Source organism: Oncorhynchus masou, chromosome 18 (assembly GCF_036934945.1).
Source record: "Oncorhynchus masou masou isolate Uvic2021 chromosome 18, UVic_Omas_1.1, whole genome shotgun sequence".
In the NCBI taxonomy this organism is placed as follows: Eukaryota; Metazoa; Chordata; class Actinopteri; order Salmoniformes; family Salmonidae; genus Oncorhynchus; species Oncorhynchus masou.
This window is the reverse complement of record NC_088229.1, coordinates 66,311,986-66,456,164: the sequence shown is the minus strand read 5'-3', so window position 1 is coordinate 66,456,164 and position 144,179 is coordinate 66,311,986. Positions and strand designations below refer to the sequence as shown.

General features: G+C 45.0%; 6 protein-coding genes across 8 annotated transcripts in view; 2 read left to right on the top strand and 4 right to left on the bottom strand.

Annotated features, from left to right (window-relative positions):
• Positions 1 to 9,777, top strand: part of LOC135505153 (protein transport protein Sec24C-like) — a 29,935-nt gene extending 20,158 nt beyond the window's left edge. The window contains 5 exon segments of the mRNA XM_064924284.1: positions 1,680 to 1,798; positions 7,367 to 7,546; positions 7,670 to 7,855; positions 7,954 to 8,043; positions 8,155 to 9,777. Coding sequence (XP_064780356.1) covers positions 1,680 to 1,798; positions 7,367 to 7,546; positions 7,670 to 7,855; positions 7,954 to 8,043; positions 8,155 to 8,295 — 716 coding nt within the window. The 3' untranslated portion in view covers positions 8,296 to 9,777.
• A 3,681-nt stretch (positions 9,778 to 13,458) lies between these two features.
• Positions 13,459 to 20,289, bottom strand: LOC135505154 (NACHT, LRR and PYD domains-containing protein 12-like). Its single transcript, XM_064924285.1, has 9 exons — positions 19,736 to 20,289; positions 19,412 to 19,576; positions 19,226 to 19,303; positions 17,138 to 18,920; positions 16,868 to 17,041; positions 16,553 to 16,726; positions 16,218 to 16,391; positions 16,089 to 16,135; positions 13,459 to 15,904 (listed from the first exon to the last, which is right to left on the bottom strand). The coding sequence occupies exons 1-9, from the start codon at positions 20,004 to 20,006 to the stop codon at positions 15,378 to 15,380; spliced, it is 3,393 nt and encodes a 1,130-aa protein (XP_064780357.1). The 5' UTR covers positions 20,007 to 20,289; the 3' UTR covers positions 13,459 to 15,377.
• A 17,647-nt stretch (positions 20,290 to 37,936) lies between these two features.
• On the bottom strand, positions 37,937 to 39,667 carry LOC135505157 (homeobox protein SIX3-like). The gene is made up of 4 exons (XM_064924289.1): positions 39,490 to 39,667; positions 39,034 to 39,405; positions 38,688 to 38,851; positions 37,937 to 38,400 (listed from the first exon to the last, which is right to left on the bottom strand). The coding sequence occupies exons 1-4, from the start codon at positions 39,616 to 39,618 to the stop codon at positions 38,268 to 38,270; spliced, it is 798 nt and encodes a 265-aa protein (XP_064780361.1). The 5' UTR covers positions 39,619 to 39,667; the 3' UTR covers positions 37,937 to 38,267.
• A 13,398-nt stretch (positions 39,668 to 53,065) lies between these two features.
• Positions 53,066 to 82,202, bottom strand: LOC135505155 (protein phosphatase 1B-like). 3 transcript variants are annotated; one of them, XM_064924288.1, is made up of 8 exons: positions 81,838 to 82,202; positions 66,550 to 67,041; positions 64,088 to 64,261; positions 63,798 to 63,971; positions 58,015 to 58,132; positions 57,060 to 57,171; positions 56,887 to 56,944; positions 53,066 to 55,014 (listed from the first exon to the last, which is right to left on the bottom strand). In XM_064924288.1, the coding sequence occupies exons 2-8, from the start codon at positions 67,030 to 67,032 to the stop codon at positions 54,991 to 54,993; spliced, it is 1,143 nt and encodes a 380-aa protein (XP_064780360.1). In that variant the 5' UTR covers positions 67,033 to 67,041; positions 81,838 to 82,202; the 3' UTR covers positions 53,066 to 54,990. The 3 variants fall into 3 exon arrangements, with proteins under 3 accessions (XP_064780360.1, XP_064780359.1, XP_064780358.1); XM_064924287.1 differs by lacking the exon at positions 53,066 to 55,014 and having other exon boundaries at positions 56,212 to 56,944; positions 66,550 to 67,044; XM_064924286.1 differs by lacking the exon at positions 53,066 to 55,014 and having other exon boundaries at positions 56,212 to 56,944.
• A 10,094-nt stretch (positions 82,203 to 92,296) lies between these two features.
• LOC135505158 (metastasis-associated protein MTA3-like) lies at positions 92,297 to 137,818 on the bottom strand. The gene is made up of 19 exons (XM_064924290.1): positions 137,543 to 137,818; positions 131,875 to 131,942; positions 130,877 to 130,970; positions 130,515 to 130,641; positions 124,512 to 124,575; positions 124,268 to 124,385; positions 124,085 to 124,187; positions 123,888 to 123,987; positions 123,594 to 123,782; positions 102,284 to 102,358; positions 102,080 to 102,138; positions 101,758 to 101,876; positions 101,447 to 101,604; positions 101,077 to 101,299; positions 96,259 to 96,351; positions 95,950 to 96,111; positions 95,833 to 95,861; positions 95,402 to 95,532; positions 92,297 to 93,299 (listed from the first exon to the last, which is right to left on the bottom strand). The coding sequence occupies exons 1-19, from the start codon at positions 137,568 to 137,570 to the stop codon at positions 93,128 to 93,130; spliced, it is 2,112 nt and encodes a 703-aa protein (XP_064780362.1). The 5' UTR covers positions 137,571 to 137,818; the 3' UTR covers positions 92,297 to 93,127.
• Positions 137,819 to 140,900: 3,082 nt separating this feature from the next.
• The window catches only part of LOC135503766 (potassium voltage-gated channel subfamily G member 3-like), a 5,485-nt gene continuing 2,206 nt past the window's right edge, over positions 140,901 to 144,179 (top strand). The window contains exons 1-2 of the mRNA XM_064921908.1: positions 140,901 to 141,692; positions 143,963 to 144,137. Coding sequence (XP_064777980.1) covers positions 141,272 to 141,692; positions 143,963 to 144,137 — 596 coding nt within the window. The 5' untranslated portion in view covers positions 140,901 to 141,271. The remainder of the gene's footprint in view (positions 141,693 to 143,962; positions 144,138 to 144,179) is intronic.

Genomic DNA, 144,179 nt, shown 5'->3' with positions numbered 1-144,179 from the left:
TCCAACTATCTCCCTGTTCCCCTCTCTATACAGTGCCTTGCAAAAGTATTCATCCCCTTTGTGTTTTTCCTATTTTGTTGCATTACAACCTGTAATTTAAATGGATTTTTACACAAAATAGTACAAATTGGTGAAGTGAAATGAAAAAAAATATAACTTGTTTAAAAAAAAAAATCACATTAAAAACCTCAAGTGCTGCCTGCAAATGTTTTCACCTCCTTTGCTCTGAAGCCCCTAAATAAGATCTGGTGAAACCAATTGCCTTCAGAAGTCATAAAATGAGTTAGATTGCATACAGGTGGACTTTAAGTGTCACATGATATATACACCTGTTCTAAAAGGCCCAGAGTCTGCAATAATAACACTAAGCAAGGGGAACCACCAAGCAAGTGGTACCATGAAGACCAAGGAGCTCTCCAGACAGGTCAGGGACAAAGTTGTGGAGAAGTACAGATCAGAGTTGGGTTATTAAAAAAAAAAATCCAACTTTGAACATCCCACGGAGTGCCCTTAAATCCATTATTAAAAAATTGAAAGAATGTGGCACCACAACAAACCTGCCAAGAGAGGGCCACCCACCAAAACTCACAGGTCAGGCAAGAAGGGCATTAATCAGAGAGGCAACAAAGAGACCAAAGATAACCCTGAAGGGGCTGCAAAGCTCCACAGTGGAGATTGGAGTATCAGTCCATAGGACCACTTGAAGCCGTACACTCCACAGGGCTGGGCTTTACGTAAGAGTGGCCAGAAAAAAGCCATTGCTTAAAGAAAAAAATAAGCCAACCTGTTTGGTGTTGGCCAAAAGGAATGTGGGAGACTCCCCAAACATATGGGAGAAGGTACTCTGGTCAGATTTTTGGCCGTCAAGGAAAACGCTATGTCTGGCGCAAACCCAACACCTCTCATCCCCACAGTGAAACGTGGTGGCAGCAGCATCATGCTTTGGGAATGTTTTTCATTGGCAGGGACTGAGAAACTGGTCACAATTGAAGTAATGATGGATGGCGCTAAATACAGTGAAATTCTTAAGGGAAGCCTGTTTCAGTCTTCCAGAGTTGTGAGACTGGGACAGAGGTTCACCTTCCAGCAGGACAATGACCCTAAGCATACTGCTAAAGCAACACTCGAGTGGTTTAAGGGGAAACATTTTAAATGTCTTGGACTGGCCTAGTCAAAGCCCAGACCTCAATCCAATTGAAAATCTGTGGTATGACTTAAAGATTGCTGTACATCAGCAGAACCCATCCAACTTGAAGGAGCTGGAGCAGTTTTGCCTTGAAAAATGGGCAAAAATCCCAGTGGCTTGATGTGCCAAACTTCTAGAGACATACCCCGAGATACTTGCAGTTGTAATTGCTGCAAAAGGTGGTTCTACAAAGTATTGACTTTGGGGGGTGATAAATAGTTATGCACGCTCAAGTTTTCTGTCTTATTTCTTGTTTGTTTCACAAAAAATATATTTTTCATCTTCAAAGTGGTAGGCATGTTGTGTAAATCAAAAAAAAAAAAAAAAACATTTTAATTCCAGGTTGTAAGACAACAAAATACTTTTGCAAGGCCCTGTATGTTAGTGAAATAGTTAACTATGTTTCTGGGTTACGTTACTACGAGAGCATGTATAAAGAACAGCAAGGCTTCACTCAACAAACAAACAACTTTTTCTCGCTCTGTGTGTGTAGCGTACCGCAGCCTATTGAACACCCCGACCAAGACGGTGAGAGACACCTTGGTGAACCAGTGTGCCCAGATTCTGGCCTGCTACCGCAAGAACTGTGCCAGCCCCTCGTCTGCCGGACAGGTCAGTCACTCACACAGCCCCCCTCTTGGACAGGTCAGTGACACCCGCATGATACAGACACTCACCCGCACACTAAATTCTCACCACACACACACAGTCAGTCTCAAACACACACAAATCCCCCACACACACAACAACGTCTACACACTCACTCAGGGGCGTCGTACACCCATTATTTTAGAGGGGGCACAATGTACGTGAGAAAGGCGTTGCCATCTGTCGTGGAGTTGGAGACATTTGCATTTTTCCATCACCTGAAACAGCTTTTTCCTGCAATTTACAGCCATAATCGTTGTGCCTAGTTCTGTCAAAATGTCTATTTTCCTGCGTATGTGTCTAAACATACCTCTTGTTCAATTGTCATTTTAATGAGGGTGTCATTCTGTTGTCAATCACACACCTCAGTGTGCTGCACTAACATGCCTAGGATAATACATCCACATTACAACACAGTACATGGGATCATAACGCACGTTATAAAACGGGTTATTTGGATCCTGGATGTTGATTGGGCGAGGAGCATTCCAAGCCGTTCTGTATTGGCCGTCACAAACACACCTATGCCTGCTAACCGTTCCATCTGAACGACCACTGCGCCTTCATCAGAATATCAGGTTGCTGTTGCTGTCAGTCAACTCTTGTATTGTTCTCAACTCACCATTATTTCCCCTTGCTTCCAGCCTAGCATTTAGTTTGGTACAGCAGGGGTTAATATAAACCTCACTGTCTGCCTGTCTGAAGACAGTGTTTCACTTTCGATTGTTGATCTGTGTCCTACCATACGTAGAGTGAACGGTCACCAGACAACTTTTACTGAGCCAGTCGAAATCATGCATCAATGTCATTGTCATGGACATATCCACGTTAAATGTCAATAGGAAAATGCAGCCGGTGTACTGTCATTCTCGGTCCAATGTTTGACGTGGCCGAAGTTGGCTAGCTAGCTAGCAAGCGACAAGAACGTTATACCGCCTTCATAGCAACCATTTTGTTTAGAATGGACGACCAGTCCTTTTACATAGCAACTAAGCAAAAATAATGAACGACTGGGTTGTGTCTGTAGCAACATGACCAAAAGACTGTTAGCAGTTGATGTTGTTCTTTAATAACACAGACCCCGAAGCAAATCAGGAGGAGGAAAATAGGTTATTCAAATAGGACAAATCATGCTTGGAAGTAGATGGTCATTCTCCCCTGTCCTCAGTGATTCTCTCCTCAGAACAAAGGGACAGGATATACTTTATAACCCAGCCCATCATAAAACTGGGCCAATGGCCAAAGAACAAGTATCCTATTTCAGATTCAATGTATTAACAATTTGGACCAATAAGAACGTGCCACAAGTAGCTGTAAGTTCAAGACTGACATTATGTTGAACTGAAAACCAACTATTTCCATTGATTCCCTATTACAGGAAAAACACTATTTCCATTGATTCCCTATTACAGAAAAACCACTTGATAATCAGTACTCTATTGACCTCTTGACCTCTGCGTTTGTCTTCATCTTCAGAACATTCTTACAGGGCTATCTTCTGATGGAAGAATGAAGTTCTATCAATATAACTTCTTAATGAAAACATGTAATTCATTGTTACTTGAATAGGTTGGTAACAGTTTTCTAAAAGCTATAAGGCACGCGAGGCAGTGCCTCTGCTATCGCGTCGGGCCGAACAACTCTATTTACAGTGGGGAGAACAAGTATTTGATACACTGCAGGTTTTCCTACTTACAATGCATGTAGAGGTCTTAATTTTTTATCATAGGTACACTTCAACTGTGAGAGACGGAATCTAAAACAAAAATCCAGAAAATCACATTGTATGATTTTTAAGTAATTAATTTGCATTTTATTGCATGACATAAGTATTTGATACATCAGAAAAGCAGAACTTAATATTTGGTACAGAAACCTTTGTTTGCAATTACAGAGATCATACGTTTCCTGTAGTTCTTGACCAGGTTTGCACACACTGCAGCAGGGATTTTGGCCCACTCCTCCATACAGACCTTCTCCAGATCCTTCAGGTTTCGGGGCTGTCGCTGGGCAATACAGACTTTCAGCTCCCTCCAAAGATGTTCTATTGGCTTCAGGTCTGGAGACTGGCTAGGCCACTCCAGGACCTTGAGATGCTTCTTACGGAGCCACTCCTTAGTTGCCCTGGCTGTGTGTTTCGGGTCGTTGTCATGCTGGAAGACCCAGCCATGACCCATCTTCAATGCTCTTACTGAGGGAAGGAGGTTGTTGGCCAAGATCTCGCAATACATGGGCCCATCCATCCTCCCCTCAATATGGTGCAGTCGTCCTGTCCCCTTTGCAGAAAAGCATCCCCAAAGAATGTTTCCACCTCCATGCTTCACAGTTGGGATGGTGTTCTTGGGATTGTACTCATCTTTCTTCTTCCTCCAAACACGGCGAGTGGAGTTTAGACCAAAAAGCTCTATTTTTGTCTAATCAGACCACATGACCTTCTCCCATTCCTCCTCTGGATCATCCAGATGGTCATTGGCAAACTTCAGACGAGCCTGGACATGCGCTGGCTTGAGCAGAGGGACCTTGCGTGCGCTGCAGGATTTTAATCCATGACGGCGTAGTGTGTTACTAATGGTTTTCTTTGAGACTGTGGTCCCAGCTCTCTTCGGGTCATTGACCAGGTCCTGCCGTGTAGTTCTGGGCTGATCCCTCACCTTCCTCATGATCATTGATGCCCCACGAGGTGAGATCTTGCATGGAGCCCCAGACCGAGGGTGATTGACCGTCATCTTGAACTTCTTCCATTTTCTAATAATTGCGCCAACAGTTGTTGCCTTCTCACCAAGCTGCTTGCCTATTGTCCTGTAGCCCATCCCAGCCTTGTGCAGGTCTACAATTTTATCCCTGATGTCCTTAAACAGCTCTATGTTCTTGGCCATTGTGGAGAGGTTGGAGTCTGTTAGATTGAGGTTGTGGACAGGTGTCTTTTTTACAGGTAACTAGTTCAAACAGGTGAAGTTAATACAGGTAATGAGTGGAGAACAGGATGGCTTCTTAAAGAAAAACTAACAGGTCTGTGAGAGACGGAATTCTTACTGGTTGGTAGGTGATCAAATACTTATGTCATGCAATAAAATGCAAATTAATTACTTAAAAATCATACAATGTGATTTTCTGGATTTTGTTTTAAATTCCGTCTCTCACAGTTGAAGTGTAACTATGATAAAACATTAGAGACCTCTACATGCTTTGTAAGTAGGAAACACTGCCGATTTTGCAGGTTATCAAATACTTGTTCTCCCCACTGTACCTCTGACTACTCATGATACAGCACTACCTTGTGTGCCTTAGAGCTTAATCATCAACACAGGCACATATCGTACGGTGCCAGATTACAGATAAACTATGTCTTTTTCTGCATATGTAAGAATACAGTACCTTCAGAAAGTATTCACACCCCTTGACTTATTCCACATTGTGTTACAGCCTGAATTCAAAATGTATTAAATCATTTTTCTCACCCATCTACATACAATACCCCATAATGACAGTGAAAAAAACGTTTTTAGGCATTTGAGAAAATATATTGATAATGAAAGACAGAAGTCTAATTTAAATAAGTTCACCCCCACTGAGTCAATACTTTGTAGAAGCGCCTTTGGCGGAGTTTACAGCTGTGAGTCTTTCTGGGTAAGTCTGAGCTTTTCACACCTAGATTGTATAATATCTGCCTATTTATTATTTTCTAAATTCTTCAAGCTCTGTAAAATTTGTTGTTGTTCACTGCTAGACAACTGTTTTCAGGTCTTGCCAAAGATTTAAGTCAACTGTAACTCAGCCACTCAGGAACATTTTAATGTCATCTTGGTAAGCAACACCAGTGTATATTTGGCCTTGTGTTTTAGGTTATTGTCCTGCTGAAAAGTGAATTCATCTCCCAGTGTCTGGTGGAAAGCAGACTGAACCAGGTTTTCCTCTAGGATTTGTTCCTGTGTTTAGTTTTTCAGGATGAAAAGAAACAGGGCTAACTCCTCGTTCCTTAACGATTACAAACATTCCCATAGCATGATGCAGCCACGACTATGCTTGAACATGTGGAGAGTGGTGCTCAGTAATATATTGGATTTGCCCCAAACACAACTTTTTCCTCTTGAGTAGAAAGTGTTAACAGGATGTTTTTGAATATTTTTATTCTGTACAGGCTTCATTCTTTTCACTCTTGTCAATTAGGTTAAAATTGTGGCAGTAACTAGAATGTTCTTGATCCGTCCTCAGTTTTCTCCTATCACAGCCATTGAACTCTGAAACTGTTTTAAAGTCACCATTGAGCGGTTTCCTTCATCTCCAGCAACTGAGTTTTTTACATTTCTACTTTACCAACATAATCCATGGGGTGACACGGTACAAATCTGTCGTTCTGCCCCTGAACAGGCAGTTAACCCACTGTTCCTAGGCCATTCCTAGGCAGTCATTGAAAATAAGAATTTGTTCTTAACTGACTTGCCTAGTTAAATAAAGGTAAATACTAAATCCACCTAACAGGTGTGCCATATCAAGAAGCTGATTAAACAGCATGATCATTATGTAAGTGCACCTTGTGCTGGGGACAATAAAAGGCCACTCTAAAATGTGCAGTTCTGTCACACAACACTGTGCCACAGATGTCTCAAGTTTTGAGGGAGTGCGCATTTGACATACTGCTGCAGGAATGTCCACCAGAACGGTTGCCAGAGAAATTCACGGTAATTTCTCTATTGTACTCCGCCTCCAACGTTGTTTGAAAGAATTTGGCAGTACGACCAACCAACCTCAATCGCAGACCATGTGTAACCACGCCAGCCCAGGACCTCCACATCCGGCTTCTTCACCTGCGGGATCGTCTGAGTCCAGCCACCCGGACAGCTGATGAGACAGGAGTATTTCTGTCTGTAATAAAGCCCCTTAGTTTCTCCTCTCATTCTGATTGGCTGGCCCTGGCTCCCCTGTGGGTGGGCCTATGCCCACCACAGGCTGTGCCCCTGCACATGTGAAATTCATAGATTAAGGCCTAATTCATTTATTTAAATTGACTGATTTCCTTATTTGAACTGTAACTCAGTAAAATCTTTGAAATTGTTGCGTCTTGTGTTATATTTTTGTTCAGTATAGATAATTCTGTGTGGGGTACAGAGAAAATCAAAAATCATGTGGAACACTATTGAATACTTTCTGAAGGGTACTGTATATCAAATGAATTTACAAACATACCCCCTGACTTCCGGCAGCTAAAATCAAATAAAATGCTTTGTGCCACTCTACACTTTCTTTTTCTTTTTTTTTTTTTTTTCTCCCACCACTGACAATACGGTCTGCACAGTGTCTGGTGCACTCACTTGAGGGCTGGGGTGCTTTTTGTCTGGTCCAGTCAGTGTGCCCCCTGTGCAAAACACCACTGACAGAACTTTTTATAAGTAATTCTGATAAAACATGCGCTTAAAACCAAAGTTTAGTAATTAATTTACCATCTGAAAATGTTAACAGGACACATCTGAGTGGGGCATGGCGCTGCTACACACACTCATACCCTTCCCCCTCCTCTGTCCTCTCCTCCTGTAGCTGATCCTACCAGAGTGTATGAAGCTGCTGCCGGTCTATTTGAACTGTGTGTTGAAGAGCGACGTGCTGCAACCGGGAGCTGACGTCTCAGTAGACGACAGAGCCTACCTGAGACAGCTACTCAGCTGTATGGACGTATCAGAGAGCCACGTCTTCTTCTATCCCCGCCTACTTCCCCTGGTGAGACGCGCTTCTCGCTCTTCACTTCAATCAGCCTCATTTTGCATGACAAAGCATGAGCAAACATGTAAGACCATATTACATCAATGTTAAATCGTATTTTCCAATATCTTTCCCACCCAGGTGAAGTTGGATGGAGGGTCGTTGCCAATGGCAGTGCGTAACTCGGAGGAGCGCCTGTCAAAGGGTGGAGTCTACCTCCTGGAGACGGGGCTCTACCTCTTCCTGTGGGTGGGAGCCAATGCCCAGCAGGAGCTGCTCAGCAACATCTTCGGCACGCCCACCTTCAGCCAGATAGACCCCAACATGGTGAGACACACACACCTCTCAACTTCATACAAAATCATCTTCCTGCCTCTAAGAATGTGCGTGTTAACAATCTCCTAAATGCGTGCGTTGCGTTCCAGACGAGTCTGCCTGAGCTGGACAACCCGTTCTCCCAGAGACTCAGAGAGATCATCGACTCCTTCAGATCACAACGATCACGATACATGAAGGTCACTTCACTACCTCTCTCTCTCGTTCTTTGTATCTTTCCATCTCTATATTTCTCTGTGTTGTAGTTAAGAGTATAATGTGTGTTAACATCTCTCTCTGCTTGTCTCTAGTTGATGGTGGTGAAGCAGGAGGACAAGGCGGAGCTCATCTTTAAACACTTCCTGTGCGAGGACAAAAGCGCCAGCGGAGGAGCTTCCTACGTCGACTTCCTGTGTCACATGCACAAGGAAATCCGCCAGCTGCTCAGCTAGGACCCTTGACCTCTGATTTTTCAACCCTGACCCTGTCGCCCCTCCGAAGCGCTTTCTTTTATTTACCTAATAAACTGAACCCCTCTCCCTCTGTCAGCGAGAGGCCAGAGACATATACACAGCCTCGTGGCAGATTCCATGTGTCATCATATGACTCTAAACTATTCCAAACGTCAAGCTCTAAATCAACTGAAGCTAATCCACTGGCCAACGGAGGAAGTAGTGTGTGTGTGTGTGTGTGTGTGTGTGTGTGTGTGTGTGTGTGTGTGAGGGAGAGCACTGCTGTGGATTTGTACTGGGTGTTCTATCGAGCACTGAAGCCCGTTGTAGCTGTACCCCCCCCCCCCCCGGCCTGTGGTAGAAACACCCCGTAGAACTAAGGAAGATGGCACAAACTAGACAGAAGTAAATGCTGTTTTCCATCTCTAGAATTATTTTTCTATTTGTCTTTATTCTCACTTCCTCCTGTATGTTGTGTGTGTGTGTGTGCTCCTCTGTGACTTTTAGAAACACTACTAAGGCAATAGGAGAGAGGGGGCAGGAGTATATAGAGAATCTGTGGTGATAGAGGTTCATCTCCCAATTTAAATGTATATGCATTGAATCAACCAGACTGGTGAGGGGTTTGAACTTTCACCTCTGACATTCTCACAGGGTCAACCAGCGTTGGGGCCCACTATAACTCACACAGGCACACAGTACAGACGATTTGGTGGAGGTGTGTGTGTGTGTGTCATGTTTTTACTAATGTGTGCATCTGATAAAAGACCATTCTGACAATGATTCCTGCCTGTATTTGTCCTGTTTGTGGGGGAGGGAGTTACTGGCAGTGCTTCTCAATATTGAGGTCAGTCAGAGAATAACGGAGTCATGTTCAGGAGGTACGAAGCTGGAGAGACTATTTGAAACAAGGAAGTACTTTTTTTTCTCTCTCTTTTTCGTAGCAGAACGTTTTGCTATGTTGTCCCTTGCTGAACACGACCCTATGCTCCAAGTACAGCTGTCTCTGAGTTGTCACCCAAAGGACTGTCTGCTGTAGCACATCAGTTCAGAGTTAGATATATAACCTGTACAGAATTAAAGCCTCCGTTTTAAAAACCTGTCTCAAATGCTGTGGTTTGTTGGTCCAAATCAGTCGATGCCACTCTCTCACACACGCTTGGTTCAAAAGCACTCCTGCTTTTTTTTTTGTCTATTGCGGGGGGTGGGAGTGAGAGGTGGATGTGTGTTTCTGAAGGCAGATCATGGTGAATTTCTCTACAGAGGAAAAGGGGGTCCGCTGATCGGTGCACACAGAATAATTTTCATTTCTGATTGTGTTTATTTTCTTGTCTTTTCCACTGATTTTGTGTTTGTTGCCCTCTACCCTCAACCCGTCTCTATTGAATGGCCCTTCTTTCTGACTGGGAATTGAAGTTTTCTTTGGTTTTGTATTTGTCATTGCCTCCTGGACTCCTTAATAAAGTTATTGTTGAATCACAATGCCATGCTCCTCCCATCCCTGTACTTATTGGCTTGTTGGTACTACGATTACAGTAAATCAAAAATCAAATCAAATGTATTTATATAGCCCTTCGTACATCAGCTGTTATCTCAAATTGCTGTACAGAAACCCAGCCTAAAACCCCAAACAGCAAGCAATGGTGGCTAGGAAAAACTCCCTAGAAAGGCAAAAACCTAGGAAGAAACCTAGAGAGGAACCAGGCTATGTGGGGTGGCCAGTCCTCTTCTGGCTGTGCCGGGTGGAGATTATAACAGAAGATGTTCAAATGTTCATAAATGACCCGCATGGTCAAATAATAAGGCAGAACAGTTGAAACTGGAGCAGCAGCACGGCCAGGTGGACTGGGGACAGCAAGGAGTCATGTCAGGTAGTCCTGGGGCATGGTCCTAGGGCTCAGGTCCTCCGAGAGAAAGAAAGAGCGAGAGAAGGAGAGAATTAGAGAACGCACACTTAGATTCACACAGGACACCGAATTGGACAGGAGAAGTACTCCAGATATAACAAACTGACCCCAGCCCCCCGACACAAACTACTGCAGCATAAATACTGGAGGCTGAGACGAGGGGTCAGGAGACACTGTGGCCCCATCCGAGGACACCCCCGGACAGGGCCAAACAGGAAGGATATAACCCCACCCACTTTGCCAAAGCACAGCCCCCACACCACTATTAGACTCTAGATGCGTCAGCATGCTTCCCAGCTTAAACATTTTGTTTTTATTGAGGCGGCAGTGTAGCCAAGTGGTTAGAGCATTGGACTAGTAACCGAAAGGTTGCAAGTTCAAATCCCCGAGCTGACAAGGTACAAAATCTGTCGTTCTGCCCCTGAACAGGCAGTTAACCCACTGTTCCTAGGCCATCATTGAAAATAAGAATTTGTTCTTAACTGACTTGCCTAGTAAAATAAAGGTGAAAAAAAAGTTGAAGTCGGTAGCCAAAAACACCCCTTCATCGGTGATTGAGACAACTTGTTTTCATGCACATCTTTTCATTGATTAAAAACTGCACCAAACATCTTTGATTCAAAAACGCCAAAGTGAATGACCGATTTCATGTCTTACACTGAACAAGAATATAAACCCAACATATGAAGTGTTAGTCCCATGTCCCATGAACTCATATTCACGTTATACACCCATCCATCCTGACCAACCACCCTATGTTCTTTTTAGCCGTTAAATAAAAAAGGTTGATGTCCGCACCCCTGGGGAAATCTAATTAGTATAATACAGAAATCTCTATACAAAATCTGTCAATCTGCCTGTCGCACTTTCACATCTTCTGTGAAAGATGACAGAGCTATAGTCTTTGTCAGACCATGAGACATCCCGACAACCGGTCTTCTCCTACAATCGTCTGTAGCGTCCGAACGGTTTGGCCTACAAACTATTATGACCCCTCTATGGAAAGATGAGACTCTCACAAACAGGATGGTGTTACCTGCCTATTTCTGTCATTAGGTTCCCAACTGTTTGGGCTATGACCCCTCTTTTCAAAGGTGAGACGCTCACGAACATGTACAGGTCGGTTGTTTTGCCCACAGGCCTCAAGACTCATCTGAACTGGTACCAGCCAGCCCCTTCACCCAGCTGTCATTGCCCAGGTGACTCATCTTTAACTGATGAAGGGGCTGGTACCAGCCAGCCCCTTCACCCAGCTGTCATTGCCCAGGTGCCTTCAGAATTTATTCACGCTCCTTGACTTTTTCCACATTTTGTTGTGTTAAAGCCTCAATTTAAAATGGATGAAATTGAGATGTTGTGTCACTGATCTACCTACACACGACACCCCATAATGTCAACGTCGAATTATGTTTTATTAAATGTTTACAAATTATGAAAAAATTAAAAGCTGAAATGTCTTGAGTCAATAAGTATTCAACCCTTTTGTTATGGCAAGCCTAAATAAGTTCAGGAGTAAACATTTGCTAAACAAGCAACATAAAAAATTGAATGGACACTGTGTGTTGAACGTGATTTTTGAATGACTACCTCATCTCTGTACCCCACACATACAATTATCTGTAAGGTCTCTCAGTCGGGCAGTGAATTTCAAACACAGATACAACCACAAAGGCCAGGGAGGTTTTCCAATGCTTCACAAAGGTCACCTATTGGAAGATGAGTAACAAAACAAGTGAAGTATGGTGCAGTTATTAGTTAGACTTTGGATGGTGTATCAATACACCCAGTCACTACAAAGACCCAGGCGCCCTTCCTAACTCAGGGATGTTATCATGAGGCCAATGGGGATTTTAAAACAGTGGCTGTGATAGAAGAAAACTGAGGATGGATCAACAAGGTAGTTACTCCACAATACTAACCTAAATGACAGAGTGAAAAGAAGGAAGTCTGAACAGAATAAAAACATACTAAAACATGAATCCTGTAATAAGGAACTAAAGTAATACTGCAAAAAAAAAGGGAAATAAAATATGTTTTTGTCCTGATAACAAAGAGTTATGTTTTGGGCAAATCCAACACGACACATCACTGAGTACCACTCTTCATACTTTCAAGCATGGTGGTGGCTGCATCATGTTATGGGTCTGCTTGTAAACGTCAATGACTAGGGAGTTTTTTAAATGAAAAGAAACAGAATAGAGCAAAGCACAGGCAAAATCCTAGAGGAAAACATGGTTCAGTCTGCTTTCCACCAGACACTTGGGAGACAAATTCACATTTCAGCACATTTCAATAACCTAAAACACAAGGCCAAATAAATGTTCCTGAGTGGCCTAATTACAGTTTTGTCTAAAATCGACATGAGCATCTACGGTAAGACTTGAAAATGGCTGTCTAGCACTGATCAACAACTAACTTGACAGAGATTAAAGAATTTTTTTAAAGAATAATGTGCAAATATGGTACCATCCAGGTGTGCAAAGCTCTTAAAGACATGAGAAACATGAGCAATGGGCCAAGAAACACGAGCAATGGACTTTCGACCAGTGGAAATCTAAACCATTTAACAATCAATGTTATGGTTGGAGTAGCTGTTATAAGTACTGTATCTAAGAAAGTGAATTTAAGTAGGACCCTCCGGTTAGTCTCTTCATATCATCGTCTACCACACTGCTCTCATCACAACTCTGGGATCATCGACACGGCAGACAAGCTGTCCTCAGAAGTCCACTCTTCCAGAACGAGTCAAAGAAAAACAGACGGACATTGTGACCTTTTGTGGACTATCGGAGACTTACACCTGAGAACGAAGGAGAAGGCCATCCGAAATAAGGCCCAATTGAACCCTCCTCACCAAGCGGAACCCACGAAGGCCTGGGTCCAACAGAGATCTCCGATGATCCCTGAACGTAAATACATGTATTACTTCTTACCCGTAAGAGCGCCAGTTTGGGGCAAGGTATTAGGGTTACTGTGAGTGTAGTTCCCAAATGTATCCAAGTGTTGCTTCTCTCTCTCTTTAACTCTTCATCTGGTGTAACAAGTATCATAGTGTTAGTCTGCTTGGGACTTGTCGTTGTATTAAGTTTCTAATCAATAACCTATACCGTGTGTGTGTATCCTATGTTATAATTGAGTTTGTTAGTAAATAAATAATCAAATCAATTTGTGTGGTACGGAATGATTAGTAAGGCCCCGGTTTTTGCTGATTCACGAAGTCTGCGACGTTCAGAATGAGACTGATATGAGGAAATGATTAATTAGTGACTGTTATATCTTTATTTCATTGAGTTAATTCGGGATACAGTAACTCGTTAAACAAATTTTCCCGTGGTGCCCCAAATTCCTAATGAGTTATTTGTTACAGGATTTATTTACTCTAATAACAGTTAAACATAGTAGGTAATTATTTGATGAATAACATGATAGTCACAAAATATCAAAAGGATGTTTGTTCTGAAGTGTATCTCCTAGATCTGATAGATATAAGAACGATCAGGAAACATTTTCTGTTTTTACATGTATTTAACCCTATATTTTTGGCATTAAACAGTCTCCATTATATACTTCCATTCACTTATTCAACTGGTACCAGGGGACCTTCACCCAGCTGTCATTGCCCAGGTGCCTTCAGAATTTATTCACGCTCCTTGACTTTTTCCACATTTTGTTGTGTTAAAGCCTCAATTTAAAATGGATGAAATTGAGATGTTGTGTCACTGATCTACCTACACACGACACCCCATAATGTCAACGTCGAATTATGTTTTATTAAATGTTTACAAATTATGAAAAAAATAAAAGCTGAAATGTCTTGAGTCAATAAGTATTCAACCCTTTTGTTATGGCAAGCCTAAATAAGTTCAGGAGTAAACATTTGCTAAACAAGCAACATAAAAAATTGAATGGACACTCTGTGTACCAGTTAAAGGGGCAATCTGCAGTTTGAAAGACAGAGTGGCTATCCCACCACTAATTTGGTAAACAGCTGAGGGGTGGGGCTAGAGAAATATGACCAACCGAACTCATGGATGGAGCTATGGATACAGGGACTGAACATCCATGATATCAAGATGATATACTGAACAAAAATATGAGATTGTACTGAGTTACAGTTCAAATAAGGAAATCAGTAAGGTTGATGTGGAGGTCCTGGGCTGGCGTGGTTACACGTGGTCTGCGGTTGTGAAGCTGATTACTGCCAAATTCTCTAAAATTATGTTGGAGGAAGCTTATGGTAGAGAAATGAACATTCAATTCTCTGGCAACAGCTCTGGTGGACATTCCTGCAGTCAGCATGTCAATTGCACGCTCCCTCAAAACATCTGTGGCATTGTGTTGTGTGACAAAACGGCACATTTTAAAGTGGCCTTTTATTGTCCCCAGTACAAGGTGCACCTGTGTAATGATCATGCTGTTTATTCAGCTTCTTGATATGCCACACCTATCAGGTGGATGGATTATCTTGGCAAATGAGAAAAGCTCACTAACAGGGATGTAAACAAATTTGTGCGAAACAAATGAGAGAAATAAGCTTTTTGTGCGCATAGAACATTTCTGGGATTTGTTATTTCAGTTTATGAAACATGGGACCAACACGTTAATGTTGTGTTTATATTTTTGTTCAGTGTAGTTTTAACCACGTTTTGAGGATATACAGTGTTTGTTTACATTTGCATTGTTCACAAACAAAGGAGTAAAACAAGCTCATATTCTTGGTTTCCGTCAGTTGAAGAAAGCTCATGAGGCATCTATCTATAAGTTATATTTAAGCAATACGGCCTGAGGAGGTGTGGTACATGGCCAATATTACATGGCTATGGACTGTTCTAAAGCACGACGCAACGAGGAGTTGCGTCATATACCACAGACCCGAGGGTGCCTTATTGGTATTATAAACTTGTTACCAATGTAATTAGAACAGTAAACAAGTCTATTTCTGTCTTACCTGTGGTTTACGATAAACAATGGCTTTCTGCCAATCAGCATTCAGTGCTCGAACCACCCGGCTTATAATCTTCAATAATCATTGGGTATATATAACTCATTTAAAAGTCTAAAAATAGATGTAGCAACTGTAAAAGATCCCTTTAATATAATCCCTTTCTAAACTATGTTACACACAAATACATGAGTGTAAATCTCCCTGAAAACTCAGGTGTTTCTCCAGGGAGCCTATTCTACCTGACACAAGGACACGGACGAGTCCACCCAGCCTAGCCTAAACCCTGGATAGAGGGGCTCAGTGAACGTGGAGTGGAACGTGTGCAGGTGGGTCAGTGTGTTAGAGGAGACACTGTAGAAGGACAGAGTGCCGGCCGGCCAGTCCAGATACACTCCTACTCTGTTAGAGTAGGGGGTGGTTATGCCAGTGCTCTTATCATTGTGCCAGGCTGTGTAACTGTCATTGGAGCAGTTCAGACTCCAGGACACAGCGTTTCGTCCCAACCAGCAGTCATGTCCCTCTCCTCTCCTGCTGATCCCTCTGTAAGATACTCCCATCAGGGCCCTTCCACTACACTCTGCCTCCCAATAGCAGCGCCCATCCAGACCTTCCCGACACAGCACCTGCCTCCAGTAGTCAAATCTCTCTGGGTGATCAGGAAACGGCTGCTCTTTCCCTCGCGTCACCTTCCTGTTCTCCTCAGACAGCGAGAGCTCTTTGTGTGCTGTGTTTGGGTCCAGTGTGAGTTCACAGGCATCTGAAAAAATTATGAAACTCATAGTAAAGTAACGCACGCACGCACGCGCGCACGCACACACACACACACACACACACGCACACACACACACACACACACACACACACACACACACACACACACACACACACACACACACACACACACACACACACACACACACACACCAAATGTACATACTCACATCTCTGTGGTCCTGGTCTGATCCTGAACTCAGCACAGCACTCCACACTGTCAGAGAGGCAGTAAAACAGGGCTGTGATTCACTCAATCCCAAACGGTTAATTGCCTTGTTTTCCAAATTCATTGTTACCTCAGTTTCTCAAGTTTACAGTGTGGATCTTCCAGTACAGCAGAGAGAAGCTTCACTCCCGAGTCTCCTGGGTAATTATAGCTCAAGTCCAGCTCTCTCAGGTGTGAGGGGTTGGAGTTGAGAGAGGAGGCTAGCAAAGCACAGCCTTCCTCTGTGACACTACAAAGTGACAACCTTTAAACAAAAAGAGAAAATCATTTTACATTTAGCTGCCTCTAAAAGTGGTGAATATATATTATCAATATTAAAATTAATATTATTATTATATTATACATATATTACATGTATATACTTGTTTTTTACCCCTATAACCAGATTGTTTAGAAATCCCTCACCTTACAACCTCCAGTTTACAGTGCGGACTGCCCAGTCCTGCCGAGAGCAGCATGACTCCAGAATCCTGCAGGTTGTTGTCACTCAGGTCCAGCTCTCTCATGTGTGAAGAGTTTGAGCTGAGAGCTGAGGCCAATGCTTCACAGCATCTTTCTGTGAGTTTGCATCGCCTCAGTCTAGAATGAAAATATATAACATTAATAGGGGACATACCTAACAAACAAACATCAATGCTTTCCTAAAATATACTAGACAACAAGGATTTTACATTAATTGTGAAAATAATGATCATGTTGTAAAACCACAGAAATGCTGACCTTAACGTTTCCAGTTTACACTGTGGACTTGCCAGTCCAGCAGAGAGAAGCTTCACTCCTGAATCCTGTAGGTCATTGTGACTCAGGTCCAGCTCTCTCTGGTGTGAGGAGTGTGAGCTGAGTGCTGAGGCCAACGCTTCACAGCATCTCTCTGTGAGTTTGCATCGATTCAGTCTAGGAAATAGAATACATAAACACAAGTCTTGACCTGACTAAACAGACATAGCGAGAAGAGTGTGTATGCCTGATGATTTCCGATGTTGTACTCACAGGGCTGTTCTGGAGGCTTTGACCACTGGCAGCAGTCTCAGAAGACCCTCCTCTGATCTGGAGTATTTCTTCAGGTCAAACACATCCAGCTCCTCTTCTGAAGTCAGCAACACAAAGACCAGAGCTGACCACTGTGCAGGTGAGAGTTTGGCCCTAGAGAGAGTTCCTGAGCCCAGGTAGCTTTGGATCTCCTCCACTAGAGAATGGTCATGCAGTTCATTCAGACAGTGGAACAGATTGATGCATCTCTCTGGAGAGGGATTCTCCTTGATCTTCTCCTTCACGTACTTGACTGATTCCTTGTTGGTCTGTGATCTACTTGTTTTCTGAGTTAGCAAGCCTCGTAGGAGAATCTGATTGGACTCCAGTGAGAGGCCCAGAAGGAAGCGGAGGAACAGGTCCAGGTGTCCATTCTCACTCTGTAAGGCCTTGTCAACTGCTGCTTTGTAGAAGCTGGTAGAGGATGAATTTCCGAATGGAAAACGTCTCAGAAATGATTGCTGTTTGGCTAATAGATTCACGTTGTCGTTGATGAATGTGAGAAACACATACAGGGCAGCCAGAAACTCCTGAATACTGAGATGAACAAAGCAGAACACCTTTCCCTGGCATAAGGTCAGTTCCTCACTGAAGATCTCAGTACACACTCCTGAGTACACCGATGCCTGGCCGATGTGTATGCCACACTCTCTCAGGTCTTCCTCATAGAAGATCAGGTTGCCTTTCTCCAGTTGTTGGAAAGCCAGTTTTCCCAGGGACATGATGCTCTTTCTCATCCAGTCAGGGTCAGGTGTTCCTCTTCCCTGAAGCCTGAGATCCATGTCTTTCTCCTGAAAAGCCAGGAAGTGTGAGTACATCTGAGTCAGGGTCTTTGGCATCTCTCCACTCCCTGCTTTCTCCAGCTTTCTCTCCAGAACAATGGCCGAGATCCAACAGAAGACGGGAATGTGGCACATGATGTAGAGGCTTCTTGATGTCTTTATGTGTGTGATGATTCTGCTGGCCAGGTTCTCGTCGCTGATTCTATTTCTGAAGTACTCTTCCTTCTGTGGGTCATTGAACCCTCTTACCTCTGTCACCTTGTCAACACACTCAGGAGGGATTTGATTGGCTGCTGCAGGTCGGGTGGTTACCCAAAGTTGAGCGGAGGGAAGCAGATTCCCCTTGATGAGGTTCGTTAGCAGCACATCCACTGAGGTTGACTCAGTTATTTTAAACAGAATGTCATTGTTCTGGAAGTCTAGAGGAAGTCGACACTCATCCAGACCATCAAAGACAAACAGCACCTGATAATTGTCGTAATTTGATATCTCGGTTTCTTTTGTTTCCGTAAAAAAGCCATTGAGAAGTTCGATCAAACTGCATCTTTTCTTTCTGACCAAATTCAGCTCTCGAAATGAAAGAGGGAATATCAACTGGATATTTTGATTGGCTATTCCATCTGCCCAGTCCAGAATGAACTTCTGCACTGAGACGGTTTTCCCGATGCCAGCGACTCCCTTCGTCAGCACAGTTCTGATGGATTGATCAAGGAAGGGCTGAAAGATGTCATTGCATTGGATTGGTGTTTCTTGTATGGCTGTTCTTCTGGATGCCGTCTCAATCTGTCTCACCTCATGTTCACTATTGACCTCTGTACTTCCAGCCTCTGTGATGTAAAGCTCTGTGTAGATCTGGTTGAGAAGCTTTCTGTTCCCGTGGCTGGCCAGTCCCTCAAACACACTGAAGAACCTACTGTGCAGATTGCGTTTGAGTTTATTTTGACAACTCTCGATTCGTTCATCTGGTAAAATAAACAAGGGACAAACACGGTATACAAAAGTTCATGTGAATGTTAAATAGACAGTTTTGTGGATTATCCTAAAAACTGAAACTGTTTAGAGACTGCAGTATAATAATGAAGACTAAGGGTTGTTTAATTTTAATCTCTGTAAAACTACAGGATACTGGACAACGCTGCCATGTTGTGGTTCTTCTTACCAAAACAACTTTGGTTCCAAAGCGTTTCCTTGTTCTTACCACTGCCGAACAACCATCTCTATACAGATCTACAGTAACACAGCCATACACCCCTTCTATCAGTATTACCATTGTCTTCTGTATTCACAGGTTCAGGTGGAAACATGGTAAAATGGGCAGGTGAAGCTTGAGATGGAACTATGGGCTCTGGGAGTAAGGGGAGAGGGACAGAGAGTAGTTTTACACATTTACACAAGGTGATTTATTTTGAGAACTACAACATTCCATCCAGTGTTTAGTATGTAGGTGACTTACCTTCGTCTAATGAGTTGACTCTGATGTTGAAGTGAACTGGACCACCGATATGGCAGCCGGAGAGCGAAGGGGCCACAACATGGCCGCCAGTCTGAGCTGTACAAGTGATGTAGACAGGAGAGTCTGGAACCCGAATTGAGGCAGCTGCTACCTCAACCTCAGCCTCTACAAATGGAGAGAGAGAACATTTTAGAGAATTTAAAAAATATATTTCATACATAATATTTTATATAGTTTTCTGTCAACTCCAAGTGATTTTCTTTTCTCTGTATTTGTTTTCTCAAGTAATACTAAACAGTGTAGGTGTGAGTATGATATATCCACCTTGCTGATCCACTGTTAATGTCTTGCTGAGGTCTTTCTGGTTCATCTTCCTCAGGATCTCCAGTGAGATCTTCATAGCTGCATCGTGGCCGTAGGTGTTCACCATCGTATCCACGGTGTCCTGCCTGTCAGCGTTCTCCAGATGGCCCTTGGGGATGAGCGGAAAGCCATCTGGTACACTCTGAGCCAGATACCAGTGAAATGTCTTAAGATCGTTTCCTACCAGCTCCTCCAGAATAGCCAGTAGCAGGTCAGGAACAGATGTCGCCATCTCAGGTCACCGAAAGTTACAGAAAGACTCAAATCAAACCAAAATCCTCCCTCAGACACTGACATGTTACAAATGTGAGCTTTGTGTATGTATAGACATGTCATCTGCCAAACTATTTCTCGACCTAGCTTCCAAAATGTCTATCACTGCATTTTCCTCACTCTCTCTCTCTCTCTCTCTCTCTCTCTCTCTCTCTCTCTCTCTCTCTCTCTCTCTCTCTCTCTCTGTCTCTCTCTCTCTCTCTCTCTCTCTCTCTCTCTCTCTCTCTGTCTCTGTCTCTCTGTCGCTCTCTCTCATTTCTTTTATAAGTCTGTCATATAGTGCCAGCTAGTGAAGCAGCAGTTTCCTGTGTGATCTGCTTTGCGGCATGCTGCACATAAAAACGGGAAGCTGTCTTTTCTGTGGTTTGATGTTTGGTTGGTGTCTGCGCGCTGACACACAGGGATTTCATCACACTGGACCATGTCTTGTTAAAACGTGAGTCTTCATGTCCTCACATGCACTCAGAGCCCCCTCTGACTTCTGGCTGCTCTGGCAGAATGGAGCACATCATGTGGTACTCTTACTCTGAGTGTACCTGAGGTTAGTACAACTGTTGTAACCCCAAAAATGTCATTATTTGTGCACAATTCATTTTTATACAATTAAAGTGCTATTTGCGAGAGAAAATGACAAAGGATGCATTTGCTCCATATTGTGGTTTGCACAAACACTGGTTGATTAGTGATGCTATTGTTACAAAAAGGATTTCTATATGGAATTCAAGACCACTGCACAAGCACCTTTAAACGCACACACAAACGCACGCACACATGCACGCACACACACACACACGCACGCATGCACGCACGCACACACACACACACACACACACACGCACGCGCACGCACGCACACACATACACACACACGCACGCACGCACACACACACACGCATGTGCACGAGCACACTCAGTTAGAGAAAATGGGAGAGGTCATTTTGTGTTGACAGTTGAGTGTTTATTGTAAACAGACAGAGACAGACAGACAGACAGACAGACAGACAGACAGACAGACAGACAGACAGACAGACAGACAGACAGACAGGCAGGCAGGCAGGCAGGCAGGCAGACAGACAGACAGACAGACAGACAGACAGACAGACAGACAGACAGACAGACAGACAGACAGACAGACAGACAGACAGACAGACAGACAGACAGACAGACAGACAGACAGACAGACAAACAGACACTCGTTATCTCTATCATCCGAGGATCTGAAAACACTGCAATGCTGTTGTAGGAATTAAATTCCTCTATGTTTTAACAACCAATTAAAATTAAACACTGTCAATTCATAAGGATTTGTATGACCCTTATTTTATAGAAATGGACAGAGCCCGGTCTAAAAGTCAAACAGCAGCTTTTATTCACGAGAGTACTACTCCTTACACATTTTACCACAGGTTATAAACTGAAAATGACATCATTAGTTTCAGTACCAACCCATGTCATCTCTGCTCCAATACAAAGGCTGCATGGTTCTCACATCGTCTCTCCCTATTAAGATGATATATGACTTGAGCTTAGGACAGCTGGTGTAGATAAGCATTCTAGCCAGCCTGGCTATGAGTTCATTCATTTCTACCATGGTACAGACAGTCATTGTTCTAATTCTTGATTATATTTACACACATTATATTCAGTACTAGGATTAAAAAGAAAATTCATACATATACAGTAACATAATAGTATTCTGATTAGTACATATACAGTAACATAATAGTATTCTGATTAGTCAGTCCTGATTGAAATGTATACATAATTAGTCATTATTGATAAAAATTCCCTTAACAAATGCCATCACACGTCAGACACGAGGGGCAGTTCAGATACATCTTAGGGGACAGAAAGTAGAGTACCACCAGCTCAGCTATGGAATCAGGCGTGCCATAGAATGTGGTTGTGGTGACTCCATTGATGATGCCCTCCTTACACATGCCAAAGTCTGCTAGCTTACAGTGGCCCTCTGCATGCAATAATATGTTATCTAACTTCAGATCCCTGAGAAAAAGGGAGAGAGAGAGAGAGAGAGAGAGAGAGAGAGAGAGGTGGTTAGAGGGCAGAGGTTACCAGTATATGACCCTAACCGCAGAAACATGTGGACTGTGGTTAGAGGGCAGAGGTTACCTGTATAAGACCCCATCGTTCTCGGTGCAGGAACATGTGGACTGTGGTTAGAGGGCAGAGGTTACCTGTATATGACCCCGTTAAGGAACATGTGGACTGTGGTTAGAGGGCAGAGGTTACCTGTATAAGACCCCGTTGCGGTGCAGGAACATGTGGACTGTGGTTAGAGGGCAGAGGTTACCTGTATATGACCCCGTTGCGGTGCAGGAACATGTGGACTGTGGTTAGAGGGCAGAGGTTACCTGTATATGACCCCGTTGTGGTGCAGGAACATGTGGACTGTGGTTAGAGGGCAGAGGTTACCTGTATAAGACCCCGTTGCGGTGCAGGAACATGTGGACTGTGGTTAGAGGGCAGAGGTTACCTGTACATGACCCCGTTGTGGTGCAGGAACATGTGGACTGTGGTTAGAGGGCAGAGGTTACCTGTATAAGACCCCGTTGTGGTGCAGGAACATGTGGACTGTGGTTAGAGGGCAGAGGTTACCTGTACATGACCCCGTTGTGGTGCAGGAACATGTGGACTGTGTTTCGAGGGCAGAGGTTACCTGTACATGACCCCGTTGTGGTGCAGGAACATGTGGACTGTGGTTAGAGGGCAGAGGTTACCTGTACATGACCCCGTTAGGTGCAGGAACATGACTGTGGTTAGAGGGCAGAGGTTACCTGTACATGACCCCGTTAGTGCAGGAACATGTGGACTGTGGTTAGAGGGCAGAGGTTACCTGTAATGACCCCGCTGCGGTGCAGGAACATGTGGACTGTGGTTAGAGGGCAGAGGTTACCTGTATATGACCCCGTCAGGAACATGTGGACTGTGGTTAGAGGGCAGAGGTTACCTGTATATGACCCCGTTGTGGTGCAGGAACATGTGGACTGTGGTTAGAGGGCAGAGGTTACCTGTATATGACCCCGCTGCAGGAACATGTGGACTGTGGTTAGAGGGCAGAGGTTACCTGTACATGACCCCGTTATGGTGCAGGAACATGTGGACTGTGGTTAGAGGGCAGAGGTTACCTGTATATGACCCCGTTGTGGTGCAGGAACATGTGGACTGTGGTTAGAGGGCAGAGGTTACCTGTACATGACCCCGTTGTGGTGCAGGAACATGTGGACTGTGGTTAGAGGGCAGAGGTTACCTGTATATGACCCCGTTGTGGTGCAGGAACATGTGGACTGTGGTTAGAGGGCAGAGGTTACCTGATCCCTAACCACAGGAACATGTGGACTGTGGTTAGAGGGCAGAGGTTACCTGTACATGACCCCGTTGTGGTGCAGGAACATGTGGACTGTGGTTAGAGGGCAGAGGTTACCTGTATATGACCCTAACCACAGAAACATGTGGACTGTGGTTAGAGGGCAGAGGTTACCTGTACATGACCCCGTTGTGGTGCAGGAACATGTGGACTGTGGTTAGAGGGCAGAGGTTACCTGTATATGACCCCGTTGTGGTGCAGGAACATGTGGACTGTGGTTAGAGGGCAGAGGTTACCTGTATATGACCCTAACCACAGAAACATGTGGACTGTGGTTAGAGGGCAGAGGTTACCTGTATATGACCCCGTTGTGGTGCAGGAACATGTGGACTGTGGTTAGAGGGCAGAGGTTACCTGTATATGACCCCGTTGTGGTGCAGGAACATGTGGACTGTGGTTAGAGGGCAGAGGTTACCTGTATATGACCCTAACCGCAGAAACATGTGGACTGTGGTTAGAGGGCAGAGGTTACCTGTATATGACCCCGTTGCGGTGCAGAAACATGTGGACTGTGGTTAGAGGGCAGAGGTTACCTGTATATGACCCCGTTGTGGTGCAGGAACATGTGGACTGTGGTTAGAGGGCAGAGGTTACCTGTATATGACCCTAACCACAGGAACATGTGGACTGTGGTTAGAGGGCAGAGGTTACCTGTATATGACCCCGTTGCGGTGCAGGAACATGTGGACTGTGGTTAGAGGGCAGAGGTTACCTGTATATGACCCCGTTGTGGTGCAGGAACATGTGGACTGTGGTTAGAGGGCAGAGGTTACCTGTATATGACCCTAACTGCGGTGCAGGAACATGTGGACTGTGGTTAGAGGGCAGAGGTTACCTGTACATGACCCCGTTGTGGTGCAGGAACATGTGGACTGTGTTTAGAGGGCAGAGGTTACCTGTACATGACCCCGTTGCGGTGCAGGAACATGAGTGCGGAGGTAACTTCAGTGTTGTAGAAGCGAGCCTCGGCAAACTTCCTGGAGTGTTGGATCTGAAACATCAGGTCTCCTCCTGATGTTAGAGTGCTGTGTGTGTGTGTGTGTGTGTGTGTGTGTGTGTGTGTGTGTGTGTGTGTGTGTGTGTGTGTGTGTGTGTGTGTGTGTGTGTGTGTGTGTGTGTGTGTGTGTGTGTGTGTGTACTTGTTCTTCTATTCTTGTGGGGACCTGAAATCCCCAAATATCCCCACAAGGGGAGTAAAACAGGGAAAGTTCACCCTCATGGGGACAAAGGCTTTTTTAAGCATAGGGTTAGGTGTAGGGTAAGGGTTAGAATTGGGGTTAGGATTTGGCATTAAGGTTAGGTTTTTAGGGAAAATAGGATATTGTATGGTTGTAAATGTTAGATCCCCATGAGGACAGAAAAGCGTGCTTGTGTGTGGGTGAACCTCCTTCCTGTGCTGTGCACTAGTGGAAATCTGTTCAGGAGTGACTCCCATTTCAGCCAGGACTTTGGCGATGCCTTTGGCGTCCACCCCGCAGTTGGGAGCTACGTTGGCCTCACACCTTTTGTGTACATTCATCTTACACACTAAACACACACACACACACACACACACACACACACACACACACACACACACACACACACACACACACACACACACACACACACCCTTGCATTGCAGGCCCTGCTTCATCAGTCCCCATATTAGAGATCCACAGTGGTCACAGAAGGTATGGGCCTTGCAGTTGTGGTTTCTGAACTTATGAGGCATGTTGACACTAAACCTCTGGGCACCAACCTGGAGGGAGGGAGGGAGGGAGGGAGGAGGGAGGGAGGGAGGGAGGGAGGGGAGGGAGGGAGGGAGGGAGGGAGGGAGGGAGGGAGGGAGGGAGGGAGGGAGGGAGGGAGGGAGGGAGGGAGGGAGAATTGGTGACTGTTTGGAGGTGTGAATCTCCATCTAAATTGGATCATCTCTCTTATAACAGCTAACAGAGCACAGAGAAATATAATAATATAACCCTATAGTTTATAATTGAGAGAGTTTGGCAGCTGCTCGCAGCCCCATTCTGTAAGCTCGCAATGAGTTACTCAGCCAAGGAGCAGGATGGTGATAGGATAGGGGAGGAGAGGCAGCATTAGGAGTCAGGAGGGAGAAGGGTGATAGGATAGGGGAGGAGAGGCAGCATTAGGAGTCAGGAGGGAGAAGGGTGATAGGATAGGGGAGGAGAGGCAGCATTAGGAGTCAGGAGGGAGAAGGGTGATAGGATAGGGGAGGAGAGGCAGCATTAGGAGTCAGGAGAGAGAAGGGTGATAGGATAGGGGAGGAGAGGCAGCATTAGGAGTCAGGAGGGAGAAGGGTGATAGGATAGGGGAGGAGAGGCAGCATTAGGAGTCAGGAGGGAGAAGGGTGATAGGATAGGGGAGGAGAGGCAGCATTAGGAGTCAGGAGGGAGAAGGGTGATAGGATAGGGGAGGAGAGGTAGAATCAGGAGTCAGGAGGGAGAAGGGTGATAGGATAGGGGAGGAGAGGCAGCATTAGGAGTCAGGAGGGAGAAGGGTGATAGGATAGGGGAGGAGAGGTAGAATCAGGAGTCTGGAGGGAGAAGGGTGATAGGATAGGGGAGGAGAGAGTAGTGGTGGCGAGAGAGTGAAGATTACGACGACTCATGACCATCTGGATTCCAAACCAAAACACATTGAGGTAACTCTTTGGTCAACATGGCCACCATAAACAGTCCGCAATACCTCCTCTGGCGTATCCTCCTGCTTCTTCATCCCGGCACACTTGGTGATGATGTGCTCATGGCAACGATTGTGGACCACGCACGTGCACACTGCAATAAACACACACACAATTACACACTTTCACACTGAACAACACATGATAATAATACAACAGACAGACAATGTGCATCTCAATAATGTCTCAATTCATTCCAGAATGTTCCGGTATCACTCTAGAACTCTCATAATCATTTGAGAACCCAGACAGAAAGAGAGACAACTTGTTCTCACTCTGGTATTGATAACCCTGCTTTCCCAGCACTCCCCTATAAAATCAAAAGAGAGAGAAAGAGATAGAGAGGAAAAGTGGAAGAGAGAAAGTCATTATTTTGTATAGAAAACAGGGATATGCTATGATAATTATTGGAGCGTATTTCTGAGCCACTTTATCTGGGTCTCGCCAGCAGAGGGAGCCCTATGATGAGACAGCAGATAGACAGCTGAGACTGATGTGTGTGTGTGTTTCTCACCAGACGAAGTCTCGGCAGTGTGAGCAGTAGGTAGGTTGCCGTAGATACGTGGCCATGAACTTTTGTCCGTTAACCCGGTGGACACGCCTCCAGACGGCCCCCTGCCGCCGCCGAGGACCAATCCGCTCTCATGAACACACGTTCCTCATTCTCATTGGCAGCTGAGGCTAACAGAGAGACAAAGAGCATTAAAGAGGGGTCGGTGGTAGGGTGTTTGGGGTACAGGCTAGAGTCTGACAGGATTGGGCACGAGAGATCATGAGACCATTCCTAAAAGTACAGTATCTTCTCATTCCTCATCTTTCTCCCTCCTCCTCTACCTCACGTTATGTCTTTCTGTATGGGCACTAAACCAAAGAACAAAATTTGAAGATATAAAAATATATTTATATATCCTCCAACCCATCGTTTTACTTCTCTCTCTCCCTCCATCTCTAACCATCTCTAACCTTATGAGACAAGAGAACCACCTCCAATCCCCTCCCACTCTCTCACTTTCTCTGTCTGTCTAGGTTGTGATGCAGAGGTTGTGATGCAGAGGTGGTGACAGTGTGTGTGTGTGTGTGTGTGTGTGTGTGTGTGTGTGTGTGTGTGTGTGTGTGTGTGTGTGTGTGTGTGTGTGTGTGTGTGTGTGTGTGTGTGTGTGTGTGTGTGTGTGTTTGAGAGATAAAGCGAGAAAGTGCGGCATATAAATAGGCCATTACTGAGATCAGTGTGTTTTACATAACACATAACACATCATCCATCTGTCACACACACATTGGGCTGTCAGGAACGAAAAGAGCTTTGACTGGGCTGAGCAGGAGCGGGGGTGGGAGGGCCACGATACCAGAGTTGGCAGAACGGAGTACTTGGGTAAAGGTGTAGGGTTTAAGCATAGCTTGAAGGTAGGGAGGGGAAGTTCCTCTTGCTGCTCTGTAGGCAAGTACCATGGTCTTATAGTGGATGCAAACTTTGACTGGAAGCCAGTGGAGTGTGCTGAGGAGCGGGGTGATATGGGAGAACTTGGGAAGGTTGAACACCAGGCAGGCTGCAGTATTCTGGATAAGTTGCAGGAGTTTGATGGCACAAGTAGAGAGCCCAGCCAACAGCAGGGTGGCAGTACCTCTAATGAGCACATGTAGGACAGTATGCAAGTGTGTGTGCATGGACTTTGCAGATGTATTTCTCACATGTGCCGCACATAGTATTTGTTTCACAGTCCTTCTTTTGGGGGGCAGAATTGGCATCCCCTCCTCTTGCCTGCCCCAGCTGCAGCTTCAGGTGGATCAGGACAAGATTTGGCCCTCTGAACAGCTTTCACAAGCGCTGCAGAGGCTGCTCTGTAGTGGAGGCGCTCCCTTCTTTGAATATGTGGGTTTAAAAGTGCCTTTCCCAGCTGCTCCCGGAACACCTTCCTCTTGTTCCGCTTACCAGGCATCCAGGTAGGGTTGATCCTGTTCCATATCACGAAGGCATTGTATGAGGACACTGATATCAGACATTTTGTGCAGTGTGCTCGGGAAGACCACATTTTGTTCCTCTTTGGGAGCTACGAAACTAGAGTGGTGGTGGGGGTGAAGGCAAACTTTGATGAGAAGGCCTCTCTCCCCCTTGTTGAGAGGAGTGCAGGGGGAGCTCAGGCTTGTAGAAGGCCTCTCTCCCCCTTGTTGATAGGAGTGCAGAGGGGAGCTCAGGCTTGTAGAAGGCCTCTCTCCCCCTTGTTGAGAGGAGTGCAGGGGGGAGCTCAGGCTTGTAGAAGGCCTCTCTCCCCCTTGTTGATAGGAGTGCAGAGGGGAGCTCAGGCTTGTAGAAGGCCTCTCTCCCCTTGTTGAGAGGAGTGCAGGGGGAGCTCAGGCTTGTAGAAGGCCTCTCTACCCCTTGTTGAGAGGAGTGCAGGGGGAGCTCAGGCTTGTAGAAGGCCTCTCTACCCCTTGTTGAGAGGAGTGCAGGGGGAGCTCAGGCTTGTAGAAGGCCTCTCTCCCCCTTGTTGAGAGGAGTGCAGGGGGGAGCTCAGGCTTGTAGAAGGCCTCTCTACCCCTTGTTGAGAGGAGTGCAGGGGAGCTCAGGCTTGTAGAAGGCCTCTCTCCCCTTGTTGAGAGGAGTGCAGGGGGAGCTCAGGCTTGTAGAAGGCCTCTCTACCCCTTGTTGAGAGGAGTGCAGGGGGAGCTCAGGCTTGTAGAAGGCCTCTCTACCCCTTGTTGAGAGGAGTGCAGAGGGGAGCTCAGGCTTGTAGAAGGCCTCTCTACCCCTTGTTGAGAGGAGTGCAGGGGAGCTCAGGCTTGTAGAAGGCCTCTCTCCCCTTGTTGAGAGGAGTGCAGGGGGAGCTCAGGCTTGTAGAAGGCCTCTCTCCCCCTTGTTGAGAGGAGTGCAGGGGGGAGCTCAGGCTTGTAGAAGGCCTCTCTCCCCCTTGTTGAGAGGAGTGCAGGGGGAGCTCAGGCTTGTAGAAGGCCTCTCTACCCCTTGTTGAGAGGAGTGCAGGGGGGAGCTCAGGCTTGTAGAAGGCCTCTCTCCCCCTTGTTGAGAGGAGTGCAGGGGGGAGCTCAGGCTTGTAGAAGGCCTCTCTCCCCCTTGTTGAGAGGAGTGCAGAGGGGAGCTCAGGCTTGTAGAAGGCCTCTCTACCCCTTGTTGAGAGGAGTGCAGGGGGAGCTCAGGCTTGTAGAAGGCCTCTCTACCCCTTGTTGAGAGGAGTGCAGGGGGAGCTCAGGCTTGTAGAAGGCCTCTCTCCCCCTTGTTGAGAGGAGTGCAGGGGGAGCTCAGGCTTGTGAAGGCCTCTCTCCCCCTTGTTGAGAGGAGTGCAGGGGGGAGCTCAGGCTTGTAGAAGGCCTCTCTCCCCCTTGTTGAGAGGAGTGCAGGGGGGAGCTCAGGCTTGTTCATTCTAACTGTGCCAACCATGGTGATCTTCCTCTTCAGGAGCTGCTGGCTGAGTTCAATCAGGAACACACATAATCTACATTTCTCATTGTGTGTGTGTGTGTGTGTGTGTGTGTGTGTGTGTGTGTGTGTGTGTGTGTGTGTGTGTGTGTGTGTGTGTGTGTGTGTGTGTGTGTGTGTGTGTGTGTGTGTGTGTGTGTGTGTGTGTGTGTGTGTGTCTTTGTGGTTTTTGTGGTATGTAAATTTATAATTGTAATTTTATAACTGCCGGGTCAAAAATGACCCTAAGACAGTCTTTCTACCTTGGTGGTGTACAGCTTTCTACCCTGGTGGTGTGCAGCTTTGTACCCTGGTGGTGTACAGCTTTCTACCCTGGTGGTGTACAGCCTTGTACCCTGGTGGTGTACAGCTTTCTACCCTGGTGGTGTACAGCTTTGTACCCTGGTGGTGTCCAGCTTTCTACCCTGGTGGTGTACAGCTTCTACCCTGGTGGTGTACAGCTTTCTACCCTGGTGGTGTACAGCTTTCTACCCTGGTGGTGTACAGCTTTCTACCCTGGTGGTGTACAGCTTTCTACTCTGGTGGTGTGCAGCTTTCTACCCTGGTGGTGTACAGCTTTCTACCCTGGTGGTGTACAGCTTTCTACCCTGGTGGTGTACAGCTTTCATGGAAATATGAACAAAGGCGATGTTTCACTTTTTCTAATGTTGGGGTGACTCTAGGAAAAGTAATCAAATTTCAAGTTGAAAAAAATACAATTTTGGGTGTTTTCTCTGCTGTTAAACATAGTGGCAGGTCATTTTTGACCCTTAAGACAACACAAGGGTTAAGGTTTTGACTCCTTCGTGTTTGGTGGCAACTCAGTTGTCGCTAGTTTTGGTGTTAGAATGCCATAGCCGCAGAAAGTAGTTTGAGGGTGGGTGTGCTGCAATTTTTAAAATGATTATTATTTTATTCTTATTTCGCAGGGAGGGCTGCAGCACCCTCAGCATGCCTACGTCCCATGGCTATGTACAAAGCACTTCATTTTAGCAACGTCAAATCAAAGCAAATGTCACATGTGCCGAATACAACAGGTGTACCGTGCCATGCTTCCTTACAAGCCCTTAACCAACAATGCAGTTTTCAGAAAATAGAGTTAAGAAAATATTTGCTAAATAAATTAAAGTAAACACAATAAAACAACAATAACAAAGGGTATGGGTACCGAGTTCATTTGCAGGGGTACAGGTTAGTTGGGGTAATTTGTACAAAGATAATAAACAGTGAGTAGCAGCAGATTAAAAACAAAGGGGATGTCAATGTAAATAGTTCGGGTGGCGATTTGATTAATTGTTCAGCAGTCTTATGGCTTGGGGGTAGAAGCTGACTTTGCACTCTGGTACCGCTTGCCGTGTGGTAGCAGAGACAACAGTCTATGACTTGGGTGATTGGAGTCTTTGACAATGTTTTGGGACTTCTTCTGACACAGCCTAGTATTTAGGTCCTGGATGGCAGGAAGCTTGGCCTCAGTGATGTACTACGTTGTACATACTACCCTCTGTAGCGCCTTATGGTCAAATGCCAAGCAGTTGCCATGATGCAACTGGTCAGGATGCTTTCGATGGTGCAGCTGTTGAACTTTTTGGGGATCTGGGGACCCATGCCAAATCTTTCCAGTCACCCGAGTGGGAAAAGGCGTTGATGTGCCTTTTTCACAACTTTCTTGGTGTGTTTGAACCATGATAGTTTGTTGGTTATGTGGACACCGAGGAACTTGAAACTCCCGATGCTAATGGGGGCGTGTTTGGCCCTCTCTAGTCTTGATCACATTGAGGGAGAGGTTGTTATCCTGGCACCACACTGCCAGGTCTCTGACATCCTCCCTATAGGCTGTCTCATTGTTGTCGGTGATCAGGCCTACCATTTGTCAGCAAATGTAATAATGGTGTTGGAGTCATGCTTAGCCAGTCATGGGTGAACAGGGAGTATAGGAGGGCACTAAGCGCACACCCCTAAGGGGCCTCAGTGTTGAGGATCAGCTTGGCAGATGTGGGGCGGCAGGGTAGCCTAGTGGTTAGAGCATTGGACTAGTAACCGGAAGGTTGCAAGTTCAAACCCCCGAGCTGACAAGGTACAAATCTGTTGCTCTGCCTCTGAACAGGCAGTTAACCCACTGTTCCCAGGCCGTCATTGAAAATAAGAATTTGTTTTTAACTGACTTGCCTGGTTAAATAAAGGTAAAAAAAATAAATAAATGTGTTGTTGTCTACCACTAGGAGGTGGCCTGTCAGGAAGTCCAGGATCCAGTTGCAGAGGGAGGTGTTTTAGTCCCAGGGTCCTTAGCTTAGTGATGAGCTTTGTGGGCACTGTGGTGTTAAACGCTGAGCTGTAGTCAATGAACAACATTCTCACATAGGTGTTCCTTTTGTCTAGCTGGGAAAGGGCAGTGTGGAGTGCGATTGAAATTGAGTCATCTGTGGATCTGTTGGGGCGGTATGCGAATTGGAGTGGGTCTAGGGTTTCCGGGATGATAGTGTTGATGTGAGCCATGACCAGGCTTTCAAAGCACTTCATGGCTACCAATGTGAGTGCTACTGGGCGGTAGTCATTTAGGCAGGTTACCTTTGCTTTCTTGGGCACCGGGACTATGATGGTCAACTTTTATTTAGCCTCCACGGCTGGTTGGCACTTTCTTCTAATTACCTCCACTTAGCTGTCCGTGTCGAGGTGCCCAGCTCCCGTATTCCCAGCAGAGGGAGCCAACGTCGCCTCACGTACCACCCCTCTATTACCCTCCCCCGGGGTAGACCTCCTGGGATACCACAATGCGCTGATGGCTTAATATTTTTTATTTAAATCCTGTACTTTTATTTTAAATTACCGGCTACTGAGTTATGGTGGAATAGTGTTAACAACTTTAATGTATTTCTACAGCTGAACTGTATTTTGTATTTTGAATATAATGTACAACAACTAACTGTATTCAGGAAGTTAAATGAAGTTAAATGAAATTCTAATTCCACTTATTTTCAATTACCAGTTGTGAAGTCGTAAATACCAGTTGGATTGATGTGCTTTGAACTCGTCGTGAAACACCAATTGACTTGTAGCCAACAAGCTGCATCAACCATAAACTAGAAGTACAGCTATCATGTTTGTAAACACATGATGAGTTCAAAAACTATATTACTAATGTCTTTTTGTTACATTTAACTGCCGAAAATACTGTTATCGAGGTCATTTCCTTAGTAGGTGATGTCAGAGGTCAGCATGTGGGAGAAGTAGGAGGTCAGGGATGATATACGCATTTCATTGCAGGACAGTTGAGGTGGATTTTTCCCAGTTGTGTGTTGTAAATTCCCATTTCCCACCTGGTTATGAATCAGTACTGCGAAATCAGAATAAAATAATTTTGAAATATATGTATGTGCGGGCAATGTGCTTATTAGCATATTTGGGGGCATGGTAAAAAAACAAACATCCATGGAAATGTTTTTAAGCGTTTTTATCATTATGTTGATAAAGGTTGAGCACCTCTTTTGACACTGTCAGTTCTGCAATCTGTGTACAAATTTGTGGCAATCAAGAGTTGCAATGTTAAGAGATTATTGTGCTTCTTCCAAAAGCTTAATGCCAGTTGGTTCACAGGATGGTACCGTTTAATTCTCAGTAATTTAATAACAACTAGTTGCAAGTGGGTTATTGTAAAATTCACAGTAATTTACTGTAGGTAACCTGTCACAGTCACTGACCTGATGGTCTGGTAGGTAAGAAGTGTTACAATAACATGGTGGCTTCTATGAATGAAATATCATATGGCTCTTTAGTATAACATACACTTTACAAGGCTGCAGACCTGATAGTATGCAAGCTCAGTAGTTTCTAACAGCATACAACAGACCAGATTAGCTGGGGTGACATTCCCTCTCACGGGAGACCAAAAATACCTAGCTGAAAAGCCACTCCTTGAATAAGCCACTCTTGCAATCTTCTAATAGGCTGCCGCTGATAAAGTATGCTGCCAATCAGCAAGGGATGTGCATGTTGTCAACAGAAATATCAGCGAAGGCCCAGTAGGCTGGCAAGGATTGCTAGCGGCAGCAAGTGTCCTGTAAATTACATTTTGCCAATAAGTTATTGTTTCCAGTAAAACAAAATACAAATACAGCCTCCCGGGTGGCGCAGTGGTTAAGGGCGCTGTACTGCAGCGCTGGCTGTGCCTTCAGAGACCCTGGGTTCGTGACCGGGAGGTCCGTGGGGCGACGCACAATTGGCCTAGCGTCATCTGGGTTAGGGAGGGCCTGGCCGGAAGGGATATCCTTGTCTCATTGTGCACCAGAGACTCCTGTGGCGGGCCGGGCGCAACCAAGGTTGGGTTGGATGCGCACTGTGTTAAGCAGTGTGGCTTGGTTGGGTTGTGTATCAGTTGTGACTTTCAACCTTTGTCTCTCCTGAGCCCATACGGTTGTAGCGATGAGACAAGATAGTAGCTACTAAAACAATTGGATACCATGAAATTGGGGAGAAAAAGGGGTCAAAACAAAAAATAATACAAATTCTCAGCAACAGGTTACCATTAAGTTAACAGAAAAACCACTTGTAAGGATAGCTATTAAAGTTTCATAATTGTATGTTTCTGTTCTGGAGATAAGAGGTTTTTGCGATCTACAAAATGGCGCTGACAGATATTTTATCCCTAGGTCATAGCTAACTTGGCAGAATTTTTTGTTGTTGTGATATTTCTTACATTATTTGTTCAGAAGGTTTCTTGCATTATTATCTACAGCCGAAAATAACTTTGGGATATTAGCTCAGCAGTAACTCGCCAGCATTTCGACCAGAAATGTGACTTTCTTGATTTGAATCCTTTGTTCGTAGCCCCTGAGGCATTTCCACTCATTCAAGGCACCGCAAATGGAGAAGAGGAATACGGAGTGGGATTTTAGTAAGACTCTGGAGGCATGCACACCATCTACTGCTTCCTAGTATATTACTCACTAATGTTCAGTCCCTGGACTTTAAAATAGACGAGCTCAGGGCGAGGATCTCCTTCCAGAGAGACAGTCTGGCTCACAATCATGGCTCTCTCCACATATACTGTCCCCATCCATACAGCTTCTCCGTACATTCTGTGGACAGGAAGAAAGAACTCTACGGGAAAAGGAAAGGCGAGGTGTATGTTTCATCATTAACTACTCATGGTGTGAATGTGGTAATGTACAGGAACTCAAGTCCTTTTGTTCTCCCGATCTGGAATACCTCACTATCAAATGCTGACAGCGTTACCTCTCAAGAGAATTCTCTTCTGTCATCGACACTTGTGTATATTCCCCTTCAAACCGAATATTCCGCTTAAAGTGAAATTGATGAAATCACTACTGAAGTTTTATCAACAACGCCTGAGCTACTTGCTCATCAAAAATTTGGGACCATTTCCCCCTTCCGGGATGGCTATAAGCCCCTCCCCCGCCCTGCCTTCGGCAAATCAGATCGCGCCTCCATTCTGCTCTTCCCTTCCTATAGACAGAAACTTAAACAGAAAGTACCTGTGGTCAGGACTATTCAACAACGTTGGTCTGACCAATCAGAATCTATCACACGGACTGGGATATGTTCAGGGTTGTCTCTGAGAAAAACATTGACGTACATATACACTGACTCGTGACTGAGTTCATAGAGGATGTTGATCCCATTGTGACAATTAGAACTTAACCAAACCAAAAGGCGTTGATAGATGGAATACTGTAAGAATGCTGTTCACCGGACTACAGCTCAGCCTTTAACCCCATAGTGCCCTCCAAGCTCATCACTAAGCTTGAGGTTCTGGGTATGAACCCCGCTCTGTGCAACTGGTTCCTGGACTTCCTGATGGGCCGACCCCAGGTGGTGATGGTAGGCAACAACACCTCTGCTTTGCTGACCCCACAAGGGAGCATGCTCAGCCCCCCCCTGTACGCCCAGTTCACCCATGACTCTATGGCCACGCACGTTTCCAACTAAATCATCAAGTTTGCAGACGACACAACAGTGGTAGGCCTGATTACCAACAACAACAAGACAGCCTACAGGGAGGAGTGGTCCATCCACATGGACAGTGGAAGGCACAACAGCGCTTCTTTAACCACAGGAGGCTGAAGGAATTTGACTTGGCCCCTCAGACCCTCACAAGCTTTTATAGATGCACCATTGAGAGAGATGTAACAGGCAGTGACACAGCCCATCCTGTGGGCTGTGTCACTGCCTGGTACAGCAACTGCACTGTCCGCAACCGCGGGGCTCTCCAGAGGCTGGTGCGATCAGCCCAACGCATCACTAGGGGAACACTGTCATCTCTCCAGGACATCTATAGCACCCGGTGTCACAGGAAGGCCAAGAAGATCATTTGACCTCAGCCACTTGAGCCACGGCCTGTTCACCCCGCTACCATCTAGAAGGCGCAGACAGTACAGGTGATTCAAAGCTGGGACCGAGAGACTGAAAAACAGCTTCTTTCTCCAGGCCATCAGACTGTTAAATAGTCACTATTAGCTGGCCTCCGCCCAGTACCCTGCCCTGAACTTCAGTCACTGATACTAGCCAAATACGACCCGGTACTCAACCCTGCACCTTAGTACTGCCCTATGTACATAGTCATGGAACCCTGGTCACTTTAATAATGTTTACATAGTGTTTTACCCACTTCATATGTATATACTGTATTCTAGTCAAGGCTCATCCTATATAACTACCACTGTGCACATCTTTTTTATTCATATGCTGTCCATCATTTCTAAACAACCACAGGAGGTTGGTGGCACCTTAATGGGGGAGGACGGGCTCTTGGTAATGGCTGGAGCGGAATCAGTGGAATGGTATCAAATACATTAAACATGTGGTTTCCGTGTGTTCAAGCCATTATTACAAGACATCCTCCCCTCAACAGCCTCTACTGATACACACCATCATATACATATAAACTCAGCAACAACAACAATAAAGACCCTTTTTCAGGACCCTGTCTTTCAAAGATAATTCGTAAAATTCTAAATAACTTCACAGCTCTTCATTGTAAAGGAATTAAACACTGTTTCCCATGCTTGTTCAATGAAGACAGGGACGGACAGCAGATCGTCCTCGCAGTTGCAGACCAGGTGTAACAACACCTGCACAGGATCAGTACATCCCAACATCATACCTGCGGGACAAGTACAGGATGGCAACAACAACTGCCTGAGTTACACCAGGAATGGAGTGCTCAGCCTGTCCACAATAGGCTGAGAGAGGCTGGACCGAGGGCGTGTAGGCCTGTTGTAAGGCAGGTCCTCACCAGACATCACCGGCAACAACGTTGCCTATGGGCACAAACCCACTGTCGTCGGACCAGACAGGACTGGCAAAAAGTGCTCTTCGACAAGTTGCGGTTTTGTCTCACAAGGGGTGATGGTCGGATTTGCGTTTATTGTCGAAGGAATGAGCGTTACACCGAGGCCTGTACTCTGGAGCAGGATCGATTTGGAGATGGAGGGTTCGTCATGGTCTGGGGCGGTGTGTCACAGCATCATCTGACTGGGCTTGTCATTACAGGCAATCTCAACGCTGTGCGTTACAGGGAAGACATCCTCCTCCCTCATGTGGTACTTTTCCTGCAGGCTCATCCTGACATGACCCTCCAGCATGATAATGCCACCAGCCGTACTGCTCGTTCTATGCGTGATTTCCTGCAAGACAGGCATGTCAGTGTTCTGCCATGGCCAGCAAAGAACCCAGATCTCAATCCCATTGAGCACGTCTGGGACCTGTTGGATCAGAGGGTGAGGGCCATTTCCCCCAGAAATATCCGGGAACTTGCAGGTGCCATGGTAGAAGAGTGGGGTAACATCTCACAGCAAGAACTGGCAAATCTGGTGCAGTCCATGAGGAGGAGACGCACTGCAGTACTTAATGCAGCTGGTGGCCACAGACTGTTACTTTTGATTTTTCTTAATTGCTTTATTTTTGGGGAGACGATGTATGTATTGAAAGGGCACACCTGGTCAGTTGCACAACTGAATGCAATTCTGCCAAAATGTGTCTTCCGCATTTAAACCAACCTCTCTGTTTTGTATTGTTAGGCGTTACTGCACTGTTGGTGGTAGGAATATAAGCATTTTGCTATACCCGCGATAACATTTGCAAAACGTGTACACAACCAATAAAATTGTATTTGTAAAAGACCAAGGACATGCCGTTGGCGCCATACAAATAGGTAAATGGCTCTGCATTCTAGTCTGTTGTCCCCATCCAGTGGTCCCAAGGAGGACGTGCGTCTGCCAGCATAATGACATCTCATTGTGGGCACCAGACTGCGCTGTTTCACATGAATTGATGCCAGTTTATGTTCGCGCAGTGATGAAATAACACGTTGCAAAAAGCAGTCAGACTCCGTGTATGAAAACGCTTTATAGAATAACCACCAACTCTCGTCCAATAATAAATTAACTCATAACAATGATCAACTTCACATTTATTTTCATAAAGTACATATTTGTCAATTATAAACCAACAAACAGGCCTTTACAGTGCTTCAAAGGACCATCTGTACAATTTTCCTGACATCAGGTGAATAATTTATTTACAGATAGACAGACTAGGAAGGTGCACTAAACACCATGATTGTCAGAAAAGCATCAGAAGAGAGAGAGAACAAGAGATGGATGTTCTGCACATTGTAAATATCATGTAGGTCTATTTCAGACAGAAAACTCTTATAACATAAAAATAAATATGTCCATATGAATTCTCTGTGAAATCCAAGCCCCTTAGTAGCATGTTATCAATGGGCAGTTTCAGATGTCAAAGTCAGAGTCGCTGTCCATTACCGAGAGGATCATCTCCGGGCTGCATGCACTTCCGGTGGGGCTGCATTCTGTCCTGGCCAGAGCGAGCATGGCTCCCGGTCGCATCCCGTGGTGCGCGAGCCTGGGAAATAACACACAAATAGTTGTATTACCCATATCACAGCTCACCACCCAAATGTTTATAGACAGACACAAATATTTGCAGATGTTGCAAAATAGGTAAAAGTCCTATACACATCAGTGCGTCCCATACAAGATGTTTATCCAGAATTCATGTAAAGTCTAAGGCTTTCCATTTGGGTTCACTTTGCAGAATCAGATTTCCCGTCTATTTTTAAACAATAGCGTACATTCTCCCTGAACGGAAGTTGTGGATGATAATCACTTTTATTTATGTATTGTATTAACCTGTTCTTGTTGGCGGCTGCGCGGTCTCTCTGTCTCCGGTTCTTGAACCAGTTCCCGACCTGTGTTGGAGTGAGCCCGGTGGCGCGCGCCAGCTCCCTTTTCCTCGCGGGGTCTGGGTAGGGGTCCTGGAGGTACCGTTCCCTCAGCAGGCCCCGCGTCCGCTCCTGGAAATTATCATCAACATCATATTACGGGAAACAAATAATAATGTAATCCAAACCATACGGAAATAAATCTAAATTAAATGTAGGCTATCCATAACAATTAAAGTGTAGAATTGGGCTACAACTCCATAAAAGCCATAGCCTGGAAACATATTAAAACACCAATAAAACAAAGAAAAAACCTTGAAGCAGTGTGTGTTCGTCTCGCCGTCCCAGATGGTTCTTGGTAAAGGGAACTTCTTCCTGATACGGTACTTGTCCACCGGGCCCAACGACCGCCCGCGCAGCCTCTCAGCCTCCCGGTAGTGCGCCTCGAGCCACATGGCCTGTAGTTTACCGTGCGAGGCGCGGCGCATAAAGCTGTGGTTCTCCAGGATGCAGTAGAGTTCGCGGTAGTTCCCGGTGTGAAAGGCGACCACGGCACGCGCCCTCCGGACGGACTCATGCTCTGTAATGAAGCACGCGCCACCTGGGGCCACCGGCAGGGACCACAGAAACCGCGCGAGCCGCTCGACGTCCCCGGTCTCCTCCAGAGTCTCACACACACCGGCCACCTAACAAAAAACAACAACTGTAATCTCCAAAAGTAAGACACACATCACAAACAAATAAACACACACACACACACACACACACACCTGCGCCGCGGAGAAACGGAGCCCAGGTAGAGCAGAGGCAGGTGCGCAAGCAGGGGGTTCCTCCGGTAAGAGCATGCCGGGCAGGAGGAAATGGGCGGGAAAGAGCTCTAGCGGGGATCTGAACACCATCGGGTCAGCGTAGAGGAGAGAAGAAAAATAAGAGAAGAAAAGGCCAGTTGTCCGCTATGAGCTCCGTTATGAGCTCGACAGTCTGGTGGAGTCTTTCTATAGCTCACCTGATGGGCGGGGTGGGACGCTAGGTCTGCATCTCCATTGGGTGCCCTGCTGGAAGGGGCGGGGCTGTGAAAGCAGCAATGCCCATCCCAGCCGAGCAAGTGACAGACCCTTTCCCCTCCGAAGGGGGACAAACACACATGAGGAGGATGAAGAGAGGAGAGAGTGTTAGAAAAAGCGTTACAGTTTATCCAGAAAAAAGTGTTCTGAATTCTACATCAATGGAAAATCTCATTTGGATTTCCTTTATTCTTCTCATGCCTCCTCACCTTCATTTTAAAAAGTTCAAAGGTAATTGAGGAGAAGCACCGAGGAGAGGGAACTCGGAGAGAATGTGGAAACAAATGTGCTTGTAAGAAATTAGACTCTCCTCCACTAGCATGTCATCAGGAAAATCATGTTTACAGAGGTGGAATCCCAAAATACATGTGTAAAGTGGTAAAAATATATGTAGCTAGTTGGTGAAATTAGGTGAAATAGCCACTGGGGATGGGGGGAGGTGTAGAATTTCAGGAAATTCACTTTAAAAGCAAAAACATTTACACCCCTACTAATCTCACCCTTGGTGGTCTCCCCTTCTCATTGGGTCAAAGCACTATCAATATGGCTCAGATTGAAGAGGAGAAAGTGCATTCGTTCTGGTTTTCCTGTTGGCTGGGGAATAAATGTGGGCAGCACCCCTGGTAGGCTAAACCAATCACACCCGACACGCCTGCGGGCTAAACCAATCACACCCGAGACTCCTGCGGGCTAAACCGAAGACACCCGGCACCCCTGGTAGGCTAAACCAATCACACCCGACACTCCTGCGGGCTAAACCGAAGACACCCGGCACCCCTGGTAACCGAAGACCGACCCGGATCACCCCTGGTAGGCTAAACCAATCCCTGCACCCGACACTCCAATCACACCCGGGCTAAACCGAGGCTAAACCGACACCCGACACAATCACACCCGACACTTTTGGCAGGCTAAACCGAAGACACCCGGCACGCCTGGCAGGCTAAACCTAAAGCACCAAAATAGTACCCCGTCGTAATTGGAGTTTGTCATTTGAAGAAAAATGTTCAGAATGACCGAGATGCTGACAGGATCTTGTCCTGGAGGTAGAACTGAGTGATTTCCACTAGATGGGCCAGCTGCAAAGTCAAATTTGTCTGTATTGTCAATCACTTTTTGGTCTTCAGTTAAGGTTTGGCATTAGGGTTAGCAGTGTGGTATACAAGAGCTTTTTAATTTTCCCCCCTTTATTTAACTAGGCAAGTCAGTTTAGAACAAATTCTTATTTTCAATGATGGCCTGGGAACAGTGGGTTAACTGCCTTGTTCATGGGCAGAACGATAGTCCAACGCTCTAACCACTAGGCTACCTGCCGCCCCGGTCTACCTACTGAGGCAGAGGTCCTGAGTTCCAGCCTCGGTATGAGCCAAATCAGGAGGAAGTGGTACTCGCTAAGCAAGCAGCGTGGCCTCCTTTAAACAAGGAACATCAACCCAAGTCCCTTTCATATTCTACACAGGATTACTTTTGAATGGAGTGCCATCACTCCAATGACATGGCTAAATGGGTCATCCATTCAAGCAGTCCCTGGGTACTGTCCAGCTGCCACCTGTGTGTGCTTTATGTTGAATGCACTGTAGCTGATCATACAAAGTGAACATACAGACAAGGGTCGACACACCAGGGAATGGGTGGACATGAAAGTGGACTTGATCCACTTTATTGTAAACAGATAACCTGCAGAGGTGGTTTCATATTGAAAGTGGATCTCATCTCCCTCTGACACACTGGTTGAATCAATGTTGTTTCCACGTCATTTCAAATGAAATTACGATGAACCAACGTGGAATAGAACGTCGAACTGCACTGCCCAGTGGGTCGAACTGCACTGCCCAGTGGGTCAAACTGCACTGCCCAGTGGGTCGAACTGAACTGCCCAGTGGGTCGAACTGAACTGCCCAGTGGGTCAAACTGAACTGCCCAGTGGGTCAAACTGAACTGCCCAGTGGGTCGAACTGCACTGCCCAGTGGGTCGAACTGCACTGCCCAGTGGGTCGAACTGCCCTGCCCAGTGGGTCAAACTGAACTGCCCAACTGCCCAGTGGGTCGAACTGAACTGCCCAGTGGGTCGAACTGCACTGCCCAGTGGGTCGAACTGAACTGCCCAGTGGGTCGAACTGAACTGCCCAGTGGGTCGAACTGAACTGCCCAGTGGGTCGAACTGAACTGCCCAGTGGGTCAAACTGAACTGCCCAGTGGGTCAAACTGAACTGCCCAGTGGGTCAAACTGAACTGCCCAGTGGGTCGAACTGAACTGCCCAGTGGGTCGAACTGAACTGCCCAGTGGGTCAAACTGAACTGCCCAGTGGGTCAAACTGCCCTGCCCAGTGGGTCAAACTGCCCTGCCCAGTGGGTCAAACTGCCCTGCCCAGTGGGTCAAACTGTCCTGCCCAGTGGGTCGAACTGCCCTGCCCAGTGGGTCAAACTGAACTGCCCAGTGGGTCGAACTGAACTGCCCAGTGGGTCGATACTTATACCTCATTTGAGTGTCACTACAGTACCAGGCATTTTATTCATGTGAATGAGAGAAAAAAAAGTTACCTCTAACCAAGGCTGGAATTAATTGTTACATTCTTAGATGTGTTTAGTGGACAAAGTTAGGTTAAATAAATAAATACCCTGGAATCTGGAATGTATTAATGATCAATTATAATCTCATAGACGCACACAAACAAAGTTGGGCTCCCGAGTGCTGCAAGGCTCTAAGGAACTGCATCTCAGTGCTTGAGACGTCATTACAGACACCCTGGTTTGAATCCAGGATATATCACAACCGGCCGTGATTGAGAGTCCCATTGGGCGACGCACAATTGGCCCAGCGACATCCAGGTTTGGCCGGTGTTGGCCGTCATTGTAAATAAGAATTTGTTCTTAACTGACTTGCCAAGTTAATAAAGGGTCAATTGAATAAAAGTTGCTCTGGATAAGAGTGTCAAGCCAAATTGAATAAAAGTAGCTCTGGATAAGAGAGTGTCAAGCCAAATTGAATAAAAGTAGCTCTGGATAAGAGAGTGTCAAGCCAAAATGAATAAAAGTAGCTCTGAATAAGAGTGTCAAGCCAAATTGAATAAAAGTAGCTCTGGATAAGAGTGTCAAGCCAAATTGAATAAAAGTAGCTCTGGATAAGAGAGTGTCAAGCCAAAATGAATAAAAGTAGCTCTGGATAAGAGAGTGTCAAGCCAAAATGAATAAAAGTAGCTCTGAATAAGAGTGTCAAGCCAAATTGAATAAAAGTAGCTCTGGATAAGAGTGTCAAGCCAAATTGAATAAAAGTAGCTCTGGATAAGAGAGTGTCAAGCCAAAATGAATAAAAGTAGCTCTGGATAAGAGAGTGTCAAGCCAAAATGAATAAAAGTAGCTCTGGATAAGAGTGTCTCAAGCCAAAATGAATACAAGTAGCTCTGGATAAGAGTGTCTGCCAAAATGAATACAAGTTGCTCTGGATAAGAGAGTGTCTGCCAAATGAATAAACTGTCAATGTAAGATGACGTTTAGCCTTGACTAGAACTGTGTTTTGTGCATCTCTTAGAAACGGGGTACTCTTAAACAAAATATGATTTCATCATATTCTTGATGAGAATGAATACCCATCTGTTCACTATTTGATGATGTACTGGCATTTCAATAGCAAAACAATTCAACCGTCCATGTCCTTGTTCGTAAAAGCTTGTCCTGTTATCAGACCGGAGGACATTGCTCCAAAGGGTACGATCTTTGTCCTCATGTGCAGTTGCAAACTGAAAGTCTGGCTTTTTTATGTCAGTTTTGGAGTAGTGGCTTCTTCCTTGCTGAGCGGCCTTTCAGGTTGTCGATATAGGACTCGTTTTTACTGTGGATATAGATACTTTTGTACCGGTTTCCTCCAGCATCTTCACAAGATCCTTTGCTGTTGTTCTGGGAATGATTTGCACTTTTCACACCAAAGTACGTCCATCTCTAGGAGAGAGAACTCATCTCCTTCCTGAGTGGGAGGATGGCTGCGTGGTCCCATGGTGTTTATACTTGCGTACTATTGTTTGTACAGATGAACATGGTACCTTCAGGCATTTGGAAATTGCTCACAAGGATGAACCAGACTTGGAGGTCTACAATTTATTTTGATTTCCCCATGATGTCAAGCAAGGAGGAACCAAGTTTGAAGGTAGGCCATGAAGTACATCCACAGGTACACCTCAAATTGACTCAAATTATGTCAATTAGCCTATCAGAATCTTCTAAAGACATGACATCTTTTTCTGGAATTTTCCGAGCTGTTTAAAAGGCACAGTCAACTTTGTGTATGTAAACTTCTGACCCACTGGAATTGTGATGCATTGAATGATAAGTGAAATAATCTGTCTGTAAACAATTGTTGGAAAAATTACTTGTGTCTTGCACAAAGTAGATGTCCTAACTGACTTTCCAAAACTATAGTTTAACAAGAAATGTGTGGAGTGGTTGAAAAACAAGTTTTAATGACTCCAACCTAAGTGTATGTAAACTTCTGACTTCAACTGTATATATACACACAATTTTATTTATAATGGATTTATGTGTGTGTGTCTTTTTTTAAAGCGTATGTTCCATGGTTCAGGAAGCCTGACCTAGAGCATACTGCTGAGCCAAACTGGATCTGTGTTAATGCAGATTGAATGTGTTTATCAGACTAATGTTAGATATGATAATCTGACTATAATAGAATGGGCTCAACACTCAAATTATGAATATGATAAAGCAGAACAGTGGTTAGAATAATGGCTTATATTAAAGGGCAGAACACAGAGTAACACATGCTCCGTCTGTGGTCTAGGTGAGATTCTCCACCACAATGCCCCCGTACCGGATGTTTGCCATTACCAGTATTAATGGGGCAAGCTGCTTAACGGTGATATAGTGGACAGAGGTCACACACTGGACCTGCGGTTTATTTCATCATCGTGTGCATGTATGCGCATATGTCCAGTGTGTGTGTCCACTACCTTTGGATGCAGACATCATACAGTGAGATTTGATTTCAGAATGATAGATGAAGATCTATATATCTGCAGGAGTGCCCATGAGGTCTGGGGAGTTGATTTGGGATGGGGCAAGATTGTTGTGCCCTGTCCAAAAACAACCGTACACCAGATTGGTGATTGACACATCTAATCACTTATGACACATTGTTGTTCTTCATGCTTCCAGATGAATCAAAAACAACGAGAAAAAACACACACACAGGCCCATGCAGATGTGTCAGTGTGGACTATGTGTGTGTGTGTGTGTGTGTGGGGGGGGGGGGGGGGGTCACTGCACAGCTCAAAGGGTTAATGCCTATTACCCCCACATGCAGATGGACCTGTCTGAGCCCTGTCAGTGTGTGTGTGTGTGTGTGTGTATAGTGTTCTACATTGTCTAGGAATGTGTTGATGGTTTATTCACTCAGGGTGACGCATCTGAACCAGGATATGTCAAGGCTGTATCCATTCCATCCATTCTCTAACTCTCTCCTTCTCTTAAACACACACGTGCTACTAGAAATGTCTTAGCTATTGGTCACAGTCTGTCAGATCCACTGTGGAGTCTAAAGCAGACTGCTGGATCTATAATAGAACTATGACACCAGGTAGGTGTGGTTCTACTTGACCCACACAAGGAGACACACAAAGGTACGCTGGTATCAATGTTCTGTCCTTATAAGCTGTATAGCAGGCTGGTTCTATACTCAATACACATCTATTGTCCCCAATCTCCCCATGGAGAAATATTAACAATACAGAAACATTTAACCAGGAGGCCAAATATGAGGAGGAGAAGAGAGGGGGAGGAGAGGAGTAGAGAAGGGGAGGAGGAGAAAAGGGAAGGAGAGGAGTTGCCTGATGATTCTCACTGAATTTAATAAAAAAAAAAAAAAGTGAGAAGTAGGCATTGTGGTCTGAAGCCAAAAAAAGAAAGGAAATTCACGAGCACAATGCGCTACTTTACCCATGCTCAACCAAGGTTTTCCAGCACACAGCTTTGACCCACTACAGTAGCTTTGTTGGTCTATTGTACTTCCAACAATGTGTAGGCAGGATGCTTATGATTCAAACCTTCTCAAAACAGCCTAATTCATAGTCTTTGAGGAGGCTCTCCCACAATGTCATTTGTACCGCATACAAGGTAATGTGTTGCATTTCAGTATTGACCTCGCTTTGTGCACGGGGGCACTGTCATGCTGAAAACGGGAAAGAGCCTTGCCCAAACTGTTGCCACAAAGTTGGAAGCACAGAATCATCTAGAATATCATTGTATGTTGTGGCGTTAACATTTCCCTTCACTGGAACGAAGGGGCCTAGCCCGAACCATGAAAAACAGTTCCAGACCATGATTCCTCCTCCACCAAGCTTAACAGTTGGCACTATGCATTCGGTTAGGTAGCGTTCTCCTGGCATCCGCCAAACCCAGATTAGTCCGTCACACTGCCAGATGGTGAAGTATGATTCACCATTCCAGAGAACGCGGCGAGATTCACAACACTTCAGCCGTTGGTTGACATTGCGCATTGTGATCTTAGGCTTGTGTTTGGCTGCTCAGCCAATTTTGAAACCCATTTCATGAAACTCCCGATGAACAGTAATTATGCCGACTTTGCTTCCAGAGGCAGTTTGGAACTCAGTAGTGAGTGGTGCAACTGAGGACAGACGATTTTTACGCACTACGCACTTCAGCGGTCCCGTTCTGTGAGCTTGTGTTGCCTACCACTTCGCGGCTGAGCCGTTGTTGCTCCTAGATGTTATTCACTTCAAAATAACAGTACTTACAGTTAATCGGGGCAGCACTCGCAGGGCAGAAATTTGACGAACTGACTTGTTGGAAAGGTGTCATCCTTTGAAGGTGCCATGTTGAAAGTCACTGAGCTCTTCAGTAAGACCATTGTACTAACAATATTTGTCTATGGAGATTGCATGGCTGTGTGCTCGATTTTCTACGCCTGTCAGCAACGGATGTGGCTGAAATAGCCAAATCCACTAACTTGAAGGGGTGTCCACATACTTTTGTATATAAAGTGTACGTCAATTTGACACTATTGAAATGGACAGTCTGGTGACGACAGTTACGAAATGTGTTAGTTCATTTACTCTGTTTATTTCGCTTGCTTGTCTGTCTAAAACAGTCGTGTTGGAAACAAGTTACAAGTTAGCAAGCATGGATGGCATTGTCTTTTGACTGCACGCAGGTCGCGCAAGCAATTAACATAGTGATGTTTTATCTGGTGATGTTTTATCTCTAACTTCCGCGACGCATATAAGACCCTGCCCCGCCCCCCTTTCGGAAAAGCTGACCACGACTCCATTTTGCTGATACCTGCCTACAGACAAAAACTAAAACAAGAAGCTCCCACGCTGAGGTCTGTCCAACAATGGACCGACCAAGCTGACTCCACACTCCAAGACTGATTTCATCACGTGGACTGGGACATGTTTCGTATTGCGTCAAATAACATTGACGAATACGCTGATTCGGTGTGCGAGTTCATTAGAACGTGCGTTGAAGATGTCGTTCCCATAGCAACGATTAAAACATTCCCTAACCAGAAACCGTGGATTGATGGCAGCATTCGCGTGAAACTGAAAGCGCGAACCACTGCTTTTAAATCAGGGCAAGGTGTCTGGTAACATGACCGAGTACAAACAGTGCAGCTATTCCCTCCGCAAGGCTATCAAACAAGCTAAGCGTCAGTACAGAGACAAAGTAGAATCTCAATTCAACGGCTCAGACACAAGAGGCATGTGGCAGGGTCTACAGTCAATCACGGACTACAGGAAGAAATCCAGCCCAGTCACGGACCAGGATGTCTTGCTCCCAGGCAGACTAAATAACTTTTTTGCCCGCTTTGAGGACAATACAGTGCCACTGACACGGCCTGCAACGGAAACATGCGGTCTCTCCTTCACTGCAGCCGAGGTGAGTAAAACATTTAAACGTGTTAACCCTCGCAAGGCTGCAGGCCCAGACGGCATCCCCAGCCGCGCCCTCAGAGCATGCGCAGACCAGCTGGCTGGTGTGTTTATGGAAATATTCAATCAATCCCTATACCAGTCTGCTGTTCCCACATGCTTCAAGAGGGCCACTATTGTTCCTGTTCCCAAGAAAGCTAAGGTAACGGAGCTAAACGACTACCGCCCCGTAGCACTCACTTCCGTCATCATGAAGTGCTTTGAGAGACTAGTCAAGGACCATATCACCTCCACCCTACCTGACACCCTAGACCCACTCCAATTTGCTTACCGCCCAAATAGGTCCACAGACGATGCAATCTCAACCACACTGCAACACTGCCCTAACCCATCTGGACAAGAGGAATACCTATGTGAGAATGCTGTTCATCAACTACAGCTCGGCATTCAACACCATAGTACCCTCCAAGCTCGTCATCAAGCTCGAGACCCTGGGTCTCGACCCCGCCCTGTGCAACTGGGTACTGGACTTTCTGACGGGCCGCCCCCAGGTGGTGAGGGTAGGTAACAACATCTCCTCCCCGCTGATCCTCAACACTGGGGCCCCACAAGGGTGCGTTCTGAGCCCTCTCCTGTACTCCCTGTTCACCCACGACTGCGTGGCCACGCACGCCTCCAACTCAATCATCAAGTTTGCGGACGACACAACAGTGGTAGGCTTGATTACCAACAACGACGAGACGGCCTACAGGGAGGAGGTGAGGGCCCTCGGAGTGTGGTGTCAGGAAAATAACCTCACACTCAACGTCAACAAAACTAAGGAGATGATTGTGGACTTCAGGAAACAGCAGAGGGAACACCCTCCTATTCACATCGATGGAACAGTAGTGGAGAGAGTAGCAAGTTTTAAGTTCCTCGGCATACACATCACAGACAAACTGAATTGGTCCACTCACACAGACAGCATCGTGAAGAAGGCGCAGCAGCGCCTCTTCAACCTCAGGAGGCTGAAGAAATTCGGCTTGTCACCAAAAGCACTCACAAACTTCTACAGATGCACAATCGAGAGCATCCTGGCGGGCTGTATCACCGCCTGGTACGGCAACTGCTCCGCCCTCAACCGTAAGGCTCTCCAGAGGGTAGTGAGGTCTGCACAACGCATCACCGGGGCAAACTACCTGCCCTCCAGGACACCTACACCACCCGATGTTACAGGAAGGCCATAAAGATCATCAAGGACATCAACCACCCGAGCCACTGCCTGTTCACCCCGCTATCATCCAGAAGGCGAGGTCAGTACAGGTGCATCAAAGCTGGGACCGAGAGACTGAAAAACAGCTTCTCTCTCAAGGCCATCAGACTGTTAAACAGCCACCACTAACATTGAGTGGCTGCTGCCAACACACTGACACTGACTCAACTCCAGCCACTTTAATAATGGGAATTGATGGGAAATGATGTAAATATATCACTAGCCACTTTAAAACAATGCTACCTTATATAATGTTACTTACCCTACATTATTCATCTCATATGCATACGTATATACTGTACTCTATATCATCGACTGCATCCTTCGGTAATACATGTATCACTAGCCACTTTAACTATGCCACTTTGTTTACATACTCATCTCATATGTATATACTGTACTCGATACCATCTACTGTATCTTGCCTATGCTGCTCTGTACCATCACTCATTCATATATCCTTATGTACATATTCTTTATCCCCTTACACTGTGTATAAGACAGTTGTTTAGGAATTGTTAGTTAGATTACTTGTTGGTTATTACTGCATTGTCGGAACTAGAAGCACAAGCATTTCGCTACACTCGCATTAACATCTGTTAACCATGTGTATGTGACAAATTAAATTTGATTTGAGTGCTTCGTTTTTAACCCACAGCCCTGCTACTTTTTACTGGGTGGATGGCGACTTCAGGAACACATTGAAAAGTAACTCGACACTGTACTGATCAGTCAGTGAAAAGTTGGATTATAATGACAAGAAAATGTCATTGACAGAGTAAGGAGTGTACTGAAGTCTCACATAAGGGATATAATTTGCTCTGGGTTTTCCAACAGCGACACGTCTGTTCTGGTGTGTGCGTGTATTATAAATTAGCAGCGTTGCAGTTTTCTGAAGTTCCCAAAGTTTGGTGTTTCTAACTGGCTCTGATAGCTGTCAAGGACGTTCGCTAGTTTATTTGTTTGTGCCCGGAATACGCAGAAGTGTCCAGGTCAGCAGTTATCACATTACTTCAGCCATATGAAAAACCTTCCATAGTAAAATCCAGCTACCTTTTGCTTCTCACCCTACTGGTGCTACTATTGAGTAGCAACCGAGTTGCACCCGGTTTTAGAACTTGGCTGAAAAGATTTTAGCATTGTCAGAAATGCTACATAAAAAGGTAGCACATCATTGGTTTGTATTGGGCAGAAATGTGCATGTGAGAGCCGTACATCGTGATTTTTTAAACATGATTAAAAAAAAAAAAATTTTAAACTGTTGCACCTACAAACTTAAGACCAAATCTAAATGGTCACTTTATGGATGCTGTAGCCTTGTTTAAATCCGACGTTTAGAATTTGAGCAAAACTCTGACGACACTAATGCTAGCGAACCTGTAAAAAAAAGTTATCGGTAACGGTGGGACAGATCATTACGAGAGGCGGGGAGTGTGTTGCATTCCTCCAATTAAGTTCATTTGTGAATTTTCAGGGACATGTGTCATTGGCTTAGATAAGACGGTAGGAAAAATTGAATTCAACACGGAGCTTCAACCGGGATGACTATAACAAATCTCTCTCTCTACATACATTCAGTCAGACTGCCCTCCTAGAAGTCCTTTGTACTTAATAAATCTTCAGTAATTGGACCAATCAGAGTATCAAAGCCAATAACTATTTCCTAAACGCTGCTTTACTCACCTGTTCAGGCTCTGGCCCAACCCATCGGTTTCTGGGACCAATCAGAACGGTTTGAATGTGTTCACATTCGAGAAGTCTTCAGAGAGGAGATCAAATCCAGCCTCACAGTGGAAAAGAAACATTAGTGGGCCTGGTGTTTGGCCGGAGCAATGTGGATGAGTACCCACTCAATTAAAAACACAAACACCCATCACACACCCAAAAGCATAAACACTCACCTATTAACACAAAACTGTAAGATTATAAATATATCATAAGTCCTCTTCTGTGTGTGTGTGTGTGTGTGTGGGTGTGTGTGTGTGTGTGGGGGGGGGGGGGTAATTGAACTGGGCAGATATTTACTCTAATTAAATAATTATCCAGTAATATGGTGACATCACATTAACAAGGTTGTTTTTAATGACTGTGTGGACAAAAACACAAACAGCTGGAGGAACACATTCAAATAGGCAAGAGAACCTGAGGAAAGAGAGAGGACAGAAGAACCTGAGGAAAGAGAGAGAACAGGAGAACCTGAGGGAAGAGAGAGGACAGGAGAACCTGAGGATAGAGAGAGGACAGGAGAACCTGAGGATAGAGAGAGGACAGGAGAACCTGAGGAAAGAGAGAGGACAGGAGAACCTGAGGATAGAGAGAGGACAGGAGAACCTGAGGATAGAGAGAGGACAGGAGAACCTGAGGGAAGAGAGGACAGGAGAACCTGAGGATAGAGAGAGGACAGGAGAACCTGAGGGAAGAGAGAGGACAGGAGAACCTGAGGAAAGAGAGAGGACAGGAGAACCTGAGGATAGAGAGGACAGGAGAACCTGAGGATAGAGAGAGGACAGGAGAACCTGAGGATAGAGAGAGGACAGGAGAACCTGAGGATAGAGAGAGGACAGGAGAACCTGAGGATAGAGAGAGGACAGGAGAACCTGAGGATAGAGAGAGGACAGGAGAACCTGAGGATAGAGAGAGGACAGGAGAACCTGAGGGAAGAGAGAGGACAGGAGAACCTGAGGATAGAGAGAGGACAGGAGAACCTGAGGATAGAGAGAGGACAGGAGAACCTGAGGAAAGAACCAGAGGAACCTGAGAAAGAGAGACAGGAGAACCTGAGGATAGAGAGAGGACAGGAGAACCTGAGGATAGAGAGAGGACAGGAGAACCTGAGGAAAGAGAGAGGACAGGAGAACCTGAGGAAAGAGAGAGGACAGGAGAACCTGCGGATAGAGAGAGGACAGGAGAACCTGCGGATAGAGAGAGGACAGGAGAACCTGAGGATAGAGAGAGGACAGGAGAACCTGAGGAAAGAGAGAGGACAGGAGAACCTGAGGGAAGAGAGAGGACAGGAGAACCTGAGGAAAGAGAGAGGACAGGAGAACCTGCGGATAGAGAGAGGACAGGAGAACCTGAGGATAGAGAGAGGACAGGAGAACCTGAGGGAAGAGAGAGGACAGGAGAACCTGAGGGAAGAGAGAGGACAGGAGAACCTGAGGGAAGAGAGAGGACAGGAGAACCTGAGGGAGGACAGGAGAACCTGAGGGAAGAGAGAGGACAGGAGAACCTGGGGATAGAGAGAGGACAGGAGAACCTGAGGAAAGAGAGAGGACAGGAGAACCTGAGGAAAGGGGCAAGAGAAGGAGGGAGTTGCGAGTCATGTTTACTGTTATTTTTTAAAATATCTACTTCACTTGCTTTGGCAATGTAAACATGCTTTTCCCATGCCAATAAAGCCCTTGAATAGAATTTAGTTGAAAACAAGGAGGGTCGGAAGAAAAATGGACAGAGATAGAAAGAGGAGGAAGGGACAGAGGGCACAGGAGGAAGGTAGGAGGGAGGCAGCAGTAGGGGAGGGGCATGGCGTGTCTTTGTGCGGATAATAATCTGCTCTAATCCAGAGCGTGTTAACCCATCTGAGCAGTCAAAGCAGATTATCCCTCTAACAATGGCCTGACCTCATCTGCTAAATGACTCCACTAGAAATCATATGCTGTCACACACACACTTTTACTATCTATAAGCAGAACCACACACAAAACAAAAGAATCGCAGGACAATGTCCAGTCATACCTCTGCCCTAGGAGAGGAGCTGGTGTGTTACCATGAGTAACAGATGAATAAAAAAACAAAATATGAATAACTGAAGATCCTGACCCCGGGAGATAGAGTAACCCATCACAAAATTAAACAACTCCCCCACAAAAACACACAAAACGGCCCATAATCCCCTAATCCAGATCAGATTAAGAACACCTTAAAGATGTGATTTCAATTGGAGATTATGGTGAAATGATGATTGAGAAACAGAGGGTATTGGGGGGGGGTCCTGCAGTTTGATTCTCCCTGAAGTGTACACTCCATTCATTGTCCAACCATGAGGAGGCGCGAGTGTCCACTTCCAGAAAAATAAGTGAACATTGGAAAGCACATAAATAGGGTAAGGCATACACACTACCCAGAGACTGTGGCCACTGGTCCTTGGCAGGTATTTTATTTCATATAGACGCTTTCTGTAATCAAATGTGAGTGCAACCAAACAGCAAAAACAAAACATTACCGATGTAGTCCGAACCAGGAACACAGGGTTAACACTGGGGACTCTACCTGGGTTAAAAGGTACATGCCACAGTCTGACTTTGTCATACAGTGAGGGCAGCACTCTGCTTTAAAGAAAACAGCAACAGATTATTAAGTGTCAGTTTTGGCAGATTTTAATTGTGTAACCAGGAAGTTGCCCTGCAGTGTATGGTTATGTCACATTGCGGGGTGCACCTTTAAAACTAGAAGCCTGGGGGCCAACTGAGTCTACCAGAGGGTATGTCGTCACAAAGCAGGATCAAATGTTTAGGTAAAGTTCCTAAATATTCTCAAAATCCATATTTCCTAGTTTTAGAAATGCGACATTTGAATTCAACTTCTGTAATAATTTGTCAAATAAAATGGCTACGTGTGACTGTTGATCAAAGTGACTAGGTTAACCATTGATCCTGCTTCGATCAGGGGGCAGGGAAGAGCAGGGCTGGGAGGTGGTGAGAGACCGGGATCTAGGAGAGGTCTGTTTTAGACACAGTAGGTCCAACAGTGACACCCTAAGCCCTACTCCCTCCCTCAGTCCTGCCAGTGACATCACACAGGATGAGATCTTCACACAAAACCCCCCCCCTCAGAATCCACCATTGTGAGCCCATTCCCACCCGAGAGAAGAGAGACAGTTCTCTGCTGAATCCCAAACCAGTCCCTTGCATCTACCAACTCACTGAGGTCCCTCCATTGTCACACTTGCTGACAAAACAGAGGCTGATTTTCAGCACAACGAAGTGATCAATGAACCCCAACTTTGGGACACCAATGACTTGCATGATGCAATTCACGTTCATAAATTAAATGTGCACGAAATCCTAATTGAGAAATGTCCCATTGTTTCAATATATAGTGTAAATTGAACATTTCATTTGTAAGGAATTATAATTCATTATGTCAGAATAAATGTGTGACAAATTGTGAAAATGCGTGCCTAATTATGAAATGACACAAACTCCAAAACATGTTGTGTTGGGTGTCAGTATACTAGTTTTCTGTGAAGTATCAAGGTGTAACAGAGGGTCGAATTAGCCCCTAATCCCACAATATTTTCACTCCCTCAGCTTTGGGAAACTTGTGCACATGGCTGCCACGAACACGCAAATCTCAGGCCGAGGGGGAAGGAACTGGTTTGGGATTCAGCACTCCACTTTCTCCTCCTTCCTTTATCTGACAGCAAACAAGAGGAAAAAAAAAACATCTCCATCCATCAGCAGGAGCCAATCAGAGGCAGTCAGGTGGGATCAGTTTTAACCAATAACTGTCCAGTAGCGGTGGAGTTTTGCAGAGGGGGTCGTGAGGGGTTGGATAACCATCAACATGTAGCACGTGGACCTTCCTCTGAGTGTGTGTGTGTGTGTGTGTGTGTGTAGGTGGTACATGCATGTGCAGGGTGTGGTGTGTAAGGTTGAAGGATGTGTGTGTTTGGGTCCAAGACAAGAGCCAGATTGAACCAGTCTGGTTCCTGGTCCCCACCTCAAAGCTTTCTTTCACACACACACAAACAAATACACCTCAGGTCCTCATGTCCGTGTGTAGTCGGGTGATCAATGTCAACAACATCAAAAAAATACAATAAAACACCAGAAAACCTGGAAGGTAAAAATCATCTTCTACCATCCTGACGTTTCATCAGTCCTTAAAACCGCAACACCTCCAAAAACACACTCCTCCCAGGTAACAGCAGAGCGTGTGTGTGTGGGTTCGTCCTCACACACATGCACGTCGTCCACTGGGCGTGTGGAGGAGGCAACTCCCCCTCTGGGTGGCTAGACCAATCACAGGAGGAGACCGGGGTCGCCGTTACCACGACTACCAGTGGTCCTCCAGATCACACTGAGAGAAAGAGAGAGGACAGAGAGAAGGTGTTTATGAGGTGGCATAGGAAATACAATATAAATCTGATGTTTACGTACTGATGTTGAGAAGTGTGTGTGGATCCCAAGCTAAGAATGTGAGGGGTCGATATGTGGGATGAGTCCATCTTGGACTCACCTGACGGTGACCTACTGAAAGGCCGGCTGTGTCTCAATTCTTATACTAGGCTACATCCCATTTAATAGGATTTTTGTCAGGAATATAACATTTGTACTGAGTATGCTAGAAATGCCAGGATGCCTATGTAATAGGAATTCACTGTACACTATTCAGCACGTGAAGAGCCATTTCAGACCCACAATGGAATGTTTACAGGAAAAAGTGTTTCTATACCAGAACAGAAAGACTGTCAGACACCGACCAAATCTGACAGACAAGAGACAAACCAAATCAGATACAGATCTTAGTATGATTATTAAATCAAATCACTTTTATTATTTTATTTGTTCACAAATCGCTGTATGGAACAGATTCAGCACACCCCCATAGTCTTTTTACAAGTGAGAACCGGCAAAATGTCCTCAGTTCTCTCGATTTTAGTTGGTTTACTATTGTTTTGAGGACTTCTGGTACTCGGACGTATAGTAAAAAACGTGCATACACACAAACCATCATTTTGTGCCTTGTATTTATCTCAGAATATGGCACTTAGTATATGAGGGCAACAACTCAGTATTTAGAAATACAACAATGATAGGGGACAAAGCTTTTGAAAAGCAAGTATTTAAAAAAAACTTCTGTATTTTAAACTTTGCATTCTTTTAGAACATTGTATTTTTTCTGAATTTTGAAGTAGAACAGGATCTTAAAGTACTTCAGTGGACACACACACACATTCTAGCAAACACACACACTGGCACGCACAAAGTCTCTCTCACGCATGGCCGACCAGACAGGCAGGCAAGACAGACACAGACAGGTGGTTTATGGGAACTTGTGCTTTTATAACGCCAGTCCAGTAGAGAGAGAACTCCTCTCACTCAGTCGGGTAGAGGTCCATACATGATCGGCCCCTAGACTTAGACCACTCATCTTTCCATCTGTCCCCTTATGGTGTCTGAGAGTGTGGACAGGGGGAGGGGGCCTGGTTGGACAAACTCTTTCAGAGCCGCCGGAGGATCTGGTTGGTTGATGGCCCCTCCAGCAGCTCTGGCAGACATGTCTTTGGTCCTCTCTGCGTCGGGGTGGGGGGGTTCTGGCGTCTCGACGACGGCGGTGAAGGTGGGGGAGAGAGAGGGGGAGTCAGGGAGGTCATCTGCAGTAAAGGAGGAGGATTCCTCACATGTGGGCTGTATTTTCCCCAGGCAGACGGTAGACAGCAAGCGCTTTACTCCAGCACTGAGCGATACTGCTCCCGGTGGTGCAGGCGGAAATGACGCACACTTACGCACGCACACAAACACTTCTCACACCATACTAGCCCTACCCCTGTGGCCAGCTACCCGTAGTGACATAGTCTTTGTCCAGTGAGGAGAGGAGAAGCCACCAGTGCCTTCCAATCCCCCACTACGAGTCCCAATTTCCAAAACACAGACACAGTAAAGACAGTCTAGACTACGCCATATAGCTAGTTCCTGTTCTTAAGATGTCCTGGACTTTAGTGGGATTTTCTAAAAGGGTGGGACATGGCAGGAACATCAGGGAGCAGTTTTCATGTCATGTGAAACAAAGTCTCGACTCTGGATCAAATACTCCATTTTGATCACACTTGGTAATCGAAGGTCCTCGAAGCCCATTCACACCCCGGCCCAGAGGGTGGTGCTGTTGTGACTGGGCTGGAGTGGATCATTGTGGAAGTGGGAGGTCAGCGGTCAAAGGAGAGTTACTCACCCCTTCCTCTTCTCTGTGTGGGTTCAGCCTGCTGTACACCGCCTCGATCACACTGCGCCTGAATACACACACAGATTATACATTATAGTTTGTGTGCATTAGTGAAGATTGATCTGAAAAGAAAATGGACAATGAAGTACATTTCTTCAGTGTGTGTGTGTCATAGTATTTACTTGCTGGCCAGGCCTCCTCCAGGAGGTAGGTTGGGGATGTTCTCAGAGGCGATGTACCTCAGAACAGACACAAGGTCAGGAACCCCCTCTTCTCCACAGCCACCCAGCAAGTCTATGGACAGACACAGGGTTAAAGTGGAAACAGAAAGATGGACGGCTGGGTGCCTTTGAACAGATTCTACTGAATCTGCGCAAACAGCCATTGCTCGTGGCTCGCTAAAACACACTGCAGAGACAGCTAGCGATAGGGCGGCTGGCTAAAACACACTGCAGAGACAGCTAGCGATAGGGCGGCTGGCTAAAACACACTGCAGCGACAGCTAGCGATAGGGCGGCTGGCTAAAACACACTGCAGCGACCGGGCGGCTGGCTAAAACACACTGCAGAGACAGCTAGCAATAGGGCGGCTGGCTAAAACACAGAGACCGCTGCGGCTGACAGCTGCAGAGACCGCTGGCGATAGGGCGGCTGGCTAAAACACACTGCAGAGACAGCTGCAATAGGGTGGCTGGCTAAAACACACTGCAGAGACAGCTAGCCGTAGGGCGGCTGGCTAAAACACACTGCAGCGGGCGGCTGGCTAAAACAGCAGAGACAGCAATAGGGCGGCTGGCTAAAACACACTGCAGCGACAGCTAGCGATAGGGCGGCTGGCTAAAACACACTGCAGCGACCGCTAGCGATAGGGCGGCTGGCTAAAACACACTGCAGAGACAGCTAGCAATAGGGCGGCTGGCTAAAACACACTGCAGCGACAGCTAGCAATAGGGCGGCTGGCTAAAACACACTGCAGAGACAGCTAGCAATAGGGCGGCTGGCTAAAACACACTGCAGAGACAGCTAGCGATAGGGCGGCTGGCTAAAACACACTGCAGCGACAGGGCGGCCACTCTGCTTTTAGCTGTTCTTCGGTGCAGTGTGTCCAAGCTCTCAGAGAGGATGTGCATGTTCTCACCCTCTACACGAGTCTCCAGGTATTTGTCCAGTTCCTCCTCTTTCTTCAGCGCTTGTTCAGACACCTTGGGAGCTCCCGGTAAAGTCACCAACACCACACTCATGTTATCCCTACTGCCCTGGACACACACACAGAGGGTTGGAACGTCAAATAAAATCTTATAGGTCACGTGCTGATCGTAGTGTGAAACGCTTACTTACAAGCCCTTAACCAACAATGCAGAAAAGAAAAATAAGAATTTAGAAAATATTTACTAAGTAAAAAAGTAAGAATAAAATAACGAGGCTATATACAGGGGGTACGGAGTCAACGTGCGGGGGTACGTACTGGTTAGTCTAGCTAATTGAGGTAATATGTACAATCGAAGTCGGAAGTTTACATACACTTAGGTTAGAGTCATTACACCTTGTTTTTCAACCACTCCACAAATTTCTTATTAACAAACTATAGTTTTGGAAAGTCTGTTAGGACATCTACACGTTTGAGATTTATTTGACACAAATAATTATTCCAACAATTGTTTACAGACAGATTATTTCACTCATAATTCACTGCATCACAATTCCAGTGGGTCAGAAGATTACATACACTATGTAGACTGTGCCTTTACACAGCTTGGAAAATTACAGAAAATGTCATGGCTTTAGAAGCTTCTGAGTGGCTAAAATGATGTCAATTAGCCTATTGGAGGTGTACCTGTGGATGCATTTCAAGACCTACTTTCAAACTCAGTGGTTATTTGCTTGACATCATTGGGAAAATCAAAAGATATCAGCCAAGACCTCAGAAAAAAAACATTGTAGACCTCCACAAGTCTGGCTCATCCTTTGGAGCAATTTCCAAACGCCTGAAGGTGCCACGTTCATCTGTACAAACTACAGTAAGCAAGTATAAACACCAAGGGACCACGCAGCCATCATAGCGCTCAGGGAGGAGACGCTTTCTGTCTCCTACAGATGAACGTACTTGTGTGAAAAGTGCAAATCAATTCCTGAACAACAGCAAAGGACCTTGTGAAGATGCTGGAGGAAAAGGTACAAAAGTATCTTTATCTACAGTAAAACAAGTACTATATCGACATAACCTGGAAGGCCGCTCAACAAGGAAGAAGCCACTGCTCCAAAACCGCCATGAAAAAGCCAACTACGGTTTGCAACTGCATATGGGAACAAAGATCGTAGTTCTTGGAGAAATGTCCTCTGGTCTGATGAAACAAAAATAGAACTGTTTGGCCATAATGACCATCGTTATGTTTGGAGAAAGGGGAGGCTTGCAAGCCGAAGAACACCATCCCAAATGTGAAGCACAGGGGTGGCAGCATCATGTTGTGGGGGTGCTTTGCTGCAGAAGGGACTGGTGCACTTCACAAAATAGATGGCATCATGAGGGAGGAAACTTTTGTGGATATATTGAAGCAACATCTCAAGACATCAGTCAGCAAGTTGAAGCTTGGTCGCAAATGGGTCTTCCAAATGGACAATGACCCCAAGCATACTTCCAAAGTTGTGGCAAAATGGCTTACAGACAACAAAGTCAAGGTATTGGAGTGGCCATCACAAAGCCCTGACCTCAACCCTATAGAGCATTTGTGGGCAGGACTGAAAAAGTGTGTGCGAGCAAGGAGGCATACAAACCTGACTCCGTTACACCAGCTCTGTCACGAGGAATGGGCCAAAATTCACCCAACCTATTGTGGGAAGCTTGTGGAAGGCTACCCAAAACAATTGACCCAAGTGAAGACAAAATAAATACAGCACTGCTACCAAATGTATGTAAACTTCTGACCCACTGGGAATATTATGAAAGAAATAAAAGCTGAAATAAATCTACTGTTATTCTATAATTATTTCACATTTTAAAAATAAAGTTGTGATCCTAACTGACCTAAGATAGTAATAATGTACTAGGATTAAATGTATTTGGCTAAGGTGTATGTAAACTTCCGACTTCAACTGTACATGTAGGTAGAAGTGAATACGCATTGATAATAAACAGTAGCAGTAGCGTAAAAGAAACGAAGGGGGGATATTTGATTAACTGTTAAGAAGTCTTATGGCTTGGGGTAGAAGCTGTCAACTTCTTGGTGACTGGGGGGCAGTATTGAGTAGCTTGGATGAATAAGGTGCCCAGAGTAAACCTCCTGTGACTCAGCCATAAAAGCTAGAATATACATATAATTAGTATATTTCGATAGAAAACACTGAAGTTTCTAAATCTGTTTGAATGATGTCTGTGAGTATAACAGAAGTCATATGGCAAGCAAAAACCTGAAAAGAATCCAACCAGGAAGTGGGAAATCTGAGGTTTGTAGTTTTTCAATTCAGCCCCTATTGGAGATAGGAAGTGCAACATGACCAATATCCCACTAAGGCTTCCACTAGATGTCAACAGTCTTTAGAAACTTGTTTGAGGCTTCTACTGTAAAGGAGGGGCTCATAAGGGCTGTTTGAGTTAGTGGTCTGGCAGAGTGCCACGGGCTCGTGACGCGAGGTTGTGACGCTCGCGGTCCATTGCTTTTCTACAGACAAAAGAATTCTCCGGTTGGAACATTATTGAAGATTTATGTTAAAAACATCCTAAAGATTGATTCTATACATCGTTTAACATGTTTCTACGAACTGTAATGGAACTTTTTGACATTGTCTGCTCCTAGTGAATGCGCTTCGTGATTTTGGATTTGTTTACAAAAGTAGCTATTTGGACATTATCGAACAAATCAAACATTTATTATGGAACTGGGATTCCTGTGAGTGCATTCTGATGAAGATCAAAGGTAAGTGAATATTTATAATGTTATTTCTGACTAATGTTGACTACACAACATGGCAGATATTTTTTGGGCTGGGTTGGACTGAGCGCCGTACTCAGAATATTGCATGGTTTGCTTTTTCCGTAAAGTTTTTATTTTATTTGTTTTAAATCTGACACAGCGGTTGCATTAATGTCTTATGGCTGCAGGGGCACTATTGAGTAGCTTGGATGAAAGGTGCCCAGAGTAAACGGCCTGCTCCTCAGTCTCAGTTGCTAATACATGCATATTATAATTAGTAATGGATAGAAAATACTCAGAAGTTTCTAAAACTGTGTGAATGATGTCTGTGAGTACACCATAACTCATATGGCAGGCAAAAACCTTAGAAGAAATCCAAACAGGAAGTGCGAAATCTGAGGTTGGTATATTTTCAACCCATTCCCTATTGAAATCACATTGGGATATGAATGAAGATTCACTTCCTATGGCTTCCACTAGATGTCAGCTGTCTATAGAAACTTGAATGAGGCATTTACTGTGTTGTGGGACTGAATAAGAGGGGAATGAGTCAGCTTACTGGCAGAGAGCCAGGTCCTGGTCATGCGCATACCACATGATATCTTCCTGCGTTCTGTTCCTCCTCAAGACACAAAGGAATTCTCCGGTTGGAACTTTGTTGAAGATTTATGATAAAAACATCCGAATGATTGATTCTGTACTTCGTTTGAAATGTTTCGACCTGTAATATATCTTTTTGAAGATTTTGTCCGAAGAAATGGTCGACCAGCACCAGCGTTTGGATAGGTGTACCAAACGCGCTAACAAAGGTAGCTAATTGGACATAAATAACGGACATTATCGAACAAATCAAGCATTTATTGTGGACCTGGGATTCCTGGGAGTCCATTCTGACAAAGATCATCAAAGGGAATATTTATCATGTAATTTCTGATTTATGTTGACTCCAATGGCGGTTAATTTTATTATATTTCTGAGCACCGTCTCAGATTGCATGGTTTGCTTTTTCCGTAACAAATTGAAATCTGACACAGCGGTTGCATTAACCTCTTGAAACTAGGGGGCACTATTTTTATTTTTGGAAAAATAACGTTCCCAAAGTAAACCGCCTATTTCTCAGGACCAGATGCTAGAATATGCATATCATTGACAGCTTAGGATAGAAAAAACTCTAAAGTTTCCAAACTGTAAAAATATTGTCTGTGAGTATAACTGATATTGCAGGCGAAATCCTGAGAAAAATCCAATCAGGAAGTGACTCTTATTTTGAAACCCCTGCCATTCTATGCATCCCTATTGCCCATTGAAAGGGATATCAACCAGATTCCTTTTTCTGTGGCTTCCCTAAGATGTCTACAGCCTTTAGACGTAGTTTCAGGCCTTTATTTTGAAGAATGAGCGTAAATGACTGCATTGCGTCAGTGGCCAGCTGAGGGCTCTGAGTGATTCTTGCATAAAAGACAGGTAGTCATTTTTCCTCTCACTCCTACTGAAAAGCCAATCGTCCCGGTTGATATATTATCGAAAAGATATTTGAAAAACACCTTGAGGATTGATTATAAAAAAACGTTTGCCATGTTTGTCGATATTATGGACATAATTTTGATTTTGGATTTCTCAACATAACGTGACCAAAAAAATGAGGTATTTGGGGTATAAAAATAATCTTTATGGAACAAAAGGAACATTTGCTGTCTAGCTGGGAGTCTCGTCAGTGAAAACATCCAAAGATCAAAGGTAAAAGGGTTCATTTGATTTGCTTTTCTGATTTTCGTGACCAAGCTTCCTGCTGCTAGCTGGACATAATGCTATCGATAAACTTACACAAACGCGTGTCTTGCTTTGGCTGTAAAGCATCATTTCAAAATCTGAGATGACAGGGTGATTAACAAAAGGCTAAGCTGTGTTTCACTATATTTCACTTGTGATTTCATGAATATGAATATTTTCAAATATTTTTTGACCGTTGCGCTATGCTAATTAGTGTAGTTGATGACAATTCTCCTGGATCCAGGATGGGTAGTTCCAAGAGGTTAACGGACTTGCCTAGTTAAATAAAGGTAAATATTCCAGTCTATGCTAGCAAGACAGTCCTGTAGCTTAGCATCTGCGCCATCTGACCACTTTCGTATTGAGCGAGTCACTAGTATTTCCTGATTCAGTGTTTTGTTTGTAAGCAGGAGGATAGACTTATGGTCATTTGCCAAATGGAGGGCGAGGGAGAGCTTTGTATGCATCTCTGTGTGTGGAGTAAAGGTGGTCTACAGATTTTTAATCCTGTAGTTGCACATGTTACATGCTGGCAGAAATGAGGTAAAACAGATTGAAGTTTTCCTGTATTAAAGTCCCCGGCCAAAAGGAGCACCGCTGGATGAGCATTTTCTTGTTTGCTTATGGCCTAACACAGCTCGTTGAGTGCGGTCTTAGTGCCAGCATCACTTTGTGGTGGTAAATAGACAGCCACGAAAAATATAGATAAACAGTGTAGTCTACAGCTTATCATGAGGTACTCTACCTCAGACAAGCAAAACCTCAAATATGAGATTTCACGCACCAGCTGTTATTGACAAATGGACACAAACTACCACCTCTCATTTTACCAGAGGTAGCTAGCCTGTCTTGCCAATGCACGGAAAACTCAGCCAACTGTATATTATCCATGTTGTCGTTCAGCCACGACTCGGTGAAATTTAAGAGATTACAATTTTGGTTGGATAATCTCGAACAGAGCTCATCCAGTTTATTCTCCAATGATTGCATGTTGGCCTATATGATGGAAGAGGCGGGTTACCCACTCGCCAACAAATTCTCACAAGGTACCCGGATCTGTATCGGTGCTCTCTTCATGCAAATGACGGGGATTTGGGCCTGGTCCAGCTGCAGTAGTAAATCCTTTGCGTCTGACTCACTAAAAAACTCTTTGTCCAGTTCGAGGTGAGTAATCGCTGTTCTGATATCCAGATGCTCTTTTCGGTATTAAGAAACAGTGGCAGAAACATTGTGTGAAGTTTACCTTGTGCAGGCAGGTGTCCACCACAGCATTGCAGACTCTCTCCAGGTCGTCAAACACCTGTAGCCGGGACCTGACGAACTCGCACAGCTCCTCGTTAGACATCACATCCCAGATCCCGTCGCACGCCAGCACCACAAACTCATCCCCCTCGGCAGCACGCTCCAACACACACACCTGGGGGAGGAACACACACCTCAGCCTGAGATCATACACACACCTCAACAAGGACAAAGAACTATAAGCTGTTCCAATCAACATGCTACAGTAATAAAGGCTTTTTAAAAACACACCTCTGGCTCTGGGCTGACCAGCTGTTCTGTGGGACCCTTCCCATCCACACACTTGTAGTCATAATCCCCCAGGGCTCTGGACACGGCTAGGGAACCATTCACCCTCTGGATCATCACTGACCCCCCTGCATTCTGGATACGCTCCTTCTCTCTGGGGTTACACGGCTTGTGGTCCTAAAGGTGGGGGGGGGGGGTCATATGTGCATCCCAAATAACTACTCATTACATGATCAAGATGAGAGATTCTGCACCTCACCTAGCTCAAACAGATCCCCTAAAAATACATGATTAATGTCACTATCGTTCAGTCTCTTCATCAATCCCACCCTCTCCCCTTACTCACCCTCAGTATTATACCGGTGTAGAAAATCCCTCCTTCCACTCACTCTCCCTTTGAGTGGGAGTATCCCAGTATGCATGTATCCCAGTATGCATGTATCCCTGTATGTATGTATGTATGCATGCATGTATCCCAGTATGTATGTATGTATGTATGTATGTATGTATGTATGTATCCCAGTATGTATGTATGTATGTCAGTATGTATGTATGTATGTATGCATGTCAGTATGTATGTCAGTATGTATGCATGTATGCATGTATGTATGTATGTATGTATGTGCATGTATGCATGCATGTATGCATGCATGTATGCATGCATGTATGTATGCATGTATGCATGTATGTATGCATGCATGCATGTATGTATGCATGCATGTATGCATAGATATATTGTATAGTATTGGACCATTATACACTGCTCAAAAAAATAAAGGGAACACTAAAATAACATCCTAGATCTGAATGAATGAAATATTCTTATTAAATACTTTTTTTATTTACATAGTTTAATGTGCTGACAAAATCACACAAAAATTATCAATGGAATTTATCAACCCATGGAGGTCTGGATTTGGAGTCACACTCAAAATAAAAGTGGAAAACCACACTACAGGCTGATCCAACTTTGATGTAATGTCCTTAAAACAAGTAAAAATGAGGCTCAGTGCCTGTATGACCTCCCTACAACTCCTGGGCATGCTCCTGATGAGGTGGCGGATGGTCTCCTGAGGCGTCTCCTCCCAAACCTGGACCAAAGCATCCGCCAAGTCCTGGACAGTCTGTGGTGCAACGTGGCGTTGGTGGATGGAGCGAGACATGATGTCCCAGATGTGCTCAATTGGATTCAGGTCTGGGTAGCGGGCAGGCCAGTCCATGCCTTCCACTTGCAGGATCTGCTGACAATCCAGCCACATGAGTTCTAGCATTATCTTGCATTAGGAGGAACCCAGGGCCAACCGCACCAGCATATGGTCTCATAAGGAGTCAGAGAATCTCATCTCGGTACCTAATTGCAGTCAGGCTACCTCTGGCGAGCACATGGAGGGCTGTGCGCCCCCCAAAGAATTGCCACCCCACACCATGACTGACCCACCGCCAAACCGGTCATGCTGGAGGATGTTGCAGGCAGCAGAACTTTCTCCAAGGTGTCTCCAGACTGTCATGTCTGTCACATGTGCTGTGTGAACCTGCTTTCATCTGTGAAGAGCACGGGCCACCATTGGCGAATTTGCCAATCTTGGTGTTCTCTGGCAAATGAAAAAAGTCCTGCACGGTGTTGGGCTGTAAGCACAACCTCCACCTGTGGACGTCGGGCCCTCATACCACCCTCATGGAGTCTGTTTCTGACCGTTTGAGCAGACACATGCACATTTGTGGCCTGCTGGAGGTCATTTTGCAGGGCTCTGGCAGTGCTCCTCCTGCTCCTCCTTGCACAAAGACGGGGGTAGCGGTCCTGCTGCTGGGTTGTTGCCCTCCTACGGCCTCCTCCACGTCTCCTGATGTACTGGCCTGTCTCCTGGTAGCGCCTCCATGCTCTGGACACTACGCTGACAGACTAGGCAAACCTTCTTGCCACAGCTCGAATTGATGTGCCATCCTGGATGAGCTGCACTACCTGAGCCACTTGTGTGGGTTGTAGACTCCGTCTCATGCTACCACGAGAGTGAAAGCACAGCCAGCATTCAAAAGTGACCAAAACATCAGCCAGGAAGCATAGGAACTGAGAAGTGGTCTGTGGTCACCACCTGCAGAACCACTCCTTTATTGGGGGTGTCTTGCTAATTGCCTATAATTTCCACCTGTTGTCTATTCCATTTGCACAACAGCATGTGAAATGTATTATCAATCAGTGTTGCTTCCTAAGTGGACAGTTTGATTTCACAGAAGTGTGATTTTGAGCAGTGTATATCTAGCGCAGGGTTCCCCAACCCTGTTTCTGTAGAGCTACTCTCCTGTAGGTTAACTCCAACCCCAGTTGTAACTAACCTGGTTACGCACATCAATCAGCTAACTATTAAAAGAGTCAGGTGCTCTAGATTAGAGTTTGAGTGATAACCTATAGGACGGTTGCTATCCAGGAATAGGGTTGGAGAGTCCTGGTCTAGTGCGTAGTATTGTACCTGTGTGGAGAATCCAACTCGCCCTTCTCTGCTCAGCACAGCCCGGGAGTCGCCACAGTTTATGAAGTAGAGGTGGGAGGGGCTTAGCAACACACCCACTGCCGTGGAGCCGCTGCGATCCAACCCATTCCGCAGGTCCGTGAAGTTGCGCATGTACTCGTCGATCCTCAGGAAGCCGGCGCGGATCCCATCCTTCACGCCCTCCACTGAGCCCATACCCGGGGTGAACTCTGCCCCCCCTAACAGGATGTGCTCCAGCAGGTGGGCAGAGCAGTAGTTGGCGACGCGGGAGCCGGCGTGCCCGTCGTAGACGGCGAAGAAGGACCAGTCGATGAGGCCTTGGGGAAGGCCCACAATGGCAGTGTGGGCATCCTCCATCTCCACCCGCCAGCCCTGCATGCTACTCAGGCCATAGTGCAGCCCGTTGCCCTGGCCATGGGCCGTGTGCTTCTCGGTCTTAGGCTTGTCCAGGAACGCCCCCATACCTACACACTGCTGACAGACAGGGTACATAGTCATACGTTAATATGTCAATGTTGATTATGTTACCTTTAGGAAGTCTAGACACTTCTTTTATGTCCATGAGGGACAGGTTTTAGACTAACTTTTCCCACCGGCGCCACCATTTCCACTGGCGCCACCATTTCCACTGGCGCAACAGCAACTTTTTCAGGTTGCCTGCCCCAGCACAAGGTTTGGACACACCAATTTATAATTAAGGTCCTATCAAATCTATTTTATTCTCTTCCCGAGTCCATTCTTCCCACCAAGAATGATGTTTCCCCATTATGTTATTTTTTTGATTGTTCGGACCAAAAATATTTTATTATGTATTTCACATTCAGTTCAAGTCAGAAGTTTACATAGGCACAATCAACTTAGTGTATGTAAACTGTCTCTGACATCCAGAGTGAACCTCTTTGCTTCATCTCTGATCAGTCTTCTTTTGCAAGGAGGAATGGGAAAAAATTTCAGTCTCTCCTTGATGTTTAAAGCAAAACTGATAGAGACATACCTCTGCGCTTTTAATGGACCTCTGACTTACAGCTGTAATCGCAGCAAAACAGGTGGATTGCATATTAGTCATTTAGGTCAACATTGTATTAACTTCTGGAGTTTGCTGCAGGGGGGCTGAATAATTTTGCACGCCCAATTTTTCAGTTTTTGATTTGTTAAAAAAGTTTGAAATATCACAAAAAATGTCGTTCCACTTCGTGATTGTGTCCCACTTGTTGTCGATTCTTCACAAAAAAAATACAGTTTTATATCTTTATGTTTGAAGCCTGAAATGTGGCAAAAGGTCGCAAAGTTCAAGGGGGCCGAATACTTTCGCAAGGCACTGTATTTCTCAGAAGAATGTATTTTCTTCAGGATTGCTCTGTTTTTGGGCAGCTTCTCCATGAACTCCTGGCAGGGGAGGTAGAAGTTTGTCTTCACAATAAGCATGGTGTTGATGGTAGGAACAGTCAACCTATTTCTTGCTGCTGTCCATAGATCATTCATTTGGGAGAACAATCTCCCGACTGGTGCATTACTTCCAGGTAAGCACATGACAACTGAAGCTAATCTAGCCAAGTTAGGGTGTGGGATGTCGTTCCCTTTGAAGTGGGTCACCACCGTGCTCCATCTCTGACTACGCGGTGTCTCAGATGTTTTCCATTCTTCAATCGAACTCCCCTTCAGGAACTCTTGCAGGCTAGTAACATTGTCAAACAATGCATCCACATTGATGGTTAGATCTCTTCACATTGAAGTTGCCTTTTTAAAAAGGAGACAATGTAAATCTTATAGATTATCTGTGTGCTTTTCCCATGCTTGCAAGTAATTCACAGCCGTAGTGAAGAATGATTGGGATGTTTTGAGAAAGCTCTCTTTAGACATGGTTCCATTGTCCTCTAGCTCTCTCAGAAGTCCTCATCACGTCTTGTAGTCGATTTTGCCTCAACGTTTCTCACAATTGCAGGGGACTCCACAGCACAGCGATCCTGGCCTTCAAGCATCTTGATCGTGTCACTGAATACAGTCAAGTTTCCATGGACAAAGGCCAGCCAAAGTTCAGTCAGTGGCTTTTCGAACATTGCCCTGTTGTCCTGCAAACATTTGTCTTAAGAAAGAAAAAAGGATTTTAACGGCACATACATTTTCAGCACTCTTTCTAGAGCAGGGAGCATGGACAGCCAGCGAACATTGCTGTGTCCTAAAATATTATGGTACTCCTGGCCAACAAACTCACCAAAGCTCTTCAGTCTTTCTACTCTGACATAAAAATATCTTTGTGAGCAGGTACTCAACATCATATCCAAAGCTGTTCTGGCCGTGTTGTGAATGATGTGTGCAGGACAACCTAAGCCAATCACCTCCCGCTGCAGCACATTTTTGGTATTTGTGTTGTCAGCAGAGAATGTTTTCCAGGTTATATTTTTGGATGACCACCAGGACCTCAGCTGCAATTTCCTCTGCTGTTTCTCCTTTCAATTCAACAAAATCAAGCAGTTTTGTTTCCACAGATGTGCTGCCATCATATATCGTACAATATCTGACTACTATTGGCAGCAGCTTTACATGTCCATGACTGGACAGGGACACAAATTTAACTTGGTCTAGGTCCTGTGTTTGCCAAAGAAGCTGCCCATGTTGCTAACACGTTACTCACTATGGCGTCACATTTTGTCCAAACACATGTAAACGTTGACTCATAAAGCTTCCGTGTCAGTTGTGCTGTGCAGTCCATAGATCATTAACTATGATTGTGTAGCATCGTGGGGTATACAAAGACACCCTCCTGCACAGCTAAATCATATTCTTCTTGGGAAGGCTCTACCTTCTTGAAGAATGTGGTAACAGAGGGCATACCAACACGGCCAATCAGAGGGCTTTATGCTTTTTCATCTGTTGATGTCCTACCACCGCCGTTCTTCCCCAGGTGTCAAATGAAAGAGGAATCACAAAGGGTGCAGTGAACAACCATCATCTTGACCTGAGAGTATAAATGGAAATTCTCTCATGTCATAAAAAGTGCATTTCTGTTTCTTGGAAAGAGCCATTGTACCTCTGTCTGCTCTTCTTCACTCTCCTTGTCGCTCTTCATACTCTTAACTTTTTATTCTCCTCTTTTCTTCACTTGTCTTCCTTCCTTTCCTTCTCTTTACCTTTCCACACTCACTTCACTCTTTACTCCCTTAATTTTTCCTTCTCCTTCCTTTCCAATCTTGAATAAAAAATTAGTACACTGTTAGATAAAACAGATTCCCATTGCTTGCCTAATTTTTTGTATTTTATCTCAAAAAACTTGTTTGGAAAAATAAATTGGCAGGCTCTGTAATCATATCTTTCCTCCTCCTCCATCTTCCTATCCAGTCTTCCTCCTTTCCACTGCTAATGTTATCCATGAACACATTCCTCTACTACCCCCTCCATCATCCCTCTCCACCCACTGGCCCCTCCATACATCCACCCACCCACTAGCCCTTCCCTAAGCCCTTGTATCCATCCCTTCCCTCCACTAGCCCCTGCACCCATCCCTTCCCTCCACAAGCCCTGCATCCATCCCTTCCCTCCACAAGCCCCTGCATCCATCCCTTCCCTCCACAAGCCCCTGCATCCATCCCTTCCCTCCACAAGCCCCTGCATCCATCCCTTCCCTCCACAAGCCCCTGCATCCATCCCTTCCCTCCACAAGCCCCTGCATCCATCCCTTCCCTCCACAGGCCCCTGCATCCATCCCTTCCTTCCACAAGCCCCTGCATCCATCCCTTCCCACAAGCCCCTGCATCCATCCCTTCCCACAAGCCCCTGCATCCATCCCTTCCTTCCACAAGCCCCTCCATTCTTTTTAGCCTAAATAATCAATATTTCAACCGGACAAAAGCGGTGTAAATATAAAAGAAAAACGAGAAAGGCGCGCTCTCGGTCGAGGCAGCGAAGAGCTCTGGGGACATCACAGGGTCCACTCCCTCAATGTGGTCATTCTCCCTCATTTTTCAGAATAACAGCCTGAAACAATGTCTAAAGACTGTTCACAGCTTGTGGAAGCCATAGGGAATGAAATCTGGGTCCTATCCCTTTAAATGGTGGATAGGCTTTCATTGGAAAAACAGCCATTTCAAAATAATGGCACTTCCTGGATGGATTTCTCAGGTTTTCACCTGCCATTTCAGTTCTGTTATACTCACAGACATTATTTTAACAGTTTTGGAAACAGTGTTTTCTATCCAAATCTACCAAATATATGCATATCCTAGCTTCTGGGCAGTAGCAGGCAGTTTACTTAGGCCACGCTTTTCATCCAAAATTCCAAATGCTGCCCCCTATCCTAAAAAAGTTGAGCCATTTTGCCACAACTTTGGAAGTATGCTTGGGGCCATTGTCCATTTGGAAGACCCATTTGCGACCAAGCTTCAACTTGCTGACTGATGTCTTGAGATGTTGCTTCAATATATCCACAATTTTCTTGCCTCATGATGCCATCTATTTTGTGAAGTGCACCAGTCCCTACTTCACCAAAGCACCCCGACAACATCATGCTGCCACCCTCGTGCTTCACGGTTGGGATGGTGTTCTTCGGTTTGCAAGCCTCCCCTTTCTCCTCCAAACATAACGATGGTCATTATGGCCATAAGGTTCTATTTTTCTTCATCGGACCAGAGGGCATTTCTCCAAAATGTACAATCTTTGTCCGCATGTGCAGTTGCAAACCGTAGTCTGGCTTTTTTATGGCGGTTTTGGAGCAGTGGCTTCTTCCTTGCTGAGCGGCCTTCCAGGTTATGTCAATATAGGACTCATTTTAATGTGGATATAGATACTTGTGTACCTGTTTCCTCCAGCATCCTCACAAGGTCTTTTGCTGTTGTTCTGGGATTCATTTGCACTACTTGCACCAAAGTAAGTTCATCTCTTGGAGATCTCCTTCCTGAGCGGTATGACTGTCTGCGTGGTCCCTTGGTGTTTATACTTGCATACTATTGTTTGTACAGATGAACGTGGTACCTTCAGGCATTTGGAAATTGCTCCCAAGAATGAACCAGACTTGTGGAGGTCTACAATTTTTTTTCTGAGGTCTTGGCTGATTTCTTTTGATTTTCCCATGATGTCAAGAAAGGAGGCACTGAGTTTGAAGGTAGGCCTTGAAATACATCCACAGGTACACCTCCAATTGACTCAAATGATGTCAAATAGCCTATCAGAAGCTTCTAAAGCCATGACATAATTTTCTGGAATTTTCGAGCTGTTTAAAGGCACAGTCAACTTTGTATGTAAACTTCTGACCGACTGGAATTGCGATACAGTGAATTATAAGTGAAATAATCTGCCTGTAAACAATTGTTGGAAAAATTACTTGTCATGCACAAAGTAGATGTCCTAACAGACTTTCCAAAACCATAGTTTGTTAACAAGAAATTTGTGGAGTGGTTGAAAAACAAGTTAATGACTCCAACCTAAGTGTACGTAAACTTCCGACATCAACTGTACATTGCTCCCTCCACTAGTCACTCCATCCCTCTCTCCACCCACTAGCCCCTCCCTCCCAAAAACTAGCTACTCCATCCATCTCCCCCTCCACTAGCCCACCCATCCCTCCCTCTACTAGCCCCTCCTCCATCCATCCACCCATCCACATCCAACCACCCACTCCCTTGCATACATCCACCCACCCACCCACCCACGAGCCCCCCATCCATCCATCCATCCATCCCTCCACTAGCCCCTCCATCCATCCCTCCCTCCACTAGCCCCTCCATCCATCCCTCCCTCCACTAGACCATCCATCCATCCACTAGCTCCTCCCACTACCCCCATCCATCCCCTAAGCATCCATCCACTAGCCCCTCCCTCCATCCACTAGCCCCCCCATCCATCCAATAGCCCCCCCATCCATCCAATAGCCCCCCATCCATCCCCTATGCATCCATCCCTCCATCCACTAGCCCCATAACTCAATCACCTTTACCTCCTCATTTTTTGTGTGCTTTGTAGTCCACCAGCCACAGCCCACATTTCACCAGCCACTCACATTTTGCCCAAGCCAAGAAATCACATGCACATGGTTTTGTAATGCAAAAACAATTTCACAGTGTACTCTATCCCTTTTCCAGCAAGCAAGGTCCCCATCTTTCTGTCTATTGTATGAACCCACGCAGTACCCCACCCTGCTTTCACCACTGTAGCGTTGAGACTCTCTTCCAGCACTGACATACGCACAGAACTATGGAAAAAAAATCCAATACAACCGCTCCCAAATGCTGTGTGACCACCCACCAATGTGGCCAGTAAGAATAGACATTCTTAACATACATTCTAGCATTTTGCTGGTGTTGATTTCCCACTCCGTCAGTGTCTGTCTGTCATGTAAGGCAGCAATACTACTCTAAAAATAAAACAAACTCACTGTGCAGTTTAGGCTTCATTCAGCTACCTCAGTCCACACAATCTCGCAAAATGGGAGCAGTGTGTGTACTGTGTTACAGGTAGTTGCATAGCCCAGCCTGAAACGACAGGGAAACACCTTTCTTCGCACCCCCTTTATTATCCTGTGTCATTTAAGATGGACTGCCCCACACACACACACACACACACACACACACACACACACGTAACATAGGCATAGCTGTTATTGAGAGACATACACCCCACCCCCTCACTTGGACGAAAGCACACACACTCGACCATTCAACCCTCAGACCGAAACCAGATTTCCCACAGAGGCTTTTTTCTGCATTAGAAAAGTGATCAAAAGGGGTGGCAAAACATTTTCTGTGGAAATGTGAAGTTAAATCAGCGGACGTTACACAAGCTGCACGGCGATGAGCAAGATACAAGACTTCACTCTCACAGTCAAACACAGCCATGCACATGCGCCGATACTTCGCTTCACACACACTTACAATGTAGGGATCCAGGGGACCAAGACAGCGGAGAAGATTAGCCTCGCACTCCAACGCTCTTAGTTGTTGCTGAAATGTACCCACTATGCGGTTTACTTTGCGCCTCTACGTCATATCGCCGAGTCCACCTTTAATACGACTAAAACCAGATATAAACCATGGAGGAAAGATAATGAACCTATAACTTGTTGTTGATTAAAGCGCCAAGATAAAAACAAAACGAGGGGGGGGGGACATTTCTGTTTAGGCCCCATTGATTTTTGTTATGTTTGAGTCACTCAGAATAAGAAAATGGCATGAACCATGACAAAATGTGTAGAATTGTAGGACATTTGCTTTAAAAACGGCAACATTTGGTCTCTGCGGCCAAGAGGGGCTCAAAAATGTACCGACGGTGACCACGCCATTGGCCAAGCCCACTGGCCCCGTCACGCCCACCACCTAAGCCCCATTTTGATCCTGAAAAATCCCTGACATGGCTGCCAAGAGGCACTGACTCTGCAGAGGGAATGAACTCTGAGTTCAGCTATGTGGTCACACACACAAATATACTTTAAACTGTTCACAGATCCATTTAGAATCTTCCAATACACTGCTTCTTGTCTATAGGCTCCACTCACGTATTCACCCAGTCAACACACCCACCAAACCACATTCTGGGTTTGAGTCATTCTGGCCAACACCCAGACACACCCATCTCATGGCATATAATGTACACACACAACCTTCTGCAGACAGTGCTCATCTTTCCCTGATCAGACCCCTCTGGCCTCAAGCCCAGCCATGGTGTGAGAGTTAGCATCTCAACTTTAGGACCTCATCTGCTGTTCACCCAGTCCATACTAACTGGACCCATCTCGTATCAACTCTGCCTCACCTGGTTCTAGACCCTACACACTAGGGAAGGTTAATCGAATATCAACTCTGCCTCACCTGGTTCTAGACCCTACACACTAGGGAAGGTTAATGAGATATCAACTCTGCCTCACCTGGTTCTAGACCCTACACACTAGGGAAGGTTAATGAGATATCAACTCTGCCTAACCTGGTTCTAGACCCTACACACTAGGGAAGGTTAATGAGATATCAACTCTGCCTAACCTGGTTCTAGACCCTACACACTAGGGAAGGTTAATCAAATATCAACTCTGCCTAACCTGGTTCTAGACCCTACACACTAGGGAAGGTTAATCGAATATCAACTCTGCCTAACCTGGTTCTAGACCCTACACACTAGGGAAGGTTAATCGGCCTCACCTGGTTCTAGACCCTACACACTAGGGAAGGTTAATCAGATATCAACTCTGCCTAACCTGGTTCTAGACCCTACACACTAGGGAAGGTTAATCGAATATCAACTCTGCCTAACCTGGTTCTAGACCCTACACACTAGGGAAGGTTAATCAGATATCAACTCTGCCTAACCTGGTTCTAGACCCTACACACTAGGGAAGGTTAATCAGATATCAACTCTGCCTACCTGGTTCTAGACCCTACACACTAGGGAAGGTTAATCAGATATCAACTCTGCCTAACCTGGTTCTAGACCCTACACACTAGGGAAGGTTAATCAGATATCAACTCTGCCTAACCTGGTTCTAGACCCTACACACTAGGGAAGGTTAATCAGATATCAACTCTGCCTAACCTGGTTCTAGACCCTACACACTAGGGAAGGTTAATCAGATATCAACTCTGCCTAACCTGGTTCTAGACCCTACACACAAGGGAAGGTTAATCGAATATCAACTCTGCCTCACCTGGTTCTAGACCCTACACACTAGGGAAGGTTAATCAGATATCAACTCTGCCTAACCTGGTTCTAGACCCTACACACTAGGGAAGGTTAATCAGATATCAACTCTGCCTAACCTGGTTCTAGACCCTACACACTAGGGAAGGTTAATCAGATATCAGGATATACGAAAGGACGTTAGTGTTCGATGACTTGATGTGTTCAGTTTGAGAAAAAAATGGTATGCCTATTTTAACAATGAAAAAGCCTTGTCTAAATGTAATTATACTTGACATTGGCATGACATTTGAGATTCTTAATTTTACTTATAAAACAAACTTTTGAATATAGTGTTTCCAGAGGTGCGCTATGCATACAGCCCTCCAGGCTACCCTGACAGTATGCCATTTTTCCCATTCCAAATAGCAATTACATGTCTTTTGGAAACTCACCTGTAACAGAGCAATGTAGAACAGCCACCATAAAACCACTTTGTAACAGAATCAGGTCTATCAGGGCGAAAATCAGACTTCTCTTTCGCTGATGACAACTTGACGAAGGAAAGCACACTGTCCGCCACGTGTGTCATTCTGACTGTTTTTTTTTTTTTTAGAATGACAATTCCCATCTTAGTATATAATTTTTTTGCATAGAAAGTCTTGGGTGGACCACCTAAGTGTTTATTCGGGCTGCCTATGTCCAAACAGTAAAAAAAAAATAATCCATTATTCGGGGTGAAAAAAAAAAGATTGTGAAAACTTAGACTTAAAACAAGGGAGAATCTAAAACTCTAAAATGTATGCATTTGAGTATTTTTGTCATTGATTTTGTTATAATTTAACCTTTAACTACGCAACTCAGTTAAGAACAAATCCTTATTTATAATGACGGCCTCGCCCGGGCAAACCTTAACGATGGTGGGCCAATTGTGTGCCGCCGCCCTATGAGACTCCCAATCACCGAATTGCACGAAATGTGCTTTAAAACAGCAAAATGTCACTGTGGACAACAGGAGAGCCTGTACATTTTTGGGTCGACAGCCTCAACATTGGCCACGACCCTTGACACACCCTGCTGACAGCAGGAATGTCCACGAGAGTTGTTGCCAGAGATTGTAATGTTAATTTCTCTACCATAAGCCACCTCTAATGTCGTTTTAGAGAATTTGGAAGTACATCCAACCGGCCTCACAACCGCAGACCACGTGTAATCACGCCAGCCTGGGACCTCCACATCCGGATTCTTCACCTGCGAGATGGTCTGAGACGAGCCACCCAGACAGCTGATGAAACTGGGTTTGCAAAACTGAAGAATCTTTGCACAAACTCCCAGAAACAGTCTCACCGGGGTCTTCACCAGACTGTAGTACTGCATCGTAACAGAGTTCGGCATCGTAACAGAGTTCAGTGGGAAAATGCTCACTGGCACGCTGGAGAAGTGACAGACGTGTGGGTGAGCGGTTTGCTGATGTCAACGGTGTGAGCAGAGTGGTGGCGGCCGGGGTGGGCAGGCAAAAGCTACAGACAACCAACACATTTGATCTATGGCATCTTGAATGCAGAGATACCGTGACAAGATCCCGAGGCCCATTATCGTGCCAGTCATCTGCCACTGTCACCTCATGTTTCAGCATGATAACGCACAGCCCCATGTCACAAGGATTTGTACACAATTCCTGGAAGGTGAAAATGGCCTGCTTACTCAGATATACCACCCATTGAGCATGTTTGGGATGCTCTGGATGGACTTGTATGACAGCGTGTCGCAGTTCCCGCCAATATCATGCAACTTCCCACAGCCATTGAAGAGTGGGACAACATTCCACAGGCCAAAATCTAGTCTGATCAACTCGATGCGAAGGAGATGTGTCGCGCTGCATGAGGTAAATTTTATTTTACCTTTATTTAATTAGGCAAGTCAGTTAAGAACAAATTCTTATTGTCAATTACGGCCTAGGAACAGTGGGTTAACTGCCTGTTCTGGGGCAGAATGACAGATTTGTACCTTGTCAGCTCGGGGATATGAACTTGCAACCTTTCGGTTACTAGTCCAACGCTCTAACTACTAGGCTACCCTGCCGCCCCAGAGATACCATAAATGGTCACACCAGATACTGACTGGTTTTCTGATCCATGGCCCCACCTTTTTTAAGGTGTCCGTGACCAAATGTATTCCCAGTCATGTGGAATCCATAGATTTGGGCCTAATGATTGATTTCCCCATATGAACTGTAACTCTGTAAAATCCATGTAATTGTTGCATGTTGCATTTATATTTTTATTCAGTATACATTGAACCGTCGTGCTTATCGGTTTAATTGCATAATAAGTGGAATTAAATTGCTGTGTGTGTATTCATTAGTCATCATGTAGCCTGGTGGTTAGAGCATTGGACCAGTAACCGAAAGGTTGCTAGAACAAATCACTAAGCTGACAAGGTAAAAATCTGTTGTTCTGCCCCTGAACAAGGAAGTTAACCCACTGTTCCTCGGTCATCATTGTAAATAAGAATGTTCTTAACTGACTTGCATAGTTAAAAAGGTAAAAATAAAAATGACTTATACAACTATAACACACGCACATCATACACAGCCCCCTTTTGTGCAGGATTTCTCCTGCAGCTGATTGGCTGCTGGACTAAAACCTGCTTTTACAAGCCCATTTATTGAGCAACAATTGTAAAATGCAAACATGTTTAAAAACAGTTGTGTTGCATGATTCAAAATAACTACTATTTTCATTTCTCAACTGGAAGGCTAATTGAAGCGCACCTCCCATTCACCATTCAAGTGCTGTCAACAGGCTCTCGGCGCCTCACATCACTTTGCAAAAGCCTACTTAATGATCTGAAACCTGAATGTTTTAATACATATTACGAGGCATGTCTTACCTTGCTTCAAATTAGGCAAATACGACCATGGAAACACGGAGGCAATTATTTTATAAGGACTTCATAGTCGGCGTGTGAGTTTCAAGTTCGGGGAAGCTTACAATTTATCCTACCATGTGTACTGATCTGAATGCCAGTTATCATATTCTATATGTACATTTTCATGGAACAGTTATTTCATTAATAACTTATTTCAAGATAATTGTCATGTGGTTAATACACCGTGATCACCAGCCTCTGCCATATGGACACATTGATACACCGTGATCACCAGCCTCTGCCATATGGACACATTGATACACCGTGATCACCAGCCTCTGCCATATGGACACATTGATACACCGTGATCTATTGGCGTCGAAAACGAGCGCATGAAACTCAGCCTATAGGCCAAAAACTTCCATTGTCAACTAGGTCAATACACAACGCCGACAAAAAGTAGAAAAAATCAATTCAAGTTCTTCCAAATGTAATTAATCTCAACTCCGCCTGTCTGCCTCACTTTCTATGTCTTGAGCTGCTCTTTTTTTTTTTATCAATTCCCAATTACATACGTTTACTACCAGTGACAAATGTAATGTGGAATTGATCAAAATAATAAACAAAAGGGCAAAGAATTCACATAACAAAACGATGAATGTGCAAGATTTGACAGGAGACAGCTGAGCCATTCTGGTGAGAAACGTGCCTATATCTTCGCCACACCCCTCTCCTCATCTCAATTTTTAATTATACTCAAGACACATCTTCACACATATTTCAGATGTTTTCCACTTATGGCTGCAACTCAATAATCAGCAAGGCCTATTGCCACGTGCTCTGGCCAAATTACACAATTCCCAAATAGGCATAGTTTTACAAGCTTGTGATTTTAAACAATCCACAGCTACAGTGGGGCAAAAAAGTATTTGGTCAGCCACCAATTGTGCAAGTTCTCCCACTTAAAAAGATGAGAGGCCTGTAATCTTCATCATAGGTACACTTCAACTATGACAGACGAAATGAGAAGAAAAGAAATCCTGAAAATCACATCGTAGGATTTTTTATGAATTTATTTGCAAATTATGGTGGAAAATAATGATTACACATTTTTTTTAAACACAATATGTCCGCCTTTGTACGTATACGCAGTATGGGCACACCTACTCATTCAAGGGATTTTCTTTTTTACACTTGGTAGAAAAATAGAGAAGAAATAAAAACTATGAAATAACATATGGAATAATGTAGTAGCCAAAAAGTAATATACAAATATATTTTATATTTCAGATTCTTCAAATAGCCACCCTTTGCCTTGATGACAACGTTGCACACTCTTGGCATTCTCTCAACCAGCTTCATGAGATAGTCACCTGGAATGCATTTCAATAAACAGGTGTGCCTTGTTAAAAGTAAATGTGTTAAATGTCTTTCCTCAATGTGTTTGAGTCAATCAGTTCTGTTGTGACATGGTCGGTGTGGTATACAGAAGATAGCCCTATTTGGTAAAAGACCAAGTCCATATTATGGCAAGGACAGCTTAAATAAGCAAACAGATATGAAGGTCAGTCAATCTGAAAAATACCTAGAATTTCAAAAGTTTCTCCAACTGCTATAATGAAACTGGCTCTCATGAGGACCACGACGGGAAAGGAAGACCCAGAGGTACCTCTGCTACAGAGCATAAGTTCATTAGAGTTATTTGCACCTCAGATTGCAGCCCAAATAAATGCTTCAAAGTTCAAGTAACAGACACATCAAGATCAACAGTTCAGAATAGACTGCTTGAAATCAGGCCTTCATGGTCAAAATGCTGCAAAGAAACCACTACTAAAGGACACCAGTAAAAAGAAGGGACTTGCCAAGAAACACAAGCAATGGACATTAGACTGGTGGAAATCTGTCCTTTGGTCTGATGAGTCCAACCGCGGTGTCTTTGTGAGACAGAGTAGGTGAACGAATGATCTCCACATGTGGTTCCCACCGTGAAGCATGGAGAAGGTGTGATGGTGCTTTGCTGGTAACACTGTCAGTGATTTATAGGACAATGACCCAACAAACCTCCAGGCTGTGTAAGGTATATTTGACCAAGAAGGAGAGGGATGGAGTGCTGCATCAGATGACCTGGCCTCCACAATCACTCGGCTTCAACCCAATTGAGATGGTTTGGGATGATTTGGACCTCAGAGTGAAGGGAAAGCAGGAAACAAGTGCTCAGCATATGTGGGAACTCCTTCAAGACTGGTTGAGAGATTTCCAAGACTGTGCAAAGCTGTCATCAAGGCAAAGGCTACTTTGAAGAATCTCCCTGGAATTAATAGGTGTATCCAAACTGTTGACTGGTTCATCTTACTCAGAATGGGTGGAAACCTATCCAGTCCAATTAGATCTACAGCCCAGCACCAACACACCTGATACAGCTAACCGAGATCTTGATGGGAGTTGATTAGTGGAACCAATCATGTCTGTTAGTGCTGGTCTGGAACTAATACCTGCACCTCTCCAGGACCAGGTGAGAAGATAAGTGTCTGTTCAGAGTCTAACATTTTGGTTTCAGAACATTTAGAGTTACATTCGGCCTGAACATGACCCTGTACTGAACCTTTCATCCTCTCACTCCATTTCCCTGCCTTGTCTCTTCTCGCTATATTCTACATCTTAGTTTCAGTAGTGATAAAGATAGGGCTGTGTCAATGCTAAACGTCTGTCCAAGTTAACATAACACTCATCCATCCTAGAGTCACTGCATATTTCTTGTGTTTTTATCTTATTTAACTCTGCATCATTAGGAAAGAGCTTGTAAGTAAGCATTTCACTGTAAGGTCTACACCTATTGTATTCAGTGCATGTGACAAATACATTTTTATTTGAATCACTACTCTGTATATCTTTATACCTGAAGAATAGATAGGGGGTCAGAGTCTAGGTGACCTTACACAATCTGGGTCAGCAGGTGACAGACCTCGCCCACTGCCCCTGTCAAGGGTCACCCCAGAATGCCACACACACCCCACCTGGCCCACTGCTACACCGACGCCAAACCACAGAGGCCCTGCTCTAACTGTGCAGTAGCAGGGGTTTGTAGCATGGTGAATGGACCAGTCCTGGGTTAAGATTCTACCATGGATGGGTGAAACTATAAAGCTACATTTATGGTAGTATTCTAAATCACCCAGACTGGCCATCACAGACCACTAGCATTGGTTTAGTTAACTAGTTGGATAGTTATCTAAATGTAGTCAATGGTTAACGTCAGTTAGCCAAATGCCAGTCTGTGTCTTGAGTTTAAAAAAATATGCGATGCTAATTTAACGCAGTTGAGGAGAAAGCGCAGCAAAATGTGAAGTGGGGGAGGCGATTATATAATTAACTGTGCTAATAATATTACATTTGATCCGATTAGGTTAAACGCGTTAAACACAACTGCCAACAAACCAAACGATACAGTTAACTGGCAAGGTGTCACCTTAAAAATAGGTGGCTAACGTTAGTTAGCTAACTAGCTAGCTAAATTGTTGGCAAAACAATGACATTTCCCAGCCCACGCACAGAATTGGAATACAATTGATGCACCTTTTAGACGACGTTGACAGTCAACCGCGCGTAGCCAAAAGCAGCTAACTTGCTAGCTAATGTTAGCTGCTACCCAAACTAACGTTACACAACAGCATGCGAGAATCAATAGAGTAGCTATCTATGCGATAACGTCAGATAGCATAATGCTAATAGGCCATGCTAGGCTAACGTTAGCAAGCTAACCAACAACGATTGCTCCACCAGCTAAACCTCTTCACTTATACTTACGTTTCCAACTGTAAAACGAATGTAGATGTTTTTGAGGTCCCTGTGTAGTGGGTATTTTCGTGGTGATGTGTCGAGCTAGCTGACGTTCTTGTTTTGTTTCCTTATTTGACAAAACAAAATCGGCGAGTTTGGCCTCAGATGAGTGGCGATAATTCCTTTCTCGGCGGTTCCCTGTTCGGATGGCGTAGGTTTTTACGCATGTTTGACACTAACTAAGTTTGTCACATCAAGCGAAAAAATAAAAATATTCTGTACGTTTCTACACAAATATGGGCAGTCAGTAATAGTTAGCTAGCTATAATAGACAACACAGACGAATCTCGCACTTTCGTCCTTTGGGTGCTGAACAAGAGGAGGTGCTATTTTCGTTATTCGTTCGCTGATTGGTCAAAAATTCTCGAGGACGCTAACATTGATTTGTTGAAATCACTCTCAATCAGTTCTGCCCCCCCGTTCAAATCTGCCGTTTCATTGGTTGTTGTGTGTTCCTCAAACATTCTGACGTTTCGCAAAGTTGCGCTCGTTTTCCCCGATGGCGTGTCCTGAGATCCGCAGATGAGTTGAGGGGTCAGTTACAACAAAACATGAGTTTTTAGTTTGACGAGAATAACAAATGTATAATAAAAAAAAACACACAACTCCACACTACAAATTTTCCAGTGTTAAAAAAACAACTAAATTAAAACTGAGAGTGTTAAATCAACACAGAAAGTGTGGAGTCTGTGGACCCATAGATACCGGGACAGTGTTAAATGAACAAACTGCTTAGTGTAAAGCCTTATTCAAATACTTCCCAGAATGCCTTGCCTTTGTGGACCCAAGAAGAGTAGCTGTTGCATGTGCAGCAGCTAATGGGATCCTAGTAAACTAAATTTCCCGGCATTTGGAGTAAATTGTAGTTACCATGGGTTCCACTAGACAGCACAGCCACAAAGTCAAACTTGCATATGTCATAAAAAAAAATGAAAACAAAAACGAGGTTAGTGTTAAGCATAAGGTTAGAAGCGTGGTTAAGGTTAGGGTTAACACTAGGGTTAGGTTTAAAATCACATTTTAAGAAGATTCAAGAATATTGTAGAATATTTTAAGAAGAACTGTAGAAATAGGTGGGGGGTGTTTATGGCTTTGTGTCTGTGGTAGTTAGTGACGACCACTTACTCTATTTGTTAGTGACCGAGCCATGGTTATTACATTAATTCATTTTCAGTTCTATGAACTTAACCAAGTGATATCCCAAGCGAAAATGTCATCATATGTTTAAGACAATAACATCTGTATTTCATGAGGCCTTATTTTGAGGGCCTAGTTTTTATTTGTGTATTTAACTCATCAAGTCTGTTATGAACTAATTATTATTTACAATGACAGCCTACCCCAGCAATTGTGCACCATCCTATGGGACTCCCAAACACAGCCAGTTGAGATACAGCCTGGAATTGAACCAGGGAATCAAACTAGGGATTTTAGTGAGTACTGAGATGCAGTGCCTTAGACCACTGCGCCATTCTAATCCAGAGGCCTGAAACGCATAAATATCACCTTGAACCAAAACCACACCCATCATTATTATATTTCCCAGCATGCTCTATTGCAGGTAGATTTTTTTGAATTGTTTGTTTCAATATCTATCTAATATCTAATTAATCTTACGCTACTCAAATATAAATTACAACAATTTTCTAAACTAATTCAATATGTTACTTGGGATTTATTTTACTGAAATGTTTGTTCCTGTTCAGATGGTTTAGGTCTCATCACGGAATCTTGAGCCCGGAGAGGGTTTGAATATGGAGGATGAGGCAGGAGGTTGATACGCGTCAAATACAAAAGTGGAAATTCGTAGCTTGTAAGAAAGCAGAAAAGTTGAAGAAACAAGAAAAACCTGTCATAAGAGAAGTTATTGAGAAAGAGAAGCAAAAAAAAACGAAATTGCGCTACAGCAGTTCGGATGTTGAAACTGACAAGAGGAAGGTGGTGGCAGGGTGGAGGGAACAAGGAAAAAACCTGGGCAAATCAAATGTATTTATAAAGCCCTTTTTACATCAGTAGATGTCTCAAAGTGCTTATTCAGAAAGAGATGTTGGGTGTCAAGTACAACAATAGAAATCCGTACTTGAGTAGCTCAGAGAATTAATCTGATGATAGTGACATAAAGTTTGAAGGAGTTGAAGAGAGAGAGGTTGACATTTTTTTATGGAGGAACAAATTCGGATTCGGAGCAGCAAGGTGTGGAGGTTGATATGTCTGTCAAGAGTGGGAAGAAACAAAAGGATGGCAAAGATGATTTTGGCCCAGTGGGAGTGAGATTCTGGGGAGAAAATGTATCCTTGCCTTCTGACTGGTCCATATCTGGTGTCCTGTTGGGTGGAGAAGAGGTTTGGGGACTGTTGAGTCGGTGAAAGTACCTCGAAGTGGACTCAGTATTATACACTGCTCAAAAAAATAAAGGGAACACTAAAATAACACATCCTAGATCTGAATGAATGAAATATTCTTATTAAATACTTTTTTTTATTTACATAGTTGAATGTGATGACAACAAAATCACACAAAAATGATCAATGGAAATCAAATTTATCAACCCATGGAGGTCTGGATTTGGAGTCACACTCAAAATTAAAGTGGAAAACCACATTACAGGCTGATCCAACTTTGATGTAATGTCCTTAAAACAAGTTAAATGAGGCTCAGTAGTGTGTGTGGCCTCGACGTGCCTGTATGACCTCCCTACAACGCCTGGGCATGCTCCTGATGAGGTGGCGGATGGTCTCCTGAGGGATTTCCTCCCAGGCCTGGACTAAAGCATCCGCCAACTCCTGGACAGTCTGTAGTGCAATGTGGCATTGGTGGATGGTGCGAGACAAGATGTACCAGATGTGCTCAATTGGATTCAGGTCTGGGGAACGGGCGGGCCAGTCCCTAGCATCAATGCCTTCCACTTGCAGGAACTGCTGACTCACTCCAGCCACATGAGGTCTAGCATTGTCTTGCATTGGGAGGAACCCAGGGCCAACCGTACCAGCATATGGTCTCACAAGGGGTTTGAGGATCTCATCTCGGTACCTAATGGCAGTCAAGCTACCTCTGGCGAGCACATGGAGGGCTGTGCGGCCCCCCAAATAAATGCCACACCACACCATGGCTGATCCACCAACAAACCGGTCATGCTGGAGGATGTTGCAGGCAGCAGAATGTTCTCCACGGCGTCTCCAGACTCTGCCACGTCTGTCACAAGTGCTCAGTGTGAACCAGCTTTCATCTGTGAAGAGCACAGGGCGCCAGTGGCGAATTTGCCAATCTTGTTATTCTCTGGCAAATGCCAAACGTCCTGCACGGTGTTGGGCTGTAAGCAAGACCACCACCTGTGGACGTCGGGCCCTCATACCACCCTCATGGAGTCTGTTTCTGACCGTTTGAGCAGACACATGCACATTTGTGGCCTGCTGGAAGTCATTTTGCAGGGCTCTGGCAGTGCTCCTCCTTGCACAAAGACGGAGGTAGCGGTCCTGCTGCTGGGTTGTTGCCCTCCTACGGCCTCCTCCACGTCTCCTGATGTACTGGCCTGTCTCCTGGTAGTGCCTCCATGCTCTGGAAACTACGCTGACAGACACAGCAAACCTTCTTGCCACAGCTCGCATTGATGTGCCATCCTGGATGAGCTGCACTACCTGAGCCACTTGTGTGGGTTGTAGACTCCGTCTCATGCTACCACTAGAGTGAAAGCACCGCCAGCATTCAAAAGTGACCAAAACATCAGCCAGGAAGCATAGGAACTGAGAAGTGGTCTGTGGTCACCACCTGCAGAACCACTCCTTTATTGGGGGTGTCTTGCTAATTGCCTATAATTGTCAATCCATGTTGCTTCCTTAGTGGACAGTTTGATTTCACAGAAGTGTGATTGACTTGGAGTTACATTGTGTTGTTTAAGTGTTCCCTTTATTTTTTTTTGAGCAGTGGATTTTGCATTCCTTCCATCCAGAGAGAGCGGGCGCTCCTTAACTGTGACTTGCTTTGCTCTCCGGAGCAGGGCACCTTTGAAGGGAATGATAACTGGGGTGATGTTAAGTGCTGGAGAGGATCAACCGAAATTGATGATTTTGTTACGTTACAGCCTAATTTAAAACTTTTTTCTTTTACATTTATTTAACTTGGCAAGTCAGTTCACTGACTTATGGTACTTATGGTATTTGGCACATGTGACAAATAACATTTGATTTGAAGGACTTATTTACAATTACCCTAATTTCAGGAAAGTTATCATAATTTTGCAGCCCTACCTGTAAATCACATTATGCTGAGGAGACTACCGAATGCGTTTAAACTGGAACCTTTATTCAGTAACTGGTGCAAAAATTCAAACTAACTGATTGAATTAGTTTATACAACTGTATGTTATTTATATTTGTGTAGCATAAGATTAATCTATCAATCAATGCACAAACATAGATATTAAAACAAACATTTCAAAAAATCAACCTTCAGTATAGCATGCTGGGAAATATGACAATGATGGCCGTGATTTTGGTTCAGCGTGATGTGTCTGAGTTTTAGTCCCCTGTATTAAGGTAAAACGAGGCCTTATGAAATACTTATGGTACTGTGTTAAATATACATGTTTTATGATAAGATGTTTTCTTAGGATCTCACTTTGTGAACTCCATAGGACTGAAAATGGATGAAGGCAATAACCATGTGTCTGTCACCAGTGGAGGCTGGTGGGATGAGCTATAGGAGGAGGGGCTCATTGTAATGTCTGGAATGGAATATATGGAATGGTATCAAACATATAAAACCAACTCCAATATCTTCTCTCGCCAGCTTCCTCTGTCCATCACTAACAAAAAAAGTCATGGCTGGTAAACTCTACAATTTATGTGAAAGGCAAGGCACTCTGGGAAATATTTAAATAAGGCCTTACTCTAAGCAGTGTGTTAATTTAACACTGTTCCGATGTCTATATGGGTCCACAGACAACACTTTCAGTGTTGATTTAATACTCTGTGTTAATGTTGTTTTTTTAACACAGGAGAATTTGCTGTGTACCCTAAACCTAACCCCTAAGCTTAAAATAGCCTTTATCCTCATGGGGATGTGAGAAATGTCCCCACAAGGCAGAATTTTCCTTGTCTTACTATCCTTGTGGGGACTTTTGGGGATTTTAGGTCCCCACAAGGACAGAAGAACCAACCCACACACACAAATCAAATCAAACTTTATTTGTCACATGCACCGAATACAACAAGTGTAGACTTTACCATGAAATGCTGACTTACAAGCCCTTAACCATCAGTGCAGTTCAAGAAGAGTTAAGAAAATATTTACCAAATAAACTAAAGTAAAAAATAAAAAGTGACACAATAACATAACAATAAAGGGGCTATATACAGAGGGTACCGGTACCAAGTCAGTGTGCGGGGGTGCAGGTTAGTTGAGGTAATTTGTACATGTAGGTCGGGGTGAAGTGTACCAAACAAATGGAGGGGGGGGGGGGGTCAATGTAGTAATTGTTAAGCAGTTAACAGAAGCTGTTAAGGAGCCTTTTGGTCCTAGACTTGGCGCTCCGGTACCACTTGCCGTGTGGTAGCAGAGAAAACAGTCTATGACTTCGGTGACTGGAGTCTCTGACAATTTTATGGTCTTTCCTCTGACACTACCTAGTATATAGGTCCGTCCTGGATGGCAGGAAGCTTGGTCCCAGTAATGAACTGGGCCATACGCACTACCCTCTGTAGCGCCTTACGGTCAGATGCCGAGCAGTTGCCATACCAGGCGGTGATGCAACCAGGATGTTCTCGATGGTGCAGCTGTATGATAGGCAGTGCAGATAGACAGTCTGAGGTCTTTAGGATTAATATCAGAGATTAACCCCTCTGTGTAAGACTCAGGGGAGCTTGTTGTCATGTAGTGTGTCTTGGTGTTTTCCGGCAGGATTAATATCAGTGTTATTATGAACAACTCATCAGATACCACAGCAGCTTTTGCCGAGGCCAACAAGCATTGTGACACACAGCCACCGGCCAGTGTGGAGTGGGTATTTCATTTGCTGAAATGTAGGATTATCATTGATAGAATTCAATCATTCTTCTCTGATCTCAGGATGTTCAATATCAGTTTACCCCCCCCAAACAGACACAGACAAACGCACACAAGCTCCGGGTCAGCTGTGGGGTTAGGGGTGTGTGTGTGTGTGTGTATGTCTGTACAGTGCATTCGGAAAGTATTCAGACTCATTTTGTAACGTTACGTCCTTATTCTAAATTGGATTAAATAGTTTTTTTCCCCCTCGTCAATCTCCACACAATACCCCATAATGACAAAGAAAAAACTGAAATATCACTTTTAAATAAGTATTCTGACCTTTTACAAGGACTCTGTTAAACCACCTTTAGCAGCAATTACATCCTCGAGTTTTCTTGTGAATGACGATACAAGCTTGGTAAACCTGTATTTGGGGAGTTTCTCCCACTCGGCAGATCCTCTCAAGCTCTGTCAGGTTGGATGGGGAGCGTTGCTGCACAGCTATGTTGAGGTCTCTCTAGAGATGTTCAATCGGGTTCAAGTTTGGGCTCTGGCTGGGCCACTGAAGGACATTGTCCAGAAGCCGTTCCTGTGTTTTCTTGATTCTAGAAACATCTCAAGATGATCAATGGAAACAAGATGCACCTGAGCTCAATTTCGAGTCTCATAGCAAAGGGTCTGAAATCTTGTGTAAATAAGGTATTTCTGTTTTTTATTTTTAATATATTTGTAAACATTTGTAAAAACCTGTTTTTGCTTTGTCATTATGGGGTATTGTGTGTAGACTGCTGAGGAAAAGGTTTTATTTAATCCATTTTAGAGTAAGGCTGTAACGTAACAAAATGTGGAAAAATTTGAGGGGTCTGAATACTTCCCGATGGCACCGTATGTATTTATGTATGTAAGTACAGTACCAGGCAAACGTTTTAGAACACCTACTCATTCAAGATAATTTCTTTATTTTTACTATTTTCTACATTGTTGAATGAATAGTGAGGACATGCCAAGATTGTGCAAAGCTGTCATCAAGGCAAAGGATGGCTACTTGGAAGAAAGTCAAATATAAAATATATTTGTTAACACTTTTTTTGGTTACTACATGATTCCATATGTGTTATTTCATAGTTTTGATGTCTTCACTATTATTCTACACTGTAGAAAATAGTACTGATAAAGAAAACCCCTTGAATGAGCAGGTGTGTCCTAACTTTTGACTGGTACTGTATGTATGAGAGAAACAAGGGGTCAGGCAGAGGCTGTGTTGCGCTGCACCCTATAGGGGATTTAGAGTCTTATAGCAGCGGCTCAGAATCCTAAATTAAAAACTGTACTGTCTAATCTGCCAGTGTCTCACACACACACACGCAAACACCCTGAAATCTGAGCACTAATCCATTATGTTGTCATGGCTCAGGGTACACACACACACTGATAAAGACACACTGATTGTGTCCATGGCTGGATGAAAGAAAGGATAGAGGGAGAGAGGAAGGGAAGGAGTAAGGAGAGGTAAGGGACACAGATTTACATTCTCATTGTCAGTTCAGAGATCAGAGACATCTAGGTCACATCATTATTACAATCTTCTGCGTGTTCATTCCCAGTTTACACAGCTTACAGAGCTATATATATATGTAAACACACACACACAAACATTTGAATGCACAATGAAACACTGTTAATAGAAAGAACACACCTATTTAATAAGTCATACTTGATGGTTCTCCCCCTTATCAATGTTATGTTAGCTTTACATTGAGGCTTGCCCCAAACTGGCCCCAATACTATTTTGGGGGGTGCTGGCCTCAGCCATGGAAACACAAAAGTCTGACTCATCAATCATGAATTTAAATATATTTATTGAAAATACTGGTCAGTTTTCAATTCATTAATGACATTTTTATTAATTTCCTGAATCATCTGAATATTCCTATTTTGTAATGGCCCTAACTCGGGTTTAAGAAGCTGTAACCATGAGAAGTTAATACTGGAGAATACTGGGACAAGATATGTAGGCCTATACCACAGATGAAAGGGGTTATGAATATATTTGCCTGTACTGTGGCACTGGGACAAAGGTTTGGGAAGACTGGGTGTGAAATAGACGGGGGGAGGGGGGTAGCGATGTGCTGCCCTCTGGTGGAGAAGGACAGATCATACTAAGTTTGCATTGTTATGATCATGAAACACGCGTTTCTTTTTTTTTTTCTTTATTTAACCTTCATTTAACTAGGCAAGTTATACTTTCATTACGACAGAATGATATATTCACAATGGGGAAAAAATCCCTAACTTCTGCAGCAGTAAATCAATGTTTCCTTTTTACCTTAAAGTAATATATTTCCAACCGGTAGAGAGACCATCTACAACTCTCAGTTGCAACAATCCTAATATAAACAGAAAATGTTCAGCGTTTTCTCTCCTGTTTACAAGTAGGGTGTGCTGTTGAGCAGCAGTTGAAGAGGTATTTGGTATTAATGTCTATGATTTGAACACGGACAGACCCAAAACTTCAGCCTTCATCCCTTTTGGGTTGTAAAATTAGTACAAGCAATAGATCAGTCAGAGCAGAAGTTGTGTATTCTACAGATGAGATGAGCACTTACAAATTGAATTAACCCTTACAAATAAAGAGAGCCGTTTTGAAACTCCAGTATTTGCAACATAGTACACTCGTTTTCAGTACGGGAAAGTCCAGTTGCAGGTACGCCGAATACTGCAGCATCAATTTTTAATTTTACTCATTTATTTAACCAGGTTGGCCAGTTGAGAACAAGTTCTCATTTACAACTGCGACCTGGCCAAGATAAAGCAAAGCAGTGCGACAAAAACAACAACACAGTTACACATGGAATAAACAAACGTACAGTCAATAACACAATAGACAAATCTGTATACAGTGTGTGCAAATGTAGTAAGGAGGTAAGCAAAAAAATAGACCATAGAGGCGAAGTAATTACAATTTAGCATTAACACTGGAGTGATAGATGTGCAGGTAGAAATACTGGTATGCAAAAGTGCAGATGATACACCGCTGTAGCGTGTACTTGAAGTATTTTAACAACTTCTTCTCTGTGGTTCGGTAACCGAGCACCGTTATAAACTCTCGGCTCCAGGTGAGGATCGAACTCACAACCTCGGCATAGTTCTACTGAATACTGTTGTATACCGCAAGCTAACTGGAGGTTTAACGCTAATTAACAGAAACACACGTTAATAATTTCACGTCTGTTGTTTGGGGGAAACGTAGCCGAAGCAGCTGATATTGGGCGTTAGATCCGCCCACTATCTATTGCCGAGCCTTGGGGAAATGTCGACGTTTTCTGTCATTTTTCCTTTTCTACCTTTTTTCCTACTTCTAACAACTTGGTCGCTTGCAGCTAATTGTATCGACATGTCTGACTGACTGGGACGTATGTAGTGAACTTACTGCAGAGGGGAGCAACACGGGAGAGAAAAACGTTACCAAGAGGAGTATACAGAATAGAGAATGCTGGTTCAGAAAAGAGAACAGGTTAATGGGGATTAAAAGCTAAAAACGATTTTCTAATAATATGTTTGCTCTTTCTTTCTAAATACCTAATGTCCTCTGTAATAACAGGGACCGATGGTGGGGCTTGATGGATCTGCCCTACCACCCACTAAGCACACTGTAGAGACACGGTGCACTTTGTGTATTAGGCTACTGTTCATTTCCCAGTATGCTGAGGCAAAGATGATTCTCATATCCCATTTCGCCTATTCGTCTGTGGTTGAGGGGTTCTTATTGAAATGCCTCTGTTAACAATGGGTCTTGTATTGTATGCCCACGGTCTGTGTCCCGTATTGTGTAGTATCATTCACTGGATGTCGGTATGGAGTTTCTTTATGTGTGATAATGAGAATGGAACAGTCTGCCATTAAATCTGTGTTGAAGGCTGGGAGGCAGAATATGAGAAATCACCCTGCATGAAATAACACATAAATCAATGGGAGGGGAGGGGGAGGTGGTGTATTTGTTTTATGTTATGGTCTCACCCAAACAACCCAAGCATAAACACACAGAAATATTAGTTATATCTTTCTCATACAAACAGACACACACCTATACTTGTTGTGCTTTCAAATCGCAAACACACACAGACACATCCCTGCTGTGTGCTGTAATCTTCAGCGTGTGATTGGTGCTCTGAGCAGAGTCTTCATCTTTCTCTGGTTAGTGTTTATTATTGTGTTTCCATGGGATATTTACACCGTCATTCTGATATAAAATACCCAAACCTGAAAACCCAGCCCCCATCCAACATGACAAACAGTCACACACAAACATATGCACGCACACACACAACACACACACATACTAATCCCTGGGACTAGGAGTGTTGAATTAATTCAAGCTTCGGGCCCTCTGAAGGAAAGGACACAAGGAGATACGGAGAGAAGATGAGGAGACAAGTAGAGGAAACTGTTGTTTTTAATCAGCATATTTCATATTTCAACACGTGACATTCATGAACACCAACATAAACAAATCAGGAGGCTTGACCTCAGTGGCATGCTACAGCAGGGGATGTCCTAAATAGCCCCTTATTCCCTTGGGCACTAGATGGCTCTGGCCAAAAGTTGTGCCCTACACAAGGAATAGGATACCAAAGCAGATTAGATCTGTCATGAGTCCCAGGTTCTGTTGAGAAGAGAGGAAGTGTTCTGCCTATAGAAGTGCTAGGTAGAGCATAAAATATCATGTCTAGACTGTACAGAGTTGCAATCGGTATAGTAATATACAATGAGCGTATTTCTATGTTGTTGACTCAGAAGTTAAGAGTGTCGTGGAACTGTAGGATACATAATGATGCAGTTATCTAGTTAGTGATCCGATCCCTTTAACCATCTAGTTTGTGATCAAACCATCCCTGTAAATCCAGCCGACCTGGTTAGTTGATATCAGGTTTGATCTCTCTGACAAACCGAGGATCGCTCACAACCACCAGTCACTGACATGCAGTAGGTACTGAAGAAGAAGAAACATAATCAAGGTCACACACTCACTGGTTTTCTGTCCCAGGGGAGTTGGATGTGTACAGGTGGGAACCCCTTTATGTCTGTCTCCACGGCAACGAAGCACATCCCTTCCTGCCGAGGTGAAGGGTCAGATTCCGAAGAGTTCAGAGGTTCACCTTTTTTTTTTTTAAAGGGGGGCGATGGGGAGGGCGGGGGCTGGGTGAAACTAGGATTAGGGTCTTGCATGTCGAGCTGAGCATAGGCAGGGGACAGGTATGGGAGGGAGATAGGGTCAGTCGTGGATGACAATGGGTCCCCTCATCCGGAGGCTGGGGTGGGGGTGTGGAAGGGCGAGGAGCGGCCCCTGTGGTGGTGCCTGGGAGGCCCTGCGCAGGGCGATCTGCTCACAGGGCTGTCGACAGGCGCGCCTCAGCTGGGACCGAGACAGCAGCCACCTGACCCTCCTGCAGAGACAGGACACGACATCAGGTGGACAGGACATGACATCAGAGGGGAACTCAACAGAACATTAGAACACTGTTAACACATTGGAATAAACAGAGAGAGAAATGAAGTAAAGGGCTGTTGTTTGAGGGAGTCGATTACTGCAGCAGCAGCAGCATCACTCACTCACTCACTCACTCACTCACTCACTCACTCACTCACTTAGGGTTGTTTATCATTTCTCTGAACAGAAAAACATATCAATTACCTCCAGTACAACGCTGGGATTGAATTAGTGCAGGCTAATATAGACACTGTGTGTGAGAGTGTACCACAGGAGGTTGGTGGCACTGTAATTGGGGTGGATGGGCTTGTGGTAATGGCTAGAGCGGAATCAGTGGAATGGTATCAAATACGTCACATGGTTTCATTGTGCTTGATGCCATTCCATTCGCTCCGTTCCAGCCGTTACTATGAGCCGTCCTGCCCTCAGCAGCCTCATGTGGCGTGTACGTGCATATTGTGTTGTTTAGGCCATTGTGTTTTACCGCATCAAGAAAAGAGAGAGAGGGAGATGGAGAGAGAGAGAGATGGGTCCTGAGGGCTGTCCTGTGAATGACTGAGTGTTTATTATAAAGAGTGATGACTGTAATAGAGCTTCTCTGTGTGATATAATCTGTAATATTGATCACTCCATCTAGTGAGGCAGGATATTTGTAGATTTTTTTGCTCGCACTACAGACACTGTAGGTCTGCTAATACAGCACTATTAAAGGCTCATTGCACTCATTTTGTGAAAATATTTACTTGGGGAAAATTGGTATTTATTATTATTTGTATGTATTTTTTCTTTTTCAGGGGGTGCACCCCTACTTCTCACAGCTATGGTCACACACCACCAGCCTGACCTCCTGCTGAGCTCTGATTGGTTCTAATAAAGAATAGAGCATCTACATCATCTGTCGTTAGTGTCGGTCAGCCAAACAGATGAGATGCATTAACATATTCTATTCCTGTGATTCTGGGAAGATGAAGTCTCCTGACACACACACACACACACACACACACACACACACACACACACACACACACACACACACACACACGTAAGTGGATGCTCCAGTAATGCAGTAATGATATTTCCACTGAAACCTGGTCAATCTCAGACAGTTAGTCTGAAATAACCCTTCATCCCGGGAAGCCTGGGGGTGATGATGCGGGTGGCAATGGTTCATGGACACAGTGAGTGTGTGTATGTTTGTGTGTGAGTGCATTATCAAGTTGACTGGACTGTACACTGCACAAGTGAGAAAACAGACTCCACAGGTAACCCAGGTCATGTGTGTGTGTGTGTGTGTGTGTGTGTGTGTGTGTGTGTGTGTGTGTGTGTGTGTGTGCGGGGTGGGGGGGCTTACCGTGAGCAGTTGTGTAACGGCTGCAGCACTGAAATGAGACAAGCAGCCAGTCACTGACAGGAAGGGAAACACACGCCGACCCACGATGCAACAGGGCACAAGAGGTCAGGGGTCAGGGTCTGTATTCCCAAAAGCGTCTCAGAGTAGGAGTGATAGTGCAGGATTTTATGGAACTGATCTGGGATCAGCACTTCTACTCTGAGACACTTATTGAATACAGACCCAGGTGTGGTGCACATTGAGAGTCATGACATCATGTGCGTGTGTTTTGTATGAGATGAGATTATTTGGTTACCTGTGGAGTCCCATTCATCAGCTTGGCAGTGGCCTCAGTCTCAATCCTGTTTACAACCCTGCAGTTGTCTCCTTGTTAGTCCCCTATAAAATATGTTCAACTAACCCTTACCCTAGCAAGTTGTTGCATAGCAAAACTATATCTAAAGACTAATTGGCTCAGTTTGCTCACTCAACTCCTGATGAATCTCAACCCACAGCAGTGATCTGATTATTAATTAAATTTCTACACGCTGATCTCTAGAATTCTATTTCTGTGCTTGGTGAGTCAGGGTTGTCGAAGCTTGTTAGGACACAGCTGCTTCAGCCCAGTCAGCTGTCAGTCACAGGCATAATAAGCCATCACTCTCCAATCACACGCAAGACGGTCGCACGCATCATCAAGCCAGTTGCCAATCAAAGGCCACCCCTACCTGGTCTCCCGGGAGACAAAGAAGAAGCTGTCATCGGGGGCATCGATCAAGTTTGGGCGTCTCTTCCTAATCATGACTCCGCCCCTAGCACTGCCCCTGGTCCCCCCGCCTCCACTGCCACGGCCGTTCTGCTGGGAAGAGCCAATCACAAACAATTACTCCAGAATGAGAAAATCAAATATGAGCACCTCATGATTATCCAATAAAAAAAACTGCCATGCTTAATGATGTAATATTGTAGAGTCAACCTTAAATGTCTGTATTTGAAGTCTATGGTTGGTCTACGGGCAGATTGGTATATTGTGATGTGGTCAGCTGACATGTTATCCTATCCTGGCTGTTTGAGATCTATCATGCGTCTGCAATGTTGTCAGGCAGGAACACCACACATTTAAAGTCCTGTGTTTAGTAAAAGAGAAACTGTTACTCACCACTGGTACCGTTGTCTGGCCTGGGTTTTCTACAGGACACAGGAGACAACATGATAGAGATTATTTGGAGTGTGTGTGATTGCAGGTGTGTGTGCATGTGTGTGTGTGTGTGTGTACCTGGGCGTTTCTCTGGCTCGGCTCTGGTGTGGTGGTGGAAGCTGCGTTTACCCAGAAGGCCATGGGGACCGTGAGGGAGAGAAGAGAGGAGGCGGCGAGGGGGAGGGGCTTGCAGGCCAAGGGTTCGGTGAGAACGTGGGGCGTGTATCGCGGGGCGGGACTCTGGAACACATAGCATCACATGTTTGACCACCCATATTACTCAGTTTTTTTCTATTTGTTGTCATAAGAGAATGTCATTCCTTGGAGACTACTCTTATGTCATACAAACACGTATTTGCTCCATTGTTTAGGCATTGCGTGTGTTACCCAGGAACTGCAGGACGCTGGTCAGGGTGCTCCTCTGGGTGGTCCGGATTCTGGGCGGTCGCCCGACTTGCCCCTCCGACAGCCGCAACATATCTAGACCAATCACCACACAGCAGCTCTACTACTGACCAATCACCAAACAGCGCCAGTGACAGACAAAGCAGCTGTACTATGTCATTCAGTCAAGAATACGGAGAATGTTTCAGACAGAGAAAAGATATGAACATTGCTTCATCTACTGGTGCCTGTGGCATGCTGTGTAGTTGTTTTGAATTGGTGAGCCTCTAATAGAGAATTTATCTGAAAGCTCTGACACTAACCGTTACCAACTCATAGTAACTGCTAATAAAACTGTAAATACCTGCAGTATGAGTTGAAAGAAGTTTGAAAGTGAAACACTGTGTTAGATGACTTACTGTATGAGGTGGTTATGGGTAGATGTAGCAGCAGTGTTAGATGACTTACTGTATGAGGTGGTTATGGGTAGATGTAGCAGCAGTTAGATGACTTACTGTATGAGGTGGTTGTGGGTAGATGTAGCAGCAGTGTTAGATGACTTACTGTATGAGGTGGTTATGGGTAGATGTAGCAGCAGTGTTAGATGACTTACTGTATGAGGTGGTTATGGGTAGATGTAGCAGCAGTGTTAGATGACTTACTGTATGAGGTGGTTGTGGGTAGATGTAGCAGCAGTGTTAGATGACTTACTGTATGAGGTGGTTGTGGGTAGATGTAGCAGCAGTGTTAGATGACTTACTGTATGAGGTGGTTATGGGTAGATGTAGCAGCAGTGTTAGATGACTTACTGTATGAGGTGGTTATGGGTAGATGTAGCAGCAGTGTTAGATGACTTACTGTATGAGGTGGTTATGGGTAGATGTAGCAGCAGTGTTAGATGACTTACTGTATGAGGTGGTTATGGGTAGATGTAGCAGCAGTGTTAGATGACTTACTGTATGAGGTGGTTATGGGTAGATGTAGCAGCAGTGTTAGATGACTTACTGTATGAGGTGGTTATGGGTAGATGTAGCAGCAGTGTTAGATGACTTACTGTATGAGGTGGTTATGGGTAGATGTAGCAGCAGTGTTAGATGACTTACTGTATGAGGTGGTTATGGGTAGATGTAGCAGCAGTGTTAGATGACTTACTGTATGAGGTGGTTATGGGTAGATGTAGCAGCAGTGTTAGATGACTTACTGTATGAGGTGGTTATGGTGTTAGATGACTTACTGTAGATGGCAGCAGTGTTAGATGACTTACTGTATGAGGTGGTTATGTAGCAGCAGTGTTAGATGACTTACTGTATGAGGTGGTTATGGGTAGATGTAGCAGCAGTGTTAGATGACTTACTGTATGAGGTGGTTATGGGTAGATGTAGCAGCAGTGTTAGATGACTTACTGTATGAGGTGTTAGTTATGGGTAGAGATGTAGCAGCAGTGTTAGATGACTTACTGTATGAGGTGGTTATGGGTAGATGTAGCAGCAGTGTTAGATGACTTACTGTATGAGGTGGTTATGGGTAGATGTAGCAGCAGTGTTAGATGACTTACTGTATGAGGTGGTTGTGGGTAGATGTAGCAGCAGATGTTAGATGACTTACTGTATGAGGTGGTTATGGGTAGATGTAGCAGCAGTGTTAGATGACTTACTGTATGAGGTGGTTATGGGTAGATGTAGCAGCAGTGTTAGATGACTTACTGTATGAGGTGGTTATGGGTAGATGTAGCAGCAGTGTTAGATGACTTACTGTATGAGGTGGTTATGGGTAGATGTAGCAGCAGTGTTAGATGACTTACTGTATGAGGTGGTTATGGGTAGATGTAGCAGCAGTGTTAGATGACTTACTGTATGAGGTGGTTAGATGACTTACTGGTAGATGTAGCAGCAGTGTTAGATGACTTACTGTATGAGGTGGTTATGGGTAGATGTAGCAGCAGTGTTAGATGACTTACTGTATGAGGTGGTTATGGGTAGATGTAGCAGCAGTGTTAGATGACTTACTGTATGAGGTGGTTATGGGTAGATGTAGCAGCAGTGTTAGATGACTTACTGTATGAGGTGGTTATGGGTAGATGTAGCAGCAGTGTTAGATGACTTACTGTATGAGGTGGTTATGGGTAAATGTAGCAGCAGTGTTAGATGACTTACTGTATGAGGTGGTTATGGGTAGATGTAGCAGCAGTTATGGGTAGATGTAGCAGCAGTGTTAGATGACTTACTGTATGAGGTGGTTGTGTAGATGTATGCAGCAGTGTTAGATGACTTACTGTATGAGGTGGTTATGGGTAGATGTAGCAGCAGTGTTAGATGACAGCAGTGTTAGATGACTGTATGAGGTGGTTATGGGTAGATGTAGCAGCAGTGTTAGATGACTTACTGTATGAGGTGGTTATGGGTAGATGTAGCAGCAGTGTTATGAGGTGGTTATGGGTAGATGTAGTAGCAGTGTGTTAGATGACTTACTGTATGAGGTGGTTATGGGTAGATGTAGCAGCAGAGTTAGATGACTTACTGTATGAGGTGGTTGTGTAGATGTAGCAGCAGTGTTATGAGGTGGTTATGGGTAGATGTAGCAGCAGTGTTAGATGACTTACTGTATGAGGTGGTTATGGGTAGATGTAGCAGCAGTGTTAGATGACTTACTGTATGAGGTGGTTGTGTAGATGTAGCAGCAGTGTTAGATGACTTACTGTATGAGGTGGTTATGGGTAGATGTAGCAGCAGTGTTAGATGACTTACTGTATGAGGTGGTTGTGTAGATGTAGCAGCAGTGTTATGAGGTGGTTATGGGTAGATGTAGTAGCAGTGTGTTAGATGACTTACTGTATTAGGTGGTTATGTGTAAATGTAGCAGCAGTGTTAGATGACTTACTGTATGAGGTGGTTGTGGGTAGATGTAGCAGCAGTGTTATGAGGTGGTTATGGGTAGATGTAGCAGCAGTGTTAGATGACTTACTGTATGAGGTGGTTATGGGTAGATGTAGCAGCAGTGTTAGATGACTTACTGTATGAGGTGGTTATGGGTAGATGTAGCAGCAGTGTTAGATGACTTACTGTATGAGGTGGTTGTGGGTAGATGTAGCAGCAGTGTTATGAGGTGGTTATGGGTAGATGTAGCAGCAGTGTTAGATGACTTACTGTATGAGGTGGTTGTGTAGATGTAGCAGCAGTGTTATGAGGTGGTTATGGGTAGATGTAGCAGCAGTGTTAGATGACTTACTGTATGAGGTGGTTGTGTAGATGTAGCAGCAGTGTTAGATGACTTACTGTATGAGGTGGTTATGGGTAGATGTAGCAGCAGTGTTAGATGACTTACTGTATGAGGTGGTTGTGTAGATGTAGCAGCAGTGTTAGATGACTGGTTATGGGTAGATGTAGCAGCAGTGTTAGATGACTTACTGTATGAGGTGGTTGTGGGTAGATGTAGCAGCAGTGTTAGATGACTTACTGTATGAGGTGGTTATGGGTAGATGTAGCAGCAGTGTTAGATGACTTACTAGATGACTTACTGTATGAGGTGGTTGTGTAGATGTAGCAGCAGAGCTCACACACTAAATATATAAGCGTAACCCTTACAACATGCACACGGTGAGGGTGTGACTGGGGTGTGATGGAAGCAGGCAGAGAAGGGTGGAGTCCATGCTGCAGTAGGGGCGGCCCTTGTCTGGTCCTCTGACCAATCGGTGAGTGTGGTGGCGTGATGACAGGTACACAGACAAATGAAGCACAAGGACTCAAGAGAGGATGGTTTCAGCTGTGACTTTATTACAGTTACCACTGTCACATTCACAGAGAGAGGGATGGAGAGAGGAAGAGAGCGAGACGGAGAAAGATGAGAAGAATGGAGAGAGGAAGAGACGAAGAGAGAGACAATGGGAGAGATGAAGAGCAAGAGACAGAGATAAATAGGAGGTAGGAGAAATAGAAGTGAGTCCATATGACTGGAACAGAGGAACATCCTAATATGGGCATGTGAGAGTGGCTTACAGGACGGAATGGGAGCACGTGTGGGGGTCGGCTTGGCAAGACAGAAACAGGAAATAAAAAAAAACGAGCTTTAAACTCAGAAAGAAAAGCTGAGAATAGAAGGCTGTGGTCATTTTCATAAAGCCACTACTGCCTGAACTCACCCATCTACATTCCTCCCTCCCTGCTTGCCATCAGATGAGCTCTAATGAAACTTATCTCAAATCAATCACGCCGACCACTCGTCTCTCATACACACAATTCCTTGCAGAAAAAGCACACCAAGGCTCATCAATGTAACACGCACTGTGCTGTGCAAAATAGAGCTTCTCTTTAGTAAAATATGTCTCCTCCACTTCTAACTAACCTTAGCAAATATACGCTGACATTCTGCAACTATCATCTACTCTGGCCCGGGGAATAGGGAGAGCTTCCATTATGTGTGTTTGTGTATGGGTGAGCATGTGTAGGACGTGTGTGCGGGGCAGGCATGTGTACAAAACCACCCGTTCTGAGAAATGTTTGGAGAAGAGTTTGTGCTCGTATGGATTTCAAACGGCTGTTCAGTTGATATCGACAAAAAGGAACCAAAAACAGACCTAGACAGACGGATGAACAGATGGTGAAACTCAAAAGTCATGAGGACCGCCAGTCTTTATTGGAAACGGGGAGGGAATACAAAAAACAGAATAATAATATAATACAATATAACAAAAACAGAGAGAGAAACAGACAGAGGGTGGGAGGAGAGGGGGTGAAAGGGGGGCGTCAAGGTGAAGGAGGGGGCGGTGTGTGTGTGTGTGTGTATGTGTGTGTGGAGGCAGAAGTTAGGAATTGAAGGAGCTCTTACACGCAGCCTTTATGGCTCCACAGTTAATGGGCACAAAGGGGCGCCGCGCAGCGCGTCGCAGTCTGATGATGTCGCGGCACATGTGGCGTGCCAGCTTGGTGAGGCGGGTTGCCTGCAGCAGGAAGGCCTGCTTTGTCTTCGTGGAGGACTTGGGGCTGCCGCTGTTACGCACCGGCACCATGTGACTGGACTGGCGGGGGCCGTGGCCACGCGACCGAGGCTCCTAGAGGGAGAGAGCGCCAACATGAGCACCTGTTCTGCATGACGGAGAAAAACAACTGTCCTACATTATATATTTATCAGAATGTTCAGTAACATTGATTGAGCAGAATAAGCCCCTGGGGTACAGTAGTTAAAGGTGAGGTTTTACGTTGGGCACAGGGCTGGGTGGGGTCTTCTCCTCGGGCCCCTCCGCTCTGCTTGGCATCTTAAGGCCACCATACTTCTTCCAGTACATCCAGCACGACACACACAGGCGACACTGCATGTTGGGTGGCCCCCACGAGTACCACTGGGCTGATTGCGTCGCTGTACACACACACACACACACACACACACACACACACACACACACACACATTCTGCATGTTAGGACTCATACACCTCATCAAAGCACAATCAATAAACATGATCAATATCTAACAGTTGAGTGTTTAAGATGAGGGATGGAGGTCTACTTACAGTAGCAGCTCTCGCAGGCTCGTCCTCCCCCCGCTGCATGGTAGGCTCCAGGACCCGCCCCATTCACCGTCGCCATCTTCCCATTGGTCACTGAGATCTGGTTAGGGTTGGGCTTATTGCTGCGAAACAAGAGGGAGGTAGATACACAACAAATCTTCAACATGAATCCTCTAACTGTCTATGGACATGATTGTGCACCAACACTCACACACAAACACTTAGACAGACACTCAATAAAACGCACACACACACACACACACACACACACACACACACACACACACACACACACACACACACACACACACACACACACACTTACTATGTGGGGATGTAAACCTGCTTCAGTTTGCTTTCTGCTTCTGCTGCCTTCAGTCTCTTCTACTCCGACAGAAAGACAGAGAGGAGGGTTAGACTACTAGCCAATAAGACCAGAGGACAGCTTGGCACTGGATGCTGCGGTGTGGCTAACAGCTAGGTTAACTAGGTTAGCTAGCAGGAGTGGGTTAGAGATACGGAGACTGACCTGCTGTACGTATCGGTCTGTTGTCTTCCACATGTAATAATACTCTATTATACTGGTCAGAGACTTCCACGGTAGCTAAAGAGAAGGAAAAGGAGAGAGATGGTATTAACGTATATGTTTTTTATGTCTGCGTCAGATCCCTCATGGATATTGATGAGCAGGCCGACCAGGGTTATTCTGCAACCTACTCATCAGACGCAAACACACACACAAATAAGATGGCGCCATACTGTATGGCTGCCATCTTGCGAGCGCCAACCCAACTTTGCTATTTAGTGATTATTTTAGCATTTATCCTTACTTTTTTTTTTTGCACAAAATGACTGACAAGAACGTTTGAACATCAGATCGGCTGTTACTAACCTACTTCGGGCATCAACTCATCTGCTCGTTGTATAATTCTGACCCAATTTTCCCGGCTATCCAAGAGGAAATGTCGGCGACAAAGAAGCAGGAGAGGGGAGCCCTAGCAAGATTACGGCAAAGGGAAAACCGGCCACTTCTTCCCTCCATTCTATTGGCCAATGTAGTCTCTGAATAATAAGATGGGTGTTCTCCGATCGTAGATGTTCTACCAACAGGACTCTAGAAACTGCAATATTCTCTGCTTTTCTGAAACGTGGCTTTCAGACAAGATAATCCCCTGCGGCTATATCCAAATCAAAGTATTTCCCATTCACTGAGCAGACAGGACATTGGATTCAGGGAAGTTAAGAGGGGGAGGGGTATTCCTCTTCATCAACAACAAATGGTGTGCTGAACTCTCGACCCATTGTTCACCCGTCGTGGAATACCTGATGGTCAAATGTCAACCTTTTATCTCCCAAGAGTTTTCAGCTGTTATTGTGACTGCTGTGTATACATATATAACGAGGCTATAAACAAGCAGAAAACCATACACCCCGGAGGCTGCTTTCCTTCTGCGTCATTAAGACATTTAGAGGTCTGCGCGGGACTGATGTATTAATCCCGCTCCCACAGCTTTTCATACCGCACCTGCCCACATCTGCTGGCTTCCTGTCCGACTCCCACCCGCCCACACCTGCTGGCTTCCTGTCCGACTCCCACCCGCCCACACCTGCTGGCTTCCTGTCCGACTCCCACCCGCCCACAGCTGCTGGCTTCCTGTCCGACTCCCACCCGCCCACACCTGCTGGCTTTCTGTCCGACTCCCACCCGCCCACACCTGCTGGCTTTCTGTCCGACTCCCACCCGCCCACACCTGCTGGCTTCCTGTCAGACTCCCACCCGCCCACACCTGCTGGCTTTCTGTCCGACTCCCACCCGCCCACACCTGCTGGCTTCCTGTCCGACTCCCACCCGCCCACACCTGCTGGCTTCCTGTCCGACTCCCACCCGCCCACACCTGCTGGCTCCCTGTCAGACTCTCACCCGCCCACACCTGCAGGCTTCCTGTCCGACTCCCACCTGCCCACACCTGCTGGCTCCCTGTCAGACTCTCACCCGCCCACAACTGCTGGCTTCCTGTCCGACTCCCACCCGCCCACACCTGCTGGCTTCCTGTCCGACTCCCACCCGCCCACACCTGCTGGCTTCCTGTCCGACTCCCACCCGCCCACACCTGCTGGCTTTCTGTCCGACTCCCACCCGCCCACACCTGCTGGCTTCCTGTCCGACTCCCACCCGCCCACACCTGCTGGCTTCCTTCCAGAGGACAAAAATCAGTTAACCACCTAACTGAGGAACTCAATTTAACCTTGCGCAATACCCTAGGTACAGTTGCACCCCTAAAAACAAAAAACATTTCTCATAAGAAACTAGCTCCCAGGTATACAGAAAATACCCGAGCTCTGAAGCAAGCTTCCAGAAAATTGGAATGGAAATGGCGCCACGCCAAACTGGAAGTCTTCCGACTAGCTTGGAAAGGAAGTACCATGCATTATTGAAGAGCCCTCACTGCTGCCCGATCATCCTATTTTTCCAACTTCAATGAGGAAAATAAGAACAATCCGAAATGTATTTTTGATACTGTCGCAAAGCCAACTAAAAAGCAGCATTCCCCAAGTGAGGATGGCTTTCACTTCAGCAGTAATAAATTCATTAACTTCTTTGAGGATAATATCATTATTATTAGAAAGCAAATTACGGACTCCTCTTTAAATCTGCATATTCCTTCAAAGCTCAGTTGTCCGGAGTCTGCACAACTCTGCCAGGACCTAGGATCAAGAGAGACACTCAAGTGTTTTAGTACTATATCTCTTGACACAATGATGAAAATAATCATGGCCTCTAAACCATCAAGCTGCATACTGGACCCTATTCCAACTAAACTACTGAAAGAGCTGCATCCTGTGCTTGGCCCTCCTATGTCGAACATAATAAACGGCTCTCTATCCACCGGAAGTGTACCAAACTCACTAAAAGTGGCAGTAATAAAGCCTCTCTTGAAAAAGCCAAACCTTGACCAAGAAAATATAAAAAACTAAAATCGGCCTATTTTGAATCTTCGATTCCTCTAAATGTTTTGCGCAGGAACTCACTGCCTTCCTGAAGACAAACAATGTATACGAAATGCTTCAGTCTGGTTTTAGACCCCATCATAGCACTGAGACTGCACTTGTGAAGGTGGTAAATTACCTTTTGATGGCATCAGACCGAGGCTCTGCATCTGTCCTCGTGCTCCTAGACCTTAGTGCTGCTTTTGATACCATCGATCACCACATTCTTTTGGAGAGATTGGAAACCCAAATTGGTCTACACGGACAAGTTCTGGCCTGGTTTAGATCTTATCTGTCGGAAAGATATCAGTTTGTCTCTGTGAATGGTTTGGCCTCTGACAAATCAACTGTAAATTTTGGTGTTCCTCAAGGTTCCGTTTTAGGACCACTATTGTTTTCACTATATATTTTACTTCTCGGGAATGTCATTCAAAAACATAATGTTAACTTTCACTGCTATGTGGATGACACACAGCTGTACATTTCAATGAAACATGGTGAAGCCCCAAAATTGCCCTCGCTAGAAGCCTGTGTTTCAGACATAAGGAAGTGGATGGCTGCAAACTTTCTACTTTTAAACTCGGACAAAACAGAGATGCTTGTTCTAGATCCCAAGAAACAAAGAGATCTTCTGTTGAATCTGACAATTAATCTTAAAATTTGATCATATTACTCCAGTGCTAGCCTCCCTACACTGGCTTCCTGTCAAGGCAAGGGCTGATTTCAAGGTTTTACTGCTAACCTACAAAGCATTACATGAGCTTGCTCCTACCTATCTCTCTGATTTGGTCCTGCCGTACATACCTACACATACACTACGGCCACAAAACGCAGGCCTCCTAATTGTCCCTTGAATTTCTAAGCAAACAGCTGGAGGCAGGGCTTTCTCCTAAAGAGCTCCATTTTTATGGAATGGTCTGCCTACCAATGTGAGAGACGCAGACTCAGTCTCAACCTTTAAGTCTTTACTGAAGACTCATCTCTTCAGTGGGTCATATGATTGAGTGTCGTCTGGCCCAGGAGTGTGAAGGTGAACGGAAAGGCTCTGGAGCAACGAACCACCCTTGCTGTCCCTGCTTGGCCGGTTTCCCTCTTTCCACTGGGATTCTCTGCCTCTAACCCTATTACAGTGGCTGAGTCACTGGCTTACTGGTGCTCTTTCATGCCGTCCCTAGGAGGGGTGCGTCACTTGAGTGGGTTGAGTCACTGATGTGTTCTTCCTGTCTGGGTTGGCGCCCACCCCTTGGGTTGTGCCGTGGCGGAGATCTTTGTGGGCTATACTCGGCCTTGTCTCAGGATGGTAAGTTAGTGGTTGAAGATATCCCTCTCGTGGTGTGGGGGCTGTGCTTTGGCATAGTGGGTGGGGTTATATACTTCCTGTTTGGCCCTGTCCGGGGGTATCATCGGAAGGGGCCACAGTGTCTCCTGACCCCTCCCGTCTCAGCCTCCAGTATTTTATGCTGCAGTAGTTTATGTGTCGGGGGCTAGGGTCAGTTTGTTATTTTGGGGCGGCAGGGAAGCCTAGTGGTTAGAGCGTTGGACTAGTAACCGAAAGGTTGCAAGTTCAAATCCCCGAGCTGACAAGGTACAAATCCATCGTTCTGCCCCTGAACAGGCAGTTAACCCACTGTTCCTAGGCCGTCATTGAAAATAAGAATTTGTTCTTAACTGACTTGCCTAGTTAAATAAAGGTAAAATGAAAAAAATATCTGGAGTACTTCTCCTGTCTTATCCGGTGTCCTGTGTGAATTTAAGTATGCTCTCTCTAATTCTCTCTCTCGGAGGACCTGAGGACTACCTGCCATGATGACTTCTTGCTGTCCCAAGTCCACCTGGCCGTGCTGCTGCTCTAGTTTCAACTGGCCGTGGCTATGGAATCCTGACCTGTTCACCGGACGTGCTACCTGTCCCAGACCTATTATTTGACCATGCTGGTAATTTATGAACATCTTGGCCATGTTCTGTTATAATCTCCACCCGGCACAGTCACCCCATATGGCACAGCCATATGACTGGCCACCCCTCATATCCTGATTCCTCTCTAGGTTTCTTCCTAGGTTTTGGTCTTTCTAGGGAGTTTTTCCTAGCCAACATGCTTCAACACCTGCATTGCTTGCTGTTTGGGGTTTTAGGCTGGGTTTCTGTACAGCACTTTGAGATATCAGCTGATGTACGAAGGGCTATATAAGTAAATTTGATTTGATTTTGAAGGCTAAAAGAAATGGTCGTCGAGTGCGTTCGGAACAGAGAATAAAGGGGGCAGGTTTCTGGGCATGGAAGGATAGATTCAAGGCATAATGTACAGACAAGGGTATGGTAAGATGTGAGTACAGTGGAGGTAAGCCTCGGCGAGCTGGAGGCACGGAGATTCAGACAGCTAGCAGGCCGGGGCTAGCAGATCGGCCTCGGGGACGTCGCAACGGGGTGGGCCTGTTGAAACCCCTCGGACGGTTACGCCGGCAGACCAGTCATGTTGGATCGGCAGGGCTCCGTGTCGGCAGCAAAGGGTCCAGGCCAATTGGCAAAAGAGGTATTGAAGCCCAGGAATTCTTGATAGATCTATTCGGCTAGCCGGGAGATGGGCATAGATTCGAGGCTAGCTCCAGGCTAACTGGTGCTTGTTTCGGGACATAGAAGTTAGCCAGGAGTAGCCACTTGAATAGCAGCTAACTGCGATGATCCGGAGTAAAGGTTCAGAGCTTGCGGTAGGAATCTGGAGATATGATGGAGGAAAGCAGTCCGATATGCTCTGGGTTGATGTCACGCTGTGCAGGCTGGCAGGACTTGACTTGGCTGAAGCTGGCAGATGTCCCAGTTAACGGCGATGGCTAACTAGCAGTGGCTAACTGACTACTACCTGGCTTGCTTGAATGGGGTTACGGTTCTAAAGTATAAAAAAATAGCAGATCCATATAGCATTGGGTGAGGCAGGTTGCAGGAGAGTATGTTCAGTTCGTAGATGGATTTTTTTTAATAAAAAATATATCCGAAGAAAGAAATTATATATACAGTTGAAGTCGGAAGTTTACATACACTTAGGTTGCATTCATTAAAACTCGTTTTTCAACCACTCCAAAAATGTATTGTTGTTAACAAACTATAGTTTTGGCAAGTCGGTTAGGACATCTACTTTGTGCATGACACAAGTAATTTTTCCAACAATTGTTTACAGACAAATTATTTAACTTATAACTCATTGTATCACAATTCCAGTGGGTCAGAAGTTTGCATACACTAAGTTGACTGTGCCTTTAAACAGCTCGGAAGATTCCAGAAAATTATGTCATGGCTTTAGAAGCTTCTGATAGGCTAATTGACATCATTTGAGTCAATTGGAGGTGTACCTGTGGATGTATTTCAAGGCCTACCTTCTAACTCAGTGCCTCTTTGCTTGACATCATGGGAATTTCTAAAGAAATCAGCCAAGACCTCCACAAGGCACCAAAATTGTAGACCTCCATTAGTTTGGTTCATCCTTGAGAGCAATTTCCAAACGTTCATCTGTACAAACAATAGTACGCAAGTATAAACACCATGGGACCACGCAGCCATCATACTGCTCAGGAAGGAAACGCGTTCTGTCTCCTAGAGATGAATGCACTTTGGTGCAAAAAGTGCAAATCAATCCCAGAACAACAGCAAAGGATCTTGTGAAGATGCTGGAGGAAACAGGTACAAAAGTATCTATATCCACATAACCTGAAAGGCCGCTCAGGAAGGAAGAAGCCACTGCTCCAAAACCGCCATAAAAAAGCCAGACTACGGTTTGCAACTGCACATGGGGACAAAAATTTTACTTTTTGGAGAAATGTCCTCTGGTCTGATGAAACAAAAATAGAACTGTTTGACCATAATGACCATCGTTGTGTTTGGAGGAAAAAGGGGGATGCTTGCAAGCTGAAAAACACCATCCCAACCGTGAAGCACGGGGGTGGCAGCATCATGTTGTGGGGGTGCTTTGCTGCAGGAGGGACTGGTGCACTTCACAAAATAGATGGCTTCATGAGGTAGGAATATTATGAGGATATATTGAAGCAACATCTCAAGACATCAGTCAGGAAGTTAAAGTTTTATTTTTTATTATTTGTATCCCCGGATTCCCACCGCAAACGGAACATTCTCACCTGGATCGTCACAACTAGCTAACTAGCTAACCGCAACCCCGGATGATTACTCCTGGCTAGCGTTTCCATCTACTTAGCTTGAAGCTAGCCCGGCCAGAGCTCCTGTGCTACCACCGAAGCATACTCCTGGGCTACAATATCAGGACCCAAGACCGGTCTATCGATGTCACCGCATGAAGAGGCATAAACAGACTTAACCCCTTGCTATCTGCTTGCTTGCTAATTCGGCCTGCTAACTGCTAGCTTGCTCAGCCCCTGTCTGCTAACTGCTAGCTTGTTTAGCCCCGGCCTACTAACTGTTAGCTTGTTAGCACAGGCCTGCTAACTGTCTGAACCGCCGCGTCCCCAGCCAGCCCAACCACTCACTGGACCCATATTTACTTTCAATCTCTTTTCGATTTTTAATTCGATTATACCTCCCGGTAACCTGCCTCACCCAATGTGATACGGAATCGCTATTATTTTTAATTTTTAGAACACATTCAAGAACCTCCAGAAGCTAACCAGCTAACTAGCTACAAGCTATTTAGTCATTGTTAGCCACTGCTAGCGGCTTTTACCTTCTGCACAGCCAGCCAGTTTTTTCTTACCTGGATAATACTCGCCAGTCCAGCTTCCCTGCCCCATCCACCGCTGCCCCCTGGACACTGATCACTTGGCTACATAGCTGATGCATGCTGGACTGTCCATTAATCACGGTACTCCATTCTGCTTGTTTATGTTTCATCTGTCGGCCCCAGCCGCACTCAGGCTCTGTGTGTAGTTAATCCGACCATCCCTGCCTAGTCAACGCCATTTTACCTGCTGTTGTTGTCTCACCTACTGTTTTAGATAGCTCTCCCATTTCAACACCTGTGATTACTGTATGCCTCGCTTTATGTCTCTCTCAAATGTCAATATGCCTTGCATACTGTTGTTCAGGTTAGTTATCATTGTTTTAGTTTACAATGGAGCCCCTAGTTCCACTCTTCATACCCCTGATACCCCCTTTGTCCCACCTCCCACACATGCGGTGACCTCACTCATTACAACCAGCATGTCCAGAGATACAACCTCTCTCATCATCACCCAGTGCCTGGGCTTACCTCCGCTGTACCCGCACCCCACCATACCCCTGTCTGCGCATTATGCCCTGAATATATTCTACCATGCCCAGAAATCTGCTCCTTTTATTCTTTGTCCGCAACGCTCTAGGCGACCTGTTTTGATAGCCTTTAGCCGCACCCTCATACTACTCCTCCTCTGTTCCGCGGGTGATGTGGAGGTAAACCCAGGCCCTGCATGTCCCCAGGCACCCTCATTTGTTGACTTCTGTGATCGAAAAAGCCTTGGTTTCATGCATGTCAACATCAGAAGCCTACTCCCTGAGTTTGTTTTACACACTGCTTTAGCACACTCTGCTAACCCTGATGTCCTTGTCGTGTCTGAATCCTGGCTCAGGAAGGCCACCAAAAATTCTGAGATTTCCATACCCAACTATAGCATTTTCCATCAAGATAGAACTGCCAAAGGGGGAGGAGTTGCAGTACTGCAGAGATAGCCTGCAAAGTAATGTCATACTTTCCAGGTTCATACCCAAACAGTTCGAACTACTAATCTTAAAAATGTATCTCTCCAGAAATAAGTCTCTCACTGTTGCCGCCTGCGACCGACCCCCCTCAGCTCCCAGCTGTGCCCTGGAAACCATTTGTGAATTGATAGCCCCCCCATCTAGCTTAAGAGTTTGTTCTGTTAGGTGACGTAAACTGGGATATGCTTAACACACCAGCAGTCCTACAATCTAAGCTAGATGCCCTCAATCTCACACAAATCATCAAGGAACCCACCAGATACAACCCTAAATCTGTAAACAAGGGCACCCTCATAGACGTCATCCTGACCAGCTGGCCATCCAAATACACCTCCGCCGTCTTCAACCAGGATCTCAGCGATCACTGCCTCATTGCCTGTATCCGCTACGGAGCCGCAGTCAAACGACCACCCCTCATCAATGTCAAACGCTCCCTAAAACACTTCTGTGAGCAGGCCTTTCTAATCGACCTGGCCCGGGTATCCTGGAAGGACCTCATCCCGTCAGTTGAGGATGCCTTGTCATTCTTTAAAAGTAACTTCCTCACCATTTTAGATAAGCATGCTCCGTTCAGAAAATGCAGAACTAAGAACAGATATAGCCCTTGGTTCACTCCAGACCTGACTGCCCTCGACCAGCACAAAAACATCCTGTGGCGGACTGCAATAGCATCGAATAGTCCCCGCAATATGCAACTGTTCAGGGAAGTCAGGAACCAATATACGCAGTCAGTCAGGAAAGCTAAGGCCAGCTTCTTCAGGCAGAAGTTTGCATCCTGTAGCTCCAACTCCAAAAAGTTCTGGGACACTGTGAAGTCCATGGAGAACAAGAGCACCTCCTCCCAGCTGCCCACTGCACTGAGGCTAGGTAACACGGTCACCACCGATAAATCCATGATTATCAAAAACTTCATCAAGCATTTCTCAACGGCTGGCCATGCCTTCCGCCTGGCCATGCCTTCCGCCTGGCTACTCCAACCTCGGCCAACAGCTCCGCCCCCCCCCCCCGCAGCTACTCGCCCAAGCCTCTCCAGGTTCTCCTTTACCCAAATCCAGATAGCAGATGCTCTGAAAGAGCTGCAAAACCTGGACCCGTACAAATCAGCTGGGCTTGACAATCTGGACCCTCTCTTTCATATCGTCTAAGATCCCCAGGGATTGGAAAGCTGCCGCAGTCATCCCCCTCTTCAAAGGGGGAGACACCCTGGACCCAAACTGTTACAGACCTATAACCATCCTGCCCTGCCTATCTAAGGTATTCGAAAGCCAAGTCAACAGGTCACTGACCATCTCGAATCACACCGTACCTTCTCTGCTGTGCAATCTGGTTTCCGAGCCGGTCACTGGTGCATCTCAGCCACGCTCAAGGTACTAAACGATATCATAATGGCCATCGATAAAAGACAGTACTGTGCAGCCGTCTTCATCGACCTTGCCAAGGCTTTCGACTCTGTCAATTACCATATTCTTATCGGCAGACTCCGTAGCCTTGGTTTTTCTGATGACTGCCTTGCCTGGTTCACCAACTACTTTGCAGACAGAGTGCAGTGTGTCAAATCGGAGGGCATGCTGTCCGGTCCTCTGGCAGTCTCTATGGGGGTGCCACAGGGTTCAATTCTCGGGCCGAGTCTTTTCTCTGTATATATCAATGATGTTGCTCTTGCTGCAGGCGATTCCCTGATCCACCTCTACGCAGACGACACCATTCTATATACTTCCGTCCCGTCCTTGGACACTGTGCTATCTAACCTCCAAATAAGCTTCAATGCCATACAACCCTCCTTCCGTGGCCTCCAACTGCTCTTAAACGCTAGCAAAACCAAATGCATGCTTTTCAACCGTTTGCTGCCTGCACCTGCACGCCTGACTAGTATCACCACCCTGGATGGTTCCGACCTTGAATATGTGGACATCTATAAGTACCTAGGTGTCTGGCTAGACTGTAAACTCTCCTTCCAGACTCATATCAAACATCTCCAATCGAAAATCAAATCTAGAGTCGGCTTTCTATTCCGCAACAAAGCCTCCTTCACTCACGCCGCCAAACTTACCCTAGTAAAACTGACTATCCTACCGATCCTCGACTTCGGCGACGTCATCTACAAAATAGCCTCCAACACTCTACTCAGCAAACTGGATGCAGTTTATCACAGTGCCATCCGTTTTGTCACTAAAGCACCTTATACCACCCACCACTGCGACTTGTATGCTCTAGTCGGCTGGCCCTCGCTACATATTCGTCGCCAGATCCACTGGTTCCAGGTCATCTACAAGTCCATGCTAGGTAAAGCTCCTCCTTATCTCAGTTCACTGGTCACGATGGCAACACCCACCCGTAGCACGCGCTCCAGCAGGTGTATCTCACTGATCATCCCTAAAGCCAACACCTCATTTGGCCGCCTTTCGTTCCAGTTCTCTGCTGCCTGTGACTGGAACGAATTGCAAAAATCGCTGAAGTTGGAGACTTTTATCTCCCTCACCAACTTCAAACATCTGCTATCTGAGCAGCTAACCGATCGCTGCAGCTGTACATAGTCTTATCGGTAAATAGCCCACCCAATTTTACCTACCTCATCCCCATACTGTTTTTTTAAATTTAATTTTCTGCTCTTTTGCACACCAGTATCTCTACCTGCACATGACCATCTGATCATTTATCACTCTAGTGTTAATCTGCAGAATTGTAATTATTTGCCTACCTCCTCATGCCTTTTACACACAATGTATATAGACTCTTTTTTTTCAACTGTGTTATTGACTTGTTTATTGTTTACTCCATGTGTAACTCTGTGTTGCCTGTTCACACTGCTATGCTTTATCTTGGCCAGGTCGCAGTTGCAAATGAGAACTTGTTCTCAACTAGCCTACCTGGTTAAATAAAGGTGAAATAAAAAAATAAAATTAAAAAAAGCTTGGTCACAAATGGGTCTTCCAAATAGACAATGACCCCAAGCATACTTCCAAAGTTTTGACAAAATGGCTTAAGGACAACACAGTCAAGGTATTGGAGTGGCCATCACAAAGCCCTGACCTCAATCCTATAGAACATTTGTGAGCAGAACTGAAAAGGCGTGTGCGAGCAAGGAGGCCGATAAGTTACACCAGCTCTGTCAGGAGGGATGGGCCAAAATTCACACAACTTGTTGGGAAGCTTGTGGAAGGCTACCCGAAAGGTTTGACCCAAGTTAAACAATTTAAAGGCAATGCTACCAAATACTAATTGAGTGCATGTAAACTTCTGACCCACTGGGAATGTGATGAAAGCTGAAATGAATCGTTCTCTCTACTATTATTCTAACATTTCACATTCTTAAAATAAAGTGGTGATCCTAACTGACCTAAGACAGGGAACTTTTACCAGGATTAAATGTCAGGAATTGTGAAAAACAGATTAAATGTATTTGGCTAAGGTGTATGTTCTCTCTTTTCCGGTTCCGGGTTGGAGCGAGCGGTCGCATCTACACTTCGGTCCGCAGGTAGTATAACTTTTCATTACATTTTCATTACATTTCATTATAGTACAACGGTTTGATTTGTCTAATCTTAGCAATTTCTTCTTAGCTAGCTACATAGCCGTCTTTGTATCAAAGATAATTGCGTAATTATCGTATTTCGTCGTCCTAACGTAGTCTACACTGCTATCTGCCCAGCAGCTAGCTAACGTCTACTAGCACTGTAGAAACTATTACACTCAACTGAACGACTCGATTAGTGTAGTGTTAGCTAGCTACATAGCTGTCTTTGCTGTCTTCGTATCCAAGATAATTGTGTAGTTTAGAGTGTGTAGACTTAGAGTGATTATCTTAATTTACCGAGGTTAGCTAGCCAGCTATTTGTCGTCCTTAACGTAGGAGATACTGCTAGCTAGCTAGCCAACAGCTAGCTAACGTCTACTGAATAGAACTTCAACAACCCGGTCAACATTCCGCTTCGCTCCACAGGTAGTATCACATTTTCATTTCACTTCATTACAGTACAACGGTTTGATTTGTTTGATCGTAGCTAGCTAGCTACATAGCCGTCTTTGTATCTAAGACAATTGTGTAGTCTAGAGCGATTTTCTAGGTTAGCTAGCCAGCTATTGTCGTTCTTTTAACGTAACGTAACGTAATCAACACTGCTTGCTAGCCAGCTAGCCCCCGAATAGCAGCACTGTAGAAACTATTACACTCGACGGAACGACTTGATTAGTGTAGTGTCAACAACGCAGCCACTGCCAGCTAGCCTACTCCAGCAGTACTGTATCATTTCAATCATTTTAGTCAATAAGATTCTTGCTACGTAAGCTTAACTTTCTGAACATTCGAGACGTGTAGTCCACTTGTCATTCCAATCTCCTTTGCATTACCGTTGCCTCTTCTGTAGCCTGTCAACTATGTGTCTATCTATCCCTGTTCTCTCCTCTCTGCACAGACCATACAAACGCTCCACACCGCGTGGCCGCGGCCACCCTAATCTGGTGGTCCCAGCGCGCACGACCCACGTGGAGTTCCAGGTCTCCGGTAGCCTCTGGAACTGCCGATCTGGCCAACAAGGCAGACTTCATCTCAGCCTATGCCTCCCTCCAGTCCCTCGACTTCTTGGCACTGACGGAAACATGGATCACCACAGATAACACTGCTACTCCTACTGCTCTCTCTTCGTCCGCCCACGTGTTCTCGCACACCCCGAGAGCTTCTGGTCAGCGGGGTGGTGGCACCGGGATCCTCATCTCTCCCAAGTGGTCATTCTCTTTCTCCCCTTACCCATCTGTCTATCGCCTCCTTTGAATTCCATGCTGTCACAGTTACCAGCCCTTTCAAGCTTAACATCCTTATCATTTATCGCCCTCCAGGTTCCCTCGGAGAGTTCATCAATGAGCTTGATGCCTTGATAAGCTCCTTTCCTGAGGACGGCTCACCTCTCACTGTCCTGGGCGACTTTAACCTCCCCACGTCTACCTTTGACTCATTCCTCTCTGCCTCCTTCTTTCCACTCCTCTCTTCTTTTGACCTCACCCTCTCACCTTCCCCCCTACTCACAAGGCAGGCAATACACTCGACCTCATCTTTACTAGATGCTGTTCTTCCACTAACCTCATTGCAACTCCCTCCAAGTCTCCGACCACTACCTTGTATCCTTTTCCCTCTCGCTCTCATCCAACACTTCCCACACTGCCCCTACTCGGATGGTATCGCGCCGTCCCAACCTTCGCTCTCTCTCCCCGCTACTCTCTCCTCTTCCATCCTATCATCTCTTCCCTCTGCTCATACCTTCTCCAACCTATCTCCTGATTCTGCCTCCTCAACCCTCCTCTTTCCCTTTCTGCATTCTTTGACTCTCTATGTCCCCTATCCTCCAGGCCGGCTCGGTCCTCCCCTCCCGCTCCGTGGCTCGACGACTCATTGCGAGCTCACAGAACAGTGCTCTGGGCAGCCGAGCGGAAATGGAGGAAAACTACGCCTCCCTGCGGACCTGGCATCCTTTCACTCCCTCCTCTCTACATTTTCCTCCTCTGTCTCTGCTGCTAAAGCCACTTTCTACCACTCTAAATTCCAAGCATCTGCCTCTAACCCTAGGAAGCTCTTTGCCACCTTCTCCTCCCTCCTGAATCCTCCTCCCTCTCTGCAGATGACTTCGTCAACCATTTTGAAAAGAAGGTCGACGACATCCGATCCTCGTTTGCTAAGTCAAACGACACCGCTGGTTCTGCTCACACTGCCCTACCCTGTGCTCTGACCTCTTTCTCCCCTCTCTCTCCAGATGAAATCTCGCTTCTTGTGAAGGCCGGCCGCCCAACAACCTGCCCGCTTGACCCTATCCCCTCCTCTCTTCTCCAGACCATTTCCGGAGACCTTCTCCCTTACCTCACCTCGCTCATCCCTGACCGCTGGCTACGTCCCTTCCGTCTTCAAGAGAGCGAGAGTTGCACCCCTTCTGAAAAAACCTACATTCGATCCCTCCGATGTCAACAACTACAGACCAGTATCCCTTCTTTCTTTTCTCTCCAAAACTCTTGAACGTGCCGTCCTTGGCCAGCTCTCCCGCTATCTCTCTCAGAATGACCTTCTTGATCCAAATCAGTCAGGTTTCAAGACTAGTCATTCAACTGAGACTGCTCTTCTCTGTATCACGGAGGCGCTCCGCACTGCTAAAGCTAACTCTCTCTCCTCTGCTCTCATCCTTCTAGACCTATCGGCTGCCTTCGATACTGTGAACCATCAGATCCTCCTCTCCACCCTCTCCGAGTTGGGCATCTCCGGCGCGGCCCACGCTTGGATTGCGTCCTACCTGACAGGTCGCTCCTACCAGGTGGCGTGGCGAGAATCTGTCTCCTCGCCACGCGCTCTCACCACTGGGGTCCCCAGGGCTCTGTTCTAGGCCCTCTCCTATTCTCGCTATACACCAAGTCACTTGGCTCTGTCATAACCTCACATGGTCTCTCCTATCATTGCTATGCAGACGACACACAATTAATCTTCTCCTTTCCCCCTTCTGATGACCAGGTGGCGAATCGCATCTCTGCATGTCTGGCAGACATATCAGTGTGGATGACGGATCACCACCTCAAGCTGAACCTCGACAAGACGGAGCTGCTCCTCCTCCCGGGGAAGGACTGCCCGTTCCATGATCTCGCCATCACGGTTGACAACTCCATTGTGTCCTCCTCCCAGAGCGCTAAGAACCTTGGCGTGATCCTGGACAACACCCTGTCGTTCTCAACTAACATCAAGGCGGTGGCCCGTTCCTGTAGGTTCATGCTCTACAACATCCGCAGAGTACGACCCTGCCTCACACAGGAAGCGGCACAGGTCCTAATCCAGGCACTTGTCATCTCCCGTCTGGATTACTGCAACTCGCTGTTGGCTGGGCTCCCTGCCTGTGCCATTAAACCCCTACAGCTCATCCAGAACGCCGCAGCCCGTCTGGTGTTCAACCTTCCCAAGTTCTCTCACGTCACCCCGCTCCTCCGCTCTCTCCACTGGCTTCCAGTTGAAGCTCGCATCCGCTACAAGACCATGGTGCTTGCCTACGGAGCTGTGAGGGGAACGGCACCCCAGTACCTCCAGGCTCTGATCAGGCCCTACACCCAAACAAGGGCACTGCGTTCATCCACCTCTGGCCTGCTCGCCTCCCTACCACTGAGGAAGTACAGTACCCGCTCAGCCCAGTCAAAACTGTTCGCTGCTCTGGCCCCCCAATGGTGGAACAAACTCCCTCACGACGCCAGGACAGCGGAGTCAATCACCACCTTCCGGAGACACCTGAAACCCCACCTCTTCAAGGAATACCTAGGATAGGATAAAGTAATCCTTCTCACCCCCCTTAAATTATTTAGATGCACTATTGTAAAGTGGCTGTTCCACTGGATGTCAGAAGGTGAATTCACCAATTTGTAAGTCGCTCTGGATAAGAGCGTCTGCTAAATGACTTAAATGTAAATGATGTAAAATGTAAACTTCCAACTTCAACTGTACAAGGGACGGGACAAGACAATCGAAACATCCCACTGCTACGCCATCTTGGATTACCAAGTACTTGGCTGTCTGGTGAAGTACACTTCCAAGCAAGGGCTTTGGAATGGAGATGCAATATGGCAGTCGTGCCAACATATCTCATCAGACACATTGTGGTTGAAAACATTTTTTGGAGATGCGATGGATCATTGGGGATCATTCAATATTCCCTTTCTTTTGTTGTTCAGTGAAATCCTCCCAAATGAAGAGTCAACTCATTTAATTAAAGTTCAATTCGTAACTAAATAGTTTTTAAAATTTCTATTTGAAAGATTTAATAATTTTCAATTATGTCTACTTATGATGAGGTAAAAGGTTTATGTTTGTCACACCCTGACCTTAGAGAGCCGTTTTATTTCTCTATTTGGTTAGGTCAGGTTGTGATGTGGGGTGGGCATTCTATGTTTTGTTTTTCTAGAATTTTGTATTTCCATGTTTTGGCCGGGTATGGTTCTCAATCAGGGACAGCTGTCTATCGTTGTCTCTGATTGGGAGCCATACTTAGGTAGCCCCTTTCCCTCCTTTCTTTGTGGCACATAGCCCTTAAGCTTCACAGTTGTTTTGTATTGTTTATTGTTTTTGTCTGCGTCATTCTAAATAAAAGGAATAAGCACCCTCACCACGCTGCGCTTTGGTCCTCTTCATTCGACAGCCGTGACAGAACTTCCCACCATCAAAAGACCAAGCATCGTGGTAAAGAGGACTTCTGGACATGGGAGGAGATCCTGGACGGTAAGGGACCCTGGAGGCAGGCTGGGGAGTATCGCCGTCCAAGGGAGGAGATAACGGCACCGAAGGAGGAGCGATGGCGATATGACGAGGCACGTCAGCGGAGCAGGAACGAGAGGCAGCCCCCCCCAAAATTTGGTGGTGGGCACACGTGCTTACCGTGGAGAGCGTCGTACTGGTCAGGCACCATGTTATGCGGTGGAGCGCAGTGTCTCCAGTGCGCCTTCACAGCCCGGTGGGCTACATCCCAGCTCCCCGCATCTGCCGGGCTAGGGTGAGCATCCAGCCAGGACGGATGGTGCCGGCTCAGAGCGGCTGGTCTCCAGTGCGTCTCTTCGGCCCAGGATATCCTGCGCCGGCTCTGCGCACTGTGTCTCCGGTACGTCTGCACAGCCCAGTGCGGACAAAGCCTCCTGTATGTCACCCCAGCCTGGTGAGTCCTGTGCCTGCGCCCAGAACTAATCCTCTTGTATGTCACCCCAGCCTGGTGAGTCCTGTGCCTGCGCCCAGAACTAATCCTCTTGTATGTCACCCCAGCCTGGTGAGTCCTGTGCCTGCTCCCAGAACTAATCCTCTTGTATGTCACCCCAGCCTGGTGAGTCCTGTGCCTGCGCCCAGAACTAATCCTCTTGTATGTCACCCCAGCCTGGTGAGTCCTGTGCCTGCGCCCAGAACTAATCCTCTTGTATGTCACCCCAGCCTGGTGAGTTCTGTGCCTGCTCCCAGAGCCAGGCCTCCTGTGTGTCTCTCCACTCCAGTGATGATCCATGGCAAGAAGCCTCCAGTGATGATCCATGGCAAGACGCCTCCAGTGATGATCCATGGCACGAAGCCTCCAGCGACGGCCTCCAGTCCGGAGCCCCCAGTGACGCCCTCCTGTCCGGAGCCCCCTGCGAGGGTTCCCAGTCCGGGGCCTGCAACGAGGGTCCCCACACCAGAGGCGCCACCAAAGTGGGGTGAACCAGAGGTGGAGCTGGGTCTACGTCCCGCACCAGAGCTGCCACCGCGGATAGATGCCCACCTGGAAACTCCCTATAGGTCCAGATTTTGCGGCCGGAGTCCGCACCTTAGGGGGGGGGGTTACTGTCACACCCTGACCTTAGAGAGCCGTTTTGTTTCTCTATTTGGTTAGGTCAGGGTGTGATGTGGGGTGGGTATTCTATGTTTTGTTTTTCTATGATTTTGTATTTCTATGTTTTGGCCAGGTATGGTTCTCAATCAGGGACAGCTGTCTATTGTTGTTTGATTGGCAACCATACTTAGGTAGCCCTTTCCCCTCCTTTCAGTGTGGGAAGTTAACTTTCTTTGTGGCACATAGCCCTTAAGCTTCACGGTTGTTTTGTATTGTTTATTGTTTTTGTCGGCATCATCCTAAATAAAAGGAATATGTGCGCTCACCACTCTGCGCTTTGGTCCTCTTCATTCCACGGCCGTGACAATGTTTAGGTCTCCATATGATATGGTAAATATATCCTATGCAAAATACATTTCAATGGTATTAATATTAATTTGCATGTATTTCTGTTAAATCCCATATATTCCCATGGAAAGTTTCCACCTCTGAATATTCCCCAAAATATGCAACCCTACCTCTGCCACACTGACCCTCAACACATGGGGGTGTGTGCTTAGTCCCCTCCTGTACTCCCTGTTCACCCACGACTGCGTGGCCATGCACGACTCAAACATCAACATCAAGTTTGCTGACGACACGACGGGTGACGGTGGTAGGCCTGATCACCGGCGACGATGAGCCTAGAGGAAGGTCAGTGACCTGGCAGTGTGTACATATCGTAAGAGTGGGGGTGTTAACCCCAGTGTCCCCCCAAAAAATCCCAATCTGGCTCTAATACCATCATGGCCACCTAATCATCCCCAGCTTCTAATTGGCTCATTCATCCCCCCTTCTCTCCCCTGTAACTATACCCCAGATTGTTGCTGTAAAATGAGAATGTGTTCTCAGTCAACTTACCAGGATTAAAAAATAAAGTGTGGTGCCAATACATCAACGTCTCCCTCAATGTCAGCAAGACATAATATCTGATCATCGACTACAGGAAACGGGGAGCAAGCACGCCCCCTATCCACATCAACGGGGCTGCAGTGGAGCGGGTCAATAAGCTTCAAGTTCCTCTTTGTCCAAATCACTAAGGCAGCGTTTCCCAAACTCGGTCCTCGGGACCCCAAGGGGAGCACATTTAGTGTTTTGCCCTAACACTACACGGTTGATTAAAAAGATCAAACCTTTATTGAATAGTTGATTTGAATGTTGTGTAGCGCTAGGTCAGAAACCAAAACACCGCTTGGGGTCCCGAGGATCGAGTTTGGGAAACCCTGCACTAAGGACGTCAAATGATACACATACACACAAACAGTCGTGAAGACCCTCAGGAGGTTGACAAGATCTGGCATGGGCCCTCTAATCCTCAAAAGGTTCTACAGCAGAGGGTGGTACGGACGGCCCATTAAATCACTGGGGCCGAGCTCCCTGCCATCCAGGAACTCTGTACCAGGCGATGTGAAAGGAAAGCCCGGAGAATCTTTAAAGACTCCAGCCACTCAAGCCATAGACTATTCTCTCTGTTTCTGCATGGAAGTACCAGAGCAACAAGTCTGACACCAACAGGCTCCTGAACAGCTTTATACCCAAGCCTTAAGACTGCTAAATAGCTAACAGAATGGCTACATGGACTATGTGAGTTGACCCTTGATTTTATTTTTATTTCTCTCCATCACTCCAGTATCCCTGTCCCCTTATCCCTATACATATCCATCACTCCAGTATCCCTGTCACCTTATCCCTATACATATCTACCTCCATCACTCCAGTATCCTTGTCCCCTTACCCCTATACATATCTACATCAATCACTCCAGTATCCCTGTCACCTTCCCCCTATACATATCTACCTCCATCACTCCAGTATCCCTGTCCCCTTATCCCTATACATATCCATCACTCCAGTATCCCTGTCCCCTTATCCCTATACATATCTACCTCCATCACTCCAGTATCCCTGTCCCCTTATCCCTATACATATCTACCTCCATCACTCCAGTATCCCTGTCACCTTATCCCTATACATATCTACCTCTATCACTCCAGTATCCCTGTCCCCTTACCCCTATACATATCCATCACTCCAGTATCCCTGTCCCCTAATCCCTATACATATCTTCCTCTATCACTCCAGTATCCCTGTCCCCTTACCCCTATACATATCCATCACTCCAGTATCCCTGTCCCCTAATCCCTATACATATCTACCTCCATCACTCCAGTATCCCTGTCACCTTACCCCTATACATATCTACCTCTATCACTCCAGTATCCCTGTCCCCTTATCCCTATACATATCTACCTCCATCACTCCAGTATCCCTGTCCCCTTATCCCTATACATATCTACCTCCATCACTCCAGTATCCCTGTCCCCTCATCCCTATACATATCTACCTCCATCACTCCAGTATCCCTGTCCCCTAATCCCTATACATATCTTCCTCTATCACTCCAGTATCCCTGTCCCCTTACCCCTATACATATCCATCACTCCAGTATCCCTGTCCCCTAATCCCTATACATATCTACCTACATCACTCCAGTATCCCTGTCACCTTACCCCTATACATATCTACCTCTATCACTCCAGTATCCCTGTCCCCTTATCCCTATACATATCTACCTCCATCACTCCAGTATCCCTGTCCCCTTATCCCTATACATATCTACCTCCATCACTCCAGTATGCCTGTCACCTAACATACATATCTACCTCCATCACTCCAGTATCCCTGTCACCTTACCCCTATACATATCCATCACTCCAGTATCCCTGTCCCCTTATCCCTATACATATCTACCTCCATCACTCCAGTATCCCTGTCCCCTTATCCCTATACATATCTACCTCCATCACTCTAGTATGCCTGTCCCCTTATCCCTATACATATCTACCTCCATCACTCCAGTATCCCTGTCCCCTTATCCCTATACATATCTACCTCCATCACTCCAGTATCCCTGTCCCCTTATCCCTATACATATCTACCTCCATCACTCCAGTATCCCTGTCACCTTACCCCTATACATATCTACCTCTATCACTCCAGTATCCCTGTCCCCTTATCCCTATACATATCTACCTCCATCACTCCAGTATCCCTGTCCCCTCATCCCTATACATATCTACCTCCATCACTCCAGTATCCCTGTCCCCTTATCCCTATACATATCTACCTCCATCACTCCAGTATCCCTGTCCCCTTATCCCTATACATATCTACCTCCATCACTCCAGTATGCCTGTCACCTAACATACATATCTACCTCCATCACTCCAGTATCCCTGTCCCCTTATCCCTATACATATCTACCTCCATCACTCCAGTATCCCTGTCCCCTCATCCCTATACATATCTACCTCCATCACTCCAGTATCCCTGTCCCCTTATCCCTATACATATCTACCTCCATCACTCCAGTATCCCTGTCCCCTTATCCCTATACATATCTACCTCCATCACTCCAGTATCCCTGCCACCTTACCCCTATACATATCTACCTCCATCACTCCAGTATCCCTGTCCCCTTATCCCTATACATATCTACCTCCATCACTCCAGTATCCCTGTCCCCTCATCCCTATACATATCTACCTCCATCACTCCAGTATCCCTGTCACCTCATCCCTATACATATCTACCTCCATCACTCCAGTATCCGTGCACTCTGTAAATAAAGTATTGGAACTGACCTTGTATATAGCTTCTTACTTTCTCGTGTTTTTCTTCTATCATACTTTAGTATTTTATAGTACTACTGGTATTGGTTACTGCACTGGTGGGAACGAGCAAGCAACAAAGGCATTTCACTGTACATGTGCACGTGACATTAAAAACAATGTACACACACACACTGAGACTGTGACTTACGAAGTCTTGTCTTATGTCGTTGAAGTCCTTTCCGTATTTTTCCAGAGCCTCTTCAAACATGGCTGCCTCCGAGGCGCTCCACTCCTCCATCTCGTCCCGACACAGCACCGGCCCACCGGACGGCACCAACACACTCAACGCACTGGACAGGTCGTAACCATGACGATGCAGCGTGTCCATCGCGTGGAACTACACACGGGGACACACGCAGGCAGATAGAAAGTTAGAGAAGGTTACATCCTTAGACGAACAGTCAAACTCGGGACAATACAAAAGTGTGTGCGTGTCTATCACCAGTGTGATGTCTCGTGAGGCGGCGGCTGCACTCGCATGTAGACTGGGCTGTCTGACCGAACTGCTACAGTCCAGCGCCCTGGCAAACGTCCCCACCGCCCTACAAGCACACAGTTTTAATGTCAGGGCTCGAGATCAAGGGTCTTCGGTACGGAAAACGAACCGAGAGGTCAGGGATTAGAGGTTAAAGGTCGTACCGTGCCACCACCAGGAACTGGTCTATCTGTTTGCTGGAGAGAGGACAGTCAGGATCCCATAGCTTCTCTTCTAGCTTTGATTGGTCACGTTCATCTGAGTCACCTACGAAGAGATACAGTCAGTCAGAGGGGGTGGGGGGGTGGGGGGGTTGTGTGTGTGTGTGTGTGCGTGCGTGCGCCTACCCTCCTGTAGCATGTCAGGTACGTCAGCCTGAAAGCGTGGTCCCACTCTGATCTCTCCTTTATCAGCCAACAGTGTCTTCTGGGTAGGGTCGTAGACCAGCGAGTAGAAGAACATATCCTATGGAAAACACATGTTTTTACAATACATACACACACACACACAAAGCTGACACATGAAAATGGTATGGGAGGCATTTTATTGGCAGGTGTGGACCTATCAACACCTGCACACAACCCCTCTTACCTCTTTGTCCAGGTAGGAGAGAACAGCTTCCGTCTCATTCAACAATGCCACACTACACTTCCCCCTAAAAGAGAGAGACGGGGGGGTGAGCACTGTTGTCTGTGGTACACGGTTTAATGGCTGGGTGAGTGTGCATCCTGGGGTACTGCCTGTTACAGCAGGGGGGATTGTGTGTGTGTGGGGGGCTGGCACAATGACTGTATAACCGTGTCACCGATGTTTATGGATGAAGACAGTCATGAAAATAAAATGATCAGTTCCAGGCATTACTATGAGCCGTCCTCCCCTCAGCAGCCTCCACTGATACAATGCATTCAGAAAGTATTCAGACCCCTTGACATTTTCCACATTTTATTACGTTACAGCATTATTCTAAAATTGATAAAATTGTTTTTCTTCGTAATCAATCTACACACAATACCCCATAATGACAAAGAAAAAAATGGTTATCAATTTGTCAATTTATATTTCATAAAAATACAATTAAAACAGAAATATCACATAAGTATTTAGACTGTTGACTCAGTACTTTGTTGAAGCATTTTTGGCAGCGATTACAGCCTCGAGTCTTCTTGGGTATGACACTACAAGCTTGGCACACCTGCATTTGGTAAGTTTCTCCCATTCTTCTCTGCAGATCCTCTCAAGCTGTCAGGTTGGATGGGGAGTGATGTTATTTTCATGTCTCTCCAGAGATGGTCGATCGGGGTCAAGTCCGGGCTCTGGCTGGGCCACTCAAGGACATTCAGAGACCTGTCCCGAAGTCACTCCTGCGTTGTCTTGGCTGTGTGCATAGGGTTATTGTTCTGTTGGAAGGTGAACCTGCATTCCACTCTACGGTCCTGAACGCTATGGAGAAGGTTGTCATCATGGATCTCTCTGTACTTTGTTCCGTTCATCTTTCCCTCGATCCTGACTAGTCTCCCAGTCCCTGCCGTTGAAACACTTCCCCACAGCATGATGCTGCTACCACCATACTTCACCGTAGGGATGGTCCCAGATTTCCTACAGACATGACGCTTAGCATTCATGGCAAAGAGTTCAATCTTGGTTTCATCAGACCAGCTAATCTTGTTTCTCATGGTCTGAGAGTCTTTAGGTGCCTTTTGGCAACTCCAAGCGGGATGTCATGTGCCTTTTACTGAGGAGTGGCTTCTGTCTGGCGACTCTGCCATAAAGGACTGATTGGTGGAGCGCTGCAGAGGTTGTCCTCCTTCTGGAAGGTTCTCCCATCTCCACAGAGGAATTCTAGAGCTCTGTCAGAGTGACCATCGGGTTCTTGGTCACCGCCCTTCTCCCCCGATTGCTCAGTTTGGCCGGGCGGCCAGCTCTGGGAAGAGTCTTGGGGGTTCCAAACTTCTTCCATTTAAGGATGATGGAGGCCACTGTGTTCTTGGGCACCTTCAAAGCTGCAGACATGTTTTGTTACCCTTCAGCAGATCTGTGCCTAAAAACAATCCTGTCTCGGAGCTCTACAATTCCTTCAACTTCCTAGCTTGGTTTTTGCTCTGACATGCACTGTCAACTGTGGGACCTTATATTAGACAGATGTGTGCCTTTCCAAATCATGTCCAATCAATTGAATTTACCACAGGTGGATTCCAATAAGTGGTAGAAACAGCTCAAGGATGATCAATGGAAACAGGATGCCCCTGAGATCAATTTCTAGTAAATGTAGTCAGGAGCAGAGTAGAGGAGATACGTGCGTCTTTTAAACCTGTATTCCTTAACTAGTTGGATATAGGGGGCGCTCTTTTAATTTTTGGATGAAAAACGTTCCCGTTTTAAACAAGATATTTTGTCACGAAAAGATGCTCGACTATGCATATAATTGACAGCTTTGGAAAGAAAACACTAACGTTTCCAAAACTGCAAAGATATTGTCTGTGAGTGCCACAGAACTGATGTTTCAGGCAAAACCCAGATAAAAATCCAATCAGGAAGTGCCGCATTTCTTGAAACACCCTCATGCCAATGACTCCTTATATGGCTGTGAAGGAGCTAGGAGTCAGCTTACGTTTTTCCCAAGGTGTCTACAGCATTGTGACGTCTTTTTAGGCATTTCCATTGGAGAATGGCTATAAGAGACCATATAGGGCGAGTGGTCGCATGGTGTCTCCCGGAGAAAACCTTGCGTAAAATACTGAGGTAGCCATTTTTCCAATCGTTTCTTATGAGAAACCAACTGCTTCGATGGATATATTATCGAATACATATGTTAAAAACACCTTGAGGATGGATCCTAAACAACGTTTGCCGTGTTTCTGTCGATATTATAGAGCAAATTTTGAAAAAAGTTTGGTGTTATAGTTGTAGCATTTTTCGGTTGATTTCTCAGCCAAGCATGATGAAGAAACGGGAGCTATTTCGCCTACAAAAATAATATTTTTGGAAAAAAGGAACATTTGCTATCTAACTGGGAGTTTCCTGAGTGAAAGCATCCAAAGTTCTTCAAAGGTAAATTATTTATTTTGGTTGCTTTTCTTATTTTTGTGAAAATGTTGCCTGCTGCCAGCAGAGCTAGCATAGCATTATGCCATGATAAACTTACACAAATGCTTGTCTAGCTTTGGCTGTAATGCATATTTTGAAAATCTGAGATGACAGTGTTGTTAACAAAAGGCTAAGCTTGTGTTTGAATATATTTATTTCATTTCATTTGTGATTTTCATGAATAGGAAAAGGGATTGCTCGTTGCTAGAGGTTAAATGGGGAAACTGACACATTCGTTTGCGATATTACAACAACAAAGAAGTCACTTGACACACGCGACTGATGTACAGCATTTTTTTTGGGAGGGGGGGACCATGCTGACGTCTCCTCAGCTCAGCAACAAAAACAATGGAGGTGGGGCGGCCGTGGCACTTTTTTCCGCCTACTGCGGGTTCAATCTTTAAATATATATATATACACACACACAGAGCCCGACATAGGGAATAGGTTGTGATTTGAGATTTGCACAATATACAGTTGAAGTCGAAAGTTTACATACACCTTAGCCAAATACGTTTAAACTCAGTTTTTCACAATTCCTGTCATTCAATCCTAGTAAGAATTCCCTATCTTAGATCAGTTAGGATCACCACTTTATTTTAACAATGTGAAATGTCTGAATAATAGTAGAGAATGATTTATTTCAGCTTTTATTTCTTTCATCACATTCCCAATGGGTCAGAAGTTTACAAGCACTCAATTAGTATTTACAGCATTGCCTTTAAATTATTTAACTTGGGTCAAACGTTTTGGGTAGCCTTCCATAAGCTTCCCACAATAAGTTGGGTGAATTTTGGCCTATTCCTCCTGACAGAGTTGGTGTAACTGAGTCAGGTTTTTAGGCCTCCTTGCTCACACACACTTTTTCAGTTCTGCCCACACATGTTCTATAGGATTGAGGTCGGGGCTTTGTGATGGCCACTCCAATACCTTGACTGTGTTGTCCTAAAGCCATTTTGCCAGAACTTTGGAAGTATGCTTTGGGGTCATTGCCCATTTGAAAGACCCATTTGCAACCAAGCTTTTAACTTCCTGACTGATGTCTTGAGATGTTGCTTCAATATATCCACATAATTTTCCTTCCTCATGAAGCCATCTATTTTGTGAAGTGCACCAATCCCTCCTGCAGCAAACACCCCCACAACACGATGCTACCACCCCCTTCACGGTTGGGATGGTGTTCTTTGGCTTGCAAACCTCACCCTTTTTCCTCCAAACATAATGATGGTCATTATGGTCAAACAGTTCTATTTTTGTTTCATCGGGCCAGAGGACATTTCTCCAAAAAGTAAATTTTTTTGTCCCCATGTGCAGTTGCAAACCGTAGTCTCTCTTTTTTATGGTGGTTTTGGAGCCGTGGCTACTTCCTTCCTGAGCGACCTTTCAGGTTATGTCAATATAGGACTCGTTTTCCTGTGGATATAGATACTTTTGTACTTGCTTCCTCCAGCATCTTCACAAGGTCCTTTGCTGTTGTTCTGGGATTGATTTTCACTTTTCACACCAAAGTACGTTCATCTCTCGGAGACCGAGCGCATCTCCTTCCTGAGCGGTATGACGGCTGCATGGTCTCATGGTGTTTATACTTGCGTACTATTGTTTGTGCAGATGAATGCGGTACCTTCAGGCGTTTGAAATTCAAAAGGCACTCGCATATCTGAGCAAACTTATTGCAGGTGCATGTCAATAGTTGAACAAGATGAAAGAAAAAGAAAACTCGTCTAGATCGTATCGCTGATCTTTAATAAGGCTACATATCGGCCTCGCGGCCTTCGTCAGAGCTTTTGAGGGCATAAGCTCTGACGAAGGCCGATACGTAAGCTTATTAAAGATCAGTGATACTATCAAGAGCAATGTGCGGTTTTCTTTTTCATTCGCCTTCAGGCGTTTGGAAATTGCTCCCAAGGATGAACCAGACTTGTGGAGGTCTACAATTGTTTTTCTGAGGTCTTGGCTGATTTATTTTGATTTTCCCAGGATGTCAAGCAAAAGATGCACTGAGTTTGAAGGTAGGCCTTGAAATACATCCACAGGTACACCTTCAATTGCATATCAGAAGCTTCAAAAGCCATGACATCATTTTCTGGAATTTTCCAAGCTGTTTTTGGCACAGTCAACTTGGTGTATGCAAACTTCTGACCCACTGGAATTGTGATACAGTGAATTATAAGTGAAGTAATCTGTCTGTAAACAATTGTTGGAAAAATGACTTGTGTCATGTACACAGTAGATGTCCTAACCGACTTTCCAAAACAATAGTTTGTTAACAAGAAATTTGTGGAGTGGTTGAAAAACGAGTTTTAATAAATCTTACCGAAGTGTATGTAAACTTCCGACTTCAACTATATATATATTTTGTTTGTTTGCTATTTGAAACGGATATTAACTTCTTTGATATAGGGGGCGCTCTTTTAATTTTGGGATAAAAAAATGTTCCCGTTTTAAACAAGATATTTTGTCACAAAAAGATGCTCGACTATGCATATAATTGACAGCTTTGGAAAGAAAACACTGACGTTTCCAAAACTGCAAAGATGTTGTCTGTGCCACAGAACTAATGCTACAGGCGAAACCAAGATGAAATGTCATACAGGAAGTGCCCCAGATTTTGAATGCGCTGTGTTCCAATGTCTCCTTATATGGCTGTGAATGCGCCAGGAATGAGCCTACACTTTCTGTCGTTTCCCCAAGGTGTCTGCAGCATTGTGACGTATTTGTAGGCATATCTTTGGAAGATTGACCATAAGAGACTACATTTACCAGGTGTCCGCTTGGTGTCCTCCGTCGAAATTATTGCGCAATCTCCAGCTGCGTGCACTGAAGAAAGGCAACTGCCACGAATGATTTATCATCGAATAGATATGTGAAACACACCTTGAGGGTTGATTCTAAACAAAGTTTGCCATGTTTCTGTCGATATTATGGAGTTAATTTGGAAAAAAGTTTGGCGTTGTAATGACTGAATTTTCGGGGGGTTTTCTTAACCAAACGTGATGAACAAAACGGAGCGATTTCTCCTACACAAATAATCTTTTTGGAAAAACTGAACATTTGCTATCTAACTGAGAGTCTCCTCATTGAAAACATCCGAAGTTCTTCAAAGGTAAATGATTTTATTTGAATGCTTTTCTTGTTTTTGTGAAAATGTTGCCTGCTGAATGCTAGGCAAATGCTATGTTAGCTATCAATACCTCTTACACAAATGCTTGTGTAGCGATGGTTGAAAAGCATATTTTGAAAATCTGAGATGACAGTGTTGTTAACAAAAGGCTAAGCTTGTGAGTGAATATATTTCTTTCATTTCATTTGCGATTTTCATGAATAGTTAACGTTGCGTTATGCTAATGAGCTTGAGGCTATGATTACGCTCCCGGATACGGGATTGCTCGACGCTAGAGGTTAAGATGCCTGCGGTCATTTGGCTGACCAATTGCAGCCATCCAAAATTCCATGACCGTCATGTCCCTAGTGTGTGTGTGTGTGTGTGTGTGTGTGTGTGTGAGAGAGTACCTGATGTGTGTGGCTGGTAGACTCTCATATTGGCGCGAGAGGAACAGTTCTCTGTGGCGTAACTGGTGCTCCTGTTTGTCTGTCAGGTCCGCCTCCGACGGACTCTCTTTCTCCTCCTCTAGGTCCTCTGTATGTTCACATACACGCACACACACACACACACACACACACACACACACACACACACACACACACACACACATGACTGTCTGAGCCTTCACCCCTGTCATATGGATCAGGACACTCTACAGACATTCAGCTACCCCCTACTGTTACACTGATACACAAAAGCACACATATGGACGGACAGACTGACGCACGCACGCACACACACACACCCACACACACACAGGGCCACCTACGTGCGTGTTTGTCAGCCAACTGTATGAGGCTGTGTGAGATGTCTCTCCTTCTGTAGAAACACACCACCTTGGCCTCCACATTGCCACTGGCCGTCTGAAGAGAGAGAGGAGAGAGGTTAAACACTAATTTATCACATAAACACTACTCAAATTTATGACTGGCTGTTTATGGGAGGGGGAAAGAGAGTTCCAACACTTTAAAAACAGCGTCTTGAATTGCATTTAGAGAGAGAGGCAGAGAAATACAATGACTAACTAACAAGAAGACCAACATTTTAATTTCCCATGAGACTTTTCTCCCTGACCTAATAGCCATGACACTGACTGATAGATACATTGAAAGATTGTGGATGTAACTGGGCAAGCAGATGTTTTGTCTCCCCTGAGATAAAACACGTTGACGGAAGGGCATGGAGAAAGAAAGGAAAGAGCGAAGGAGGTACGGATGAAGAGGGAAGGAGGCACGGATGACAGAGGGAAGGAGGCACGGATGAAGTGGAAAGGAGGTACGGATGACAGAGGGAAGGAGGTACGGATGACAGAGGGAAGGAGGTACGGATGACAGAGGGAAGGAAGTACGGATGACAGAGGGAAGGAGGTACGGATGAAGAGGGAAGGAGGCACGGATGACAGAGGGAAGGAGGTACGGATGAAGAGGGAAGGAGGTACGGATGACAGAGGGAAGGCGGTACGGATGACAGAGGGAAGGAGGCACGGATGAAGAGGGAAGGAGGTACGGATGAAGAGGACAGAGGGTGGTACTGAGGGAGAGAGAGGGGGTTGGAGGAGGTGTGCCCATTCTCACCTTCTGGTTGCCATGGAAATGACAGTTGAAGGCAGGTAACATCTGTCGCTAAGCATCATATTACACACACAATCTCACACTCACACACACTAGCGCAGGACAGACAGGCAGCTATTCACCGTCAGGCACATCAGCCAGAGTACTTTAATTACCTACACACAAACACACACACACACCCCAGGGCGGGCAGTACCTTGTTTAGTTCTTCTATCCGGCGGATCAGGTAAGGGTTGCTGGAGGAATTCTCAATGAATACATAGTCTGGAAGAGAATACAATAACATCACATTGACACACCGCCTGCCACCTTACTGTATAACCACTCCAGATACTGGGTGTGCGGGCTTTTATTCCAGCCCTGTTCTAACACCTAATTCAACAACAGTGGAGAACAACCCAATGGGGCTTGAACCAGTGACCCTGCAGTTAGCGGGCCAGGCCACTGCATCATGGCTGTGTCATAAAAGACCAAAAACCTTGGCAGAGGCTGCAGTAGTCAAATAAAGGGAGACAGGGGACATACAGTCAAACACAAACTCTTTCTGAAAGTTGTTGGTTCTGTTCACAGTTGAACAAGTCAATCAGGTCTGAGTGGCACACCTACCTGATAGCCTTTACCTATAGAAGCATATCAACCGTCATCAAATAGGTTTGCTACGTTACTAGACACACACAGGGCAAGTTCCAGGCATAAATGGTCCAATAGCCAGATTACACATTAACAGAGTAGCTATAATATCATAGCTATAATATTATATATCATAGCTGATTGAGTCATTTTCATCCTCTCCTTGTCCCAGTCTGTAATCCCTGCGTCTTAAAATGACTATCATCACTCCTGTTCCTAAGAACTCTAGGTTTCATGCCACAATGACTATCGCCCTGTAGCTCTCACATCTGAAATCATGAAGTGCTTTGAAAGGATGGTTATGGCAAACATCCACTCTGTCATCCCAGACACCCTAGACCCACGCCAATTTGCATACAGCTTCAACAGATCCATATACGATGCAAACTCAATTGAACTCCACAGTACCCTCACCCACTAGATAAGAGGAATACTTGTGAGAACATTGTTCATTGACTACAGCTCAGCGGTCAACACCATTGTCCCCTCCAAGATCGTTACCAAGCTCGGGACCCTGGAACGGAACACCTCCCCCTCTGCAACTGGATCCTGGGCTTCCTGACCCAGGTGGTGAGGGTAGGCAAAATCACATCTGCCACGCTGACCCTCAACACAGGGGCCCCACAGGGGTGTGTGCTTAGTCCCCTCCTGTACTCCCTGTTCACCCACGGCTGCATGGCAACGCACGACTCCATCACCATCATCAAGTTTGCTGACGACACAACGGTGGTAGGCCTGATCACCGGCGACAATGACAGTCTAAAGGGTGTAGGTCAGTGACAACAAACTCTCCCTCAACGTCAGTAAGACCAAGGAGCTGATCGTGGACCAGATACAACAAGGGGTGGAGGGGGTGAGCACGCCCCCATCCACATCGACATGGCTGCAGTGGAGTGGACCGAGAGCCTTAAGTTCCTTGGTGTCCAAATCACTAATGGTCCACTCACACAGTCGTGAAGAAGGCACAAAAGTGCCTTTTCTGACTCAGGAAGTTGAAAGGGTTTGGCATGGACCCTCAAATCCTCAAAACGTATTACAGCTGCATCACTGCTTGGTTTGGCAACAGCATCGCTCCCTGTATTCCAGGACCTCTATAACAGCAGTACCAGTGCATCAAGTCTGGCACCAACAGGCTCCTGAACAGCTTCTATCCCCAAGCCACAAGACTTCTAAATAGCTAACAGAATGGCTACACAGACTGAGTTGCACTTACAGGAGTCTACACACACACACACTGACACTTCCAACAACCACGTAATATGCACACATTTATACTGACTCTATACACACGCACATACAATCACAATTTACGCTGCTGTTACTCTATTTTAATATATATATATATATATATATATATATACCTACTCCCCTTTCCCCTATACATACAGTGCCTTCAGAAAGTATTCATACCCCTTGATTTATTCCACATTTTGTGTTACCATCTGCACACAATATCCCATAATGACAAAGTGAAAACATGTTCAGAATATTTGTTTTGCTTACTGAATTGAAAATGAAATACCAAATGTACATAAGTGCTCACACCGGTGACTTAATACATGCTAAAATCACCTTTGGCAGCGATTACAGTTGTGAGTCTTTCTGGGTACGTCTAAGAGTTTTGCACACCTGGATTGTACAATATTTGCACAATTCTTCAAGCTCTGTCAAGTTGGTTGGTGATCATTGTTAGACAACTATTTTCAAGTCTTTCCATAGGTTTTCACGACAGTTTAAGTCAAAACTGTACCTAGGCCACTCAGGAACATTCAATGTCATCTTGGTAAGCAACACCAGTGTATATTTGGCCTTGTGTTTTAGGTTATTGAAAGGTGGAATCATCTCCCAGTGTCTGGTGGAACGCAGGCTGAACAAGGTTTTATTCTAGGATTTTGCCTTTTCTTAGCTCCATTAGATTCATTTTTTTATCCTGAAAAACTCCCCAATCCTTACAGATTACAAGCATACCATTACATGATGCAGCCAACCATATGCTTGGAAATATGGAGAGTGGTACTCAGTATTGTGTGTATCGAATTTTCCCAAAACATATAACTTTGTATTCTGGACAAAAAGTAAATTGTTTTGCCACATTTTTGTAGTATTACTTTAGTTCCTTGTTTCAAACAGGGTGCATGTTTTTGAATATTTTTATTTTGTCAATTAGGTTAACATTGTGGAGTAACGACAATGTTGTTGATCCATCTTCAGTTCTCCTATCACAGCCATTAACCTCTCTGCGAGTAAGGCTAGTTTCCTGAATTTCCACCTGTCTGACGTGCCCAAAGTAAACTGCCTGTTACTCAGGCCCAGGAGCTAGGATATGCATATAATTGGTAGAAATGATAGAAACCACTCTAAAGTTTCTAAAACAGTTCAAATAATGTCTGTGGGTATAACAGAACTGATATGGCAGGCAAAAACCTGAGGAAAATTGATCCAGATGTTTTTTTATTTTTTTATTTAGCTCTGAATGACTTCCACTGCAAATGCTATTGAAAGATCTAATTTCCACCTCCCAGATTGCAGTTCTTATGGCTTCCAGTAGATGTCAACAGTCTTTATACAAGGTTTTAGGCTTGTTTTTTTTAATTAAAATGTATTTGTAGTCTTTCCAATTTGAGCGCCAGGGAAAAAATTGTCTTTTTGCGCAAGTGAACGTGGGCGCGCTCTTCGCTCTTTTCCTTTGCTATTGAACATAGCAATCTCGGTCTGAAATATGATCATTTATTTAGATATTAGACAACCTGCAGATTAATAAAAAACATTGTTTGACTCGTTTGGATGAACTTTGCTGGTAACTTTTGGAACCCTTTGTACGCATGTTGAAGGACTGGATTATTGAATTCAATGGCGCCAACTAAACAGCATTTTGGGGATGTAAAGGAGGACTTTGTCGAACAAAACGACAATTCATTGTGTAGCTGGGACCCTTGGGATTGCAAACAGAGGAAGATCTTCAAAAGTAAGTGATTTATTTGATCGCTATTTGTTATTTCATGACGTCTGTGCTGGTTTGGAAAATATGCTAATGTGAGGCGCTGTCCTCAGACAATCGAATGCTACGCTAAATCGATTCTATGTTAAAGAATCATGTATAACACTTGTATTTTCATGAATGTTTAATATTACGATTTTGTATTTGGCGCACTCCGATTTTACCGGATGTTGTTGAATTTGATCCCGCTAGCGGGAACTCCGCTCTAAGATTAAACTCTGTAACTGGTTTAAAGTCACCTTTGGCCTCATGGTGAAATCACTGAGCAGTTTCCTTCCTCTCCAGCAACTGAGTTAGGAAGGATGCCGGTATCTTCGTAGTAACTGGGTGTATTGCTCAAAGGGATATTCAATGTCTTTTTCTTCTTTCTAACAATAGTTGTCCATCTTTGTGAGACATTGGAAAACCTCCCTGGTCTTTGTGGTTGAAATGCATTACTCGACTGAGGGACCTTACAGATAATTGTATGTATGTGTGGGGTACAGAGATGATGTAGTCATTCAAAAATCATGTTCAAACCTATTACTGCACACAAGAGTGTCCATTAAATTAATTATGTGACTTGTTAAGCAAATGTTTACTCCTAAACTTATTTAGACTTTCCATAACAAAGGGGTTGAATACTTAATGACTCCAGACATTTCAGCTTTTCACTTTTAATTCATTGGTTTAAAGAAATCTAAAAACATAATTCTGCTTTGACATTATGCAGTATTGTGTGTAGGCCAGTGACACAAAATCTCAAATGTTTTTGTTATACCTTATTTAGTGCTACGTTGATATTGATTACTGCATTGTTGGGTTTGTCGCTTGCAAAAAAAAGAGGAGCAATTTCACTGTACTTGTGTACGTGACATGACAACTTTAAACCGCAGGGTAGCCTAGTGCGTTGGACTAGTAACCGGAAGGTTGCAAGTTCAAACCCCCGAGGTGACAAGGTACAAATCTGTCGTTCTGCCCCTGAACGGGCAGTTAACCCACTGTTCCTAGGCCGTCATTGAAAATAAGAATTTGTTCTTTACTGACTTGCCTAGTTAAATAAAAGGTAAAAATAAATTTTAAAAACTTGATACAATGCAAACACACAGTGACATCCGGTGGAAAACATAGCCCTAAATAACTCTGAAAAAGATGACAATTGATCAGACATCCACGTGACGTACATTCCGATACTCTGTAGCCGATAAGAAAAAAAAGCATCGTTACATTGTTTCCAGATCATCCTTTCACCCAGCAGTGTTTTACGTTATTATACATGCAAGATACTATCATTTACCGCTGCCTTTGTTGCCCAGGGCAGATGCTCTGGGATCATTCTCATAAACAGTAGCTAATGGGAAACGATATGTCACGTCGATACAAAGTGATTGTCGTAGCAAATTAGGAGAGCATCTTCGCTAACCTTAACCTCAGTCTCCTAACCGGGTACAACAAAAGTAACTTCTGTATCGAAGTGGCGTGACAATAGTGTTTCCCCACTGGCTCGTCTCGCAAACGTGAAAGACTAGTTCACGTGACGCCATGAGACAATGTCGGAATCGAGTGGCATCAACAGCTAGTTAGCTAGAATAGAAAAAACAGCTAGCTAGGTGGATAACCTGGGAAACTGCATAGCTAGTTACCTGGAGCTGAGTATCAGCAAAACTACAAGAAACAGATGCATGGGCCATTCCCCTCACAATATCAAACAAAGCATTATTAGCTGGCTATAGCGGTTAAAATAATCCATTGAATTGGCAACAAAGCATGCACTTCTAGTCAGTTGACTCGTTAGCTAGCTGTTAGCTAGCACAATAAGGAGCCGTATTACATGGATGCGTGCCAAAAAGGAGCCAAATACAAAGGCACCTCTTCCTAACAATAATCATAAAGACAATCCAACGTGCACTCAACAAATCATGCAATGCATGTCTGTGCATGTGTACATTAAATGGGATATTACGTGAAAATAAGACTACATAAAGCTAAAGTAGAAAATAGTCATGTTTATGGTGTAACATGCTAGCTAATGGCTAGCTGGCTGACTGACTGGTATGGCCACGATAGTCGCGAGGCCTGACCCATTAGATTCCCAAATATTTGGAAATCCATGCATTTCTCCTGTAAATGACTGCACACGTTTGCCTGCCAATTATAATAATTTACACTATATCTATATCTGAGAAAATAACACATTCGCCGACATTGAGAGAAAATTAGCATGTTTCGACTTCATCAAAAACCCTATGTGACATACCTCCGACCCGGTACATGTTGGCGGCCATTTCTGCCCTCCCGGTGTGTAAAAACACAAACCATAAACTAACCGAAAATGTTATCAATAAATAATGCGATCAGTTGTTAAAGTCCTGTGGTCGGTTTAAAAAAAAAACGTTGAAGTTAGAAAGTGAGTTTGTGGGGGGGTTGAGCGGGAGATTTTGGTGCGGTGCCCCCTATCTGTCTACCTTCTCACAGTACAATACAGTAGTACTGGGCGCGCACACACAGAGAGAGACACACACACACAACCAAAAGACTCTGATCAACCCGAAACCATAGGCTTCGAGTGACGGTCCCGGAGGAGAGAGGGGGAGGGAACCAGCAGTTTATATATACACTAGGTGACACATAGGGGGTGCTGTGCTGAAGCCACCGTGTTTCCATCTTGGCACTCCTCACCGTTGTAAAATATATTTTAGAAGCTGTAGAATTGTATTAATTAATGTCTACCTTCGTTTTTGCCATACGTATTCTATTACGGACACCTTAAAGGTGCAATATGCAGAAATATCTCCGCCATTTCCTGGATGCTAAAATTCAAATAGTTTGCCTAATTTCAGTTTGTGACAAAACAAGCAGTGGGTAGGGAATTATTGTACAATCTAAACCGCCTTGTAATGTATTTCACATAACCAAAAATATAGTTTTTTTCAGCTGTTTGAAGCTCGTGTACAAAACCGAAAGTAGAAGATGCAAAAACTAAACATAAGAATGGGAAGCATAGAAATAGCACAGAGAACAGATCTATTGATTCTTAGACTTGCTTTTAATCAGAATGAAAGATCTATAACTCACATCTCTATGTGAATTTGGTCGGCTCCCCAAAAAGTTAGATATTGTGGCATTAATGCATACTCTTAAATTATTTAGGTGAGCTTTAAATAAAAATACAAAAATACATATTTTCCTTAAAGTATACTTTTTTGTGATTGCTAATGTTACTGGCCCCACTACGAAAAAAAAAACTTAAATACATGTCATTTTGTCCCTGAAAGATTTAGTTGAAATACTGTAGAATTCCATTCATTCCTATGGAGGACTGCCCCTACTGGGGACTGCCATTATGGCCGACCTGTGGGTTCAAAGCCTCTTGATGGCCAAAACATAGAATCAGTAATCCAGGGTTTATATACATCATTTGAGAAAACTAGCCTAGGCCTGCGACGTGACACAAGCACACACACAAGCACACACACACACACCCACAAGCACACACAAACACACACACACACACACAAGCACACACAAACACACACACACAAGCACACACAAACACACACAAACACACACACACAAGCACACACAAGCACACACAAACACACACACACACAAGCACACACACGCACACACAACACACACACAAGCACACACACACACAAGCACACACACACAAGCACACACAAACACACAAGCACACACAAACACACACACACACAAGCACACACACACACGCACACACACACACACACACAAACACACACACACACGCACACACACACACTCACACATCACTAAGTAATTTGAGCTTTGTTACCGCATGCTGCGTCACCTTATAGCCTATTCTGCAGTTCCAGGTTATTCTATAGATTTCTTATATGTTGCTTTACTGCACTAGGCTACACAACAGTATGATACTGTATAACCTGAATATAGTAGATTACCATAGAATGCATATATTTGTTTTATAGCACACTGTAAGACCTTTTGTAATTTCAACAGTAAATCACTGTCGAATGCACTGTAAAAAAAAAACGCAAATGTGTTTTACAGTATTAATTATGGTGCATTGTTGGAAAATGTGTGCATGGAAAGAGTTTCTGTCTCTTTAACATATTTTAAGGTGTGTCTTGTAAAGTTGCAGCTGTGAATGAGACTGCCCCACGGAATGCAGTAACATACTGTATTTTAGGAATTCTACAAACCTTGTACTGAAACTCTACATCAACTTACTGGACAATTGCTGCCAGACATGTACTGAAATTCCAAATACAATATCATAATGCATTTCTGGAGTGCCAAAAACCTTTTGAACACTAATTAGTGCATGGTTTTGTTGTTTCTTAGTCATCAACATATTTTGAGGCTTGCCTTGTACGTGACTATATTTGTTGCACCCATTTGTGAGATTCCTGTGCCAATTCAAGTGATAAGTGTTGGTAGTTCCCTAGCTATTACATGGAAATAGGGAACAGAGTGGTAGTGGGTCTTAAATCTTTTAATGGTTGAATATTTACCCATGTCCAGTTGAGCTGTTTTGCCCTTCAATCAGGGCCAGTTTGGAAGTCTTTGTTTATGCTTCTAAAGAGTGCAAGTGTTCCTTAATATCCTGTAATATGTGAATGCCTAGAGCCAACCTGCTTGCTCTAATCCCTTGTAATTACAGTATAATACTGTGGAAATAATTTTCTTACGAGTGAAGAGCCACTTTGCCTGTATCGTACTGTGTTTTGTTGCTCTGGCATCAAGTTACCATGAGTATCTCAGTAATGTATTGGCACTATCCAGAGATAGTCAGAGATATATCATAAGACATCTTGTTTTAATTACAATTATTTTGGAGACCAATACACTAACTACAACAACATTTTCAGTAACGTTACAGAAAAGTTTTACTTGCTATCAATATGATATGTGTTTTTTTATCAACCTTGGTTGAATGCACTGACAGCACCTGCTAAATGACAAAAATGTAAATGCGAAAATAAAAGCGTGCAAAAAACACTGGGTCATATGTCGCTGCATGGATAATTCCAGTAATATAAATGTAAATTAGATTACAGTAACATTTTAGGTGACATAAAATAGATTACCGTAAAATGGATTACAGTAGCTGTACTGTAAAATAAATTACAGTAACTTAATGGCCAGTAAGTTGCTGTACTTTTTACAGGAAATGTTTTACAGTGTATATCTGGTGAAAACATTCATATTCACAACAATTCTAGTTAACATAGTCCATAACACTTGCATTGACAGAAACATTTATTTTAAACTATAGGTTGTCACTGCCAAGTTATCATTTCCAATGTAATTCGTACTCTTTGGGTCTGTCTGTCTGTCTGTCTGTCTGTCTGTCTGTCTGTCTCTGAGTCTGTTTGTGGGCGTGAAGTATAGGCAATAAGCTGTTCATAAACGGCCCTATTTCATGTTCTGATCGCCTCTCGTTGGCAGCTCTATCCCAGACGTGTTACCATGGTGCGCAATGTTTATCTAGCGTGTGTGTGTGTGTGTGTGTGCGCGCGCACGTGTGCGTGCGTACATTTGTGTTGAGAAAGGGGGAGATTTGTGACATCACAGAGAGGGAGAGAGGTGGTGGAAAGCGAGTGGTTGGTGCAGACGGAGAAGAGAGAGGAGAGTAGCAGTTTCCATCCCGCTCTGGGCGCAACCTCATCCATCAATCCATGGGAGCAGAGACATTACCCGTTCCTCTATAGTGGAGATCAGTCTGAGTCCATCTCCTGTGCGTAAAACACCGAGGACAGCCTGGGGTCAAGAAGTGCGCCAGGACGGATCCGGAGAACCCGGGTCTATACCGACGGCAGAGGAAGTTTCTGCTCTGCCTGATTGTTATCTCCAGAGTGATTTAGTCATTTGGTTTGCTTGACTTTTGATCTCCGTGGTTGGAGAGGAGATGGGACACCGCCAGACCTGAGGACATTTCTGGATTGTGAGTGTACGGTTAGGCTACCGTGGACCGGAGAGAGAGATGAAGTTCGGTAAGAAGAGCGTCTGTGTATTGAACGTGGGGGGTACCCGGTACGCATTCCCTGGCGAGGTGATCCGTGATTTCCCACTTCAGCGCGTGAGCCGCCTGCACGCCTGTGTCACGGAGAAGGAAGTCCTCGAGGTCTGCGACGACTACGACCAGGATAGCAATGAATTCTTCTTCGACCGGCACGCGCAAGCCTTTGTCTTCATTATGCTCTACTTGCGCTCCGGAAAGCTCCGATTCGTCCCGGGAGTGTGCGCGCTCTCCTTTTACAGCGAAATGCTGTACTGGGGGCTTGGGAGCGCGCATCTGGAGTTCTGTTGCCAGCGGAGACTAGACGACACCGGTTACTCCGAAGAGGACCTGATTATGCGCGCAGAGGACAACGAGTCCCGGAGCGAGGTGGTGGTGGAGAAAGGTGTGTGTGTGTGTGTGTTGTCAGAGGTGTCATACACTCATTATTTTAGAAGGGGCACAAAAACATGAGGATTGGGGGGTGGCATTTCTCAAACACCTGCAATCTAGTGTGTGTTTGTGCACTGGTATGTTTTGCCTAATTCTATATAATAAAACAAATGTATACTTTTCTGCATAGGTTATCTAAGCATACTTCTGTACCTGTTCAATTGTTATTTTACTTAATTATGCACATTGATTCATTAAGAACTTTTATGCCTTAGGAGTTTAGTACAACTACCACACTGGTATATAGTGTCAAAACCCAATAATTAAATACATTTTAGTCAATTATGTATCTATTTATTGTCATTTGAGTTTTGAAAAGAACAATCTAAATGGCTGTCAATCTTTGCATGCAGGCATCTAACGATGAATTTCACCGTGGAAAATGTCTATGAATTCATAGGCAGTGATTTTAATTCGCTGTCTGAATTTCCAACTTCATAAAATTGCTAGGTGGCTAGTATTACAGAGAAACAACAAAACATTTGCATTTTATTCATTCATCAGGAAGGAGTTAATAGCTACATATACTGAAAAAATATATAAACGCAATGAGGAAGAATTTCAACAATTTTACTGAGTACAGTTCATATAAGGAAATCAGTCAATTGAAATAAATTAATTTGGCCCAAATCTATGGATTTCACATGACTGGGCAGGGCCTCAGCCATGGGTGGGCCTGGGAGGGCATAGGCTGGTGTGGTCTGCGGTTGTGAGGCTTGTTGGACGTACTGCCAAATTCCCCCAAAAAATGTTGGAGGAGGCTTATGGTAGAGAAATGAACTTTACATTATCTGGCAACAGCTCTGGTGGACATTCCTGTAGTCAGTATGCCAATTGCCAGTGGGGGAAAAAGTACACAATTGTCATACTTGAGTAAAAGTAAAGATACCTTAATAGAAAATGACTCAAATAAAAGTAGAAGTCACCCAGTAAAATACAACTTGAGTCAAAGTCTTAAAGCATTTGGTCTTAAATATACACAAGTATCAAAAGTAAATATAACTGCTAAAATATACTTAAGTATCAAAAGTGAAAGTACAAATTATTTAAAATTCAACATATTATTTATTGTATTTATTTAACCTTTATATTAAGCAAACCAGACGGCACAATTTTCCTGTTTTTTTTTTAAATTTAGGGATAGCAAGAGGCATGCTCCAACACTCAGACATAATTTACAAACGAAGCATGGGCTTAGTGAGTCCGCTAGATCAGAGGCAGTAGGGATGACCAGGGATGATCTCTTGATAAATCTGTGAATTAGGCCATTTTCCTGTCCTGCTAAGCATTCAACATGTAACAAGTACTTTTGGGTGTCAGGGAAAACATCATTTTCTTTAGGAATGTAGTGAGGTAAAAGTCAAAGTTGTCAAAAATATAGATAGTAAAATGCAGATACTACAAAAAAACTACTTAAGTAGTACTTTCAAGTATTTTTACATAAGTACTTTACACCACTGCCAATTGCACGCTCCCTCAGAACTTCAGACATCTGTGGCATTGTGTTGTGACAAAACTGCACATTTTAGAGTGGCCTTTTATTGTCCCCAGCATATGGTGCACTTGTGTAATTAAATGCTGTTGAATCAGCTTTTTGATATGCCACACCTGTCAGGTGGGTGGAGGGTCTTGGCAAAGGAGAAATGCTCACGAACAGGGATGTAAACTCATTTGTGCACTACATTTGAGAGAAATAATCTTTGTGAGCGTATGGAACAGTTTGGGGATCTTTTACTTCAGCTCATGAAATATGAGACCAAGACTTTACATATTGTGTTTATATTTTTGCTCAGTATAGCTTGATCAATACGCACACACTAGAGTAGTGTCCTGCCTAGGCATCTCTTTGCTCCTTGCACCTTGGAAAGAACCACTGACAAGGGAGAATGGGGGGGGGGGGGTACTCTTTGCCTGGTCCAGTCAGTGTGCCCCCCTCCACCAAACACCACTGACAGAATAAAAAAAAAAGTAAAAAATAATGCTAAAAGATGGGCTTAAAAATGTTTAGTAATCAATTAAACGTCTGAAAAATAAACAAATAGGACAAATCTGAGTTGCCAAGTGCCTTTGTGCCCCCTATGGGTGATGGGAGCCCCATCTCAAATGCTAGTTAGATAGTTAGACGCCACTGTCTGTGTCTGTGTGTAGGCCTTTGAGTGTGATATGTTTGACACATGTAATACAGACCTGTGTGTGTGTGTGTGTGTGTGTGTGTGTGTGTAGGATCAGGGTGGCTAGAGTGGATGCGTCGGACCTTCGAGGAACCGGGGTCATCGGTGGCGGCTCAACTCCTCGCTTTGCTGTCCGTCATTTTCGTCATCGTCTCCATGGTGATGCTGTGTATGAGCACGCTGCCAGATTGGAACACGGCAAAACACAACACAGTGGAAGAGCACAGGTACACACACTCACAAAAGAGCACGCACGCAAGCAGGGGTCA

What these genes read in the sequence shown, in the direction of transcription:
- LOC135505158 (XM_064924290.1), bottom strand. Translation starts at nt 137,570, where the DNA reads ATGGCCGCCAACATGTACCGGGTCGGAG. An exon ending in ACCTGACATGCTACAGGAGG is followed by an intron (nt 124,188 to 124,267) that starts GTAGGCGCACGC and finishes ATCTCTTCGTAG; the next exon opens with GTGACTCAGATGAACGTGAC. An exon ending in AGCCTGCGAGAGCTGCTACT is followed by an intron (nt 101,605 to 101,757) that starts GTAAGTAGACCT and finishes GTGTGTGTACAG; the next exon opens with CGACGCAATCAGCCCAGTGG.
- LOC135505155 (XM_064924287.1), bottom strand. Translation starts at nt 67,032, where the DNA reads ATGGGGGCGTTCCTGGACAAGCCTAAGACCGAGAAGCACACGGCCCAT. An exon ending in TGGTCAGCCCAGAGCCAGAG is followed by an intron (nt 63,972 to 64,087) that starts GTGTGTTTTTAA and finishes TTCCTCCCCCAG; the next exon opens with GTGTGTGTGTTGGAGCGTGC. An exon ending in CCTGGAGACTCGTGTAGAGG is followed by an intron (nt 57,172 to 58,014) that starts GTGAGAACATGC and finishes GTCTGTCCATAG; the next exon opens with ACTTGCTGGGTGGCTGTGGA.
- LOC135505154 (XM_064924285.1), bottom strand. Translation starts at nt 20,006, where the DNA reads ATGGCGACATCTGTTCCTGACCTGCTACTGGCTATTCTGGAGGAGCTG. An exon ending in AGTCAACTCATTAGACGAAG is followed by an intron (nt 19,304 to 19,411) that starts GTAAGTCACCTA and finishes CCTTACTCCCAG; the next exon opens with AGCCCATAGTTCCATCTCAA. An exon ending in CAGACCAGGACCACAGAGAT is followed by an intron (nt 15,905 to 16,088) that starts GTGAGTATGTAC and finishes TAATTTTTTCAG; the next exon opens with ATGCCTGTGAACTCACACTG.
- LOC135505157 (XM_064924289.1), bottom strand. Translation starts at nt 39,618, where the DNA reads ATGGTGTTCAGATCCCCGCTAGAGCTCTTTCCCGCCCATTTCCTCCTG. An exon ending in TCCGTTTCTCCGCGGCGCAG is followed by an intron (nt 39,406 to 39,489) that starts GTGTGTGTGTGT and finishes GTTTTTTGTTAG; the next exon opens with GTGGCCGGTGTGTGTGAGAC. An exon ending in CGAACACACACTGCTTCAAG is followed by an intron (nt 38,852 to 39,033) that starts GTTTTTTCTTTG and finishes GATAATTTCCAG; the next exon opens with GAGCGGACGCGGGGCCTGCT.